This window comes from Abramis brama, assembly GCF_963993115.1.
Source record: "Abramis brama genome assembly, chromosome: 12".
Classification (NCBI taxonomy): Eukaryota; Metazoa; Chordata; class Actinopteri; order Cypriniformes; family Leuciscidae; genus Abramis; species Abramis brama.
The window spans coordinates 7,870,598-8,014,776 of record NC_139974.1 but is presented as its reverse complement, the minus strand read 5'-3'; the positions used below and the strand labels follow the sequence as shown (position 1 = coordinate 8,014,776).

The following is a 144,179-nucleotide window of genomic DNA, read 5'->3' as shown; positions in this document are numbered from 1 at the left end:
GCTAGAGGAATGACAACACTAGAGCTGCCATTTTTAATATACAGTTGAAACACAATTGACAAACAGCATGCATTTAGCATGTGAGTGATTTTGACTACTTTTATGGTGCTTTTTTATAGTTTTTAAAGCTTAAAGCTTCAGCCTCAGTTCATTTTAATTACAAAGAAAAACTGTATTAAATGTCCCTTTCTGTTCCACAGAGAAAATGATTTGGAACAACCTGACGGTGAGTAAAATATAACATATTTGTTTATTTGTTCTTTTCTGTTTCACCAAATCCACATCTTCTTCAACCACATACCACACACACTCACACCAACGAATGACTGCTCATCTAATACTTCATTCCCAAACAGATTCTCCGTGCTCACTAACGTATTCTATTGGGCTCCACCAGACACATATAGGCTAACATTGTATTAGTTCAATCTGTCCCGTTCTATTGTTAGATGCTTCTCTTCAGAGCAGGGACTACTGTACATACAGTTGCTGTAAAAACAAACAGTATATAACAGCAGTCTGTGTCTTCTGGGGATTATTTCAGAGGAGATTCAGAGGTTTAGCTTTCTGCTTTATGGAGGGGGAAGGGGCAGTCAAATCTCTGCAAAGCTGATGTTTCAGCCAACAGCCTTGCTTTAATCTCAGAGCAAACGCGGTGAGCTGAACAACATTATGAGTGACCTCTCCTCCATCACAACCTCTGCTTCACACAGCTGTCAGGAGACTGGTTGAGGATAGAGAGGAAATAGTATTCTAGATCTGGTGTCTAATGAGACGTAACCGACTTTAGATGTACTGCTAGAGTCAGGATGTCTAGCTTTATTGTAGATTCGTAGACTCGTTTTATCCAAGTCACAGAGCAAACTTGTTAGGTTCTTTTTTTAGAAACTGTTTATCACCCTTGTTGATTACCTTTGTGTTAGCTCTGCCCGCTTCTTAAAGGCAACATGAACTTTCTCTGTTATTAACAATGCCTTTAGCATTCTGTGGTCTTCAAGTCTTTCTATGGAAGTTGTCTACGAGTTCAGTAATCATGTAGTGTGATGTGTATTCAATATGAATATTTTTCGTTTATTCATCTGCCAGTCTTTTGTGTTATAAAATAACAGTGCACAGAATGTGTACAAATTAACTGGCAACTCCACTGTTAACACTCACAACAATTTAAATGAATTATGACCAATAGCAATTATTCAAAAACATTTTTGTGCACTGATGCAATTTGTACAGTAACACCAGGAATATTTTTTAAATACGATAAATAATTAAGTTTGTGTTAACTACCCATCTTTAAATGGGTAGTTAACACAAGCTTTTTTTCATTAACCTCAAGTTTTTGGTAATTTTAATTGTATGTAAAATAGAAAGTATCAATGTAATGTCCTATATAATTGGCCCATTTTAATCTCCTTTTTGCCTTCGCCAATTCATTTTAAACGGACCTGCAGAATTTTTGACATGAATTATTCTTTTCCATTGTCATAAAAAACTTGTGTAATTATAAAATAATTAGTAAAATGTTGTTTACACTTTTTAAAATGTATATTTAGTGTATACATTAATTTTTTATATATATTTAGCCATATTTAAATATACACTGCCATTCAAAAGTTTGGTGTCAGTAAGACTTTGTAACATTATAAATGTCTTTACTATTTCAAAGAAATGCTGTTCTTTTGAACTTTCTCTTCATCAAAGAATCCTGAAAAGAAGTAGCACGGTTTCCACAAAAATATGCAGCACAACTGTTTTCAACATAATAATAATAATAAATGTTTCTTGAGCAGCAAATCATCATATTAGAGTGATTTCTGAAGGATCATGTGACACTGAAGACTGGAGTAATGATGCTGAAAATTCAGCTTTGCATCACAGGAATGAATTACATTTTAAATACATATAAATAGAAAAAGTTTAATCAAATGAATTAGCATAAGGGACTTCTCTTAAACATTAAAAAAGTCTTACCAACCCCCAACTTTTGAACAGTAGTATATACCAAGCCAATTATCTTTAATGTCAACGCCTCATCCAAACCCTGAATTAGCACCAAAGTGACTGTAGTAGAACTTCCAGAAGAATCATAAAAGTCATGTTAGGCAGCACAATTTTGTCCCTGAACCTCAAATTAGTTCCTAGTCAGATCTCTATATGCTGCATAGTTAAAAATCAGTGACCTGTAAAGTCATTGAATTCCCTGTAGACTTCACCTGCTGCTCGCAGCAAGGGTGTAATTGATTTGGCTTGAACCAATGACAGGAAAATAATTTACAAAAACAGCAAAAATCAATCATTAATTTACCAGTCTACTGAACCGAACACCTTCATGTGTTGCCTTATGGTCTTAGCGGGGAGGTGTATATGAAAACAGTGTTTAACACTCAGTCCACACCACGAGCGAGCTGTACCTCACTGTTATAACAATCAGTAAAGATGTCAATATCGCAAACAACACAGCTTCAGACATTTGCAGTGTAGACAACTTTTTTTGGTTATAGTCAAAGCAATCTAGTTTTTTGCTTTTGCAGTGTAGATAATGGGTGCATTGACAGTGTTACAGAGTGGTTATTTTTCTAGTAACTTCATTAAGGTAAAGTGTAAGGTGTAAATAACAATGTTATTAGCAAGGAAGATTCTCTCCTCAAGAAATAGCTTGCATTTCTGCCAATATGCCTAGACATGATATGCTTGTAGCTAAAAATAACAGCCTCATTACTTTTCTATGGGAATATTGTCAGTAAACGATTTTTTTACATGAAACATACAGAGAAGTGTGATATATATATATATATATATATATATATATATATTTATTTATTTATTTATTTATATTTATTTTATTTTTTTGCACCAATGGTGGTACCAAATATATTCCCTTTATATACGTTTCAGCTTCACTCTCCCTGACTGCTATTCGTCTAACAAACTCATGCCATTGGTTGAGTGAATGTTATGTCTCAGCCAATCAGGCTGTTCAAACAGATTGCATTTTCATTTGGTGTCACTAAAGCCTCATTTACACTGTCAGTGAAATGTGACCCAATTCCGATTTTTTGGTCATATGTGACAAAGATCGGATGTGTTCTATGACCGTGTAAACAGGAAAAAAACGCATGCATTCGGATATTTCGAGATCGGTTTCAAGCCTCATTCATATGTGGAAATAAAGCAGATATAAATCAGATATGTGCCAATGCAACTGTCATGTAAACAGGCGGATTGGATTTTCTGAGGCATTAGGCTATCTCCGCGGTTTAATGACGAGAGCAACCCCGTCTACGTCGTGTCGTCGTAGGAGAGGAATGTGGACAAACGTTGACACAACATATCAAAGATTGGCTTGCTCATCCTAAAATTTCGGACCCAGTACTGCTCCTCGTTAAAGCCCGTCACGATCTCATGAAAATGCGTATCTAGCACGAATTGTATTTCTCGTGCCATTTATATGGCAAAAATTGTTTTCATGATGAGATTGTGTTGTATGTTCACACCAGTCCTGCAATGATGGCCCTTTTCGTTCTCCTCTGCCTCAAAATCATGGTGATGTTTGGCGAACTTCGCATATATCGCAAAGCTAGCATCAAGCATATTTTGCGTTCGTCCCTCTGTGCAAAACCCCCTTTAAGCATGCGCGATGTTTCTGATAGTATGTCAAGTGTAAACACATTAAACGGACGTTAAAAAAAAGAGGATATAGGCAACAAATCAGAATTGGGCATCAAGATCTGCAGTGTAAACGAGGCCTAATAGCCTAGAAAAAAATCTCTGGAATTGCATGAGTTCTGTTAATGTATTTCCTGTTGAAACAGGAAATTAGAGCGACACATATCGACACACACACTACCATTTAAAAGTTTGAGGTCAGTAAAAAAAAATGTTTTATTTGTTTTATTGTTTTTATTTTTATCAGGTGAAGTCTGCCTAGTTGAGCATAAGAGACTTGTTTCTAAAAAATAAAAAATATCCTACTGACTCTAAACTATTTAAGGGTAGTGTATTTTTGTAAAAAGCAGAATATTCTTTAGTCTAAATAGCCTTTAGTAGATGTTATTCGGGTTCTCATAGTAGAGAGCATTTGGTTGGAGTTTTAGATACAACCTTGAGTCCAAGATGAGTCATTAAAATGTTTTTGTGCATTTTTCCATTAAAGAAAATGCATATTTCTGCTAAAAGTTTGTTTTGTCTAGTTTTAGGAACACTTGCTGTTAACATATGCTCTGAAAGCTAATGAGACATGAACTAAAACGCCAAACACAATGCCGTCTATTCATTGCATTTAAAAAGAACATGAAAAACATTCTGGAATGTGAGAGCACATTCTCAGTTAAACTGCACAGAGTGATCCAAACTGGCTCTTAGGGTTTGTACATGATGCCGTCAACATGTGCTATTCCTTAACAGGTTGTTTAGAGAACAGATGCTTTACAAAGCCATTCATCAGAGCCTTCAAACATGCAGAAGAGCACAGACTCACCCTCTCTGGAAGAGATCCACATTGTGAAACTTGTGCAACTCCAGTGAGAACTCCACAGTGCCCTGTACTTCCGACATCATCCATTCCATCACCTAGAGAGAACAAGAGAAGTTCATTTGCAGCAAAACACATCAAGCCTTGCATTGTCTTATCGAACCCCGAATGCAGTTCTCTTTCAGAACTCTGTGTTGCTGTACCATCGTCAGCGGAGCTGTTTGCCCATTGTGAGGGTGTGTGTTGTTCAATGAACATAATCCAATGACTCAGTAATAGAGTGGCAGACGCACACCCGTGACTCAGGAAGACGCCATTTCTAATTACTCACACTCTAAAAACTGCTGGGTTAAAAAATAACCCAACCTTAACCACACCGCTGTGTCACTATTGGACAGAACACGCGCTGGGTTGATTTGACCCAAGTGCTGGGTTTTACCATTTAACCCATATTTCTGGGTCATTCATTTGACCCAACCAGTGGGTGAAATTAACCCTCTTGCTGGGTTAAGTCTTACTCATGTGCTGGGTTATTTCTTGTCTCATTGCCTTTATAAAATTAGAAACAAATATTTGTTATATTATGAAAATAAAATAATTATTATCTCTGTAATACAATAAACCAGAGAGGCCACTGTATTATTTCAATCTCATTTTTTATTTTATTTTATACATTTCTTTAATACTTTTCTTTATCAAATACAAATGTTAATCAATGTCAAAGGTCTGACATGTCCCCCTCATTTCATCCCTGAGGCACAGAATGTGCAGCAATTCACCAGTCATCTCATTTTGTAAATATTCAACCATGTTGGTCCTCACCTGTTGATTACACAAGTCAAGTCATCTTTATTTATATAGCACTTTTTACAATACAGATTGTATCAAAGCAGCTTCACAGTGATATTGTAACATGAATATAATACAACAAAGTTTGTTTCTAGAAGAAAATCGTCCACCTTAAGGCAAATCAATAATATTGTTGAATATTAAATGTCCCCAACTAAGCAAGCCAAAAGCCAAGGCAACAGTGGCAAGGAACCAAAACTCCATCAGGTGACAGAATGGAGAAAAAACTTTGGGAAAACCCAGTCTCAGTCGCTCAGTTCTCCTCTGTCCAATGAGCGAACAGTGTATGATTATGATCCAGGCAGCATTACAGGTCAGAGGTCAGATTGAATAAGAACATTCAGAATATTTATCCAGTTCCATCTGGTTGGAAGTCGGAGTCATCACACCGGTATGGAGACGAGTTTGTTGAGGATCAGTCGTGTCAACGAGGCCTTCACAGGGCTGATGAGGCTGGCCCTTCAGGGATGCGTTATGGATGGGTCCAGGTGCAGGTCCACCTTCTGATCTGGATACGGCCCGGATCCGGCTGACTTCAGTAAACTTTAGAATGAACAGAAAGACATACATTAGCATAGATGCCATTCTTCTTATTAAATAATGAGTACATCAGGTGTTATAGGAAAGTGTCCCCGGTTCCGGCTGACCTGTGCAGCCTAATAATCATTTAACTGATTTGAATAATAGAAATGTATAATGTTCTATATGAATGCCAGGTAAAAGAGATGCGTTTTAGTTTAGATTTAAACTGACCGAGTGTGTCTGCTTCCCGGACAATCACTTGAGTGTTGACAATCACAATCACAGAGAGTGTTGCAATAAAACTGACATGCAAGTTAAGCTTTTTTTGTGGAAGTATCAATTTATTATTGAATATGCAATTAAAATTATTGCAAACTTTACCAAATGACCAAATGTGAAAAACAAACAAAATGTGTATTCAGTATTTGCAAAAACTGAATTATACTAATAGTAATAAAAGAGTAATTTGGACAAATATTATCAACATTAAGGCATTAAAATAAAACATTATTTTATTAAAAGTAAAATATTACTGTAATGTTGATATAGTGTAGGCTATTTAACATTAAAACTCACAAACCCACAAAGCTGCTCATTAATCTCCTGACTGGCAGCGCTGATGATCGCCTCGTTTAGATGTTAACTTACACACAATAAAATTAAAGATGACATGCATGGTGGTAAGGTAGGCTATCATGTAAGTTTACATTTTTAAAGTTTTAAATATTGACGATCATTCGTTCAACTAAACGGGTATACTTTTCTTCTCAAAACTGGCGCCTTATTTCTCCTTTCCTCAGTCGATGTTTATAAAGATTGCAAGTCATACATTTACTAAAAAAAAAGCTATATCAAGCTCTTGAAAGCCTTTTTTGGCAGAAACGATGGTTCGAGACATTACAGAAGACACACGCAGACTGCTGGAACTTACCTCAGTCACTTCTTCAGACGAGTATTTCTAAAACTATGCCAGCAGACTTTTCACTCACAACTCACTAGCTAGCCTAACGTACATTAGAGACTCATTTCCCGCTGATTTTACGTGCCAGCCCTGTGAGGGAAACTGCGCGTATGGATTTCATACAAAACGCTTTTCTCACTTTTAAATACGCAACGTCCACAATCAATAGGCCTACCATAATTACATGATGAATTTAGAATTTAAATTTTCAAAAAGGCTGCTGATATAGCTGGTTTAATTTCAACTAAGGATTTAACGATGCAGCATTTTGTCAAAAATTCTAACCGGCTAGCTGTGGCTAATTAATGTTTCACAGAATAAATACGTTACCCCTCACACTTCCATATCAAAGACTGTATGTTGAACAGTGAAATTAGCTTGCTGCTACCACCACAACTTATTAAAAATATAGGTAAACATTCATATTAACTTACCATAAAACACTGCCTGCTCCGAGTGGCGTGCTCCTCGAGTCAGAAGTGAAGAATCCAGAAAGTTCCACAAAGAATGAAAAAAGTAACCAGTTGCTGGGTCAAAATAACCCAACCAGTGGTTTATTTGTGAATGACCCCCTTACAACTCATTTGACCCAGCATGAGCAACCCAATAATGTGTTTACAGTACCCCAAACAACCCAACTTTTTGACCCAGCACAATCAACCCAACAATTTGTTTACAGAAACAACCCAGCATTTTTTTTAGTGCAGGCTGTGACTCATCTCAGACAATATTTGTTCTGGGAACCTGATGTGCTGCTCTGAGACAAACCAATGCACGATGCACGGCTCCAAGACGAATGACAGCAGTGGCATTTCTGGACATGATCCCAAATCATACTTATGACACAATCCGTCTCAAAGACGCCGCAGCTCAAAGCCACTTCACTCAAGCTGGACCTGTATGAGTGTGTGGTGCTAATCACATCTAATGGCTTCTTCCCACACAGCAGGTTGTGTAGTTGTGACACGAGTGGAATGGCTGGAGGATATTGGCTTTTCCAGACTGGCTTTATGGTGGGAGAATCAGTGTGTTTAAGACGGGAAAACTCAACCATGGTTATTAGTATTCACATATTTACTCACAGTTTCTCTGACACAGTCTGTCCATCATTGTCTTTATTGCATGCTCTCTCTCATAACTTTGAATGGAAACATAGAATACATCAAATTAATGTACATGGATTTTTTGGTAACACTTTATTTTACAGTCCTGTTTCGCATGTACATACTATGTACTTATAGCAACTACAATAACTGGGTTATAACTAGGTACTAACCCTGAAACTATCCCTAAACCTAACCTTAAACCATGTAGTTACCTTATATTACCAGTACTTTCTAGGGTAACTACACTGTAAGTACACAAACTGTAAAATAAAGTGTAACGGATTATTATTTTTTTATTTTTTTTTTACATTATTTACATGAGAATTCCAAAACATAGCTCAATCACAATGCAAGTTACTGTTTAAAATACTCTCATCTGTTTTGCTGAAGCAGTGTGCACAGAGCCGTGTGACAGCTTCCTATCAAATGTGCCGCACAAGTCCTGAAAAGTGAAGCCAAAGCATTGGCTGCGGTATAGGTCATAAACCCGCCCTTTAATCGAAAGGGATGCAAGCCAAACTAAGATCACGACTGCACAGACTCAGGCTCCGAATTACGTAATTGGCAACGATCAATTTTTATTTAAATTTCTTATTTATTAACAGAGATAATTAAAATGTTACCAAACTGTGTGAGCCATAGTAAGGAAAACTACAGTAGCTTCACTGTCAGACGTGATGGGGGAGCGTAAAAATGTTTCTCGTAGCACTGATGAAATATTGATAGGAATGTTGTTTCAGAAAACATTAACAGAGGGAGTTGAAAATGAAACTATAAAGGGGCTGGACGTGTGTGACGTAGCATTAGATGGCTATTATGAGTGGTTTAGTCCTTTGTCTCAGTATGGCGGTTAAAGGTTAACAGCTCTGGAACTGCAGTCACCTTCCTCTGGCAGCTGATGCTGAGAAATAAAAAGTTTCCTTTGAAATGCTGCCCTTGCATTAACCGACACAATGTTCCACCGTGTTTGCTTCACTGCTTGATTCAATATCCTGAGAGCCAGTCTGAGACGGGCCAGAGAGCATTGACCTCTGCTGCTGCTTGAGCAGAAACAGGGCATTATGGGTAACAATGCTTACTTTGAAACATACAGTGCATATAGTAAAACTTTTGTACATAAGAATAGAATAATATGAAGTTGTTTCAGGTAAATGCATCTGTTAAATTAATAAACAGAATAAAATATGTAGATGCTTTAGTAAAATATACCTGCTAAATTAATACATATACAGTAGAATATATATTATATAATATAAAGTATAAAGTTTTTTTTTGTTGTAAATACATCTGCAAAATAAATAAATATAATAACATAGAACATAGAATAATATGAAGTTGCTTTAGGCAAGGCAAAGTGCTTTACAGAAAGGAATTAAAATAATCACAAAATAAAAGCAAGGAAAATTAAAACAGTTATAAAAGAAATTAAAAGAGTAAAAAGATGATACATAGATAAACTTCTCATCTGGCAAAACACCGGTGTATCATATTTTTCACAACTCCCAGTTTTACTCTGAGATTTCCTCATGGTGACTACACTGTGTCTGTGGAGTTCAATTTGCGCGCCTAAGAAATCTATTGGACGTCTCCAATGGACCTGATTTTTCCCTAAAATTGGACAGGAGGAGCTCTAGGACTGACTCGCTTGGTAACCTCGGGTTCACTGCCCCATCAGTCCGCACCCCAAAAACACATTTGTTCAGAAGCTCTAGGAATGGAATAAATCCAGTCCGCACCCCGCAGAACCTCGAGTTTAATTACACGTCAAACTCACAACTCCACCACAGACCCAGGTCATCAGCAGGGTTTCATCTCTCAAGTTCCTCAATTAAGTAATTTGTTTGTCTCTTACCCAATTCTCAGTGCCATTTGAGTTCAGTTTAGAATCAAAATGAGGAACACAGTGCAATCAGTCGGACATACAGTGGATACAGTTATAAAAATAATTAAAAGAGTAATAAGATTATACATAAATAAACTTCTCATAAATAAACTTCTCATCTGGAAAAACACTGGTGTATTTTAGGTACATAACACTTTAGGTACAAGAACCCTGAATAATTTGCTTGATTGATTCATTCTACAAGACTGAATGCATCATATATGATGCATATACCTGTATAAGATTCATGTTTGTAATTAGATTTAGATAGTGGAGTGGTATGATGATGAAATAATATTGGTTTAATTGAGTTCACTACTTCCTTTACAAGGTAAAGTCACAGACAGCGGATGTTACCGGACATTAAACTGCTATCAAAAATCTTGTTTGCAAAAGAGGTCTGGGTTATGAATCTCGGTGTGTTTTGACTGTGAAGTGATCAGCCGAATGTATTACGGGGCACCTTCAATATTCTCAGAGATCTGCAAAAATTATGGAATGGTAACCTGTACTGCTCCATGTTTACTTCCAGCAATATTCAATATTCTTTGCGCATCTCTTGTGCGGTCATAAATCTACTGCTGACTGAAGACACTTGCTCGACTTGTGTGTTTAATGAATTCTGTAGGCTGTGGGCTTGCTGTGAGTGATATATGATTTCATTCTGGCAATAGTGAAGAGTCTTATGAGCCTGTCAGTTTGTGTCAGTCTGTATGTGTGCTTGCATATATTTGAGCCTGTGTTTGTAATTGTACATTGATAATGTTAATGGCACTTTTCACGAATAGAGTAAAAAATTGGTCCACTCTTAAAGGAGAACTCCGGTCAATTTTAACATTGAGCTCATTTTTTTGTAAATTTGGATTGCTGTCAATACAGAGAACAACGACAAAAATCGGTGTTGCCTACACCGTGTTATCCTCTTTTTAAAATTTGCACCCTGTTGACTTCAATGGGGCAAGTTTTAAACCTGCTTTTAGCCTCTTAACATCCTTGATGTGTCATTACAAGTGCCCAGCCATTGTGAGTGATTCCTTCAGAGTGAACACGGGTGAATCTGACTGCAGTAGATGTGAAAGATATGAATAAAAATGATGTTATTTCAGCCAGCGCACATACCTGTATTTACATCCTGTTTTCGGTCGAAGTCCATCGATTGTCGAGTTCACGCGCATAGGTTTAGTTACCTATGATCACGCGCGTGAACTCGACAATCGATTACTATGGACTTCGACCGAAAACAGGATGTAAATACAGAGTTCTCCTTTAATAAAATGAAGCCACTTATACAAATAGTCAGTGAGAGGAGGTGGTCAAAGTAGTTTGATATAGTTTAGTTTGGAATCTTGCATTAATTGCAACAAACGTGTTTTAGGAAAGAAAAAATGTATTGGCTAAACTGAGTTCATTGAAATATTATTAGCTGCAGCACACACACTCATCCATTTTATAAGGTACACCTGTTCAACTGCTCGTTAACGCAAATATCTAATCAGCCAATCACAAAGCAGAAACTCAATACATTTAGGCATGTATAGACATGATCAAGACGATCTGCTGAAGTTCAAACTGAGCATCAGAATGAGGAAGAAATGTGATTTAAGTGACTTTGAACATGACATGGTTGTTAATGCCAGAAGGGCTGGCCTGAGTATTTCAGAAACTGCTGATCTACTGGGATTTTTTTATGCACAACCATCTCTAGGGTTTACAGAGAATGATCCGAAAAAGAGGAAATATCCAGTAAGCGGCTAGCCTGACGTCGTCATACTCAGATTTTAGTCAGAATATGAGTCTGATACTGCTCCATTGGGCTGTGATTATGGGGCGTGTTTCAACCGAACCAGGAAAGAAAATGCCTCTGTACTCAATTGGATAGACCTACAACCAATCAGAGCAACGGAGTAAGTGACGTATGTTATTCATTCATCTCGACAAATGCCTTGATCGCGGTTCTCTGTTCCTCTTTTTAAATTTAATGCGCTGTCGATATCTTCTATAACAGACGCGATGGCGGAATCTACACATGATGTTTCATAAAGTTCAGGAGGAGCACGTTCAAATAATCAATCCAATCAACTTGTCATCAAACAATTGCCATGTCTACCCTATCAGCATGAGAGGAAGCATATATTTGTTCACTCTGTCAACTCACCTAACATTCCTTGACAGTTTCCAGCATCCCTCCACTCACTCTCGGCTTGTTCTTCCACAGCCTGGAATACTTTGGGCTCGGGCCAAATACCGAGGCCAGAGCCCTCTCCTCATACAGCACGCCAAATATGCATTTATTCTATCTGACTTATTTGTAAGTGTGAACTCGTGAAATCTCAATTCTCCAGCGGCAGTCATCTTTGTTGTAAACGAATTCAACCAAGCGCTCGTTGGTGACGTGGATGATTGCGTTACAGTTGATCATCTGTCCATCATCGTATAAAGCCCGCCCTGACAATTTGATTGATTCGAATAACTCTGTTTTGGGCATAATAGCTCCACAACGGATCAAGTCCAGACCGAACTTCCCGACCTAAAAATGTTGTGGGTGGAGCTAAGTTCGGCTGGCATCCAGGCTAGTAAGCGGCAGTTCTGTGGGCGAAAATGCCTTGTTGATGCCAGAGGTCAGAGGAAAATGGCCAGACTGGTTCAAGCTGTTAGAAAGACAACAGTAATTCAAATAACCTCTTGTTACAACCTAGGTATGCAGAACAGGAAAACTACAGGAAGAACAGGAAACTACAATTCACACAGGTTCACCAAAATTGGACAATAGAAGATTGGAAAAACATTGCCTGTCTGATGAGTCTCAATTTCTGTTGCGACATTCAGATGGTCAGGTCAGAATTAGGTGTAAGCAACACTAAAGCATGGATCCATCCTGCTTTGTATCAACGGTGTGGAATATTTTCTTGGCACACTTTGGGCCCCTTAGTACCAATTGAGCATCATTTTAACACTTCAGCCTACCTGAGTATTGTTGCTGACCATGTCCATCTCTTTATGACCACAGTGTGCTCATCTTCTTATAGCTACTTCCAGCAGGATAACGCACCATGTCACAAAGCTCAAATCATCTCAAACTAGTTTCTTGAACATGACAATGAGTTCACTAAACACAAATGGCATTAGCATCATGGATGTGCAGCCGACAAATCTGCAGCAACTGCATGATGTTGTCATGTTAATGTGGACCAACATCTCTGAGGAATGTTTTCACCAACTTTTTGAATCTATACCATGAAACATTAAGGCAGTTTTGAATGCAAAAGGGTGAACCTAATAAACTGGTCAGAGAATGTATATTCATAATATTAAATAACTCAATTAACAAGGCTAAATGGCTGAGCTTAACAAAGAATTGACATTGTACTGATATGATTTTCTTCCATTCTTCCTTTCATTGTTGAAAAGGCCAAATGATGTCACTCCCTGTGTAGGAGCGCTGTCAAAATGATATTTCGTCAGAACTGAACACTGTGTTCAATTGCACCACGTGTCAGACAGGAACTGAGCCAGTGGACATCGGTTTAACCCCTAACTTTAGTCGTGTCTGAAATCGATCAATAAGCACTTAGAAAGTTGCTCGGTGAGTCACAAGCTTTCTTGCATTCAGTTAAGACGTTCCATGTTTCGCCATTGCAGGAATATGACCACAATCAGTTGATATGAAATCAGTTTAAACCTAAATTCAACAAATCGGCCTTAGGCTCCACAAGAAAGACAAATATGCGACACAATGCAGTCAGTTTTGTACAGAAATGGCAATTAATTAAGCTGTTGAACTGGAAAATTTAATGCTGTACTTTGTCCACATACAGCACATTCCTTGAACTGAAATGACTTTTGTTTTTCCTATTTTACAGTACAAATCAACTTCACCAGACTCGAACACACACACACACACTTCGAGCCACACCTCAAAAGTCAAACTACGGTAACCCTCTGTCTAACATGTGACTACACTCTGCTGTACCATCAAACAAACAAATTGGTAGCAGTTTTGGAGTTGTGGGTGTGTATGCATGTGTGAGATATCTAGACATCTCCTTCTAAGCTTTTCTTCTGTTATAATGTAGCATATGGTGCTGTTTATACGGCAACTACCTAGTACTTACTATTTTTAAAGATACTGGAACAGTATGCAATATTTCATAACAAACAATTAAAACTGTAGTCTGCTACGCTGATTTCACATGACCTCTTTATGCTGCACATTTAATTCATTTACCATTTCGAATTATGATTGAAAGACATTTTTAATGTAATTTTGTGTAAAACTTTTGCAAGTCTGCTATTATGATTAACTACTAATTCAAGAAGTGAGTAAAATCATTTCTGGTTCTTTATCACACTGGAAATAAAAGGTTAAGTTAGACACAATGCATTGTGGGATACATTATCTAACACATTGAATGCACATTTTTGCAAAACTAGTTGTTTCAGCTATATAACACATACAGAAAATTCACATGCTGTGCATAGTATTCATATTCTTTAGTTTAGGTAATAGTTTGGAATAGTAACATACTGTTTTTCTCAAGTAAGCTGGCTGTGACGCAAGTCTTTACTTTGCTCCAGAATTAGATCAATTTCCTACAGTCAGAAGACAGGGTGAGATGACAGGGGTTTGGTTTTGGTGGTTAGATCACAAGACATAAATATGACTGAACTAAACATATAAAGCCATTATTGTGCTTATTAAGCTTATTGTGGAATGAGACAGATAACAGTGATATTCAGCTCTAATGAAAGTCCTGCAGTAGGACAATGGTGCTTGTAAAATATTTATACATCATGTGCTTGACCCTGCAGGAACAATGTGATAGTGAAAAGAGATTAGAGCGATCACATGAGAGAGAGTCTGAGTACAAACGGTTACAAATCCACTCAAAGTGACCTGAGAAAACCTGCCATGAAATACACACACATGCTGTCTGATGGGGTTTACACACAGAGCTGTTCACAATGCAGTATTCACGGCTGACTCAAACCTGTTAATGTATAAAACATCCTGAAAAGTCACAGATCACTGCATGAAATGAATGGGCCATATAGAGAAAAAAAGTATGCTAAAGTACAAAGATGACACTGCCTGCATTACATTGTGTCCTAACCTAGTTTGACACAACAAAATGTTATTCTTGAAGATGATTGAAAATACTAATGCAACTCAATCAAAGCCTATCAAAACAGGCTATTTGATGTTTAATGTGCAGGTTTGAGGAGAAGAGCTTGACCAATGAAATTTCGCTGTGGGCGTGGCTATCCAAGTAACAAAATGTCCACTTGTTGTAGCTGGTTAGTACAAAAATGGCATGGTAGATATTTTTTTCTGTTCATTTTATTATCATTTTATAGCAAAACATTTTTTTGTAACTGTCAGGATACCGTGTGTTGAATGCAGCGCACGATAGGAATAGTCCAAGTTAATAGTATTTAATGTTCAAATCCAAAAACAGGAGAACACAACCATGTGAAACATGGGGCTGTTTACACGACACCGTTTTCAACTAAAAACGGAAAACTTTTTATGTGTTTTGGCCGTTCATTTACACGACAACGGCGTTTTGGGTGCCTGAAAACGCAAACTTTTGAAAACTGGTTTCAAAGTGCAAGTTTTTGAAAACTGCCTCCGTGTAAATGACAAACCGCGAATCTCTGAAGACGATGACGTCATGCACATGCGTATTACGTGTTTACTCTACAGTGTTTCATCGCCATCTAATGGCCTGGCAGCAGAATACAGCGTTTTTAGTCATTTTCGTGAATCCATGTGAATGGGGATCGTTTTGACAATGGTGTCGTCTGTACGCGGAAAACTCTAAGGAAAACTTCTCCGTTTTGAGCATATCGTTGTCGTGTAAACGTACCCTAATGGAGAACTCAGGGTTTAAATACATGGTACAAACAAAGGGAACTAATGATGATTAATGAGATAACAGGTGAACAGGATAATTAATTAAACGAGGGGATGAAGTCATGAACATGAACACAGACCAACTGAGTGAAACAAAAACGTAATGACACGGAGCATACATCTTACAGTAACGCTTATTTTAACACTTATTCAACACCTATTTTAAGGTGACGTAGTTACACATTACTACATGTACTTAGTCTATTAATAACAGTAAATTATGCATAATTACAAGTAACTAACCCTAAACCAAACCCTAACTCTAACTATAGTAAGTACATGTAGTTAATTAATATAACTTAATACTTATTTGAGTAAGTACAATGTAACTACATCGCTTTAAAATAAAGTGTAACCAAAAATGTTGAATGGCACAGCATAATGAGAGACAACTTGAACATAGGCCTATTTCATATTTAATGTACAGTATCAATTTCACTGTGGGCGGAGCTACCAAGCAGAAATTAAACAGAAGCACTGTTGCTCTTTATTTGTCTTCATCTGTTCGCATAAAGAGTCTGATTTGCATAAAAAGTCTGAACAATGCTAACTAGTTTATGAAAACTTCACAATCATTCACAATTCAGGAATTTGAATCCCTTGAGCATTATATACTTTCTGTTGATTATTCTAGATCATCTACAGTGACTAAACTTAGCTGGCATTCTATCTCCAAGCATTCCCACAAGATCATGCAACGCGTGTTGCCTGGAGCAGTGTGGACAGACATGACCAATTGGAAGTCTGCTTGAAAATCTGCTGTTTTAACACATCAGTACAGCGCGCTGGCGTCTGGGGTATTTCTTGTCCTCCGGCAAGCCTGGGCCACATCCATTAAACGCGTCAAAAAGCGCCTGTGCCCCGGCGGGACTCGCAGGTTGCATTTGAATGTCACCATTTATATGGTCCAACATTCACAGCGCTTATTTACAGTCCAGATTATTCCAGATTTTACACTGGCCTGTAAATGCTAGACTGAGTCAAATGCCATGAGCTTTTTTAAGTCTCCTCTACACAAGATGTAATTTGAAAAATAGTTCCGCAGCCCGATTCGCCAAGACGGAGCTGTGAATGTCAGATTTATTGACCTTTACGAAAAGACGTCATCCCTCAACCACCTGAGCAATTCCTGTTTTCATATGTTGATTTTTTTTTTTGTCGTCTCCATGTAAAAGTGTCCCGTGAATTTGACAAATGGGGAATAACAGTGATTCCAGTGTAAAATTCCAGTGGATTTGTTCTGTTCTCAGTGAGCTTCTGTAGCCAGGAGTTTGTTGAGTCTTCAGCGGACTGTTTGTGTCAGTTCAGCCCTGCTAGAAACACCTCATTAAACAAAATCCCTGAGCGCTAGAAGAGATGTTGACACTCAGTTTTTTGTACCAAATACATGAAGGAAACCAGAAGCCTAGTTTCCTCACCATAACATTAAATGCGTCATATACAATAAATCCATGTCATGACTCATACGTGGTTCCTTCATGTTTTGATTGAACTCTTTCTGACCCTTCAACCGACATATTAGCCCCAGCTAACTACTGTACTTACAAATAACAGAAACCAAAGGAGTGTACATGCACCTAAATCAAATCATTCCCAGTCGAGGTGTCCGGCACACGGCGTACCGCTCAAGTCAAACCCCAATGTCACCCGTCACACGCTTCAAATGTGTTGTTGTGGTGTACAAATACATGTCTGTGTATTTCTGATGGAGCCAGATGGCTGGCGCGTTGCATTGGCAGAATATGCATCCAATATGTTCCTGACAGGGATTTATGCCGGATAACGGAATATTTTCCTGCCAGTCCATCTAAGAGAAGCTTAAAGACCAGACCAGACTAGACAAGTCATTAAGAAACGGCAGTCAAAAGCAGTCGGTCGACGTGAGCCAAACACAGAGGAACAATAAAAGAGAAAGAGCGTAAACATCCATCGCCTTACCTGCCTGTGTGACCCCGTAGGCGTGATCTGCGCACCCACTTTGATCCTATGTCATTAGTTCAGAGGGAGGGAGTGTGTGTGACTACGGCAGGTCTCAGTGTTGACACGGACATGAGCGGCTCACGGCTGCTTCTGGTGCTGGTGCTGATGCTGTTGTTGCCATGGCGATCATTCAGCTCCTGCGTGCTGCGGTACCGCGCTTGCGTTCTCCCACCTCCAGAGATGATGTCCAATCTGCCTAAGTGCTGCTGCGCCACTCGCTTTGCCCCCCCCCTCTCTCTCTCTCTCTCTTTCTCTCTCTCTCTCTCTCTCTCTCTCTCTCTCTCTCTCTCTCTCTCTCTCTCTCTCTCTCTCTCTCTCTCTCTCCCTGAAGCTGGATGCATGATAATGCTCAGGGATAGATCTGTGCTCTGTGTTGTCAGATGCACTATGCATGCAGGCATACACCAGTGTCAATAGGTGTGAGATACAATAGTTCAACTTTACACACATTCAACACACCAAATGTGTCCACGTACTTGTTGAGGATTACAAACTAAATTTATTGTGGTTTGATTGAACTATTTCCTTTTGCACTACAGGAGCTATTAAGTAATAAACCAATCAGTAAATCATTAAATTAATCTAAAATAATTACCACAATTATTTGCTGTGTGTGTGTGTGTGTGTTTGTGTGTGTGTGTGTGTGTGGTGTGTGTGTGTGTGTGTGTGTTTGTGTGTGTGTGTGTGTGTGTTCACCTCTACCTATTATATCAGCATTGGCTGGCATCTTCCAGCAGATATTTTATGAATGGCTTTTTGCTTAAATGGCAGTTTCAGACTCTCTAAATTTTAGAATTTGTTTAATAAATTACATTGCTAGTTATTGTCAGAGGGTTAATGATTAGTATTATTGTTATTATTATTTTCCTTGCCATCATGGATCGGTTTATCTTAAAGATACAATTATATTTTATATACTGTATATTATTATTATTTTTCTTTAAGAATGGGAAAAGTCACAATACAACTAAAAACCTTGTTTTGTGTACTTAAAGTTTAATCCTATGTTAGCCAGAACCTCCCCTTAAAGGGACAGTTCACCCAAAAATGAAAATTCTGTCAACATTTACTCAGCCTCAAATTGTTCCAAACCTGTATGGATTTATTTCTTCTGCTGAACACAAAATAAGATATTTTGAAGAATATGGGAATCCAAACAATTGATGGACCCCATTGACTTCCACAGTATAGGGAAAAAAATACTATGGAAGTCAATGGGGTCCATCATCTGTTTGGTTTCCAACATTTTTCAAAATATCTTCTTTTATGTTAAGCACAATAAAGAAATTCATACAGGTTTGGAATGACTTGAGGGTGAGTAAATGATGACAGAATTTTCATTTTGGGTGAACTGTCCCTTTAATACTCACATAAGACTGAGTTAATCACACATGAGGATTTTGATGTACTGGCCAAAAAACGGTCAGACCATCTTTTTTTAAACAGTATTGCTGTAAGAAGATATATTAATTATATGCCCATGAGTGTTGGGTGTTAAGCCTCTGCAATAACATATTTATGTTGCCCAGCGTTCAGAGCATTCACACTGATGGTTGTTTAAACACACAGTGTGTGCTGTGCAGTAAAAGCATGCAGGTCTGTTTCGGCCAGTGACTGTAGAGGTCACCTCACTGTGTGTACCAATCAAATATTGATGCTGTATCGGTGCAGTCAGTATATACATCCTTCTGAGAGTGTTTTTAAAAGCTCACGTGGGTAGTTGCACAATAATGCTGCATTTCTGAATACTAGCAGACTCTGCAGGTGTGCTGACAGTGTTATGGGTTGATCTAAACTGCACCATCTGGTCTTGGGCAGGTAACTTCCTGATTTTATCTGCATACAGGAAACCCAAAATACTAGGGGGTGATGCCATTGCATAAGCAAACACCATGAGTTCTGCGAACCTCAGAAACCTGCAATTACATGCAAACTCTTGCTATTTCTGCAGTATTTAGTATGTTTGCTATAAAAGAAATCACATTTTCTGAATGCACAGAATGTGCAGATGAACTGCTACATTTGCAGAAATGTGAAGTGTACAACCAGAGCACACTACTGTATCCCATAATCCAATGCAGCAACTTGACCTATCAGTGTTATGAATGAATCGTAAGCAATATTTACTGCAATTTTAATATTTTTTTGTGAAATTTCATTAAAATGACTGCTTCAAGGTTTCCTCCCCTGTCTGTCATCGGATAAACAGTTTTTTCTTTAAGTTAATTTTTTCAAGGAAATCAACCCATGAATGGTTTACCTATAGTTATATATGTAAACATATCTATATAGGGACAGGAGAAAGTATTTTAACAAAAATTACGCACTTTTTTTAAAGACATTTTTATACAAGATTGAAATTTTTTTTTTTAACACCACTTGCTGAAGGTCATGTGACAGCAATGTCAGAGGGAATGCAACAACAAGAATATAACTTTTTAAAATGTATAACTGAATAGCCTACTAGCATACAGCTATTGCTATTTCTGTTATATACATTTAAAAGTATTATATTTGATCATTTTTTTTATGAACAGGTTGCTCATAATTGAACTTGATCATGTGGTAGTTAAAGTACTGTAGGTATATTAACATTATATCACTTAAAGAAATATATGATTATAAGTTGTAAAATATACTGGCATCCTGTAAAACTGAAAACACCCTAACCTTTCACACAGAAATCCAAGTAAATTACTGTAAAATGACCAGAATGACTTTACCGGTAAATACACAAACATGCTTTTCAGATGTTTTGACAGTGTTTTTTTTTTTTTACAGTTAAGAGACTATTCACATGTTAGCACCAAAAAATCTGTGAATTCTGTGATGTCAGTCATCGGAAATGATCTTTAAACGCTGTTTAAACGTTGTCTTCATTCGTCTGCATGAGGAGAATCGCTTTGGTTTCACTATCTGTTCAATTTGACGATTGTGTTTTGACAGGAATGAGTTGATGATCAAACAGAACGCTAACTGTCTGAGTAGGCACTACATTTGAATTTGAACTTACTTTGTGACCCTTAAAAAAGTGCATTCTATATAGTATGAATATGAGTAGTATAAATTACATTCGGAAGTTCTACATCCGCCATGTTGTTACTGTCACGTGACCTACAGTACCAGCATCAGTTGCATCGCTTCACTGCCATTCATAAATCCTCTACCGTGGCTTCATGCTATAGTAAAGTGTCAATCGAATGCACACTTCAGAATCTCAACGGAAGTAGTAGGTCATCGTGGTACTTTTCGCCTATTTATTTATTTATTTTTTTAAATACTTTGAATTTCGGACATACTACTCTGTTGGGGTACTGTTTTTCGCATACTATATAGTAGGAAAGTATTCGATTCAGACGAATCGAAAAAGCTGCGAGATGCGGCACAACGGTCAAAGATGTCCATCTAGCACATATTTACATAGAAAAACTATTAAATGCAGTGGCGCTTACTGTAAACAGCGCAGAGTCGTCTCCTTATGAACTGTATGATTGGCCCAAAGCAGAAATCTTACATCAGCGCGTTCTGACCCCGTCATATACACACTAGTATTTTGCTGGTAATGTTACAACTTATCACACTGGTAAATTACCAGAACTGATTTACCGTTATTTTTGAAAAGGTCCTGTTCATACATGATCTCTTAACGGTAATTTACCAGTAAAGACTGTGTGTCTGTGAAAGGGGTTGTTGTGACAGTATTTTTGCGGGGAATTTCAGGCAACCACAGCTGCCAGTTTTTTCCGTAAATTTAACAGGATGTTTTTTTTACGCTGTTGTGTAAAGATATGGCATATTGTCATTGCATAATGTGTACATTTTTACCTGTTAATATGCAGTAAGCATGTTAGTATTCTATTTCAAACCTAGCCTCAGGCCGAGTCATTCTGTACTAATTGACCACACATGCTTTCTGTCACACAATGACGCTGTAGCAGCCTTGATTTTTTTTTTTTTTTTATGGTTCACTATCAGTACAAGAGAAGCCAGAGAATGTCTGACACAGTAATTTTGCTGTCTTCACGCATTCTTCAAGTTTTTTTTCTTTTTTTTTTCTTTTTTTGTTGTTGCTTGGTGTCTAAAATCGTTAATTAATGACCAGCCATCCAGATGTTCCATGACAGCCTGAACGTGTTTTATGAGTACATGATGCATGCTTCAGCATTTCTTCGTTTTTTAAAGTTTGTGCTATAACTTTTTCAAGTGCTTTTCACTTTCTTTTTATAACAGACAAAACTGCTTTAATCTTGTGAAGAGTGAATGAAGGTGTTGAATTATATATCCTGTAAGATGAAATGCAGATTCTGTCTGAGCCCTACAGCAATACCCTAAGTCCTCTTGTAAGGTATAAATTACATAACATTTGATGTAACAGAAGTCATTGTGGCTGACATGCCTGTGAGCAAGTAACATTCATAGACCCGTTTTGATGTCATTAGTATTTCCTTTCCCAGAATCCTCCTCTGATGAGGGCAAAGCTGCAAGGCAAGACCTTTATAGTGAGGGTGCTTATGCAAGCAGACTCAGATCGACCTCAGTCATTTTACAGCGACTTTACAATCTCCTTTTTCTTTTCAGAGCATTCCCAAAGGGATCTCCAATGTTCATTTATATAATCAAATAAGGACTAATCTAATATAAACATCCAAATGTTTTATCGGTTTATTATGCAACATGTCCCGTCTGTTAGATGTACCTCAACATCCCTCACAGTTAGTCATCAGTATGTCTAACCATTTTCTGAGGAAGATTGGCAGAGATTAGTTTGCTGCTGCTTTTCTTATTCCATCAGCTTTTGTCTATTTTTTTTTGTGCCTTCAATGTTTAAACACATATTTTTGGCATAAATTGAGATTTATTATGGAATATATCCCAACTGACAGATTTATCTCAACATCCTTCACTATTAGTCATCAGTCGGTCTAACTAGAAACCTGCACCCATTGAATTCTGCAGAAAACTCCACCTTTTTTTAACCATTTTTAACATTTGTTTTAACCTTTTAACCATTTTATTATTTTAAATCCCTTTTGCAGATTTTCTCCAACAAGCAATTCAGAAAATGTGACAAAATAAAGTTTGAAGGAGCACGAAAGTGCAGTAATTTCAGTGCCAGTCTACCTGGAGAAACCTTGGATTCAGCATTGTTAAAGGACACTACCTTCTCCTCATTATTTTCCAGCAACGTCTTTACCCGCATATGCAACTTTGGTGCAATCAGCACGGATTTATTCATGCAGTTGGAAGTATGATTCGTGAATAATGGTTGTCAACCAGGTGGTATGCTGAAAGTATTTTTTTAACCAGCTTCAAGAACACACAATCTAACATAATGTTTATGACAGGCTCTCCCCACAGTAGGGCTTCCCATTAGAAGAATTACCGCTGCTCAACATGTGTTATTAGCTCCTGTGCAGAAATGAAAAAAGGTGCTCGTAATGCCCGAGGCGCAACATCTCCCTTAACCATCAGTCATAAAAAACCATGCCACCACCCCTCGAAGCTCACCCAGCCAATGGGACGCCAGGAACCAAGCCAGGTCGCCCTTGCAAAAAACCCTTAATGTGTCCCAAAAGTTTGGCATCTCTTGCACAGGTCGTCTTCAGTCAGATAGGCCTGTGGGCACAGCTGAATACGGACTGGAGGGGGACGACGCATCTCTGGACCAAAGGACAAAACTTCTCCTACATCCATTCAGACTCTCACATCCCCGTTGAGGGACAGAAACATGGCTCCTCAACTCAGCATGAGCAGGTAAGATCTCAAACCTTTGGTGACCCTCATGGAAAACATGAAAAAGATCTTAACTTATTTTTTGAGACTCTTTTTTGGGAAGATTTCCTTCTGATGAGTTGCTTTGACTCTTTTTTGAGTGACTAGAATGTTTTGAATACTCACAGACTGTAAAATGAATACATTAATTTGTGAATACAGAAATTTGTGTCTAATTTCCCTTCGATAAGCTAACTGTACCTTAACACACTTTAACACACTTTAACACCTAAATTGAGGCTTAACTGCGTCTGTGTTGATCAATAGGTGTTTATATCTTAGAGTTTTTAAGGCAGGCTCTTCTCTGTTAGTACATGATAAAATACCTGTGTGAATCTGTATGATTTTCTTTTCTTCTAAGCACCTTTGTAATTATAGTTTAGATGAAAGTTGAGGAGGAACTTCCCTCAACATCTGGATGAAAGACAGCAGTTGGTTTGTTCAGAAAAACAGCAGTTGTCTTGAAAGAGACTGGCACGTCCCAACACAAATCTGATGATGTTCTCCATATTACAGTTTGTGCGTCTGCAAGATGAGAATGTTGGACACATTAGGCCACATGTTTGCTACTCAATTGAAATTAGTGACTTTATAGGAGTATATTGACTGTAATATCATGGTCAGAGGTTATGGAAAACCTGTTAATATCAGGGAATTTTAAAATTGTGATTTCCAAGCCTGGAAGAGTAATAAAAATCTAAAATATTCTAAAAAGAAATTGTTTTTTAAATGCTTTAGTTTTTTTCTATTTTTTTTTTTTATATACAGTACCAGTCAAAAGTTTGGAAACATTACTATTTTTAATGTTTTTGAAAGAAGTCTCTTATGCTCATCAAGCCTGCAGTTAAAAAAAAAAACAACAACAAAAAAAAAACAGTAATATTATGAAATATTATTACAATTTAAAATAATGGTTCTCTTTTTTAATATATTTTAAAATGTAATTTATTTTTGTGATGCAAAGCTGAATTTTCATCAGCAAGTACTCCAGTCTTTGGTGTCTTATGATCCTTCAGAAACCATTCTAATATGATGATTTGATACTCAGTTATTATCAATGATGGAAACAGTTGTGCTGTTTAATATATTTTTTTGGAATTCTTTTTTCAGGATTCATTGATGAGTAAAACGTTAACAGCATTTATTCATAAAAACAGCATTTATTCAAAATAAAAACATTTCTAACAATATAAATCGTTACCATCACCTTTTATCAATTTAACGCATTCTTGTTGAATTAAAGTACAAATTTCTTTTAAAAAAAATAGTTATTGTTCCCAAACTTTTGAACGGTAGTGTATATTGTTACAAAAGATTTCTATTCTAAATAAATACAGTTCTTTTTAACTTTTTATTCATCAAATAATCCTGAAAAAAGTATCTCAGGTTATAGAAAAAATATTAAGCAGCACAACTGTTTCCAACATTGATCATAAATCAGCATATTAGAATGATTTCTGAAGGATCATAAGACACCAAAGACTGGAGTACTTGCTGATGAAAATTCAGCTTTGCATCACAAAAATAAATTACATTTTAAAGTATCTTAAAAAAGAGAACCATTATTTTAAATTGAAATAATATTTCATAATATTACTGTTTTTTTTTTTTTTTTTTTTTTTTTTAACTGCAGGCTTGATGAGCATAAGAGACTTCTTTCAAAAACATTAAAAATAGTAATGTTTCCAAACTTTTGACTGGTACTGTATATATAATTCATGTAAATTCTTTGGTCAAGAGGTTTAAGAACCCTGCACAGTACTTTAGTATATGGTATACCACTAAAATGATATTCATGTTTTGTTTTTTTAAGGATTTTGGGTAAATACTATAGTATTATCATCAGATTTTTTTACTGCCACAATTTTGTACGGGCATTTACTGTGCATATTACTTTATGGTACGAATATGGAACATTTCCAATGTTTTGTGGCTGATGTTCAGTGATTCAGTTGTTATATAAAGCGGACAGAGTTCCCCCTCAGTTTTGTTATTTTTACTCTGTTGCTGGTCACAAATCTCCTGTCCTATGATTAATCAGTAGCTTGTGATTTCTGAAACATTCCCTCATACGTTCGTGTTCAGAAAGCGAATGAAGCCCTGGATGGATTACGGGTGTTCAGCAGGATGAAATCCAAGATTTAAATAACCCCACCTTCTAATCTGAGCTTCACCCACTACTGTATGAGACAGAGAGAATCCTACAAAACCTCATGCTCTCAGATGACAATGCCATACTGCCTTATATATAGTATGTAGTATGCAGTGGATAATGGTAGGACTAAATACTAAATAATTAACATATTTCTTATGTTTTTACTTACTCTGCACAGTGTTTGGAAAACTGTGATCATTAACTAGCGTTTTGATTTCTGGAAATGTTTTCTGACCAAGTTGCCTTCACTGAGAGCTTTGTGTTGTTAGGTAATTCTCACAGTGAGTCTACATGGTCACATATTACCCCAAAAGCTATAGAGAATAAAAGAAGGAGTTATATTTTCCATGTGGTTTTACGACATTTCTTTCTTTCTTTCTTTCTTTCTTTCTTTCTTTCTTTCTTTCTTTCTTTCTTTCTTTCTTTCTTTCTTTCTTTCTTAGTTAAATTTAGCGTTACCAAATGTGCCATGATATTTAATTGTACTTTGCTTTAATTGCAACTATGAGAATTGGCGGAAATGTGCTAAATTATCATGAAAAAATGTGGTAACACTTTACAATAAGGTTTCATTAGTTAACATTAGTTAACGACTTCAGTTAACAAGATTTAAGAGTGAACAACACTTCTGCATTTATTAATCTTAGTTAACGTTAATTTCAACATTTACTAATACATTATCAAAAGTTGCATTTGTTAACATTACTTAATGCACTGTGAGCTAACATGAACAAATAATGAATGACTATTTTTATTAACTAACATTAACAAAGATGATGAATAATAAATATATTGCTAATTGTAAGTTCATGTTTCATATACAATAACTAATGTTAACTAATGAGACCTTATTGTAAAGTGTTACCATAATCTTAATTATCCTAAAATGTTTTTCTTTCTCTTCTTTTCAAAATGTTTTTAATTTCAATCATTTTGATTTCAGTTACAATCATATCTGAGAGCTGTAACTAAAAACGTTTTTAAAAAAAACATCACTTAGTTCGATTTATAAGCCGTTTTCCTCATGGACAAACAATGTCACACATACACAGATGCATATACTCAAGCATATTCATATCATATCAATATACTGATTAGCTTCATTACTCTCCTCTCCACCAATAAGCTGGTGTGTGGTGGGCGTTCTGGCACAATATGGCTGCCGTCACATCATCCAGGTGGATGCTGAACATTGGCGGCGGTTGAGGAGATTCCTCCTTCCATATGTAAAGCGCTTTGAGTACCCAGAAAAGTGCTATATAAATGTAACAAATTATTATTATTATTAATATATGCACATTCTCTAACTTTTATTTCCGCTTATCTGAAGTTGCATAATTGTCTGTATTGTGCTCTGATCCTTCTGTTTAACTGTTCTGTCATCTTCACACACACTTCTGCCTCAACACAAGAGCTGCAATTGAAAAATACAAGCTGTTATTTTTGTATAATAGAACAATTGCTTGCAAAGCAAAACCATTTGTCAAGGGAATGAGGTTAAGCTGAGAGAGAGAGGATCTTTTTGACAGTCCTAACAGGGTTGACCGAGATGCATATGGAATTGTGTATACATCCCGAAAAAATGTATCAAGGTTTCCACAAAAACATTAAGGAGCACAACTGTTTTCAACATTCATAATAATAATAAATGTTTCTTGAGCATCAAATTAGCATATTAGAATGATTTCTGAAGGATCATGTGACACTGAAGACTGGAGTAATGATGCTGAAAATTCAGCTTTGCATCACATGAATAAATTATATTTTGGATATATTCAAATATATAACTTTATTGACTCAGTTGTTATTCAAATCTTGACATCTGCCTTAGTGCGTTCATTAGATTTAATCAGAGAAGATCTGATGTCTGAATCGTTTATTCAGGCAGATATTTATAATGAATTCTTGTCAGCAAACTTGAACACATGATGACTGACGGGCAGAGAGCTTGCCAAGTTTTGTGATCGACCAACACGTGCGTAGGCCGATTGTAAGTGCCGCAGTGCTGTCACAAAGACTGCTGTGAATTCTCAGGGCTTCTGTTTCAGATATCTGATATCTGTCAGGTAACAGGACAATTTATGCATAATATTTGCAAAACAATCACTTATAGGAGCTTTAAAATGTTTACCATTAATCCAGTAAAACGAAAGGGCACTGAATGACTTGCTGCATGTATTCTGGACTTGCTTCTGACCCTGACAAGAGCCTAAAGCTCACTGTGTGATGGATGGATGGATCATGGATGGATGGATGACAGGGTTAGGTGTGTGCAATGCTGTGTATAGATTGTGCACATTGTGTGAGACTCATGACTCATTCATCATTACAGAGCCAGAATATATTCCTGTCACCTTCCTGTGCCTCTAGCCAATTTAAATCAACAACGCACACACACACACACACACACACACACACACACACACACACACACACATACAGGGACAGGTGGCTCGGGTCTGATCAAAAGCTCAGTGTCTCTTCCCTATCTCAGCATGGGTGTCTTCCAGTCTGGAGCTGCTGGGGTTTCTTGAGTGTCTGAATGAATAATCTGGTCTTCAGTGCTGTTATTGTTCAAAACTTTGGGCTCAGTACTATTGTTTTACTGTTTTTGAAAGAAGTTTCTTATGCTCACCAAGGCTGCATTATTTAAAAAAAATTAAAAAAAAAATTGTGATCAGAAATATAGTAAAAACAGTAATATTGTGAAATATTGCAATTTAAATGAACTGTTTTCTATTTGAATTCCTGATTTAAACCCACTTTCAAAACCTTTAAAAAGGGGGACACGTCTTTCCAATATTTGTTTGCATGTATTAGTTTTATGATAAAAATGTTTTGTGAATCAGAATGGTGTCTGTCTTTGTCTCTGGCAGGAGTTGGGTCTGGCGACAGACACTGACAGGATGTTTAATACGTATGATTGTCTTCACATTGCTCTGGGCTCCAGCTCTCACTCGTGAGTATCTTCTTTTGATGTTTAATGTGTCTCAGAAATTTTAACTAGTGATTAAATACTCTTGCTCTGGTAATCATCCCATAATGGCTTTGTCTTTCCTGTTTTTTAGTCATTGTTGATTGTCAGGTATAAATGAATATCAGATATGAGGAATCAAGAAAACTGATTGATGATTAATTAATGTCCTATGTGACATTTTAGCCCTCATGTTATGTTCCGGTAATTTTGACACGAAAACAATTTTTTTCCACCTGAAAATGCTAGTTAAAGGGGTAGTTTTTTTAATTTTTTTATTTATAATTTTGTCATCAAATACTCACCCTCATGTCACGATCACTTTATTTGATGAACAGATTGAATTTAGGCTTTTATTCACATATAAACATAGATCAGCGAACATAAACAGAAGCTCAAGCGAACCTGCTTGACGCGTGAGAATGAACCTCATTGGTTCTTGCTGAAGCTCAAACGTGCTGCGTAACACGAGAATGAACCTCACTGGTTCTTGCAGAAGCTCAAACGTGCTGCGTAACACGAGAATGAACCTCACTGGTTCTTACTGAAGCTCAAACGTGCTGTGTAACACGAAAATGAACCTCGTTGGTTCTTGTTGAAGCTCAAACGTGCTGCGTAACACGAGAATTAATCTCATTGGTTCTTGTTGAAGCTCAAACGTGCTGCGTAACACAAGAATTAATCTCATTGGTTCTTGTTGAAGCTCAAACGTGCTGCGTAACACTAAAATGAACCTCATTGGTTCTTACAGAAGCTCAAACGTGCTGTGTAACACGAAAATGAACCTCATTGGTTCTTGCTGAAGCTCAAACGTGCTGCGTAACACGAGAATTAATCTCATTGGTTCTTGTTGAAGCTCAAACGTGCTGCGTAACACGAGAATGAACCTCATTGATTCTTTCTGAAGCTCAAACGTGCTGCGTAACACGAGAATGAACCTCATTGATTCTTTCTGAAGCTCAAACGTGCTGCGTAACACGAAAATGAACCTCATTGGTTCTTACAGAAGCTCAAACGTGCTGCGTAACACGAAAATTAACCTCATTGGTTCTTACAGAAGCTCAAACGTGCTGCGTAACACGAGAATGAACCTCATTGGTTCTTACAGAAACTCAAACGTGCTGCGTAACACGAGAATGACCCTCATTGGTTCTCACAGAAGCTCAAACGTGCTGCGTAACATGAAAATGAACCTCATTGGTTCTTACAGAAGCTCAAACGTGCTGTGTAACACGAAAATGAACCTCATTGGTTCTTGCTGAAGCTCAAACGTGCTGCGTAACACGAGAATTAATCTCATTGGTTCTTGTTGAAGCTCAAACGTGCTGCGTAACACGAGAATGAACCTCATTGATTCTTTCTGAAGCTCAAACGTGCTGCGTAACACGAGAATGAACCTCATTGATTCTTTCTGAAGCTCAAACGTGCTGCGTAACACGAAAATGAACCTCATTGGTTCTTACAGAAGCTCAAACGTGCTGCGTAACACGAAAATTAACCTCATTGGTTCTTACAGAAGCTCAAACGTGCTGCGTAACACGAGAATGAACCTCATTGGTTCTTACAGAAACTCAAACGTGCTGCGTAACACGAGAATGACCCTCATTGGTTCTTACAGTAGCTCAAACGTGCTGCGTAACACGAAAATGAACCTCATTGGTTCTTGCTGAAGCTCAAACGTGCTGTGATTGGTTCTCACAGAAGCTCAAACGTGCTGCGTAACATGAGAATTAATCTCATTGGTTCTTGTTGAAGCTCAAACGTGCTGCGTAACACTAAAATGAACCTCATTGGTTCTTTCTGAAGCTCAAACGTGCTGCGTAAGACGAAAATTAACCTCATTGGTTCTTACAGAAGCTCAAACGTGCTGCGTAACACGAAAATGAACCTCATTTTTTCTTACAGAAGCTCAAACGTGCTGCGTAACACGAGAATGAACCTCATTGGTTCTTGCTGAAGCTCAAACGTGCTGCGTAACATGAGAATGAACCTCATTGGTTCTTACTGAAGCTCAAACATGCTGCGTAACACGAGAATGAACCTCATTGGTTCTTACAGAAGCTCAAACGTGCTGCGTAACACGAAAATGAACCTCGTTGGTTCTTGTTGAAGCTCAAACGTGCTGCGTAACACGAGAATTAATCTCATTGGTTCTTGTTGAAGCTCAAACGTGCTGCGTAACACTAAAATGAACCTCATTGGTTATTACAGAAGCTCAAACGTGCTGCGTAACACGAGAATGAACCTCATTGGTTCTTACAGAAGCTCAAACGTGCTGCGTAACACGAAAATGAACCTCATTTTTTCTTACAGAAGCTCAAACGTGCTGCGTAACACGAGAATGAACCTCATTGGTTCTTGCTGAAGCTCAAACGTGCTGCGTAACATGAGAATGAACCTCATTGGTTCTTACTGAAGCTCAAACATGCTGCGTAACACGAGAATGAACCTCATTGGTTCTTACAGAAGCTCAAACGTGCTGCGTAACACGAAAATGAACCTCGTTGGTTCTTGTTGAAGCTCAAACGTGCTGCGTAACACGAGAATTAATCTCATTGGTTCTTGTTGAAGCTCAAACGTGCTGCGTAACACTAAAATGAACCTCATTGGTTATTACAGAAGCTCAAACGTGCTGCGTAACACGAGAATGAACCTCATTGGTTCTTACAGAAGCTCAAACGTGCTGCGTAACACGAAAATGAACCTCATTGGTTCTCACAGAAGCTCAAACGTGCTGCGTAACACGAAAATTAACCTCATTGGTTCTTGCTGAAGCTCAAACGTGCTGTGATTGGTTCTCACAGAAGCTCAAACGTGCTGTGTAACACGAGAATTAATCTAACTGGTTCTTGTTGAAGCTCAAACGTGCTGCGTAACACTAAAATGAACCTCATTGGTTCTTACAGAAGCTCAAACGTGCTGCGTAACACGAAAATGAACCTCATTGGTTCTTACAGAAACTCAAACGTGCTGCGTAACACGAGAATGAACCTCATTGGTTCTTGCTGAAGCTCAAACGTGCTGCGTAACACGAGAATGAACCTCATTGGTTCTTACTGAAGCTCAAACGTGCTGCGTAACACTAAAATGAACCTCATTGGTTATTACAGAAGGTCAAACGTGCTGCGTAACACTAAAATGAACCTCATTGGTTATTACAGAAGCTCAAACGTGCTGCGTAACACGAGAATGAACCTTATTGGTTTTCACAGAAGCTCAAACGTGCTGCGTAACACGAAAATGAACCTCATTGGTTCTTGCTGAAGCTCAAACGTGCTGCGTAACACGAGAATGAACCTCATTGGTTCTTACAGAAGCTCAAACGTGCTGCGTAACACGAAAATGAACCTCGTTGGTTCTTGTTGAAGCTCAAACGTGCTGCGTAACACGAGAATTAATCTCATTGGTTCTTGTTGAAGCTCAAACGTGCTGCGTAACACTAAAATGAACCTCATTGGTTATTACAGAAGGTCAAACGTGCTGCGTAACACTAAAATGAACCTCATTGGTTATTACAGAAGCTCAAACGTGCTGCGTAACACGAGAATGAACCTTATTGGTTTTCACAGAAGCTCAAACGTGCTGCGTAACACGAAAATGAACCTCATTGGTTCTTGCTGAAGCTCAAACGTGCTGCGTAACACGAGAATGAACCTCATTGGTTCTTACAGAAGCTCAAACGTGCTGCGTAACACGAAAATGAACCTCGTTGGTTCTTGTTGAAGCTCAAACGTGCTGCGTAACACGAGAATTAATCTCATTGGTTCTTGTTGAAGCTCAAACGTGCTGCGTAACACTAAAATGAACCTCATTGGTTATTACAGAAGCTCAAACGTGCTGCGTAACACTAAAATGAACCTCATTGGTTATTACAGAAGCTCAAACGTGCTGCGTAACACGAGAATGAACCTTATTGGTTTTCACAGAAGCTCAAACGTGCTGCGTAACACGAAAATGAACCTCATTGGTTCTTGCTGAAGCTCAAACGTGCTGCGTAACACGATAATTAATCTCATTGGTTCTTGTTGAAGCTCAAACGTGCTGCGTAACACGAGAATGAACCTCATTGGTTCTTACAGAAGCTCAAACATGCTGTGTAACACCATGTAGGAAAACACATCATGGCCACATTCCAGGATGACAATGTCAAGATTCATCAGGCTCAAATTGTGAAAGAATGAACCTTGGAGGAGCATGGAGAATCATTTTCACACATGAATTGGCACCTTTGATTCCAGAGCTTAAATTCATTGAAAGTCTTTGGGATGTGCAGGAGGAGACTTTACAGAGTGCTGGACTCTTGGATTGTCAATACAAGATCTTGACCAAAAATGGATTCCCCCCCTTGATGGAAATAAATATTGTGATGTAATTTCCATCAAGAGGTGCATCAATTTTTGGATACAATAGATGATTAGGAGCACCAAGTAGTGATACAACATTGCAGCGATTTAAGTCTCTTCATGCGACCTTACACTACACATAATTTGGTGTATGATTTATTTTTTAAAGAATATTTACTCAGAAATTGTTATAAAGTTACACCTTGAATTAAACGTCAAAATGACAATTTTGTCGAAAGTAGAAACACTGAAATAGTATTTTCTTGTAAAACATACTCCAATAACCTTCCTTTTATTTACAACTTTTTTTTTTTACAGTGTACAGTTGTGATGGATCAGTGTGTGGTCCACAATGAATCACTGTGCCACCATAAGCATGTCTGCAGGCACATATAAACGTGTGCGAGAGAGTGCGGCTTCATTCTCGGCTTTGTCCCTCATTTGCACTAATGGGTGGTTTTAAAATGACACGAGAGGATATGAGGGTTTAAAGCGCTCTCACGCGGCTCTGCGCCCGGATAAACAGCACTGTAAAAACACAGGGAAATGCCTTTTTTACTATGGTACCTCTCGCTCCTGCCTGCTTATTTCAGGCTTTCAAGAAGTTCCAGATGTCAGTGTGTCTGTTCATACTGTTCTTCTGTTAAAGCGCTGCGTCAGCAGATGAAGCCCGCCAGCTCCCCATGCGGTTATTTCATGATTCCAGCACTGCAGTTTTTTCTCAGAGCCAAACCCTTATTTAACCGCTGTGGTGGTACCTGATGGTAATACTGTGGTACTTTTGAAATATGCCATGGCATTGTATGATTACCATACCGTACATTATTACCAAGGTGCTTAAAAGAACACCATAGCAATATCATCACAGTATCGTCCTAAAACCATGATGAACGCCCCCAAAACATGGTCATATCATGGTATGTTTCTGATCGGGCTGTAGGAATTGATCAAATATGTAAAAACATTTTTTTAAATTATCTAATTTTAGCCAACTTTCGGACATTTTGGTAGCATTTTTAAAAATCTTTTTTAGATCACAGAATAGTGGAACCATACTAAACAGGTATTTTAGCATCCTAAATCGGTTTTCTTTAACATACAATTCATACATATATGAAAAACAGTGCTAAAACAACAGATCAAGTCCATTCTCCGGATATTTTAAGGGCATCAGTCTGTCAAACGGTGAACTATAGAAAGGAAACAGGGCTGATGTTCTCCATCAGAGGGTTTAATGTTCATAGGAGGTAAACTGTCCTTGTGATTGATGGAATGTCACATTTGTTTTCCCATAGTGCACTTTTAGATTAATACAAATGAGCACAGATGACTATGTCTGTCAGTGATCTGACTTTATAAAAGCTGTCCTGCAGGTCCACACATGTACACTTAAGTCCATAATTCCAGAAAGTGCTTCCCCACTGTAATCACGACAAATTGATCACATCTTATGCTCAGTGGTGCACATACGGCCTTTAAATGATGCTGCTGCAAATTAGAAAACACATTTGTTTATTCTACTTCTATTTACTTTCGTAGCTCGACTGGCAAGGCGTATGTGTACAGTGCTGGTCAGAATTATTTGCCCCATTGGTAAATATGTTTAAAGATGGCTGTAAAAAATAAATCTACATTGTTTATCCTTTTGATATTTTATTTAAATAAAAGAAAGAAGCAAAAATCTAACCTTTCATTGAAGTAAAAGAAATTAAAGATTTGAAAGTGGGGGGAAAATCACATTATGAAATAAATGTTTTTCTCCAAAACACATTGGGAACAATTATTTGCCCCCTTTTATTAAATACTTTTTGCAACCTCCAACCTCCCCCAAGATAACAGCTCTGAGTCTTCTCCTATAATGCCTGATGAGTTTGGAGAACACCTGACCAGAGATCAGAGAGCATTCCTTCAGATTCCCAGATCCTTGTTGGCGCTTCTTCTCTTCAGTTCAGCCCACTCATTTTCTATAGGGTTCAGGTCAGGGACTGGGATGGCCATTGCAGATGCTTGGTTTTGTGCTCAGTGACACATTTTTGTTTTGATTTTGATGTTTGTTTTTGGATCACTGTCCTGTTGGAAGATCCAAACATGGCCCGTTATAAGATTTCTAGCAGAGGTTATCAGGTTTTGATTTTTAATATTTGATTGAATCCATGATGCCATGTATCTGAACAAGATGTCCAGGACCTCCAGCAGAAAATTAGGCCCACAGCATTAATGATACAGCAGAGTATTTCATTTTACACATGGGGTACTTTTTTATCGCTGTATGAACCAAACCCATATTAAGTGTTTTCTGCCATATATATATATATAATTAGTAATAATAATTGTTATTATTATTATTTCGTAAAAATATATTTGTATGTGGTAATTGCCTGCTGTCAAGAGACGGGTGAATGTCACTTTTTTTACAATCAGAGTGTATTCTCTGGTGATATGTTACTGCAGAAAGGCCTGGCACAACACTCATGTCACTTATTAATTTTTCAGAGCTGGATTTGAACAGATTAGATGGCGAAACGGTGTGCCCAACCATGAAGAATGGACAAGATGACCTTCCAGGTAAAATAGAGCCCCTGTGAGAAAACATGCTGTGAATTGTGTGCATTTATTGCAGACTCTTTGGGACTGTATGTTATGCAGTAAATCCAGTATATGACAAATCCAAAAATGAAGGCCCAGCTCCTTTAGTAAAAATAATGATCTGCATAGTAGAGCACTTTTCATGAATGTTAGCATGAATATTTAACCATTATTATTCTGCATGATTATCGATAAAAAATCCTCTTTGTGCAGGCATTGTTTACCTATAAATAGCCTTAAGTAGGACATGCAGCGGCACAAAGCTGTTTGTTTCATTAGGCAAAGATGCTGAAGCTGATAGTCACCTTGTTTCAAGACATCTTTAGATCTCAAATGAGGCAAATAAAACTTCCGTCTCTGGCCGGCCAATTTCTGCAGTGGAAACACTTCTAGCTCAGCAAGATCTTAATTGGTTGCGACTCCTTCGCTTTTAACAAATAATGCGGAGGGTGCAACCTCAAATCACTAACATGTGCTGCTCTGTGCACAGGCTGGAAACGGGGAGTAAGCAAGTTACAAACTCATTTACTGAAGCCAACAGATGTAGAGAGACCTCCTGGATGTTTTTGGTGCATATTAATGCATTTAACAGCATTAAGTTATTTTTTGCATGAATTTGTCACAAATGCTAATGGAAAATGTATTATCTAATCTAATGTGGATCAAATGAGATTCTTGTAAGAATAAAATGCATTGTATACAATTAATACACAATTTTAATTCTTTTAATTGCATTTTATTTTCTATTTCCTTTTTTCCAGAAATTATTAGGTTTTAGGCAGATATTTTGTGTGTGATCTGAAATCCAAAGTCTGATTTGTCTGATTTCCCACGTATGCATGATATATGTGTCTATAGAGAGCTTGAAATGTCTGCTTTTAAATGAACCGATTCGATTGTATTTGTGTGTGGCAGGATTTGATCTGATCACACAGTTTCAGTTGGATGTCATCCCGATGAAGGGCGTCAGAAAGGTAGAAGGTTCCACACCCCTCCAGGTGGCGTACAGACTCGACAAAGAGGCTAACTTCCAGATCCCAACCAGGTAACTAGAACTAAACCTGACCACTCACTAAACTATGTGCACAAACACACATAAACACTGGGGATGCCTTTATGTGCAAAAACACACATAAATTATGTACAACAACACAAAAAACTACACTCTTATCAGTATATGCATGAGTGCACTACATAAACCAAAGCTAAATATTTTGTATACTGCATGCACACACACACATACATACACAACCGTGTTGGCATCTGTGATCTTTGTTTCAGGTGTTGCATTATTACAGGTCAGAGACAGGTGTTATCACCCTCTGAACAGCTTCTAATAATGCAAAAACGAACTTGTCTGAACCCATGTGGATCCGCTTGAGCAAAATGCTGCATTCCCAGACGCCCCATACAATCACGCTGACATACGAATACTCACGTTTCAGCTGGTGTAATATTTATATATATATTTCTATATTAATATATTAATTGTCCTTTTTTTTTATTTTTTTTTTTTAGTAGTAGTATTATTAAAAAATATTTTGGTAACACTTTATTTTGATGGTCCCTTTTGAACATTCTGTTGACTATAAGTAGCTTTGCAACTACATGTCAACTAACTTTCATTAGAGTATTAGTAGAGTGTCTGCTTAATATCTACTAACTCTTTATTGTGATGCTCCTCCAACAGACATTCTACTGACTATAAGTAACTTTGCAACTACATGTCAACTGATTCTAACCCTAACCCTACCAGTCTACTAATACTCTACCAACACTCTAATGAGAGTTAGTAGACATGTAGGTGCGACGCTACTTATAGTCAACAGAATGTGTTAAAGGGACCATCAAAATAAAGTGAAACCAATATGTTTATACTTTAATGAGCATGCATTTTATAATAAACTTTGAAGAGGGAACTGATATACATCAGTTATACCTTTGTGAAAAACATTTTTAGCATACTAAAGCCATACTTATTACATAAATGATCTACTTTAATGCGAACTGAATGTAAAAAACTGAAGTTGCGGTAAGCGCTTTCTGAGAAGCGCTGTTGAAAGTGAATTGGCCTAAGCAGCACAACACACTTGTAGCCAATCAGCAGCAGGGTTGCGTGTCCACTCATGATGGGGGAGGAGAGAGAGTGAGCCAATCAGCAGCAGGGGGGCGTGTCCACTCATAATGGGGGAGGAGAGGGAGTGAGCCAATCAGCAACAGGGGGCGTGTCCACTCATAATGGGGGAGGAGAGAGAGTGAGCCAATCAGCAGTAAGGGGCATGTCCACTCATGATGGGGGAGGAGAGAGAGTGAGCCAATCAGCAGTAGGGGGCATGCCCACTCATGATGGGGGAGGAGAGTGAGCCGATCAGCAGTAGGGGGCGTGTCCACTCATGATGGGGGAGGAGAGAGAGAGAGCCAATCAGCAGCAGGGAGCATGTCCACTCATGCTGGGGGAGGAGAGAGAGAGAGCCAATCAGCAGCAGGGAGCGTGTCCACTCATGATGGGGGAGGAGAGAAAGAGAGCCAATCAGCAGCAGGGAGCGTGTCCACTCATGATGGGGGAGGAGAGAAACAGAGCCAATCAGCAGCAGGGAGCATGTCCACTCATGATGGGGGAGGAGAGAAAGAGAGCCAATCAGCAGCAGGGAGTGTGTCCACTCATGATGGGGGAGGAGAGAAAGAGAGCCAATCAGCAGCAGGGAGCGTGTCCACTCATGATGGGGGAGGAGAGAGAGTGAGCAAGAGGGAGATTTGAAGAGAGACTGAAGAAAGAGAGATGGCTGAGAGACATTACAAAAGAGAAAGGTCAGAGGAATATAACCGGAAAAAGAAGAGTTATGATCAGGGAAGAGCTTTAAAGGTTGTCATCTTCCGGAAATGAGTTTTTGTTGGGTGGGATGTCTGTAAATGCTTGGATTTATGCAAACTAATGCTACAAAGGGTAGTATCAATTCACAAAAAAAGTGCTGTAACAAGGAAACCATTATGTAACTGACACTACCAACTTATTAAATGGACTCTCAGCTTGTCTTTGAAGTGCTGATATCCATTTGTGAGAGCGTGACTTGGAATGAAATGAAATGGGAGAAAGGGGTTTCTTGAGACAGATTATTCTGAACAGTGGCCCTCATTTATTTTACTAGCCAACAGGAAACTCCATATTTATGGCCTCGCCTTAATCCATTTACAAGCTGGTTAAAGGCCGCTGTAGCTTCATTCGTAAGAACATCTCCCGCAGAGCACCTCTGCCTGTTAAAACGCCACACGGGGTCGAGCCCAGAGAGGGTGTGTGTAAAACCAGACAAGGTAATTGATTCTCAGATGGTGTGTGTTGTTCACTCACCGCCTGCAGCCCGGGATCTGATTCTTTAACACACTGCAATGAAAGCCAGCACCGTCCCTTTGAAATAACTCACGGACGACACACTGGCTTTGAAGATGAAAGTGCACTTCTCTGATGTGTTTGTTATTCATAATTTTATCTCAGAACAACTGAGCTGTGTGTATAATGCAGGGCTATTCCCTTGATGATCAGACAATAATGGAGGTGGATTACTATTCTTAGAGGTAATACATCCCATTTATAAATAGATGCGCTTCATAACAAGAATGTAACTTCATTATGAATTTGCAGAAGTACTTTCTGTTTAACAAACCTACCAATGCAACATTATAGTTTAAAATGTAAGTGTTTACAGTGCAATTCTTGAAAATTTTTTGACAATTTTACCTGCCATCTGTTTTTAAAATGGTAATTTGTCTACTTTGAAAAAAAATCATTAGAATGTTCCATTTCATGTCATTTTCTCTCTTATTTCATTTTATTTTCTTAATTTAATTTAATTATTTTTTTTTTATTTTTTTCTACAGTTTAACTAAAACCACCCACTCACAGGCCATAGGTCAATATTCATATAGATTAAATTATATATTTAAACATTTGAAACAGGCTTTCCCCCCACATTTAACCTAAATGAATCACTAGAATGTTTTTAACACAAATGTACCATTTCAAATGGACCTTTATTTTATTTGTATTATATTTTTATTATTATAGATAATTTATTTTATTTTAGATTACAATATACATTTAAAACTTTAAAGTGGGCTTCTAAACCTTATATATATATATATATACAGTGAGGAAAATAAGTATTTGAACACCCTGCTATTTTGCAAGTTCTCCCACTTAGAAATCATGGAGGGGTCTGAAATTGTCATCGTAGGTGCATGTCCACTGTGAGAGACATAATCTAAAAAAAAAATCCAGAAATCACAATGTATGATTTTTTAACTATTTATTTGTATGATACAGCTGCAAATAAGTATTTGAACACCTGAGAAAATCAATGTTAATATTTGGTACAGTAGCCTTTGTTTGCAATTACAGAGGTCAAACGTTTCCTGTAGTTTTTCACCAGGTTTGCACACACTGCAGGAGGGATTTTGGCCCACTCCTCCACACAGATCTTCTCTAGATCAGTCAGGTTTCTGGGCTGTCGCTGAGAAACACGGAGTTTGAGCTCCCTCCAAAGATTCTCTATTGGGTTTAGGTCTGGAGACTGGCTAGGCCACGCCAGAACCTTGATATGCTTCTTACAGAGCCACTCCTTGGTTATCCTGGCTGTGTGCTTCGGGTCATTGTCATATTGGAAGACCCAGCCTCGATCTTCAATGCTCTAACTGAGGGAAGGAGGTTGTTCCCCAAAATCTCGCAATACATGGTCCCGGTCATCCTCTCCTTAATACAGTGCAGTCGCCCTGTCCCATGTGCAGAAAAACACCCCCAAAGCATGATGCTACCACCCCCATGCTTCACAGTAGGGATGGTGTTCTTGGGATGGTACTCATCATTCTTCTTTCTCCAAACACGTTTAGTGGAATTATGACCAAAAAGTTCTATTTTGGTCTCATCTGACCACATTACTTTCTCCCATGACTCCTCTGGATCATCCAAATGGTCATTGGCAAACTTAAGACAGGCCTTGACATGTGCTGGTTTAAGCAGGGGAACCTTCCGTGCCATGCATGATTTCAAACCATGACGTCTTAGTGTATTACCAACAGTAACCTTGGAAACGGTGGTCCCAGCTCTTTTCAGGTCATTGACCAGCTCCTCCCGTGTAGTTCTGGGCTGATTTCTCACCTTTCTTAGGATCATTGAGACCCCACGAGGTGAGATCTTGCATGGAGCCCCAGTCCGAGGGAGATTGACAGTCATGTTTAGCTTCTTCCATTTTCTAATGATTGCTCCAACAGTGGACCTTTTTTCACCAAGCTGCTTGGCAATTTCCCTGTAGCCCTTTCCAGCCTTGTGGAGGTGGACAATTTTGTCTCTAGGCTCTTTGGTCTTGGCCATGTTAGTAGTTGGATTCTTACTGATTGTATGGGGTGGACAGGTGTCTTTATGCAGCTAACGACCTTAAACAGGTGCATCTAATTTAGGATAATAAATGGAGTGGAGGTGGACATTTTAAAGGCAGACTAACAGGTCTTTGAGGGTCAGAATTCTAGCTGATAGACAGGTGTTAAAATACTTATTTGCAGATGTATCATACAAATAAATAGTTAAAAAATCATATATTGTGATTTCTGGATTTTTTTTTTTAGATTATGTCTCTCACAGTGGACATGCACCTACAATGACAATTTCAGACCCCTCCATGATTTCCAAGTGGGAGAACTTGCAAAATAGCAGGGTGTTCAAATACTTATTTTCCTCACTGTATATATATATATATATATATATATATATATATATATATATATATATATATTAGGTACTGTAACTTACATTTGCTGTGTCGCAACCATGATATGATCATAACAGATACACATTATTTTTTTGTATCTAACAGCACTGACGGATCTTGATTTCTCTCTGCAATCCATTTGTGGGAGAAACAAAACCTGCATTATGGAATATATATTTAATAAATGTCCGTATTTGTTTCCCACCAGGCTGAACTTTCCAAGGGGCTTCCCGGATGAGTATTCCTTCATGACCACCTTCCGCATGATCAAGAACACCGTGAACAAGGTGTGGAACATCTGGCAGGTGGTGGATGAAGACGGCTTGAAGCAGGCAGGCATGCGTCTCAATGGAGACCAGCAGGCCCTGGAGTTCTTCCTCACCACTATGGAAGGAGACGTCCAGACCGTCACCTTTCCGGGCCTCTCTGTCCTCTTCAACACTAAATGGCACAAGGTGATGGTCGGCGTGGAGAAGGAGCTGGTGACGCTGTACGTGGACTGTCACCCGGTGGACCAGAAGCCCATCAAGAGGAAAGGCTATGTCAACACAGAGGGAGACACTCTCATCGGAAGACTGGATTCTGATCCCAACACCTCTGTAGTGGTGAGAGCAACAGCTTCATCAGTAGTGCTTTTTCACTTTCTTAAATGTGCAGCAATATTACACATTTATTTATTCATTCACTCTTTTGACAGATGTGTTTAGAATGTACAGTCTTGTGATGAATTGCATATAGATTTAGATTATATACAAAATAAATTGCATTGGCTACTTAAGTATTTATTACTAATAATAATAATATGTTGTTGTTATTGTTGATGATAATGAGACTAATTTATTCATTAAGAAACTAACAGTTTACTTTTGTTTTGACATATTTTTTAAATGATTTACACTCACATAATATGAATTTCATAGATGTAGAAATTCAGAAAAAAATAATTACATTGGCTATGTATGTATATATATATATTTTATCTATCTCTGTTGCACTGGCCAACAAAACATAAACAAAAAATATGGTAACACTTTATTTCACAGTGTCCTTGTTACATGTACTGTAGTAACGTATTAATATAATAATATGCAAACACTATAATAATAGCTAATAATGTATGTATAAGTACGTGCAACTAACCCTAAATCAAACCCTAATCCTATAGTAAGTAGATTTAGTTAGTTCATTAATATAACTCTGTACTTAAATGTATAATTACACTGTAACAAGGACACCTTAAATTAAAATGCAACCGAAAATACTAAGTGCTCCTCTAATATCATTGTGTTCAGACATATACTTTCAAGGTTAAGATGTTACGATTTGATTTTGCTTTGATATGAATCATTTAAATGGCATTTTAAATAGTTAACAAAGATTTTAACAATTTGTAACTAATATTGAACCTGCTTGGAAGGGTTAATTCAGTTGTTTTGATCTCTACTGTATTTGATGAATGTTACTGTCACCCCGCACCTGCCAAATCCATCACATCCACCTGTGATGAATGTGTAACTGTCACACTGTCTGACGAGTGTTACTGCCAGATTACTGAACCTCAGCACCTTGTCACTTCCTGTCCAAAGGATGGATAAAAAATCTGATAATGCTCTCAGTCACATCGTACAGTGAACTAAAACAGAAAACCTAAAGTTGATATATGTAAATCATAAAAGGTTTGTATATGTAGTCCAGTGGTTGCGTTAGACTTTCATTTTGACGTACAGGGTCATACAAATTCTGTCATAATCTATTATTACCTGTCATTTCAATTAAATGATAATAAGACATGTCATAGCTTTTGTATTCATTCATATTTTCATTTTTAATCACGAATTTACAGGACGAGCATATAGGCTGGATTACGCTTTTATTTATTTATGAACAGAACTTACAAATAGATGAACAGAGACTGTGCATCACTTTTCATGTTCAACACCACACTTGGTTGTTTTATGTTTTCCAGTTTGAGTTGCAGTGGATGCTGATTCACTGTGACCCAAAGAGAGCTCAGAGAGAGAGCTGTATGGAACTTCCTCTGACTGAGGTATGCTTTCATCACTTCCTGTTTTGTCTTAAATGAGAAACGGACCAATCACAGTCTTTTTTTTTTTTTTTTTTTTTTTTTTTTTTTTATGTTTAACAACTTAAATATGGAAAAATCAAGTCAGTTACCTGCTGAAAGGCTGAAAAGTGGTTTGGCCATCAAACCAAGTAGATTGGCTACTTGAGCTTTCCTGTAGCTCAAACAGTAGAGCGTTGGTGCTTGCATATGGAGCTAGAATTGTGTCTTTATTACATGCGAGAAAATAAATGATCTGAGAGAAAAAAAAAGTTTGAGAGAAAAAGTTATCACACTGATAGCAAAAAAAGCATTTCATGAGAGAAAAAAGAATATTTGAGAGAAAAAGTTTGCATAACTTTTTCTCTCAAATATTCTTTTTTTTTCAAACTTTTTCTCTCAAATATTGCTTTTTTGCTATCAGTGTGATAACTTTTTCTCTCAAACTTTTTTTTTCTCTCAGATCATTTATTTTCTCGCATTTAATAAAGACACAATTCTAGCTCCATACTTGCATCGCCAAGGTCATGGGTTTGATTCCCAGGGAAAGCAAGAACTGATAAGAATGTAAATGTGGACCTTGAAATGCAATGTAAGTCGCTTTGGATAAAAGCGTCTGCCAAATGCATAAATGTAAATGTAAACCACCTTAAGCTGGTTTTAAATATGTTTTTAAGCAGTAAACGGTAAATACAATTGTACAATTTAAGACTTTAGTCACAATTTTTAATAAATTCTTATCAATAGCATTACTTTCATTCTAATATATGCATTGCATAACCAATGTACAACCTTAAAAATATCGAGTTTATTGCTATGGCTGACTGGAAACGCTAGTTGCCTCAACATCTCACTTCGCCACTTAACGGTTGACGTCAATGTCGACATTCACGCATTTGCTTTGTTTTTTGACGAGTTGGCCGGCGGGGCGCTATCGTAGGCCGCATGTTGTGGCGCCATCTACAGGTGTGCTTTCTCTTTTTGGTGAAGGGGTTTCACTTTCACTAACTCTGCAATAATCTTAATTCTCTCTCTCTCTCTCTCTCTCTCTCTCTCTCTCTCTCTCTCTCTCTCTCTCTCTCTCTCTCTCTCTCTCTCTCTCTCTCTCTCTCTCTCTCTCTCTCGCTTCTTCAGATGTTTGCCAATGCTGAGGTATTTGATTTTTTTACTTTGTTTTTCTTTAATTTATCATTATTATTTTTAGCAAATAATCTACTACAATGCTTTGTTGCTGAAGTGACTCATTGCTACCTGCTGTACTTACTGCAATACACAAAACATGACCCGGAACAGCTTTTATGTATTTATATATAAGATTATTTACACCACAAGGTAAATAATGTGATATTTTACTAAGAAATTTCTTTGGAATTTCACGAAACCATCCTTGAAAGAATACGGTTACTTTCAAAATGTCCTTGGCTCGCTTGAAGCTTAAGCTAATAAAGAGAAGCTGGCGGCAGAGAGATAATGATTTACATTTTATTCTTTATTAAGTTAAAGTAATTGTTTAAGGTCCCTGGGAGAGAGATTATTTGTAGCCTTTCCAGTTATTGATTTTGTTTAATGAAACAGATTATTTGTGACCAAAGCAAATTATAAAAAGGATTCTAAAACATTTGATGTTTACATTTACTCATCGTTTTCCTTCTTTTACTCCTTCAACACTTTACAGCCAGATCCCAAGCCAATCCCTGGTCCCCCCGGCCCTGAGGGTCCTGAGGGGCCTCGTGGACCCCAAGGAGAAGATGGCAGAGACGGGAGAGACGTATGTCTTTCTGTTCAATATAAACATGACTACTGTAAATGAAAGCAAGACACTACAGACAATTTTGAGATTTTGGGCTATTTGGCTTTTCATAACATGTTTTTCAGACTAGACACTAAAAGTCTTTATTTTCTTGTACTTTATCTGTTTGTGTCTGTAGATTTCAGTTACTATGCATACACTTAAAGGCTTTTCTCCAAACGAGTCAGTTTAATACAACATTATTTTCCTAAAAACATGGTGACGTTTTTCTGCCTGTTGACAGTATTTTCTTATTTATGGAGTGATAAAAAGGAAAATGCAAAATCCCCTCTGTAAAAACTATTTTCTGAACCTGGCTTTATCCTTTCTTCAGATTCCTATTCTGGAAATTGATTTGACAATGCCTCATTTGCATATTTAAAAGCATGTCAGAAAAAATTTGATACAAAAAAACTGGGAAAGTATTTTTTTTTTTTTAACCCTATTCATCTGGGGTGTGTTGCCTTTAGTCAGCTTCACATGTTTATATGAGAAATTACCAGTAGATCTGATGCATATTGTACACAAATATGGCAAAACAATATTTTTTAAATAATGAATGTATTTAATTATTTTTATTTTTATTATCTTATTAATTAATTATTAATTATTATTATTTGGGAAAAATAGAAAATACCTACAGTAATGATGACATACTGTATGTTAGCCATAACATAATTAAGCAAGATATTTAGTTACACAATCGACAAAGGATTCGATTTTCCTATTCATTCACTGTAGCGGTGCTCAAATCAAAATGATTATCAGTTGGAACAATACTTTTTAACTCGTGTTCTTTTGTATTGTCATCTTCTGTGATCCAGTCTTGTACTAAAAGTCTAATGAACCTCCATTAGAATTGTTCCTTTAGACGTAAGCAGCTCAGTCTTTGACAAAAGCTAATGAAACATTTGTTCTTTCGTCCCGGGCAGCTCATTTGGGATTTATTCTCTTGTTCAGGGAGGCAGGAGTTGCTCATTGGAGATTTTCAGTCTCACTGACTGACTTACTGTTTTTTTTAGCACCTTGTGTCCTTTTCTAAAAAATGTCTTCTGTTCTTCAGGGTATTCCAGGCACCCCGGGAACCCCTGGAGCTCCGGTAAGTATGGAATATTGAAGAAACATCTTCAGGGAGACATTGTTCTAAAAGTTAGTCCTAGAGTTAGGAAAAGGGATGCACTGATACTGAAATTGATACTGACCGATATTGATGAGCTGATAATTATTTTTGTTACAGCAGATTATAAAGATGATATATAAATTTATTATTATTATTATTATTATTAAACACTAAAAATAAACAGTTTGTAAGCTACAAAGATTATAAAGCTGATATATCATTATATTCTTTTTTTTAATTAAACCAGCAAAAAAATTTAAAGTTTGTATGTACTAACAATTATAAAGCTGATATATAATACTATTCTAATTAAAAAACACAGTATATAGATATAACTATATTGTGATTATATTTGTGTTATGAAAAAAAAAAAACAGTATATATATAATATAAATGTGTATGTGTGTGTGTGTGTGTGTACTGTTTAAAAGATAATAAAACACAAAAAAATCTAATAAAAATCACACTAAAATTTCAAATGTGTATTACAAAATAAGTAGGCAACGCAATATGAAAATGCACAGTATAAAAATAGATAACTTGTTCTTTTAAACATTTTCTATAGAAAATAGTGTACTGTTTGAATTACAACAAAAAAACTACTAATAATAGTAATAGAGAAGGGAATCTGCGATGCTGGATTTTCCTTAAAAAAAAATGAGAACAGAGTTCTGAGAAATATATTTGAACAATCCCCTATGTATGTGTCACATGAATTATGAAGTATAAACTTCTTCAGACTAAAATTAAAACTTGCCGTTCATTCAGTAAGATTGAATATTACCTTTATTGAACTTGACCGCTATACCCATTAAAACAGAGCAGCAAGTTTTGTATTATAACTCCTAATGAGAAAATGCATTTACAGGCTGCCAGATCCAAAACACAGCCAATCAATCCAGCTTCCTGTGTCAATATCTATTTAGGGAAAGCGTGGTTGAATTCTGGTGTGTCATAAATAGGTGGAATGCTGCTGAGAGCTGACTCTCGTCTTATCAGATGAGGACAGATGCAAAGAGGCATCGCTAACTATGTTAGAATAGACCCACCGTGCTCCGCCATATCTTAGCAACAGCTGCAGTCGATGCTGAATGGTGATAAAACTGTTTTTGTCTTTCTGTGTGTGTCGTAGGGCAGTAAAGGAGATCGAGGCGAGGTTGGACTGCCAGGACAGAGAGGACTGCAGGGGGCCCCGGGACTATTGGTTAGTATTGAGACACATGACCTTAATAACACAACCTAAACGAGACAATAACACTTTCCATTAAAGTTCCATTTGGTAATATTAGTTAACTGCATTAGTTAACAATGAATAGTTGTACTTTTATTAACAAACGTTAACAAAATTAAATAAATACTATCACAAATGTATTTCTCATTATTAATATGTTATTCAATGCGATGGGACCTTATTGCAAAGAGTTACCAATCAGTTTCACAGCTGCACACAAACTGTTTTATTTCATTGTGCTAAATGAATCACTTTGATGTTAATTGGTTCTCTTTATATATGTGTAGGGACCAATGGGCCCCATGGGGCCACGAGGACCAGTGGGAGAAAGAGTAAGAGACCTCAGAAAGACCCCTGTCTGTTTGAGTTCATGATGCATTTTCTCAGATTCTTCATAATTTGCTATTTACCTGCAAAATAGTCTTTCATAAAATGCACAATCATTATATATATATATAATGATTCTCATGGGACTGTGAATTCATGTCATTATGCTAAGATTAGTTTTTTTGGGGGGGTTGTAGGGTCTTCCTGGTTTCCCTGGAGCTGCCGGACCCCCGGTAAGTATTTTCCTCATTTTGGAAAGCAAACAAGTGCTTCACTGTTAAATGCTAAATGTTTTTGTGATGTTGACGTGTTCTATTGACATTGTATTGTCATATCATTGTTTTCTTGTGTTTTTGATTATTTACTTTGCAAAAATGCCTGTACCATGCTTTTAAGACAAATTATGCATTTTGAAGGTTTGACTGGTCTGTTGTTGTTGTTGTTTTTTTCTTCTTCTAGGGACCAGAGACTGTTGGGCCTCCAGTATGTAAAAAAAAAAAAAAAAAAAAAAAAAAAAAAAAACCTTTTTACTGTAATTAGTCGCACTCCCATAATTTAATTTCACATTTACACTTCTTAATGCTATTTTCCACTCATGCAGGGACCCCCAGGGAAGCCTGGTACTCCAGGAGATGAGGGAAACATCGGACCAGAGGTTGGAATTCTTTTCAAAGTGTTACGCAGTGCATTAATACTAAGGCATCTTAATATAGCTAAAGAGTTAAGGCTGTGTAGCTAAAGTCTGTGTAGTGCCGCATAAAAGCCTGACTAAATTATGCCTGCTCTGACCACTTCAGCCCTTAGGATCAAAGTATACAGTTATAATTGCTGTGAAATGCATTCATGCCACCTTTAGGCTGCATTAAACAGTCTGTGTAAAGAACCCTAAATGCCATTTCAGAAGCGCTTCTGTGCCACCTTTTTCAGTATAAAATTACATTCATTACATATCGGTTTTCATACTTAATGTTGCTCTTGTTGTCATCGCTTTATTGATTGTCTCTGTTACCAGAATATAAATATCATTTATGATATTTTTCCAGGGTCCTCCTGGACCAAGAGGAGGACTTGGGCTCCCAGGACCACCAGGCCCACCAGGAACTCCAGGACCAGCAGTAAGACCGGCTTCTACCATTGACAAATTTCATAAGTTTAGCAAATGTACATATGGTGAATGCTTTCAAACAACTTTCAAGCAATGTATACTGTAATGGGCTTAATTTAGTTTAGTGTACATATAACCAGAACACTCAATGGTAGAGCTTTAATTTTAGAGTTTATGTCTCACTGTATTCAGTTTTCAATATAAATGTATTAATACAAAATATATTAATTCATCAATAAAATAACTTAATAAAAATCTGTAACAAGACAAAATGAAAATCTATAACACAAGTCAAAATGAAAATCTGTAACACAAAATAAAATGGAAATCTGTAACGCAAGACAAAATGAAAATCTGTAACGCAAGATCAAATGAAAATCTGTAACGCAAGACAAAATGAAAATCTGTAACGCAAGACAAAATGAAAATCTGTAACGCAAGACAAAATGAAAATCTGTAATGCAAGATCAAATGAAAATCTGTAACGCAAGATAAAATTACAATCTGTAACGCAAGACAAAATGAAAATCTGTAACGCAAGACAAAATGAAAATCTGTAACGCAAGATAAAATGAAAATCTGTAACGCAAGACAAAATGAAAATCTGTAATGCAAGATAAAATGAAAATCTGTAACGCAAGACAAAATGAAAATCTATAACACAAGTCAAAATGAAAATCTGTAACACAAAATAAAATGGAAATCTGTAACGCAAGATAAAATTACAATCTGTAACGCAAGACAAAATGAAAATCTGTAACGCAAGACAAAATGAAAATCTGTAACGCAAGACAAAATGAAAATCTGTAACGCAAGACAAAATGAAAATCTGTAACGCAAGACAAAATGAAAATCCTGTAACGCAAGACAAAATGAAAATCTGTAACGCAAGACAAAATGAAAATCTGTAACGCAAGACAAAATGAAAATGTACTTTCATGTACTTTTATTGGCCAAATTTGCATTAGACTACATTTACAATTACATTACTCCATTACAAATGTCATTAATTTCATCAACTTTTAGCAGTACATTAGCATTACCAAACCAAACATATAGGCTACTAACAGATGCAAAACTTCAAATTTGGCTCTTGAAGTTTTGCCGTCGGCTATCTGTTATACACCGTAATTCACTTTTTGCCTTTATACATCCTAAGACTTTTTGTCTCTGCTTTTTAACCTTACTTTAATTGGTTCAGGTGACTTCTGTTGGCTTTCAGAGGGTTTAGAACTAACGCAGAGCTTTCACACAGATCTGTCCTGAACGCTGTAACCTTTGAGGATTTTAAAAGGGGCTTTGCTTAAGTGTGTGTCTGAATCTAAACTACGCTGCTGTCCTTCTGCTGTCCGTAGGGGCCACCAGGTGCTGGGAACCCTGAGGGAAGTGGGGAGACTGTGAGTGCTTGTTAGATTTTAATAACATTCATGCTTCACATGGACACACAGAACCTGCACATCAGCATTCAAGAAATGTTCTGGCAAAGGCCTATATCTTAGAACACAAAAAGATACAGCATGCAACATGTAGACCTTGGAAAATATGTCAACGTGCACTATATTTGCTTTATAATTTATCATTGGCTCGTGAAAATGCAGCAAATGTGTTTTAAGAGTTCACAATCGGCTGCAGTGTCTGTTATGCTCCATCATCATCAATCTTCAGTGCTCCTTCTGCATGTCTCTGGTGAGGTACAGGCTGGTTGTGTTATTCTTCACTTCCTGTCTGATCCTGCAGTTAGTGATGAATAGACCTAATGCGTTTGTGTGTCTCATTTTGTTAGCAGTGCCAGGCAACATGCCCATCTGGACCACAGGGATTGCCTGGTCTGCCAGGGATGAAGGTGAGTCCCTACCCCTAAGTAATAAACTTTGGCACATAACACATCTGTGCTTGTGCTTCAGACATGAATCATTCCTCTAATCATGTGTCTTGTTGAGGAGAAATTGAAGATTGTGCCACAAAGATGAAATATGTTGTCCAAAGTAGCTGTACATCAGTTTGCTCACTAAAGAGCGTTTCTTTGGCCAAACTCCAACTACTTTTCTAATGAATGAAGGTGTTATTAAATTGAATCTCTCTGCCAGGGACATCGTGGTCTTCCAGGTGTGGACGGTGTGCCAGGTATCCAGGGTGAAAAGGTAAGAGTGCTTTGAAAAAATGCTTCTTAAGAATGATAAAAACCTAGAAACGGCTATAGACAAGCTCTTCAGAGTGATTAATCAACAAACACTGCAGTCATTTTCTTCTTTATTTACAGGGAGAGCGAGGGACCGCTGGAGAGTCAGGTCCTCCTGGACGAGCAGGAGATGATGTATGAAGACTTAGATGCGTTCAACTTTTTAATATTATCTGCCACCACAAGAATATCTCTTTTTGACACATTGTCATAGTTTTTACTCAAATTCCCTGCAGGGTCAGCGAGGTCCTATCGGATTCCCTGGACCTCATGGCGATAAAGGAGATCGGGTAAGACTTTAAACATCATCTTCATCTGCATCTGATAAGGAAAGAGCAAGAAACCAGAGGAACGCTTGCAGAGCAATATCCTCCAGCCCGATCAATGCATGAAATGATTATTACATTTGTTTAAAGCTCAATAAAGCCAATCAAATAACATCTGCTGTCCAAATAACATTGGACTGATTAAAACTGCTGTGTGAGCATAATGTATGCAGGGCATACTATTTTAGGCTTGTGTGACAACACAAAAGCAATAGAAATGTTGTTCTTCTAGCTAAGCACAATGAACTTTGGTAAAATTTTAGCCTGTCTGTTTCATGTCTGCAGGGTCCTCCTGGATTCAACGGGATCCCAGGACCCACCGGACCACCAGGATCCCCAGTACGTGCGCAGTATTTCACAGATGTTCTTTTTTAATCAATTATACACTGTCTTTCTGAACTAAAGTCTGGCATCAAAGCACAGATGATTCATGTCTTTATCTGATATTTATGAGAAAAGACTGTTCGGCAAGCTAGTCTAGTGGAAATGGAGTTCAACAGAGCTTATAGGATATAAAGCAAGATTTTAAGATGATATCAAGTTATTTTAGGGAGATAGAGAACAGTCCTGTGGCATCACGAGTGCATAAATGAGTTAAATACTAAACTAAAAGTAATATTTATTATGTAAAGCATTATAATATCTATATTTATTATAAATATATTGTATATTTTAGTAAATACATTTTCAGCATTACTAAGTGTAAATGGCATCTATCGCTGCCTTAAATTTCTGTTAAGTAAAAATAGCAGTATTTTCGGTAACACTTTATTTCGATGCTCCACTTTAGACATTATACTAACTATAAGTAAACTAACTAATGTCTACTAACTCTCTTTAGAGTATGAGTAAACTGTCTGCTTAATATTTGCAAACTCTTTTTATGATGTTCCCCCAACAGATATTACACTGACTATAGTAACTTTGCACCTACATGTCAACTTATTCCACTAACCCGAACACCTAACACCTAACCTAACAGTCTGCTACAGTCTACTAATACTCTAATGAGAGTTAATTGACATGTAGTTGCAAAGTTACTTATAGTTAGTAGAATGTCTAAAGTGGACCATCAAAATAAAGTGTAAATGTATTTAAGTGTAAATAGTAGTAAGATGCTATTTGCACCTCAGTGTATTGTAGTATATTATACAACAGTGCAATAATAACAACATATTCAGTTTGTTTTGATTGTATTTATTAAAATCATAAATGGATGCTGCTTTATTGGGACATTACTTGTCCCTGTCTCTAAAGCCCACCCTTAACCCTACCCGTTAAACACTATATTCCAGCTATTCTATACCCGTTATGCTCTTTATTTACGCTTTTCGAATATTTTTGAGCTGATATGTGATGGGAAAAGGGAGAAGAATGAGTTGGTAAAAGGTGGATTTAAATTCGGGTTGGCCAAGTCAAAAGCTCACGCCGCCCGCCTTACTCTCCACACCACTGATCCTGTTCCCAGCAGGATTTATTTGGTCATTTCGTCTGGCCCAGTCAGATAATGGTGGGTGAAGTTAGAGTAAATGGCCTCTGCCAACAAGGTGGGCTATTTGCTCTTGGTGTAAATTTACACTCCGTAAATTTAAAGTTAAAGCTTTGTCAGGATGCTGCAAATTTTAGTGCAGTTGGTCAACTAACAGTTATTTTGTACAGATAATGAATTCTATATTGAGTTTAGTGAAGTAAATGAATATTTATGTGTGTTAACAGGGTGTTGAAGGCATCAGAGGGCGACAGGGACATCTTGGGCCTAAAGGAGATGATGTGAGTTATTGCTGTCCGTATGATATACCCTACTCAAGAACACTATGAATTGAGTAGCAATCAGCAAAAACCATTTAAAGGTACCTGGTTTGTTTCTGACAAAATCTAATGTGTTGTTTTAGGGTGCGATCGGAGCGCCGGGAGAGAAAGGAGCTGCGGGTGCCAAGGGTGACACTGTGAGTGACGGATTGATCAGTTCTCAGTAGATTTATGCTCAAAATGATAATAATTATGTTCTGAAAGAATCACTTGAAATGTCTTTGATAACTTTAATGATGATGAAGAGGATGTTATGTGTAGGGTGAGCCAGGAAAGGATGGATCTGATGGAGCATCAGGAGCTTCAGGAGAGAAGGTGACTTATGATGATGATTTTTTGTTAATTAAAATGTTGACAAATTGATGATTCTTAAATCTGGCTCGTTCAATGATAAAAACTTTGGAAGATTTTGAGATTTTGCTGTCTGCTTGACAGGGAGAGCCAGGTCTGCCCGGAGCCCTTGGTGTCAGAGGAATTGTGGGAATTCCAGTGAGTTAATCAATGAATGTATATTTATGTGCATGTGCTCAGTGCTGACTGATTATATTTAATCTGGGTTATGTACTTGTAATTACATTATATTAATCTAATTAGATTAAATTATTATAGAATGTACTGTATATTAAAGCTATCAAATGACATTTTGCACACTATAATTTGTAATCTGTGACTCATCTTGACTTATTGCATCTCAATTGCATATTGCATCTCAAATTTAGGGCTTGCCAGGAAAACAGGGACTTGTGGGGCCTGCAGGCCAAAAGGTTAACATCATTATATAAAATAAATAATATATGCTGAATCTCATTTCAAAAACAGTGATGCCATAGCAAGCAATTACACTCTTTCTATTACAGGGTGATCTTGGTACTGTAGGACCGACTGGTCCAGTTGGACTTCCTGGTAAAGATGTGAGTATTATGTTTTTTTTTGCACTTGTATGCATGTTTTTTTTAAATGATTTATAATCATGTTAATGTTATATTTTAGGGAGCAGTTGGACCAGCAGGAGAAGATGGAACTCCAGGAGCCAAAGGATCCACTGTAATAAAAACACAATTCAGAAATCTTCTTTTTTTTCCTTTTTTTTTTTGGTGCACACCATTCTGTCCTGAGATTACAATTCATAGTAGTTTGTTGAAAAAATTATCCATTTAATCAACAAACTTTTCCTCCTCAGGGTGAAACGGGAAAACAGGGTCCAGTCGGCTCAATGGGCCCGCAAGGAATCCAGGTGGGTTGGGGACAGACCCGTTGGTTTGATTATGGATCTTAATGGCTGTGTTCCAATTTGCATACTTATTCTATGCAGTAAACCTATGTACTTTGCTGGAGATGGCAAAAACAGTACATGTGAGCAAGTTTTATGTTAGTGTGCAAAAAAAAAAAAGTATATGTAATTACAGTATATGTGTGACTAATAAAAGGCAATTATTAGGTGAAGCGCTGTACAATTATACATTATTATTCATACAGTATTTCATAGTCATACAGTACATTCATACAGTATTTCATTATTATTTTGACTACTTCCTCAGGGAGATAAAGGTGACCAAGGACTCATGGGTCCCCGTGGAATCAAGGGTCACACGGGTCATAAAGGAGACCAGGTGTGATCATTGTTTATTGTAATAATCATAACAGAGCATACCTTATTATTGTTCGCTATGTGTGATCATGTCATTTTTTTTCTGTTCTTTCAGGGTCCAATGGGTCCCGTCGGTCCCAAAGGAAGCGAGGTACATTAAAATGTCCCAGTCAAACTATGCACTCAGTGACCGTATTAAATACCTGCTGGTTCCTGCACGTGAATACCGTGCCATTTTACACTAATATCTTTCTCTCTCTTCGTTCTACAGGGAGATCCAGGTGTTTCGGGAGAACCAGGCGTGAAGGGTGATCAGGTTCGCCATGTGTATAGCAGCATACGCCGTCACACCCTCTAATTATGGTATTCCAGTATGTGTACAGTAGTGTGATGGTTTTTATTAATGGTTTACAGGGGCCTCCGGGTATTACTGGAATGAAGGGAGAGGTAAGCGTGCCACTTAAACATTCATTCAAGGCGTATTGTAGAAGAACTAACAAAGATTTAAATATAAATATTTATATATAAAATAAATCAATAATATGAAACAAATTATATAATAATAATTTTTATAATAAATCATCAAATAAAATGAAATAAATTATTGTATGTGTATGTATGTGTGTGTGTGTGTGTGTATATATATATATATATATATATATATATATATATATATATATATATATATATATATATATAGAGCTGTAAAAAAAAATCTATTGTGACACACACACAAACGTTTATGTGTGTGTGTGTGTATATAAATATGTAGAAAAAAGAAAAAAAACTAAACGTACCACAAACTTAACACTTTTCCTTCAGGAAATGCAAAATATTGCTTTTGTTGGATGTTTGTTTTTTCTTCTCATTCTTTGTTTTATCTAAGCGTGGAGAGAAAGGCCAGAGAGGAGCTACAGGAGCTGATGGTCGTCCAGGACAGCCAGGCCATGAGGGTCTGGCGGGACCCCAGGGAGCCAGAGGTCTGGAGGGGGAACGAGGCCTAACAGGATCCCCTGGTCCCAGAGGTCTACCTGTCAGTACATTGCTTTATGACATTGTTCACTTTTATCTTTGACTGGAGAGTGCGTTGCTTCTTTAGAAATGCTTTCTATGCAGTTGTTGTTGATGTTGTTGTAAAAATTTGTTTTTAAAAGGGGCCCAAGACGAATGACGAGAAGATTCGTGAGATTTGTTCAGTTATTGTTGAAGGTACGACATGTTTATTAGTTATTAAAGTCACCATGAAATTTAATATTTTTTTTAAATATTATTGCATTATTTTTGCATTATTTTTATTGTAAAGGATTTATAAGTGCACATAATTATTATTTTTTTATTCATGTGCCCTCGTAATATTTTATCAAAATAACTTCCTCTCCCTCTTGCATCAACATCTCTTCTCTTCAATGATGACGTGTTCATTGACACGAGGGCGGGGCAACCTGTCACTCACATGAGATCGACCAATAGCAAACCACATCTATCCAAACAATTACTGACAGACAAAATCAATTCTCACCCTACATTTTTTCTTGTTCGAGAAGCTGTTTCAGGGGCTGTTTACACGACAGCGTTTTCAACTAAAAAGGGAAAACTTTTTATGCGTTTTGGCAGCCTGAAAACACAAACTTTTAAAAACGGGGTTCAAAGTGCAAGTTTTTGAAAACAATACCGTTATTGTCTGTGTAAACTACAACAACGTGAATTTGTGGAAACGGTGACATAATGCGCATGCTTGTAGGCGTATAGTGTTGCTTCTCAAAGTGACATCGCCAACTACATGGCTAATACAGCATTTTCAGTCGTTTTTACAGATCTGTGTGAACGGGGATCGTTTTGACAATGGTGTCGTCTGTACAAATGCAAAGGAAAAACGTTTCCATTTTTAGTAAATCGTTGTCGTGTAAACGTACCCTCAGCACCTCACGGATGCCCAATTCAGTTCCTGAAGATCTATCTTCCTGCAAAGCTCAGCTCCAACCCTGATCAAACACACGTGAACTTCATCTTCAGGAGCACTTGATAATTACAGACAGGTGTGTGGTAGATAGTAGGTAGATCTCCAGGAGCAGGATTGGGCACCCCTAACCTACATCAATTGTATTTTTCTTTATAAATGGCAACTTAACTGTAACATTGTATTGTACCAAACAGAACATTTAGATGCCTACAAGAAGGAACTAGCCAAGAAACCTCTGGCCCTCGGAGCCCCTGGAAGTCCAGGACTCATGGGACCACCTGGACCGCCGGGACCAGCAGGTCCAGCTGGAGAAGCCGGACCCAGAGGAATTATGGGCCACAAGGGGCCTCAAGGATACTATGGCCTTCCTGGAAAACCAGGAGTCAAAGGTACCATTGATTTTACTCACTTATGATATTTCCAAACCATGTATCACTGTTTCGAATAGTGCTCTGCTGTCAGCTGAATTAAAGGGATAGTTCGCCCAAAAATGATATTTAAGCCATGATTTACTCACCCTCAAGCCGTTCGAGATGCATATGTCAATCTTTTTTCAGACGAACGCATTTTCAGTTATTTTAGAAAATGTCTTAGATCTTTCAGTGGTTATAATGTGAAGCAATGGGGTCCAGCTGATTCAAGTCGCAAAATGTGCATGCATCCTTCACAAAAATAATCCATCCGGCTCCAGGGGGATAAACGAAGGCCTTCTGAGGGTAATCCGTGCTGTTTTGTCGTAAAAATATACATATTTAAAACTTTATAAACGAAAATAACTGGCTTCCGGTGGTGGTCGGTGCGCGTTCATGGAGATGGTTGCTGGCTTATGACGTAGGACGTAGCGCAGGAAGCGTCGTGACGTAGAACGAGCGTGACAGCGCAGCCAGAGAGCAGAGCAAAACAAAACTCTACGTTCGCTCTACGTCACGACGTCATTCATCTCCATGAACGCGCGCCGACCGCCACCGGAAGCCAGTTATTTTCGTTTATAAAGTTTTAAATATGTATATTTTTACGACAAAACAGCACGGATTACCCTCAGAAGGCCTTCGTTTATCCCCCTGGAGCCGGATGGATTACTTTTGTGAAGGATGCATGCACATTTTGCGACTTGAATCAGCTGGACCCCATTGCTTCACATTATAACCACTGAAAGATCTAAGACATTTTCTAAAATAACTGAAAATGTGTTCGTCTGAAAAAAGATTGACATATGCATCTCGAACGGCTTGAGGGTGAGTAAATCATGGCTTAAATATCATTTTTGGGCGAACTATCCCTTTAAAGCTAAGCTCTTGAGGATGCAAAACACTCATAACTATGAAATATTGCGTTGATCAAACACTCATAACTATGAAATATTGCGTTAAGCTTCAGCTGCATCATGCAAATGATATTTACCTTATAAAAAAATCATTAAAGATTTCACAGCATAAAGACACAGCATTTTTATTAGTGGTGCAACGGATCACTAAACTCGCGGTTCTGATTATATCACCGTTTTTGAGTCACGAATCGGATGTAACTTTGCTTTTCATTTATTACTTAACGCCCACTTCTAATTTATTTCTCAACTGTTTACATTCACTTAAGACATAACCGACTGTGTTTACGAGAATACTTGCCAAGACGGGTATTTTAACATAATTTTGTGTGTATGAGTCTGTCAAGCGAAAGTCTATTTCATGCGTGATCTGAAACGCGCCTCTCTGTGTGTGTGTGTGCCACAGGTGTCAGAAAGTAAAAGTCCTGCCATATGTTTATTCCACCCATGAACTCAGCCAGCTGATTTCAGTAATTAGTTCTTCTATCTCCTGGCTGAAAAACTGTGCAAATTAGCAAATCCAGGTGATTGGAACAAAATACTGAGGAGGTCTTTTACTTTCTGAAACTGGACTTTACACCTCTGGTGTGTGCGCACTTCAGGTGTGTGTGGCTGTAGGCCTACTCACAGATAACACAGCGCGGTCGAGTTCTCTTTCGCCTCTTCTTGCGCTTGAACTTGTAAATTGTCAAGAAAAAACATGGGCAAATGATAAACTTTCACTCTATGATGGTTAAACTTAAGCAGTTAACCCGCGAATTGCACGCGTGCCGAAACCGTACCAACCAACCCTAATCAATAGTAAAGCCTTTTACTTGCTAAAAAAGTATAAACTATCAATCAGACAACAGAAGGCATTTAGATTTTATACAACAGGTTTTTCAGCAAAGTTGTGATCATCTTGACAATTTAGAGGCCATAGAAATTTGCATATTAATGATACAGTAGGCTTTATCGGCTTAACACTTACAAGTCATTCAGGCAACTCTCCCATTTTAAAGAGTTGGTGAACACATTGTAAATAGCCTCTTTAGTGATCCACATCATGCTAATGGTGCTAGCTAAAATTCCTTAATATCACGTGGTGTGCACAGCTGAATACATCTGGAGGAATCAGACGTTTTTATGCTATTTCATAAATGGATTTTGCCTTTGAATTTACAAGCTAAAACTGCGAGCTCACATTGATTCCCATCAGTTGCTGGCAGTTTAGGTCATTCAAGGGTAACAGCCTCCAGAATGTGAAGCGCTGCAGTTGTTTTGTCCTCACAAGCGGAGGCTGTTGTACAGTGTGTGCTGTCTGCGCTAATTGCCAGCGAGCCGAGGAGGAATGCTACACTTGCTAATGGGACAGAGATTGAGAAGCAATAACAGGATGATTAGAAAAGCCCCCGACTGCATCTCAATCTTCCTCTTATTTCTGCAGAACCTCGGAGGATATCAACATGATTATTGAAGTGTATTAATGCATCTCCAGAGGAAAATGTTCTAGCATTCTGTGAACAATGATGCCTAGCAGGGTTTTTTACAGTATAAATGTCAGAAGTCTCACAGAGGTTCTGAAGACCCTTATAAGAGCTTAAAATAGATAGAATGATCGAATACTCCTGATCCACTACTGTAAGCGCTATTAAAACTACACTATTACCACCCAGACAAAGTTAGTGAGCAGAACCGACTTCTTTCAAAAACATTAAAGCATGTTACCAAAATTATCCCAAACGTTTAATTGTTAGTGTAACTAAAAGTACCATGTACAGTAAATGCATGAATACGGCAAAAAATCTGTACATCAAAATATCATAATATTGTCTGATTCTAATTATGATTGTCTGACCCTTTTTTGTGAAGCGATTTGAATATTGAATTGCATATTAATTGTACTATATAAATGTCTATAAAGTGATAATGTGATCGATTTTATTATCTAATCCTTTTTATGTTTATGCATTTGTGTAGGTGATGCAGGACAAAAAGGTGACAAGGGAGATAATGGAATTGGAATTCCAGGAATTCATGGAGAACCCGGACCTCAAGGTACAAAATGCTAAACCTCAACCATTCCAAAAAGCTATAGATATTTTAGACTGGTACAAACTGTTGATAGTTCTATATAGGGATTAGATATTTAGACTGTACTATATTTTGTTGTCACACTTTCAAAAGCCTTCCTTATCAAGTCTGATTTCATCATAACAGGACCAGCTGGCAAGCCTGGCATAGGCAAGGACGGTGCAGATGGTGCCAGAGGAGAGGCTGGTGTGCCCGGGACCCCAGGAACCCCTGGAGCCAGAGGAACCCCGGGTCCTCCTGGGCTTTGTGATCCTTCAAACTGCTACAGGCCTCAACCTCTTTACCTGGTCGGCGGAAAGAAGTCCGTCAACATCAAGGGTCCATGAACAGAAACATAGAAACCTTCTAGAAACCTTCATCACGTCATCATCAAGAGCACAGATGCAGTCCATTTCCGACTAACTTGAAGAGACTTCAGACGGCGAGTTAAGCAAACGTGACAGTTGTATAGAGACATACAGATGAAGCTCCTGATGGTGCTTCCAATTCACATGGTTTATTGTTGTACCTTGTACATAAACTAGAAGAAAATGTTTGTTCTTTCAGATGGTTTACAGTAAATTGCAGATAAATTAATTAATCGGAAATTGATGTTTCAGTTCTTGGGCCACAAACCGGTAAATATCAATGGTGAAGTAATTTTTTGGACCTCTACATGCCATACGATTGCATTTCTGCGTGTATTTTTTAAAATTTCTCATAAAATGTGATTGTAAAGACCGATGTTAGACATGGTGCCAGACATTAAGCTACGCCAACAGAACGACAGTGATCCAACAACAGGGCAGCTTGAAATAAAAGCTTTCACCACCATGCTACCTGCGTGCTACAGCTTATTTTTCATGAAAAGCTTTTATAAGCGCTTTCTGTCAACCCGTAGATCAGATCTCATTCATTTTAAACAATTAATCACAGAAAGTGTATTTCTCAAAAGAGGACTGTACTTTCAGATGGACTGATTATATTTACAATATTGTCTTAAAAAGCTTTTAGTATTTAGTAGAGCTCCAATAACCAGACCTAGCCTTAGAATATCTAATGATATTATTTGGTTATTATTATGATTATTTATGGAATTGGCCTTAAAGGGATAGTTCACTATAATTCACAATATCCTTTTTAAGGGTTAATTCTCTAAAAAATGAAAATTGCCATCATTTACTCACCCTCATGTCATTTCAAAAGACTTTAGTTTGTCTTTAAAACACAAATGAAGATGAAATCTGAGGGATTTCTGTTCCTCCATTGACAGTCCATGCAACTCCCACTTTGACACACAAAACGTTTGTATAGAGATCGTATCTGAAGAGACATGATCGCTTTATATGATGAACTGATCAAATTTTTGATGATTTTATTCACATATAGACATTCAATGCTCAAGCATTCTTGCTTGAAGTGCGAGAACCAATGAGGTTCAATGTTTATATATAAAGCGATTTAATCTCTTCAGAAAAATTATTTTTACGATCTCTAAATGAACTTTGAAATATCAAAGTGGTAGTTGCACGGATTGACAATGGAGGGACCGAAATCTCCCAGAATTCATTAAAAAGATCATTTCTGTTTCGAAGATGAACGAAAGTCAATCTTACAGTATGTGTTCGGAACGACACGTGCGAGTAAATGACAATTTTTTAAATTTTTGGTTGAACTATCCCTTTAACCCTGGACCTCTTTATGTTAACATTGACTAGACTGGCTGTACAATGTTTTAAGGTCATTTTCAAGATAATTGTAGATACAGACTGGCAAAAAGGAACAATTCCGGAATGACGATTTTATTGTAATACAATCATTTGTGAATTAAATTAAGGTTTAATACGCCTTGAGCTCCATGTGCAGCATCAGTGACTGTCAACTGCCACAGAAAATCAGTTCGACTCCTATAGGGTTTAAAAACAAGCGACTGTATTCTTCCTTATAATAATGTAACATGGTCATGACAGCTGAGCTTTGCACAAATGGTGGGGATTTTAGCACTAAAGTACCTTTGATCTATTCATAGATTTAAAAATATTAGTCATTGAAATTGCATTGATTTGAAGAAGAAAAAAATGCACCTTAGGTCTAAGACCTAAGACACATGAAATCTATCTTAAAAATAACAATTATAATAATCATCATCTTTTATATTAACTAATACATTTGACCATTTTTTGTTTGTTGTGGTTGTTTTTCATGTAAATTCATCCCTGATGAACACTGTATACGGTATTAACATCATAAGTTTTTCCCCACAATAACAGCCCAATCCTATAAAATGGACTTGTTCCACTCTTTATTAACACATACGCTCTCCCTCCATACATACACATACATCAAACTAATTAAGATTAATTATAGCACCAGTGAATCAGTATAAACAGGTAGATTATACCATGCATAAATTATACTATTTTACATCACCTGCACCTGTAGCTCATTAGAATAATTTAATGCAAATTGGTATGAAAAAACAAATACAGTCATTAACAGCTTGAAGAAGCCAAACAAACAGGAGGATACAAAGTCAAAAAAGCAACTATATCTGAATACAGTGGAGGAGAACATAACAGTAATGCTGATAGCGAGTATTTCTTTGGCTTGCACTAAAAAAGCACCATGAATTTACATAAATTTGCATCAGTAATAAGCTCAGCGATTCAAAATACATCACCAAAACATCAACTCTTGGACAAACAATTAAGAAATGAATGCAGGGGAAAAAAGAAACAAACTTGACAAGAACAAGATTTCTTATGATTGTGTATATAATATTAGTTACAAAGAGATTTATCATGAGCATTGAACGGTATCATGTGTGGTTTTGCTTTAAAATATAATGAATCAGTCAACAAATTCAGTTAATTCTTACCACATCCACTAATGATGCTGTACCTCATTTCAGCCATTTTGCTAAATTCAACATGTGACCTCACACTAAAGCCCCACCCCTCCAAAGAAAGGCAACCTAACATGCTAAATGACTGACAGGCAGCGAGACTTTCTGATAGGCTGAAAAAGCACAGACCACTCCCCCTGTCACAGAGACACCTATTTCAGTGATATCTGTCAGGAAATTGTAGGAACAATAAAAAAAATTAAAAAACATATCTTAAAGTATTTGCAGCCAAAAAACACACAACAACTTTCCTTTACAAAACTAACATCTTTTTTTTTTAATCTGAATATCTGTGGGTGGAAAAGAATAGATTAAAAAAAATATTTAAGTAATACGATAAAAGATGAAACCCCCTTCCTTGATATTGATATAAAATATATAAATATTTTACCAAAAACAAGCCAAAAAAAATAAAAAATTAACAGGTCTTTAGGCAATAAGTCAAATTGAATATTTTTTGGATGTCAGTTTCAGTCAAACTAACTCACAATCTCCTAAACAAAAAAAATATATTTTCGTAACTGTTAGTGTGAGACAAGAGTTCGTTTTGACGCAGTCTCTCTTCTTTCAACGGCTTTATCTGAACGCTTTAGTGGCACAAATGATGCTAGTGCACATTCACACTGGACTTTTAACCAAGACTTTGTGTTCCTGAACCATCATAATGACAACAGCAATGGCGTTTGAAAAGGAAAGTGCTACGCAAAACTATTACAAACGACATTATAAGAGGCATCAATGGTGTGTATTTCTGCAGTGACAGCCATTTTGGCAATTGTTTTGATGACAAACCAGCTGTGTTAAACTAAACATGCACTGAATTGAGCAGCTGCCTTTCAGTCATCACAAATGCAAGTTTAATGATCCAAAATGAAAACAAAGGCGAGTTATTCGCTTGATGCATGGCTACAAAGAGATATATCTTACAAAACGTAGACAAAAAAAAGAGCAGAAATGCACTTCTCCTCCATCTCCAGGACCTCTAATGATCCTCATTGAGATTTCCTATTGATGAGTGCAAAAGCGTTCCTGTCTTTTCCCAGAGGAACAAGAGCGCTCCATCAATAAACCTCAAGCAGAGAATTCCCCAGACTTGATAAGCACATCCTGAGCCAATACCGATATCGCTAACAATGCATCAACTCCATGACCTCAGTAAACGGCGTGAGTGTGGGCAAGATTGTGTCACTATGACATCACGGTCTGGCAAGTAAATGTCTTTCTGTCGTGACAGGATTTCTCGTCCTGTTACATGAAACGCCTTGAAAGTCTTCACTTGAAGTAAATTACCTTGAGCTAAAACTTACTAAACTACCCACCCGCCCTCCCCTAAAAATTTAACTCTGGACACTTGTGGGCTTTTCACACTTTAAATTGTTAACCAAGAGCCATTTTTAACCCTGGGTTAATGTGTTTCACACTATACTAGGTTAGCATTCGATCCTGGGATGTCATGTACAGTGTAAAATCTGGGTTAATATTATTTTCATATTATTGGGTTGAATTCATTGAGTGGACAAGTACAGTATAACACTGTCTCTTCTTAACGTTTAACTGTTTTAGACACTGTACAATCACAGTGTTAGTGTTAGCATTAATATTTAAGGCATTTACAAGATTTCAGAGCAAAAAACTTCAATGACTTTTCCATGACCTTTCAAGCGATTTGTGATTAATGGTAAGGATTTTTAAAAATCATTCTGATTCAGAACGACTCGCTAATGAATAAATTCTGACCGATGTGTGAACCAGTTCAACTGATTCATTGAAAGAACGCAACTTCAAAATATCCAAGCAATATTGTGGAGTTCATAATGACACATTTCTTGTTATATTCACTATAGAAATGACCCACACATTTTCCATGATCACAATCACCTTTCAGGGTTAATCTAGAGCTTTCACAACCCACAGTTGGAAGCGCTAATGCTAAATGCTAACACTTTTTCAAAACTATAGACCTTGTGCGCCAGAGAAACAAGCGCACAGCCATCTTGTGTTTGAGCTTCTGTTTTTGCGGTAACTGTATATTTTGTTACAGATGGCATCACTGTTGAAGAGGATGAAGTGGAATTACTTATTGTAGAGTTAACTAAAGCTATCATGAGCATTGTAATGTTTGAGGCGGATGTCATGACAAATGCCAGTAGACCTGGAACATTTTAAAATGTTCATTCACAATTCAGTGAGATCTTACCTTCATGCTGTGGAAACACAGACCGGAAGACAGAACACAACAAGCGCGGCGCTGAAAAGGGGCGGGGCTTCATAAGGTCTATAAGTGTGAAATGTTGCTTAACCCAGGGCTAAAAGTAGACTTAACTCAGGGTTAAAGACATTAACCAAAGTGAAAAGCCTATTACAAACACACATTTACATACACACACACACACACACACACACACTTACACACCCTTCAGACGCTGGAGTTCTCCTGATGGTAAAGAACATATTCTTGGCTCATTGAATGTCCAAGTTCATAAATAGGTGTTAGCCCAGGACAGTGAGGGGTGTATTAAGTGCCCTTGACGTTTTTGGTGTGAGGTCTTGATGCCAGACTGGCGTAGTAGGCACACTGTGAGGGGTCGCACTGCCCCGTCGGTCCAGGAGGTCCAGGCTGACCGTGAGGACCAGGGTTACCAGGCTCTCCCTGAGCACCTGCGGCTCCGGGAAGACCATCTTTTCCATATCCTGGCATACCTGCAGGACCTGTGGTGCAAATATGATCTCAGCCGTCGTTTATCATTACAACACGTTTACAAAGAAATGTTCGAGTAACAATTCACTCCAAAATCAAAAGAAAAAAAGAAAACGATATTTTTGAATATATTAAATAAAATTAAGATATATTTTAAGACACATTTTTTTTAAGCACATTTCTCTCCAAAATATTGATTCCACTAAAGAAAAATATGGTATTTTTATGATTGTAATGTGGAAAGAAAATAATTTTTCAAATCTAAAATGGTTTTAAATCGACAATACAAAAAATATTATCATGATGAATTACTATTTTATAGTTTAAAATAATTATTAATCATAAAATCATAAAGTATTATTATTGTCGGCATTAAAGTCGGGATACTGATGTCAATCTTGTCCTAAAACAGGCTTCCTTTCCATTATTAAAAATATTATTTATTTTGTCGTTGGATTTGGGAAATTTTCTTGACAGTTTTCATGAGATTCATCCAAACACATCATTGATCTAAATCATAAATCTAAGCATTGATGACCAAAAGATCTTACCAATGGGGCCAACTGGACCAGGCTCTCCTCTCTGTCCAACACCATCTTCTCCCTTTTCACCTTTTGAACCTCGTTCACCTAAAAAAAAACAGCGTAGGTTGAAAAGATTAAACTTCAAACATCAATCGAGCAAAGTAACAATCTGTGGTTAGTTTGTGGTACCTTTAGGACCAACTGGACCTCTGGGTCCTTCTGCTCCATTTTGTCCAGGCATTCCAGGCTCTCCAGTTAGACCTTGTCTGCCAGGAGATCCATCTTTACCTGGAGAACCAGGCGGACCGGGACGGCCAGCCGTGCTCTTGATATGAGCGGGTTGCATTTGAGCCATGAGGTAAGCTAGTTTAGCTGTGAAAATCAATGAAAAGTTTAGAAAATATAAAAAGAAATTGCAAAGTATCAAGTCAAATACATTTTCGCCAAATTAATCTCACCATCCAATTGTTTGGAAAGTTCCTCTTGAATGAGCCGTCGCATTTGTTCCAGTGATGGCGTATCGCCCTTAAAAACACGTAATAAATATCATGACATCATTTCGACATCATCAGCATCACACATTTTCTTTTAAAATACTATTGTAGACTCACTCTTAGACCTGGGAGTCCCGGCTGTCCTGAAGAACCAGGGGGCCCAGCAGGACCCACTTCCCCAGGGGGTCCCGACATGCCCATCATCCCTGTGTGACCCTTCCTACCGGGAGGGCCAGGGTTACCCGGAATACCCGGATCTCCAACGGGTCCTTTGTCTCCTTTTATTCCATTATCACCCTGCAGAAACAAGCAACCAAGTAAAACAAGTGGTGACTTGATGATTTTGAAGTGGTAAATGTGGATGGATGGATGGATGGATGGATGGGTGGGTGGACAGATGGATGGATGGAGGATGGATGGATACCTTTTCTCCCTTCTGTCCTCTGTCTCCTGGTTTTCCTAACATGCCCTATGATCAAACATGGTTAGTTCAAAAATTATGAAAAAGTGTTCATATAATATTAATGAAAAGTAAAGAACCATTACTCACTTGTTTTCCCTCTGGGCCAATTGGACCAGACGGACCCTGAGGGAAAAACACAAGTGTTTGCTCATGTTCAGACAGGCTACAACACTTCATATCCACTTAGGATTGAATGCTGTTCATTTCTATAGATTTGCAAGGCTTGTTTTAATGGCATAAAAGCTTTACTTTTAGATACGCAAGAAATGAAATTCCCATCAGTCCCAAACCAACATCACTCACCGATGGCCCTTTTGGACCTGGGAATCCGGGTAACCCTTGGCTCCCTGCTTCCCCTTTGTGTCCTGGCTGACCCTGAAATACAGTAAAACAAAGTGATCATTTACAATAAACATTGCTGATAATAATATAGTTCATTATTACATGGCTTGGTTGAATTCCAATGTAGAATGCGGTCTGTTATTTCTTGATAGTATAACACACCGTTGCCATGAAAAACAGAGCGTTGCTATGGACGCGGAATGGATACAATCGTTTTTAAATCAATAAACTCCTTTTTAAATCAATAATTTGTGTCAAATTATTTATTTATTTTGTAGGTAGCCATGTAATAAGTGGGATAATGTATAGCGAGGCGGTTGTTATAGCGAATACAACCCCTTCAGGCTGATTCAAGACCCGTTCAGCCTGTTCAGCCTGTTGGGGTTGTTATTCGCTATAACAACCGCCTCGCTATACATTATCCCTTACATAAAGTTAAGGGGGTTTTAGATGTTGTGCTTTGTGTTCTATTTTAATATGCGGCCCCATAGAAATTCAGAGCCATGCTTTAATAGACACACCAGCAAGAGGCAGTTTTCGGGTCCAAAAGTGGTTGTAAATCAAAATCTGAGTTCATTAAACAACATGGTTGACATGGTATAAGAAACTTACAGGATTTCCCTGAGATCCGGGCTTGCCCGCTGGTCCTGATTCTCCAGGTTGACCCTAAAAAGACGAAACACAGTGACCCAACAAAATAATCACACTGGTGCAGTTTTGTTTTGCAATTTAATTGGTTCATCAAAGGCATCCTCACGGTTTCTCCTCGTGGTCCTCTCATGCCCTCTAGCCCCGGTGGTCCGGTCTTACCCTGAGCAACACAAGTACACCAATTAAAAGCCAACACCATCAGCTCACAGCGGTCAGGTCTGCAGTGACCTCTGACATAGAGAGATGGACCGCACAACATGGATTGCGTGTATACTCACATCTTTCCCAGGTGGACCCTCACGTCCAGGAACACCCTGCTTCCCATCTTCACCCTAATGTAACCAATTTGACAGGTCAGCATTTATAAACAGAACTCATGACAATTCTGGATTATTTATGGAGCATATATGAAGCTTTGAATATGAATGTGCCTATGGGCATTCATTTCAATTGCCATTGACTAACCTTTGAACCTGGTTGCCCTGGTTCCCCTCTGTGACCTTTGAAACCCTGGAAAAGACAAAAATAAATGTGGATATTTTAGCCTATAGGTATAGGTAGCAGATAGTAATGCCATGGTAACATTTGTGTGAGGTGAAATAGTCCAGATTTCCACAGAAATCCATCCGTAATACAGAATAAAAGAATCTTAATTAGGTTTTTAGTCATAACTCACAGGCATTCCTCTGAGGCCGTCTCTTCCTGGTGTTCCTGGCTCTCCCTGTTTTCCCTACAAGCAGAAAAAAAATAATCATGTTTTTTTTTTTCTCTCCATGTTTCTGGCTGTATAGAACTAAGTTTGGCTAGGATGCTGGTATGCAGACAGAACATCAGACTCATACCGGCTCTCCTGTTTCTCCTGGTCTGCCATCCTTTCCGTTTTTACCCATCATGCCCTTCAGCACAGAATATGTAGTATCAGGCAGTATATAGGCACCGGAAACAAAAACAGCATCATGGAGTTATTAGATTTACAGTTACACTCCCATTCAAAAATTTAGGTTCACCTAGTTTTTTTATTAATTTATTTTTTAAAGAAATTTATACTTTTATTCAGCAAGGACACATTAAATTGATCAAAAATTACAGTAAAAACAGGTTACAAAATATTTCCATTTCAAATAAATGCTGTTCTTTTGAACTTCCTATTTATAAAAGAATGCTGAAAAAAATAAAAAATAAAAATAAATAAATAAATAAATAAATAAATATATATATATATATATATATATATATATATATATATATATATATATATATATATATATATATTATTGCTTCCACAAAAAGCAGCACAACTGTTTTCAACATTGAAAATAATAAGAAATGTCAATTGTGCAGCAAATCATCATATTAGAATGGATCATGTGACACTGATCGCAGGAATACATTTTCTATTTTAATATATTTTAAAATGTCACAGTTATTTTAAATTGTAATAATAATATTACTGTATTTTTACTGTATTTTTGATCAAATAAATGCAGCCTTAAGCATAAGAGACTTCTTACCAAATCTTGCCAACCAAAAACTTTTGAACGTTAGTCAGTGTATATGCTCTAAAAAATGTCAGGACATTTTAAAAACAATGAAAGAGATGTAATCGCTCACCATTAGACCCGGCAGGCCTGGAGGTCCCTGAATTCCCTTCAGTCCTTCTTTACCCTGGTAAAACACATTCTCATGACTATCAATCATCAATAGCATAGACAGATTCCAGTCTTGCAATCCATCCAACAAATCACAGAACAAAACATATTAGCCTTGCCTTTTCTCCAGGAGGTCCAGGTGGTCCAATAGGTCCAGGGTTTCCATCATTACCCTTTAGATACAGCAGAAATGTACTTTTGTTTAGTATAGTGACACAGTCTGGAAGTGTTCTTTTATGAAAGAGGAGTTTTAAAATACTCACAGGTTGACCCATGGCTCCTGCAGCCCCAGGATAACCAGGAGGTCCTGAGTTGCCCTGGGAAAATATAAATCAATGAGAGAAAGATGTGGCAAAATGATAAATAATGGTATGTCAAATAGTCTGAATATACATATGATACATATTAACTGTGATGAAAATGGTAGGTTGATAGTACCTTTTCACCCTTCTCTCCAAGTGTTCCTGGAGGACCTCTGTCACCTTTGACCCCCTGCAACGGAACACAAATAAGTTATTTGAAACAAACACCAGTGATGCAATGCTGCCGGTTGACAAGTATATTTCACCCATATAAGGGTAGGTAGACTTAAAGAATATGCATGTGTAATGTGTACAGTCAAACCAAAAATTATTCAGACACCAGATATCATTTAAGATATGTATTTACTAGTGGGTGCAGGACACTATAGATCATTTATGTAAGTGAGGATAGAAAAATAAAGTAAACTTTGACATATTATACCCAAAAATTCTTCATACAGTGGACTACCAGTAAAATGTATACAAATTTGGGACCAAAAATTATTCAGACACTTTAACCTTGACACTTTATTTTGTTTCTTTAATTGGTAATGCGACCTTTTTACACCGCAGACTGAACAAAATGAAGCATTGCTTGGTAATTGGTTGAGCTAAACTGGTATTATCTAATTGTGTACTTAAATTTAACAGCTGACAACTATTCAACCTAATTCATTTATGAGACAGTCTAACAGTGAAATATCAACTGATTTGATAACTCTGAGTTCTTGTTATATTGTATTACCATTTTCTAAACTATAGCGAATAAACTGTGATAATGTGAGAAATGTTGAAGGTGTCTGAATAAATTTTGGTTTGACTGTATATATATCGTCTACATTCTAACCTTGGTTCCATCAGCACCAGGAGGTCCTGCAGGTCCTGTTGGTCCAGGAGGACCCTGCAAAAGCCACCAGTTGAGGTTTTAAATGGAGGTAAACGTTTATATTTCCATTCAATAAACTTCTGTCATGTTTCAGTTCCATTAAGCTTAAAGAATAAACGTTGATTTCTAAATCATGATTCCTCACCGCATATCCATCCTGTCCGTTTTTCCCAGGTGGTCCAGTATGACCTTTGTCACCAGGAGGTCCTGGAGTACCTGGTTGTCCAGATGGTCCAGGGGGACAATCTGAACAAATGTCCTGAGAAAGAGAAAAAGGCAAAGTTACAACCTTAACAAGAATGGAAATACTGGAAAACAAGAACTAACACAATAAACTCAAAATCCTGGGTTTTCAACACTATTTCTGTTTACAAATTTGAAGACTGCGTATTGGATCAATAAAGGTGAATGCCAAATTATGGTACACCATATTACACACATATTACTACATAAACTACACATATTACAGAGAGCTTTAATGGTATAATGGTATAATTAATGTCCTTTAATATGTTCTATCCACCATGGATGGATGGATGGATGGAAAGATAGGTGGATGGATGGATGGATGGATGGATGGATGGATGGAAAGATAGGTGGATGGATGGATGGATGGATGGATGGATGGATGGATGGATGGGCAAATGGAAGGATAAGCGGATGGATGGTGGATAGATGGATGGATGGATGGATGGATAAAAGGCTGGTTGGATGGATGGGCAAATGGAAGGATAGTCGGATAGATGGATGGATGGATGGATGGATGGATGGATGGATAGGTGGATGAGTGGACGGATAAAAGGGTGGATGGATGGATGGATGGGCAAATTGAAAGATAGGTGGATGGATGGATGGATGGATGGAAGGGCAGATGGATGGATGGATGGATGGATGGATGGATAAATGGATAGAAGGATGGATGGAAGGGCAGATGGATGGATAAATGGATAGAAGGATGGATGGATGGATGGAAGAATGGTGGATTTTAGGATGGATGGATGGATGGATGGCTGTTACCTTCAGATCAGAAAGGTCCGCAGCTTTTCCCTGGAAAAGAGGTTAGGAAAACAAAACTCAATAAAAAACTTAAGCATATATGATCCATCAACAGCAGGTGAATATTAAATGTCAGCTGATTTGATGATTCCATATTTAAATGATGAACATGTATCACTCACTGGTTCTCCAGTTGAGCCCTTCTCTCCAGGTCTTCCAGGTAAACCCTGCAGGCACGCGCACACACACACACACACACACACACACACACACACACACACACACATACATGAGCATGACTCCTGCTGATGATCCTCACCACAGGAAAACACATTCAAGCCGTGTTAGTCACAAACTGACACTGAATCCCAAAGAAGACTGAACGAGATCCACAGCAGAGCAGTGAAGCGGGTTTAGTTCTGCATCACGATTCAGGATTGAAAAGTAAAGCACTTCACTGTCATTGTACAGGTACAATATGATTAACGGAAGAATGCTGAATGACTGTGTTCTGCGTGGATTTAAAAAAAATGAAACCTGATTGCTAAGCAGTTAAAAGATAACTCTAAATTCAAGCAATATTAATAGTAATACCTGCATTACTAACTCAAACCACAAACGTAAGTAGATCTTTACTCTAACTTCTGTAAAAATGGACCAGTTTTAATAGCAAATCTTGTTTATTTTATCCAAAAAAAATTCTCTAAAATGTGAATATGAAATCTCACTGAATTATCAATACAACCTGCTACTAACTATCATTAGCATGTAGCAAATTACAGAGCGTCTTCGGTTGTGTGCTGCATGGTTTTAAGAAATCATTTAAAAGTATTGATGCAAAACAAAACATGTAACATGGTGTATCCATGGCCATATGATTCATCTGATCCCAGGGACTACAGTTTACATGTAGCCTTTAGCTAATAGTGCTACAATAACAGAATTGTCCCTGTACAAGTAAATCAAAATGAATCTTACATTATGTCCAGCGGGTCCCTGTGGTCCGCTCACTCCTGGAGGTCCTCTCAAACCCTGAATATCAAACATGACACGTCACTTGTGAGCATCTGTCTCATTTGAAAGTGATAAAAATATGAAGAGATTGTTTACCGCGGCCCCTGTTGGCCCTGGAGGTCCGGGAGGCCCCTGAGAAAGACACAGAATATCACTCAGATATGACCATAAAGAAATTTGTCTCTGTTTGTCTTCAGATCCATGAACAAAAAATCAACAACAAAAAAAGACAGTAGGCTGGGTCAGAAATAGATGGAAAATCACATAAGCTTTCACATAATAAAACCATGTTCTCTGCACTGTGTGCATACAGTATGTGTGCTTGTATGTGCATATGTGTTCACTCAAACTACAGCAAACGGAGGGCATATGCACGGACAAACATGCATTTTTTTTAGTTACACTGGTTTTAAACCCTTTTCCAAATTCATGGCAAATTTTAAAGTAAGTTTAAAGGTCACTTTTTGGCCATATGGTTTTTTGGAGTTATTTGTGTTGCTAATATTAGTGCTTATGTGAACATAAATGCATTTTGATTGGATATTGCAATGGAAGAATGAGCAGATAGCATGACTGTGTGTGTTTGTGTACCTGGGGTCCAGTGGTTCCCTCTCCTGGTGGTCCTCTGTTTCCTGGCATTCCCTGCATTCCCTGTGGGCCGGGCAAGCCCTAAAACACAAAATAAAAAGTGATAAACAGGGCTGAATAATTATAATTCCACTTCCAATATAAAAATGATAACTCTGTGTATTGCTGCATAAGATATTGTTATTTTGTGTTTATAATATTTACTCTAATTTGTGTTTATTTTAATACATATATTTAGTATGGTAATCTATCTATCTATCTATCTATCTATCTATCTATCTATCTATCTATCTATCTATCTATCTATCTATCTATCTACCTATCTATCGTTTTTTTTCTGTCTGTATCAGGAAGGCTGCATTTATTTGCTTATAAAATAATATTACAGGTTAAAATAAGTGTTTTCTATTTGAATATATTTGAATTGCAATTTATTCCTGTGATCAAAGCTGAATTTTCAGCATCATTACTCCAGTCTTCAGTGTCACATGATCCTTCAGAAATCCTTCTAATATGCTGATTTGCTGCTCAAGAAACATTAATTATCATTATCAATGTTGAAAACAGTTGTGCTGGTTAATAATTTTGTGGAATCATTTTCCAGAATTCTTTGATAAATGGAATTTTCTTTGAAATAGAAATCTTTTGTAATACTATAAGTGTCTTTATTGTAACTTTTGATCAATTTAATGCATTCTCTCTGGTTAAAAGCTTTCAAAAATATCTTACTGAACCTTAACATTTAAACAAGAGTTTATGTCCTGCATTTATTAAGTCTAGCACTGGTAAAGCACTGATTGATACAGCAGTACAGTGGCAACATTAATATCTGGTACTTTTTCCCTAGGAAAACTTTTTTGCTAACATTATCTGGTTGTCTGACATTTCAGTAAAAACCATCATATAAATGAAATGCCAATGAAAAGTGATTCAGCTTTTGCCTCTGGGGAACACGCACCTGCTCATGATATAAAAAAAAATGCCCAAAAATATATTTCATGAAGATGGAAGGCAAAATAAAGTCTGTTTCTTTCTTGTAACAAGAAAAAAAAATTACCTTCAGTCCAGGAGGTCCAGCTGGACCCGGAGGTCCTGTATCACCCTGTAATTACAGAAAGCACATTAATACTGTGCTTCTAGTTTCTCTATTTCTCTCAATCTTTTATTAGTCCTTTCATTTTCCCTCTCACAAAATCATATTTAGTTTGTTTTTATAAAGGGTTATTTCATTCCAAGTTTTTTTTAAAGTCATACAGAGACATACAGAATGAAATTGAAGTCATGATTCACTGAAAATCCCCAATGATGCCATTTTGTTTGGTGCCAATAATACGGCATACAAATTCATCCATTTGATTATTACACACACGTGTTAATAATCATGTATCTCTGTTGGATAGACTGTGTGCGTGTGTGCATAGCTGGAAAATAAGGCAGCTGTAACTATAAAACAACCCCAGTTCCCCTGTAACACCTGCAGCCACAGTCTCATTGACTCATTAGTTTAATGTGTGGTAGTTTTATTCTCCACGTTTCAGTGCTTTTAACCACAATCAGCAAATATAAATGGAAAAAGTTAGGGTAAACAACTTTAAGATTCTCCAGAGCACAAGATGTAAACAGCTTATTAAATGCAATTTTACACGCTCATGACGGGAAAACTTAAAACAAGAATGAAACAAAATGCATGCTCCTTTCTTCTAAAGCTAATTGGCCAGTACTTTTGAGAATACACATAGAACATTTGCAATTTTAACAAAGTCACATCAGTAACAAAAATTTACTTCATGTTATCAAGCTTATGAATCACAAAATTAATGCATTACCTTTGTTCCATCTTTGCCTTTTCCCGGCAAACCGATTTCTCCTCTTAAACCAGGCTCACCGCTTGGACCAGGGGGTCCAGAAGGACCATCTTTACCTGCATCTCCCTGGTGGCATATAAATAGACATAAATACAAACAAAAAAATCTGGGGGAAAAAACCTACATGTCCCTAGAAAAAAAATCTGATTCGGACAGGGTAAATTATGTTTCATGATAATAAATAACTTACAATAATGAGCCAAAACATTATGGCCACCAGTCTAGTATGCTGTTGGTGTGCTGCCAAAGCGGCGTCGACCCACCAAGGCATCCATGCGATGCTCAATTGGATTGAGATCTGGGGAATTTGGAGGCCAGGGCAACACCTTGAACCCTTCATCATGTTCCTCAAACCATTTCTGAACAGTGTGCAGTGTGGCAGGGTTTATTATCCCGCTGAAAGAGGCCAGGTCCACCAGGGAACAGTATTGTCATGAAGGGGTGTACCTGGTCTGCAACAGTGTTTAGATAGGTGGCATGTGTCCACATGAATGGTCGGACCCAGCAGAACATTGATCAGAGCATTACACTCTTCCGTCCCACAGTGCATCACTTCCACAGGTCATCGCCGCACACATACACGGCCGTCCATGCGACGTAAAAGAAAACAGCACTCATCGGGCCAGATGACCTTCTTCCAATCCTACAAGGTCCAGTTCTGACGCTCATGTACGCCCATTGCAGGCGTTTTCGACAGTAGACAGGGGTCATGGAAGGCACTCTGATCGTTCTGCGGCCACTCAGCCTCATACGCAGCATAGTGTAATGCACTCTGTGTTATGATGCATTCCTTCCATAACCATCATTGCTTTCACACAATAGCGTTTGTTTCGAAACCTGGTGTGTTTTCTCCCTTGGTTCATTTAGGCATATGTGAACACTGCAATCACACTGGGATCCACACCAAAACAATCGCTCTGAGATCGCCTGTACTCTGGGGCGGTTCGCTTGAGGTGTGAAAGCAATCCGACTTAACGGACCAATTAACCAAATGGTATTATAATTCATAATGGGATATGTGCTATATAAATAGCAGTAGTGTTTGATTCTGTGAGTGAGCACATTAGTTATCACAGTTGAAAACCTAAAAAGCACATCTTCATCTTAATGTTGTGTAATTGTGCTTCTCACAAGCCTTGATTCCTGCTCTAGCTGCATTATAACATTTTTCTAGTGTTTGCGTGTGTCTAAAGCCACAATAGGCTTGTCAATCATCTTGATGGATGACGCAGAGGAAACTCTGACTCATAGGAGAGTTGTACTCGTGTGTGACTTGCGTGAACACATTTTAGTACACTTTTAAAGGTTGCCTTGTAAAAGTGAACTGAATTAAGAAGAAAATGCAGCACTGTAACAAATTAAGTCTCTGTTTCGGAACAAAACAAACGATCTATAGGTGTGAAAACACCCCAAATTTTGTGTGATTTGTGCCACAGTAGACCTTCTGCTGGCTCGGACCAGACGGGATAGTCTTCATTGCCCTCGTGCATCGATGAGCCTTGGGCGTTCAACACGTCACCGGTTTGTGGTTTGTTCCTCCTCAGATCACTGTTGGTATATTCTCAGCACTGCTGACCGGGAGCGACACACAAGCCTTGCCGTTTCAGAGATGTCCTTGTCAAACTCACTCAGATCTTTATTCCTGCCCATTTCTCCTGCATCCAACACACTGATTACGAGAACTGAGGGTTTGCTCACCATCTAATCTACCCAGACCTTAATATATGGCCTTGTTAGGAGATGATCAATAAAATTCGCTTCACCTGTGACTGGTCATAATGTTTTGGCTTATCAGTGTATATATTAGGGCTGGTCCGAATACCATTTTTTGAGCTTCGAAGCTTCGGTAGTAATGAACATCGAATATTCGAAGCTTCGGAGAGAGGGTGCTGAACATATTCTTCTCTCTAATAAAGGCATGATTCTCTATGTGTCTGTCTGTCCGTTTGCATTTTTATTATTTCAAGAACCGTTCATCCAATCGACTTCACAAGGGAGTCCATATAGATGGACACGCGAGACGTTCAGAATGAATAAACTTTTAGTAAACTACAGAACAGCGCGAGCGGGAAGCGGCGCACCTCACGCGGGCAGGGATTAGATTGATAAAAACGGGTAAACAGGCTAATACATTTTGTTTCTATTATTCTATTTTCTACAATGTCAAAGCAACGCAGCTTAACCCAAAACACAAGCTCAGGCATGCACTTCGGTCCATACAAACTCTGCTGTTCTGCGCTCTAGCCAGAGAACACTCCCATTGCAGGAACACATAGGCGTCGGTTCTATTTCTAGCATGCACGCGTTTTCCGCGTGGCGCGCCTGAGCGTGTCTCACGCAGGCAGTGTGCAAACTCCAACCTGTTAACATGGGAGCCGAAATAAAAACGGACACGCCACCCAGCCAGTGTGTCGCCGGCAGTGGTGTAGTCTAGTTTTTTGTAGTGAGTATACTGTAATAAATGCTGTTATTGTTTTGGCAAGTTTAGGCTACTCTTTAAATTAAAACATGTATGAAAACTTGTGTGATATTCCCTTAAAATAACGTTTTAATAGATTTTATTATTATTATTATTATTATTATTATTTTAAAATTCATTTTTACTTCTTTTTAATTTCTTTGAGTTAGACCGAACTTTTATTTTGGTGGGTTGTAGACATTTGAGTTTCTGTGTGTTTTAATAAACTATTATTATTATTATTAGGCCTACTTGAAGTATACTCTACTGTGCAATAGTAATATATTTCTGTTATAATTTCTTCAAGTTATACCGAACTTTTATTTTGACAGGTTGTCGTAAAGACATTACAGTTTCTATGTGTTTGTATATGAAACGAATGAATGACTTTTATCAAATGAAATGGTGAAATTCTCGTGAAGTGACTCTCATAGCAGCTCTGCGATGAAGTGCACATGTAGTAGCTCATGTCTCAATACAGTGAAACGCTGAAAACACCACGAGCGTGATCACGCGTGCTTCAGTGTGTGTGTGTGTGTGTGTAGTGGAGCACACATTGAGCGCTCATTCATTCCCAGAGACGCGTAGAACAATTGCAGTCTCTTTTAACTTTAATATTCACAGACACTAGTCCATATCGAGATTTGATTCATTGTACAGCCCTACTTTTGATTTATTCATTCAAAAATAGCCAAATTCGGTGACGTTCTGCTTAGCAAGCTCCATTTGTGACTGGATTCCGCGATTCGGTGTCGCTTCGCAAACACAGACGGGGTGAATTTATGAATGAAAGTGAAAGTCTTCACACAAAACGAAGTTGTTACGCATCCTCACGATTTTTTAAGTGGGTATACGGAAATCCTTGGCCTTTTCTAGTGGGTATACGGCGTATCACGTAGACTACACCACTGGTCGCCGGCCTTATTCAAGCGCGAATGAGAACCGTTTCGCGGGGGATCCCAGGTGTGCAAAAAAAAAAAAAAAAAAAGAATATTCGAATGTCAGATTTTCAAATCGAATACCAACCCACCGAACGAATATTCGAATATTTGAATATTCGGGTCCAGCCCTAGTATATATACACATATATATATCATTTTTATTAGTTGAATATTTAATTTCTGTACCTTCTCTCCTCTCTGTCCAGCGATACCAGGTGGACCGATGCTGCCTGGAATACCCTGAAAAATACACAGACAAGATGTTTACACTTGCAAAAGTAAATTTTTTAAATGTATTTGTTAATGAGATCACTACCAGAAAAATTATAACCATATGACACCATATGCATTTACACATTTTACACAAATTGTATGTTTCTTAAAATGGATCTTGTATTTTGGATGTCAAAAAAAGCAAGATTTATTTAAGAACGCACCACATTGCCTGGCAGCCCTCGGAGCCCCTGAGGGCCCATCAATCCGGGCGGACCCTAAAGAAAGTGAAAAGTGTGACAGTGAAAAGTTCAGAAAACAAACAATACATCATGTGTGAGAAGAAGACAAACTCACTGGGTCTCCGTTTCTCCCTGATTCTCCTTTATCACCAGCGTCACCCTTAGGGCCCTGTTCACACCAACAGGAGGAAGACATCAAGACAGAAGAAACATCTCCATTTCTCTAAAAATCACTGGCATTTTCACAGGTATGACTGGAGTATGGATGAACAATGATCATCATATTCAGTAGTTTGTCTGATGTGAATGAAAGCAGCTTGTTGTTTCATAAAGGTTTACCGCAGGTCCTGAATGTCCTCTGAATCCCTGCTCTCCAGGAAGTCCTCTTTGACCCTGGGGATATTAGAGATTGTGAAGGTTATCAGATTCATTTTAGTAACAAGTCTGAATTTAAGCCATAATATCCTCAAAGTGTGTAATGTGTAATTGAATTTGAATGTTTTAATATAGTTTTTAGTTTATCCAGCCATGGTGACTTTGAAATCGCATAAAGTTTACCCTGCACTCCAGAAACGAAACCTGGCTCTCTTTTAAGATGACGTCAGGGCACTTTCTCTGACAGAAATGATTGCATTTGGCCTGACTAGTGAGAACTGCAGTAATTCAACAGAGATTTCTCATTTCACACTAATACATTCAGGTGAGAGCAGATACATCATCGTAACAAGCTTGTCTGTGTTTCTGTAAATGATGCACCACTCGGTGTCTGGACTATTTTATTAGATGAGAGCATGACGGAGAGAGCTTTCATGAGTTCCGCTACAGAAATATGATATATTTATATATATAATATAATAATTATAAAGCATTAACTGACATTAATAGTGTTAGAGTGGGAGAGGGTGGAAGATGAGCCAGTCATGATGTCAATGTGACCACATAAATATTAATTGGCCCACACTAATCTTCCTAGACGGTTTGGTTATGTGACCTGATTATATTCATCAGCCAAACCTTCACTTTGATATTTATAAACTGATGTCCTGTAAAGATGTGCTTGAGTTGTTCAGCCTTTTAGACTTTATTTGCTTATTTTCTTTATTTTATATTTTAATATTAATTAGTCAAGAGATTGAGTATGCAGAAAAGCTCATCTTGGAGATGTCAAAACTGAAATGTCAACAATTTAACAAAAAAAACAACAACAACTTTTAAACAGCTACAGTAAATGCCAGTAGCACTGATCTGTGAATAGATGCCCAGGATCTGCTTTATTAATAGCTCGGGGGGGAAAAGGCACCTTCACCTGTTTTGAAATATTATCAGGTGCTAAAACTATAGCAAATTGTGTCCTGTAGCAGAATGGTGGTTTTAACGTGAGCACACAGAGGTACATGATATCAGCTGATGGGATGCAACGCCCCTGACCTTCATGTTTATTAATATTGCTTTATGCAACGGAATCCCTTAATATCTATTGTCAAATAATGCGTGAAACACTTCAGGTGACTGTTCTCAGAAATGAAATGCACATATTTAGCTGTTCTTTTTCATGTATATTTGCCTCATGATTCCTCAAACTGACAGCAGACTTTATTATGTCTGCATTATGAATGCACTAGTAGTCACAGTAAAGTGATTCTGTAAATGAAATCATATTCAGACGCATGAGACTAGTACAACCAAACCTGACTCTCTACTGCCCTCTTGAGATGATTCCTACAACCAGGAAAAGATACTTCATTACATTTAAGATTATTCTGGAAGTGTTGGAAAGCTCACCATCTCGCCTGGCTTTCCTTGATCTCCTTTCTCTCCCTTCTCTCCCGGCTTGCCCTAAAGATCAGGAAATTTAAAATGTGAATGAAAAACAGGCAAAATATGTGGTTTATTATATGACACAGTGGCCCCAGAAAGTATTTCAACTTAAAGGTCCCGTATTATGCCCATTTCCACAAGATGTAAAATAAGTCTCTGATGTCCCCAGAGTGTGTATGTGAAGTTTTAGCTCAAAATACCCAACAGATCATTTTTTACAGCATGTTTAAATTGTCATTTTTTGGGGCTCAGAAAAACGCGCTGTTTTAGTGTGTGCCCTTTAAATGCAAATAAGCTGCTGCTGGACGGCACAGGGGGCGGAGCTTCATGAGCTCGCGCTCAGTCTCTCAGGACAATTTCATCTCACGGAATGATGATAATATCAGAAACTCTCAGTAACGGTGTTCATTTCGAGTCGGACAATAATGCCTACAGAGTCAGAGTGCTGTATAGAGATGAAACAGGTATAGTTTAGTAGTTTAATTACGGTTATTATAACGTATTTGTCATCTGCTTGTATGTATCCATTATTTATTAATAGCCTACAAGTCTGCTGTTTCATGATCAAACCAGGGCTGCCAACTCTCACGCATTGAGCGTGAGACTCACGCAATTGACACTTTTCACACGCTCTCACGCCACACATCCATTTTCTCACGCACAGAAAAATTGTGGAGCAAAGAGGTACTTTTAATATTAAACTAATTCTCAGCTCTTAGATTCCGTCAATTTTATTACGAAATTCAGACAAAAATACGTTTGGCACTTGTAAATGTGACGTGACAGATCGCTGAGCGCCTCAGTTCAAGTGCACGTGAACCGATCATCTGTTACTTTTTTATTTAAAGATGCAGTACAACTTACCGAACGTATACATAATATCGACCAATTAGTGTTTTTCAACCACGGAAAGAGGTCAGTATAACAGCAGGAGAACAATTATGTCACATAACGTTACATTTACCTCAAGAAAGCCATTTAACGACCATAGCATGTTAATTGAATAGAAAAAATAGCTAGAGAGGAGATTTTGCTGAGCACTATATTACATTTATTATATTTTTACTTATGTCATTAAATAATTGTTATTATAACAAAAACTGCATTATATTTAATTTAATGTTATTTTTAACCTTTAATAATACCAGCAGATTGGGCCCTCTATGTTTACAGCTTTAGGTGAGATTATTTTTTTAAATAAAATTTAAAATAAACATGTATCCAATATTGAATCAAAATCGGGATCAAATCACAAGAATGGAATTGAAATCTTGAAATTTTTGTCAAGCAATAATAAAAACTGTATCCTATACCAGTCATTGTACAATGTAAACATTGTAACATGTTGTCACTAAACTTCATAAAATTCTATTTAGTTACCAAATGTTTTGACAATCACAATTACACTTATTGTGATGCAATATTTGTTTTTACATGCATCAATTAAAATATATCAAAATATCATTCAGTGTAAAGACAGACAGCACAAACACACTTAAATAAGTGTATTAATAGATATACTCAAAATATCTATTAACAAACTATTACTCAAAATATGCTCAAAATCAAGACAAAACCGATAACTCACCGGTTCGCCAGGTTCAGGAATCACATTGGCCACCTACAGAAAATAAAAACACAAATACTGAGCCGCATTCATCAGCTGAATCAATACATGATTAAATACTAAAAACCTGAACAAGAGATTTCATAACTGTCAAGTCTATTCTTGTTTATTCATCTGATGTATTACACATCAGAAATCAGATGATTACTTATATCATCTGTAAACGTATATTCATATGGTTATATTTGTATGCAATATGTCAAGTAGCAACTGCACTCACATTGCCTGGGACCCCGGCCGGACCCCTGGGGCCCACCTCACCCTGTATGAATGAAAAACAGTCACAGAGAGAGGTTATATCCTCATCCTGTCAGCATGTTGATGATCTCATTAACAACCTCATGCCCTCAGGAGACCATCACTGACATGTGTGAAACCTATAGCAACACATGCTCAAAAATGCCTTCCTTTAGCTCAAACAGCAGAGTGTTGACGCTTGCAACGCCAAGGTCATGGGTTCGATTCCCAGGGAAAGCAAGAACTGATAAGAATGTAAATGTGGACCTTGAAATGCAATGTAAGTCGTTTTGGATAAAAGCGTCTGCCAAATTCATAAATGTAAATGTAAAAACGGTCCTCTGTAAGCCTGTTGTGTTTATATCCCAAATGCCATTATCCAAAGGTGACTTGTATAATCACCTAATCATTCTTTATTTTATGTAAATTTTTAGACATTTCAAGTCATCAAAACATGCATTTATTTGATTAAAAATACAGTAAAAACAGTAATATTGTGAAATATTATTACATTTCAAAATAACATGTTTTCCACTTGAATATATTTTAAAAAGTAATTCATTCCTGTGATGAAAAGCTGAATTTTCAGCATCATTACTCCAGTCTTCAGTGTCACATGATCCTTCAGAAATCATTCTTATATGAGGATTTGCTGCTCAAGAAACTTTGATAGTATTTCTTAATATTATCAATGATGAAAACAGTCGTGCTGCTCAGGATTCTTTGATGAATACAAAATTCAAAATAGCAGCATTTATTTGAAATTGAAATCTTTTGTAAATGTCTTTTTGTCTCTTTTCATCAGTTTAACACATTCTTGCTGGATACAAGTATTAATTTCTTTACAAAAAAAAAAAAAAAAACTATAAAAAGAACTTACTAGCCCCTAACCTATACTCTATATGCACATTTCCAGCAGTCTTGCTGCTTCTCACCTTGTCTCCTTTATCTCCTTTCGAGCCAGTAGGTCCATCTTTCCCTCTCTCCCCCTACAAGACAGACAGAGGGATGAAGATCTGACAAACGCATGACTCAAACTGACATTAACAAGACTAATTTCTTATATTGGTCTCACCATATTTGTCCTGAAATATAGTCTGAACATGTCTTATGAGAAGTGAATAGATGATGGTTCTCACAGTAGTTTTTCTACAGTAGATCCTGATATTTTAACAAATCAATATCTATTGATTCTGTTAATCAAAGAAAAACCTGATTCTGACCTCAAAACATCAAGAGAGCAGAGAGAGAATTTGATTCTTTAATTCAAACAAACATCCATATAGTTCAGTCTTACTTGGCCTCCTCTCTCTCCTTTGGGTCCCATTGGGCCGACCTGCCCAGCCAAACCAGGCTCTCCCTGAGACAGAACAAGACGGCCGTTTCATGTGTGCTTTTGCCAAGACATTCTCAAAACTCATTTAAGTTTTGCTTTCCTCACCCGTTCACCGGCAGGTCCTCGGGGTCCTGGAGGGCCTTCATCTCCCTGAGAGAAAGACAAAGTAGCATTAGTGATAAAAAAAAAAAAAAAAATGGATTTCCAACCCAGATCTTAAACCACTAGTCCACAAACCACCCTTTACCTTCGATCCCGGTTTACCAGGGAAACCGTCCTGTCCGGGTTCTCCTCGTTGCCCCTAATGGAAATGCAAAATAATTACAAAAACTGTAGTGCAACAAAAAACACAAATGAAAAGGTCAAAAACCAGATCTGGCCTTTGACGAGTGTATAAATGATGAAGTTCTGCCTCCAGAGAACTGAGTTCACAGTTTGCCTCATTAAAACAGTTCTAACCTTCTCGCCGTCGTTTCCAGGGAAACCATCCAATCCATCTTTTCCTGGCAGACCCTGAAAAAAGAATTACCATTAAAATCATTATTTCAACACTACAAATGAGTGTTCCGTTAATAAGGTAACAGATTTTTGAAGTGTGGACAATATGCTTGAGTTCTCAGGGTAAAGTCACAGCGACTCACTGGTTTTCCCGCTTCTCCTAGTTTTCCTGGGAAGCCGATTTCACCGGGTAATCCCTGTGAGAACAAACAGATCAATTTAATATCATCTGTATACTATTCTGTGGCTGTGACATATTATTTTGGTGTATGTAAACTTACCGGAGGTCCCGTCTGACCGGGGCTGCCACCAAGTCCAGGAGGCCCCTGAGGACCCTAAAAACAAAAATAAAACTTGGAAAGTTACATTAGAAATTCAATTGCTTTTTAATAGATTTTTGGAGTCAATGCATACTCCCTCACAATTATGTGGTCATTGAAATTACTTGCATGATTTACATGATCATCACTCCACGTAACTTTACCAAAATGTGTTTTGTCTTTTAATCTGAATGTTTATTCCTCTAATAACCACTAGAGGTCACTGTTACTCTAAAAAGACTTCAGAATGCCATCTAATCATAATACTCATACTATTTCAGCAGTATGAACTCTATACTATTTTCTGTACATATGAAATATGGAAGTGAACTATTATTAGTCAAAACATTTACTTTTTTATCCTTTTATCCGTACTAGGCTATGCAGTAGCAGTAGTATTTCATTCTGAACATAGTCTAAAACAAACCCAAAATGCAACCATGAAAAATAAAGGGCAAAGAGTTCTGCTCAGACTAAGACTGAATGTTCTGGTGGTTCTTACAGGAGGTCCTGGAAGACCATCAACTCCCGGCAATCCTGCATCCCCCTTTTTACCCTAGAGAAACAGAAGACAATGTCTCATGAGCTTGTGTTATGTAAAATGAAAATAAATATGAGAGATATATATTTATAAAATAAAATAATAAATCAGCTGTAATTAGCCTTTTTAATCAATATTGGTCTGATTGATAAGATAATATAAGGCATAGGACTTTTTTTATTCAAACTATATCCTTTTTCTGAGTCAGTTATCCATCTGTTTTACCTAAATTAAATCTGTTCATTGGATAAATCATTGAGTCTCTTCAGAAAATTTGGACTAAACCACTCAAATCAAAAATGGATTAGTTTTATGATCTCGTTATGAATTGTTTTAAGCATCAAAGTGTCAGTTGCATAGCTGTCAATGGAGGGACAAAAAGCTCTCAGATTTAATCAAAAAGATCTTCATTTGTGTTCTGAAGATGAACGAAAGTCTTACGGGTTTGGAACGACATGAGGGTGAGTAAATGATGACAAAATTTTAATTTTTGGGTGAACTATCCCTTTCAGGCATTTGATTTCTCTTAGTGTTAATTGTTATTAACTTTGTTATGGAAATGTCAAAATGTCTGAACTCTACCTGACCTCTCACAGTTTTTTTTTCTTCTTGCATTATTATAATAAAAAAAAACAAAAAAAAAACTGAGAGGTCAGGTAGAGTTCATGTCTTCTATCTGGCATCTATAATGACTCTAATGTAACTTTCCATTAATTACAGGCACATAACAAGGGTTGTTCTGCCCTCTCCTGGACAAACTGGAAATGGCTCTTGATTTACACTTATGACAATGTTCCATTAGCCGTCAGCATGAGTATTCTATATTAAATAGAAATGAGAAAAATGACAGGAAATGGCTATAGAACAAACAAAAATACTAAAGACCCTGTGGGCAAGGTTTTATTTCCAACTGAAACAAGATGTTAGGTTGGGACATATAGAAGGGCTCATACTTTCCTTTATAGCCAACAGCCTTTATTTATTGTCACAGTTACAGGCCATGATTTGCTACCAGCTATTGCTAGCAGTCGGTATCAGGTAGGGCTTTTTTATATCCCAATCTGAAATATTGCTGTTGTTTACATATGCTAGCATATAGATAGCCTCATTGCTTTTAGACATGGACTAAAAGCCACAAAAATACAATTCTGATTAAGAGTTTTAATAGGTGGTATAGAAGCAGAGCATACATTTATCTTCCTCACTTTCATATTTGTTCAGTCACTGACATGGCAGAACATGCTAACTCTTGCTAACACGTTAGCATCCCCTGCTGCTCGCACACAAGGCAAGGAAAAGTAGTTTGACAGCAATAAGAGCTTAAAATAGAGAGATAGGAACTCTTTTAACGTCTCACTCAGGGCTTCCTACAGTTGTGCATCATTCACTCAAGCGCCACCCGCTGTGTTTCTGTGCTGTGTGTGAGATCTGTGTTAGATGCCCCGTATAAAAGCTTCTGAAAGCCTGTGTTTCCCGCTGGGACAGAGAGAACTTGGGCTACACTCAGAACACCTGCAAACCCTGCTGAGATACAACACTGAGCTAGGAACTGCGCACCTGAAAATTCAAATTTGCAAGGACAAAAAGTATCAAAAGTAGGCAATGTGCACACAATGGCTCTGTGTCTACCGGTTCTAGCTGGTCTAGTGGCACTTTTAAATAACAGCTTGGTGAGGCTGGGAAACCATCTTAGAACCCGCAGACCAGATTTAGGTGGATTAAAGGGATTGTTCACCCAAAAATGAAAATAAGCCCATGATTTACTCGCCCTCCTCAAGTCATCCTAGGTGTATATGTCATTCTTACGTATTCTTCATCACTTGGATACAATCAGAGTTATATTAATACAATGTCCTGGCTCTTCCAAGCTTTATAATTGATGGCTGAAAGCTAGTTATTTTACTTTACAATGTTTTAAATATGGATATTTATCTTACACAAATGCATCGCTTCGCTTCAGAAGGCCTTTATTAACTCCCCAGAGCCGTGTGGAGCACTTTTATGATGGATAGATGCACTTTTATGGACTTTATAAACAGAAACGGCCATTTACTGCCATTATGAAGCTTGGAAGAGCCAGGACATTTTTTTATATAACTCAGATTGTATTCGCCTGAAAGAAGAATGTCATATACACATTAGGATGACTTGAGGAGGGTGAGTAAATCATGGGCTAATACAATTTTTTGGGTGAACTATATCTGTAAGTAAGTTTTTACAGCAGGACATTCACTGAAAATCGAGAACCAATGCCTTCACTGGCCAGTCTTCATGTGGTAAATATGAAATAGGCAGATTTATATACTATTACAGTTCTTAATATTTATAAACTAAATATTTTTAGTTTACTTTAATGTCAGTTGTAGTTTTATTTCAGTTAGTAATATTAGTACTTCAACTGACATAAAATAATACTCAGGAAAATATATTTTTGTTTGTTGAAACTTTAGATAAAATATAAAGAATATATAATAAAAGTTTGCATATGTACTTTATGAGTATCATATTTGATACATCAGGCTTTTGTGGCTCATATAGTATGATATAAGAGAATATGGAGCTCATACTCAAGAAAACTCTAATACATTTTTATTTTTTATTCAGTCCCAATTTTTTTAAATGATGTATTGATAAGCAAGTTGCTTCAGTACAGTAAGAGTTCATCTTGAAATATTACTAAAAATATAAAAGTTATTCTAATGTAAACTTACTTTATAAAAATCATTAAAGATTTCACAGCAAAAGGTGGATTGTCTGACAGGTTTTTCCAGTTTTGATCATGCTGATAATTTAGAGGCCTTAGAAATGTACGTATCTAATATGACAACTTATTGCCCTGGCAATTCATTTATTTCTGTCAGGACCACTATCATCAAAGATGATTGACATTTAACATAGAGTTTGGATTGGCGGCATTGACTTTATTCACAGCAGCGCCATCTTTGATTCTTAAAGGGAATGAAAGCGAGGCTGTGAGGGATAGACACACTCTTCAGTGGGTTGTACTGTTATTTCATTTTTTATATTGTTCTGTTGACGAAACACTGCAAAAATATAGACAAAGAAAAAAAAAACCAGACAACATGGAAAATGATAAGTGATCTAGGAGCTTTATACAGCTTTTTACAGCAGATGCCATTGAAAACACAGTAAGTCTATCCCTGAAAGTGAGGCTTTGAGGGATAGATTTACTATGTTTTCAATGGCATTATTGAACATTAATGATATCTTCAATACTTTTTTATGTTGGTTCTGTTCTGGTTATCTCTGCTCTTGCCCAGAATAGAACCAACATGAATGTATTGAAGATATCATTAATGTTCAATAGTTCAATTTACAACACAATTCAAGAAAAATGAGTCTGATTCGAAGAGGAATATCAGAAGGCCAAATCCTGACTGGATGAAAGGAGGAGCTGGGGATGGAGGAGGGTAATTTGCTCCTGAGCAACACGATAAAGCTGCTGATGATACTGAATGGACCTTATATATATATAGGAATGCTGTGATAGGCATCATATTCCTGATGTGACCTGCCAGAACTGACGCAACGCCTGATTTTAGTTAAAGGGATAGTTCACCCAAAAATAAAAAAATTCTGTCATCATTTACTCACCCTTAAGTTGTTCCAAACCTGTATGAGTTTCTTTCTTTTGTTGAACACAAAAGAAGATATTTTGAAGAATGTCGGTAACCAGACAGTTGACGGCACCCATTGACTTCCAAATACTATGAAAGTCGATGGGTGCCGTCAACTGTCTGGTTACCGACATTCTTCAAAATATCTTCCTTTGTGTTCTCCAGAAGAAAGTAAGTTGTACTGATTTGGGACAACATAAGGGCCAGTAAATGATGACAGAATTTTCATTTAAATGCACAAAAACCTTGTTCTGTTTGCTTGTTTTTCATTTTTTGGAGCTGTTATCCAAATGCTGTTATTATTTTTGACAAGAAACAATGTTTTCCAAGTACCCTGAGAACATTTTAATGATGCAGTCATATCATCAGTTTGAGGGCATCTGAGAGCATTTGTACATCTCCTGTCTCTCTTCCTAACAAGCTCCTCGCTTTAATCTGACCCCACAGAGCACTCAAAAATACCACAACATGAACTGAGATTCACAGTTTCCAGCCAGTCTCTATGGTTACCCCAGATCAGGTTCAAGAACAACTCACATCTCCGTTAAAAGCAGCCGAGATGGATTATTACAATCAAATATAAATGTCCTACCCTTTGTCCGTTCTCACCCATCTCACCGGGCAAACCTGGAGGTCCAGGTGGGCCCTGAGAAAAACAACATGAACAATAGGCTTATTAAAAACAATGAAGTGCACAAGAATGCTGCTTTTTTTCATAAACAGACCATGAATGTAATGTACAGTGATCTCAAAAATTGAGCCTTATGTAAAACGTCTGAATGTCATTGCATTAGATATAAAATATCAAGTATCATCTACAATCAGGAGCTTTTATCAGAACTAACTTTACTTTTCTTCTCCAATACGTAACTTTAAAATTAAAATTAGTTTGAAACAGCATTACATTACAAAATATATCTTACAGGAGGTCCAGGGGGGCCGTCAGCTCCTGGGGGTCCTCGTTCTCCTTGGATGCCCTGAAAACCACACACACACACACATCACACACACACACACACACACACACACACACACACACAGTTTAGAGAATACTCTAAAGAAGCAAAGGGTAGACTCCTCTTCTAAAGAGATTTTACACTTACAGTCTCCCCTTTGAGTCCTGCCATCTGAACCTGAGGAAAAACACAGATGAGCAACTCAATGCTGTTTTACAACGTAAAATCGTTCAGTTTACGAATCAACTGTCTTACTGCATCGCCAGGTATTCCAGCAGGACCTTGTTCACCCTATCAAACAAACACAGAGAATATGAAGCCACATTTGGATGGTTTAAGCAAGAGATTTATTCAATGCTGGTTGAAATCCCACAAACAGTGATTTGATATTCTGAGTTGTGTTAAACTGTCTATACGGCAAGCTGCAACGTCTGACATTTTTGTCATTTCCTTTGGGAATAAGTACATGAAAGCGTGTGTGAGATAAAATGACACAGACTGGTTGCATATTTGAATGGGTGTCTTTGTGGATGAGCGTGAGAAATACAGACATATCATACAAAACTATAATTTTCCACATATACTGTATGTGTTTTGGGATTTTATGTGAAAAAGGGAAGAGTTAAATATATCTGGGTGCATCTTCAACTACCAAAGAAATGAAAAATGTGACCCTGGATCACAAAACCAGTCACAAGTCGCACGGGTATATTTGTGGCAATAGCCAACAATACATTGTATGGGTCAAAATTATAGATTTTTTTTTTATGCCAAAAATCATTAGGCTATTAAGTAAAGATCATGTTCCATGAAGATATTTTGTAAATTTCTTACCGTAAATATATCAAACATTTATTTTTGTGAGTGAATGCAGCACAATCGCGAACATAAATGGACAACTTTAAAGGCGATTTTCAAATTTTTTGCACCCTCAGATTCCAGATGTTCAAATAGTTGTATCTCGGACAAATATTGTCCTATCCTAACAAACCATACATCAATGGAAAGCTATTTACTCAGCTTTCAAGTGATGTATAAATCTCAATTTCAAAAAAATTGACCCATGTGACTGGTTTTGTGGTCCAGGGTCACAAATAACTTTGAAAATGAGACTTAACTTGAAGTCATATGGGTTTTGGAGCAACTTGAGGATGGATAAAAGACTTGCCCAGATCTTTAAAAGCAAAGAAACCAGCATCCCCCCAAAAAAAAGTGTCCATACCTTTTCTCCTTTGACTCCATTTGGTCCAGGAGCGCCACTCAGGCCCCTAACACCCTGATTTTAGAGAAAAGGAGCATGAAGTCATTTAGTTCAAAGCAATACTTAGCAATACTTGACTCAAGCTCACATTAATATCTTCAACATCCAGCACACACGTTATGCTGAGCAAAATGGTACATGACAAATTATATACATTATAGAATCATCTGAACACTTACTTCTTTTCCTGGAAGACCTGGTTTACCTGGAAACCCGTCTAAACCTGGTTCGCCCTAAACAACATTCGAAAGTCAGACATCATTGAATGGAAAATTCTGTCATAAAAATATATACACTACCAGTCAAAAGTTTAGGGTCAGTACATTTTTAAAATAAATTAAAGTTAAAATATATTAAAAATAGAAAAGTCATTTAAATTTTTGATAATATTTGACAATATTACTGTTCTTATTGTATTGTTGATAAAATAAATCTTGATCATTTGAATTCTTTTAAAAAAATTAAGAAAATGACCGACCCCAAACATATGAACAGTAGTGTATTAGTAATATTTAATTGTGTGCTATATTCTGCTTACAATTTCACAATGCTAATTTCATGATAGTTGTCTTGGTAAATGACTATAATTTTAACAGCACGCAATTTGTTCTGAAATTTGTTTCTGAGAACAATTAATTAATTCCTTTAGAATAGTGTCACATCCAAGGTCTTTATTTCTTTTCCCCAGTTTCTACGTTTTGTCCCACAAACAACATTTAGGTTTGGAATGAAGCGAGGCTGAGCGACTCCTTTAACATTAAACTACTTATATTTGTCTAGACAGGAGTTTTTTTTTTTTAATACAGACAACAGCAGCAGGAAATGAGTATAAAATGACAAGCTCTTGAAAAACATGTGTAATACACACTACACAGAGCCTGCTGTTTCAGCTCAGGAATTCAGGAAATATAACAGATGGTAAATGAGTTTGCATGATGTATTTATTTTGAGTTCAAGGTCATTTCAGTTCAAAAGTTAAACCATTCTCGCAAAAGTATAATCTGATATTTCCTGTTTTGATGAACTATACATTGGTTCTAAAAATATTCCTATTTGCTCCATTTGCATTGGATCACCAGTATTTATCTTTAAAAGTAATGCATTTTTGCCTACCAAGGCAAACTAAGCCGGTTAAAGCTGAAATGTGTACACTATAAAATAATAATAATAATAATAAAATCTGTGAAATTTACAGTAAAAAACAAACAAACAAACAAAAAACGCAACTATGGTAGCCAGAACTTAACTGTTAAAAATATGTTAGCAACATTTCAGGTTTTATTAACTTTCAGTTAAAAAAAATAAAATAATTGTATTTCATTAACTGATACAATGTTAACAACCCAACCCATTAAAGGTATATTTCACCTTTTTTCATTACTTACTGACCCTCATGTTTTTCCAAACCTGTATGTATTTCTTTCTTCTGTTGAACACAAATTAAGATATTTTGAAGAATGTTGGTAACCAGACAGTTAACGGCACCCATTGACTTCCATAGTAGGAAAAAAAATACTTTGAAAGTCAATGGGGTCTGGTTACCAACATTCTTTAAAATATCTTCTTTTGTGTTAAAAAGAAGAAACACATTCGTACAGGTATGGAACAACTTGAGGGTAAGTAAGTAATAACAAAAGTCTAATTTTTGGGTGAACTATCCCTTTAATGCACTAAAATTTGATTTAGTAATGTAAAAGCCACATGTAGAATCAAAGTTCATCAAAAATAGCTTTTTCCACAAACTGATATAATACTGATAAAAGGTGCACGGTGTCGCACAGACACAAAACACCATCATGGTAACAAGCATGACATTTAAATAATGCAATAAAAACACAATTAACAAGACAAGATGTTACAAAATCCTACGGAAGCCCTGAACCGCAACGTAAAAAAATAAAAAAAATCTGTAAAAAAATAAATAAATAAATTCTAGCATTTCGAGATTAAAGTCGAAATATTTCGACTTTAATCTCGAAATATTTCAACTTTAATCTCGAAATGCTAGAATTTTTTTTTTTTTACGTTTCGGTTCAAGATTAATGTTGAAACATTACGAGATTAATGTCGAAACATTTCGAGAATAAAGTCGAAATATTTCGAGAATAAAGTCGAAATATTTCGAGATTAAAGTCGAAATATTTCGAGATTAATGTCGAAACATTACGAGATTAAAGTCAAAATTACAAACACAGCCTCATTGACGTAACGTGAAACACACTACAGCCCTGCGCCAGCCGCCAGTGTTGAGCAGGGAGCCGAAAACTTTCACGTCACGTCTTTTCTCGTCTATACACAACGCCATCTGGGTCGAGAACACTCAACAGTAACTGCACTGTTTCCCTCTTCACCGTAAATCCTTTCTGGGTACATTTTAAGTGCATCATTATGTATCCAATCATTTGGCCGGATCCCGTTATTTCCTCAGATATAAAGCTGGCTACCTCCATCCAGTCTGAAAAGTGTTTTCGCCTGTAAAGTGTATTCCGGCGCAGTATATTTTGTAACGTCCTCCTAAGACAAATGGTAATGCCATGTTGGCAGATTAGCACCTGTAGAATTTCCTTTTGTTGAAAGCCCAGATAAAAGTAAAAAGCTACTATTATGTTTAGATCCATGTCAGAAGCAGTTCGACTTCACGAGCGCAGGTCTTTACTAAAAAAAATATTACGACTTTATTCTCGTAATGTTTCGACTTTAATCTCGAAAAGTTTCGACTTTAATCTCGAAACATTTCGACTTTATTCTCGAAACATTCCGACTTTATTCTCGAAACATTTCGACTTTATTCTCGAAACATTTCGACTTTATTCTCGAAACATTTCGACTTTATTCTCGAAACATTTCGACTTTATTCTCGAAACATTTCGACTTTATTCTCGAAACATTTCGACTTTATTCTCGAAACATTTCGACTTTATTCTCGAAACATTTCGACTTTATTCTCGAAACATTTCGACTTTATTCTCGAAACATTTCGACTTTATTCTCGAAACATTTCGACTTTAATCTCGAAACATTTCGACTTTAATCTCGAAATATTTCGACTTTAATCTCGAAATATTTCGACTTTAATCTCAAAATATTTCGACTTTAATCTCAAAATATTTCGACTTTAATCTCGAAATGATAGCATTTTTTTCTTTCTTTTTTTTACAGATTTTTTTTTTTTTTTTACGTTGCGGTTCAGGGCTTCCGTAAAATCCTAATGTACTGTATAACAAATAACAAACGATTAACTGATAACCAAAGAAAATAGGAAGAAACTATTATTTAAATAAATAAAAAACATCAAATGTAAGGTGTCACAGGGAATTACGGGACTGGGAATGTCAATTTATGGTTTTTCACTGGTTATGGTTTTTCATAGGTTGACTTTTTCCAAAAACTGTAAATTTAATTTAAATTTTACAATGAAATAGTTTTCACCATATACAGCAAGGAAATTCATGTTTTTACAGTCACATTCCCACAGTCTTTCACCATTAAAATTGCATAATTTTTCAACAGTGTACTTTTTCCACATTAAAATAGCTAACATAATAAAATAGCTGATTTCCTGGAAAGCGTAACATTGTGACTCCTGGGGGAAACTGTTTGTTTGAGCATCCCAACCAGTCAAATACAGCAACATCAGCTCAACCAATCGTGTGAGTTTAAGTTTGTTTCAGAAAAGTCAAATTTGTCTTAACAACCTCAGCGTGTGTGTGGAGGTGTACCGTCAGACAGACTGTGGAATGACGGAAATGCTGTACCATGTGAAACGGTCTGGTTGCACACCGCCCCCACAGAACAGGATATATGGATTCTGCATCAGCTCTGACATCTGTTTGAGTTATCAGTCTGCCTGCGGACACTGCTGAAATATTCCCTCTGTAGAGTTTGGATCTGACAGGAATGGACAGTGCTTTTTGACAATGACTAGTTTGGACTCCGTCCAAGTTATTACAAAGCATCAAAACTAAAACAGGGGTGCTGACAAGGGGAAGACAACCGGGAACATTGTCCCAGGCCTTGAAGTGGGTGAAAGAGGCTCTGCAATGACAGACTAAACTACATTTACACAAGGCGATGTGACTGCTGTGCAAAAAATCTGCAGCATGATTTAAGACTCATTCATGTCTGTAGTGCAGGACGAGTTATGTGCCAAAGTTCAGCGTAAGGGGTTCAGATCACTAGGCCTATAATGATGTTTGTGGTAACATAGTTGTTATGATTGACAGGTGTCAGTCATCATTTACCCTATCTCCAGAGGATCCTTTGTCTCCTTTATTTCCGGCACCGCCCTGATGAAAAACACAACATGCTCTTAATGTTACAAACACTACAGCAGGGTTATTAAAGTTGAATAAAACTAAAACCATAAAAACATTATAGTTGCTTGAAACATTTCAGCTATTTTAACTAGTTGCCAAAGCAACATTTCATATTTTCATTTAGTTTAACTTGTTGTAATAGAACTGCACTAAAACTCAAATAAAAATGTATAAAAACTACTTAGACATATACAAAAAAACTTCACAAAATCACAAAAACACAAAATAAAATTACTAAAACTTTAATATAATAATATTAAATAATAATGAATAATTCAATCTGTTCATCATATAAAGCGTCCCTTCAGAATATTTGTACTAAACTTATAAATGAACTCTTTATGAACTTTTTGAAGCTTCAAAGTGTCCGTTGCGTAGCTGTCAATGAAGGGACAGAAATCTCTCAGATTTCATTAAAAAGATCTTCATTTGTGTTCCGGGTTTGGAACGACATGAGGGTGAGTAATTAATGACACATTTTAATTGTAATTTTTGGGTGAAATAACCTTTTAAGAATGAACAATTGTTAGATACAAACAAGCATTTGTGAGAAATTAAGTTGCAATTATGAAATATAAAGTTGCATTTATGATAAAGTCTTAAGTAAGTTTTTCTTTGTTTACTCTGAGGGCTTCCATAATCATCAGTATAAGCAGCTGATTTAAATACACACGTCATACTTACAGACACCCCTTGAGGACCTGGTGCTCCGGGCGGACCAGAATCACCTTGGATACCCTGAATTAAAATGGGTCAGATCGTGTTAAATATGATGCAACACAGAGATTACGTGAAGAATACACTCCCTACAGTGAACACAATGAAATCGACTATAACGGCAGACAGTAGAGAGCTGTATAATCTAACGCTATGTTATGTTTTTTGTGCAATATTTTAAATTTGATGTTGATTTGATTTTATAGGTAACATCCACAATTGTTCAGACTGACCAAAGTGGTCATATTTTTTCACATCATTTCATATTGATATATTTTTAGAATTATAACAATCTCTTGGCAAAAGTTCGTTTTTGACACTGATCAAATCATATTCTAACTCTTCTGTCTAAAGGTGGTGATGTTTTACCTTTGGTCCGAGAGGTCCAGGTAACCCAGCTTCACCTGCAACTCCTCGTTCACCCTGTTCATCACATGCTTGGTCAATAGTCAATACACCGTCGAAATATACCATCAACTTCACATTTTTTACTCACTCTTTGTCCCTTATCGCCTTGTTTCCCAGCCAGACCTGGTAAACCATCTGATCCCTAAAAACACCCAAATAAACAAAAAAATGTATGTATTTTTATGAGGAATGAGTCCTCTCTGCGATGGGATCACTAAGAATATTTAGACGTCAGCTGATGCAACCGAGGCTGCATGGGTGTGGAAAAATAAAACTAACCAATAATATCACAGCATTCACAAACCAAACACAATGTACAATATCAAGTCCAGGTCTACATTATTTTCTGCTGAATATTCGGTTTCAACTGAAAATATGTTATCATTCAAAAGTTTAAGGCCAGTAAGATGGAAAGAAAATATCTTATTCAGCAAGGATACATTAAATTGACATTTATAAATGTTTTACAAAATATTTCTAAATAATAAATAGATGTAAATATAATAAATGCTGTTCTTTCGAACCTTCTTTTTATAAAAGAATCCTGAAAGTAATGCATCAATATTTTCTGCATAGTTAGCAATGGTTAGCAACAACTGTTTTCATCTGATAATAATCAGAAATGTTTCTTGAGCAGCAAATTAAAATAATTTCTGAAGGATCATGTGACACTGAAGACTGAAGTAATGATGCTGAAAATTCAGCTTTGATCACAGGAATAAATTACATTTTAAATTACTGTATTTTTGATCGAATAAATGCAGAGCTGGTGAGCATCAGAGACTTCTTTTCAAAAACATAAAAAAATCTTACCAACCCTAAACATTTGAACTCAAGTGTAAGTCAATAGCAAATGCCATTCCATGTTACATGTACACAAGTGTATCTTACAACAAAAAAAAGAAAAAAAAGAAGTGTATCTTACTCTTTGTCCTTTGTCTCCACTAGCTCCAGGTTCACCGCGCTCGCCGCTGTCCCCCTGTGGAGAGAGATGGGATTTCAGTATGGCTTTGTACTAAGATGTCACATGACTCCTGGACGTGACAACGTTTCATCCTTTGGCGTGTGCTGTACATGTTTCGATGGGGCCAAATGCATGTGAAGCACTAATTAGTTTAATTTACATACAGTTCAAAATGTTCCAATGAAAACCTGAAAAATCTGACCTTCCAACCAAAAGTGTTTATCAAAAAACATGACCAAAAAACCACCCAACAACAACAAAAAAACTTTTTGCTTGAAAGCATCAGACATAATCACAATATTCACATCATCATGACAAAGAATCACATACTGTAAGGGGTTATAAATTATGTAGAACGTCTTGTGAGATCACAATATAAAAAGAGGCCAACAGCAGTCAGTGTAGTTTTCTAGTCAAGGCAATTAATCACAAAACTAAACCACTAAACACCACTAAGGAAACCTAAAGAAGTAGTTCCCATTATATCTTGCCTTTCAGACGTCTCGTGCACTCCAGGGAATCTCCTGGAATTCTGAGTGTTGAATAGTACAAGAGAAAAGCTTTTATGACCTGATTATAGTAACGACTTCACACGCTGCTGCTTACAAGCCTGATAGTCTATAATTATTCTCAAAGTTCTTTGCACTTCGATAAAGCCAAACGATCAAAGATAAACACCATCAAGAGAAAGCAACACAACATGTAGAGAGCTGGCAACCTATATAAAATGTATACATGATACAAAAAGATCTTTCAAATGGTAGGTAACAATCATGCTACCTTCTAAGTTAGCTTTTGGCCACTTTCTAATATAGCACTTAAAGAAAATCCCAGAATGCATTGCAGCAAACTCAGTGAAAATATAGCGGACAGAGTCCAGATATGGGTTACTGAAAGTATCATTAAAAATGGAGTAATTAAGCATTGAATATTGTAAACGATACGTAGCACCATGTGGTAGCATCTCTTTCTGCATATGTGCACCATGTCAAAAGCACATGTGCGAACTACTGCACCACAGCACAACTCAGTGTGGAAGATGACAATACATGACAGCGTTTGAGAGAGACAGAGACAGAGACAGAGACAGAGAGACAACACCTCAAACACAAACATGCGTTTGCGGCATCATGCACTTTAACCAGCAAACTCCTCGATATGCTGCTAGCTAACATTATAACACATGGATACTCGTGAGTACACAGACACACATTCACATACACAGAATGAACGCACACATACATACACACATGGACACTCGTGCAAATCACTGACACATAAATACACACACAAATCATGCATAACAATAGAAACGTTTGTGTAAGGTGGTCTTAGCATGTCGATATGAGGTTGGCTAAAGTATTCTGGGTAGTTATTTACTGGCCCATTTGGCTAGAATTCCTCCTTTATTGGAAGTCTATGGGATTATTTTATCTAATTAAGTTCATTTTTCTTTTCTTACCCTATTGACATAGAAGATATTTTACAGAATGTCGGTAACCAGACAGCTTACTATGGAAGTCAATGGCTACCGTCAACTGTCTGGTTGCCAACATTCTGTAAAATTTTTTTTTTTTTTTTGTATTCAACAGAAGAAAGAAACTCATACAGGTTTAGAACAACCTGAGGGTGAGTAAATGATAACAGAATTTTCATTTTTGGGTGAACTATCCCTTTAAGAATGTTGAGATATTATTACAGGAAAACAATACAAAAGCACTGAGTAAGAAACTAATTGTTTGCCGTGTCGAAAAGTAACAGCACACCTAAGGGTTAGTTCTAAACTATAAAGTATGAGGAATAGTAATTGTTTAGCGTGTTTGTTTTTGTAATTGTTAATCTGCTCCAGCACAGTAGGGGTCAATATTCACATTTGCCGTTTCTAGGTCGCCAGCAGGAAATTCCACTGACCAATCCAGCATGCAACATTTTTCTAGTTGTGGGCGTCGGCTGGCATCTAAATTTGCTCCAGTGGAAATCTCAAAATAACACTGTTTTCGAGAAGTCTTCACAGATCAAATGAGTGAAATCTGGACGTTTACTGATATGGCACTGAGCACAGGTAAATGTTTAAATAATGGCCGTTTCCGCTCTGTTCCCCACACCACGGTCGTCTAATTCTCCCGTAAGCAACCTCTGACTGATGAAGCTAATTATGACTGATTATTCTGAGGTAATTCTGTCCTGGAGTCTGTCCGTCTGTCCGTCTGTCTGTTTTAAGCGCTGTGAGTGGGTGTTCAGTGCGCAGCTTCTTGTTTTGCATATCCTCTGAGGTTGGCGGACCCATAATTCTGCTGTTCAAAATATGGTATCCGTATTGTTTTTGTGTCAATTTCAACATTTGTTTCTTTTCTGCTGTTCTTTTTCGGAATCAAGGGTAGAATTAAGTTTTTGATGAAAACGACAGTAACACACACGTGCACAAACAAACACACACACAGACTAAACATTCACTGTGCTTTGTCTATCTTGAGGAGTTTGGCTGTTAAATTCATGACCTTACCTTTTCTCCTCTATCACCTTTGATAGAGACAGCCTGGCCCTGCAAATAATCAATCAACACCGATCAATTATTCTCCAGGCCCAGAGAGATGGAAGCAGATCAATATCATATAAAAATAAATCATGTTTTTCTCTAACTTGTATGTGAAAATCAGTAAACATTTCTAATATTACATTCATCTAAAGAGCTTTATGAAGCATTATAAGAGATAGTATGAGTGTCGTACACGTTCTCCTTTCTGCCCTTTGAGCCCTGGCGGTCCTTCTGTCCCTTTAAGACCAGGATCCCCCTGCAGATGTACAGTTTACGCAAAGAGCCAATGAGGAACCCGTCGGAAATGCATCCAGAGACGTGCAAAAGCATATTAAAGTTGTTGTGATACTGAAACACTATTTGACCTTTTCACCCTTGGGCCCCGTGGCACCCGGTAGACCTGTCTCACCCTGTAGGATGGGAAAGATTGAGAGAGACAGCAAAAGAGAGAGCAATGAGGGGATACGTTTTGAAAGTGGAGGGCAGAAATCAGAGAGATTATAGAATGAATGCATTACAAAAAGGAACTAAATGCATTACAAAAGAAAGTTCAGATTTAACAAAAAATTGATATCCAGCCTTATGTCTGTAGCCCTCAAACCGTATTCACTTTATAGCCCTTAATTCTGTAATTGTGGACAAATGTGGGCACAGAGGACTCAGATGTGATCCTATTTTTTATTTATTATAAATGTTATATCACTGTCTTCGATAAAATTTTGTCTATCCATTTATGGTGTGTTTTTTTATTTTGGGGGTATTTTTGAATTTATTTACTTCAAAAAGTACCATATTTTCTATGTAAATTATGCTTATTTTTTTTGAGTGTGAGTTTTTGCCATGATGAGAATGTTGTACAGGATCAGCCCTTCATTTGTGTGTATGTTAGATATGCATTGTATTGGATCTATTGATTTATTTATACAAGAAGAATGCTCTAAATTACAGTTTTTCCCATTCATTTCTATGGGTGCCCATTTTTGACCCAAATACAAGATTAAGGAGTTTGTTTTTTTCACCCACTTAACATTGCAGAATTGAGTCAAAAAAAAATTGTGTGTGTTCAGGAGGCAGACTTAGGAAAATTAGCCAAGTCTTGTACCGCTCAGATCAAGGGAAGTATTTTTTAAAAATAAATCAAAATTATTTTGCCCACATTTGTCCAGAATTCGGTTTTAGGGTTAAAGAAATGTTACAGGTTCAATACAAACTGATTTCTATAAAAGCATCCATGACACTTTTGATTTACACAGAAAATTATTTTGACTCGTCCTTCAGTAAAAACAAATGTCTATAGGGCGAGATATTCCTAAGGGTTAAAACTAAAAAATATACAAATAATTGATATAAAGTAAATGCGTATGTATTCTTATGTACAAAAAATCTGTTATGTTAGATGTTTAAGTTGGAGTTAAAATACTGTAAAGGGAAAATTTTAGTGGCTATACTATATGGAATGTTGCTATACTATATGCACTGTAAATTTAATTTTTGCTTGCTTTTACTAATTTTTTTTTTGTGTGTGGTAACCAACATGTCACTGATTTTTTCTTATAGAACATAAAATATTCCTGATTGGCATGACTAAAATTTCTTCAGCACATGATTCAGAAAAGAATTAAAGTCTATTTAGCCTTTTCTTTCTCATGTCCTGTAAATAACTTTGGTTACTGTACAGCATCATAAGGCTAATATTCAATTTTTTTGCATGTTAAACATGGGGGTTCACCAGCGTGACCTTTGACCTGGAAGTCTTACCCTTTCCCCTGCAGGACAGGAGCAGTTGACCGCGGCCGGTTTCTTCTGCTCAGCACTTGTTGGTTTTGGGGTGGGCAACGGGACTGGGGGAGCCTCGGTCGCCAAAGACTGTTCACACTGAGTGAGAAGAGAAAGTGAACGAGGAAACGGAAAGAGACTAAATGTGTTATGAAAGAAAGAAAGAGAGAGGAACTGAAGACGAAAAGGATTGCAGAGCGGCTCCAGATTATGAGTATGAAATTCTGGACACTGGACAACGAATATTCCCCATCATCATCATCATCTTCGTCTTCATCAAGGACTAAAAACAAAGACCTTTGAGTCCTTTATAGTGCTTGTACTGTTTGAAAGCATATGTTTTTGCCTTATTATCCAGGTGATGTGTTTACATATTCTTCATGAAGACATAACGAGGTGAGAATAAAGGTGTGTGTGTGTGTGTGTGTGTGTGTGAGTCAGATGCACTTACTGGTCCACCAGGGATATCGCAACACGTCTCCTGCTCAGACTGTTTACCATCACAGTAGATCACCATCCTCTGGAGGTCAAACTATAGAGGAAAGACAGGATTGTATTAGCTGTGATTTTGGTTGACTTAAAACTCCATAAACATACGGTACAGTTCAAAAGTTTGGGTCAAAAAGATTTTAAAAATAATAAAAATTCCAAAGTATCTTCTGCTCACCAAGGCTGCATTTATGGGATCAAAAATAATGTAATATTGTGAAATAGTATTACAATTTAAAATAACTGTTTTCCATTGTAATATATTTTAAAATGTAATATATTCCCGTAATGCAAAGCAGAATTTTCAGCATCTTTACTCCAGTCTTCAGTGTCACATGATCCTTCAGAAATCATTCTAATATGAGGATTTGCTGCTCAAGAAACATTTCTGATTACTATGGTGCTGCTTATTTTGTGTGGAAACCGTAATACATTTATTTCAGGATTCTTCAATGAATAGAAATTATTAGAAAGTATTTTTTCTTTAAAAAAAAAGAATTGCTGACCTTAAACTTCTGAAAACTGATGTACCATCAAATCATGAACTACTTTTTTACCATGCTTTTTAGAGACTACCATGATGGTGTTCTGTCTATGAAGTGCCATGCAAATACTACACTGTAAAAAATGGCTGTGAAATCTACAGTTATTTACTGTAGATTTCACAGTAACATTACTGTATAAGATTTTTACAGTAGAATATTGTAAAGTTTACAGTAAGACCGTAAAAATCACAGTAGTCCAAGCATTACAGTTGAAATCACAGTAGTCAAATCATTACTGTAAAAAAATCACAATTTAGCCACTATAGTACTGTAAATAGTAAAGTAAACTACTGTAATTTTCCTTTTTTTTTATCATATCTTTCTTTGTACCCCTTTCACATGGACGGCCCCCAGATTATTGTTGTTCAGAATTCATTACCGGAATATGATATAAATACTCGATGGTGAGCTTTAAGTAAAAGTGTAATATTAATCAATTAAAATGTGTCATGTAACTTGTACTCTGATGCACCTGCTGCAGGAGCTTTCTATTCCATACAATATTTTTTTTTTTAAGAATTCACATAAGATTCCAATAATATTTTTTGTTTGTTTGTTTTGTGACTGTAAATGGGTGTTTGTGTGTAAATGGGTGTTAACAGGGCAATACAATATTTGATAAGCCTTATCTTAAACTTCTCCAAAGTCTCCCCTGACATGGTCTAACAATATAGGCTTCATAAATATAATTTTTTGAGATGTCATCCTCAGATTTGAAATGAAGCATGACCATTGGTTATAAGTTGCAATAGTATATTCACATAATTATGTATATTAATATTAAAATATTAATATTTTTATACATTTGATAAATATATTCTTAATATTTGTTGTTTTTATTTTTGAGCTTATATATCTCAATATTAATAACATATGATTAATTTTGAGTTTTGAACTTGAGCCAAAACTCTCAAGCTTTCTAAGGTTATGTGTCTATTCAGAATGACTTTTATTTTGGGTAGGCTATGTCATGTGCATTACTTGCCAAAATTGGGGATGTCTGGTTAACTCATAAATACGTACCATGGGATTTTTATTTTACAAAAATCAGTTTTATATATTTTTTCTTCAGAAGCAGGAGAGATAAACGTGCATGTTTCCAGAGCTGTTTCTGAGGTGCAGGGCGAAATCATAGGGCGAAATCAAAGCGCCGGCAGAGTGGGCGGGGTTTACCCAGTCTAGAAAGTTCTAGAATCTGTTGGAAAAAAGCGCGAAAGAAGCAGCACTTGAATTTATGACTCGTCGTCAGTGACAGAAAAGCTCCGTTAATTCTCAAATGTACGTTTCTTTACACACGGCTTTGTCTTGTGGCTGTATTTATTTTGTTTTCGTCTTTGTGTTGATTTCTTTCACTTTTTGCCTGAGAGGAATTCAGCGAAAACGTTTCAGTAAGAGCTCCGACGGAGACGTTTTCACAGCCGTTAATAACAGACTATTATTTAAATTTACGTTTCTTTATACATGGCTTTGTCTTGTGGTTGTAGCTGCTATTTATTTTGTTTTCGTCTTTGTGTTGATATCTTTCACTTTTTGCCTGAGAGGAATTCAGCGAAAACGTTTCCGTGAGAGCTCCGACGGAGACGTTTTCACAGCCTTTATCGTTAATGTATTTTTCCCACCCGTGGCCTCTACTGGAGTTTCCATCTTGGAATCGCGGATCCTTCACCAACTGCTTATCGGGACTTCCAGAAAATTAGTAAGTACATTTACCATCACTACTAGGAGTAAAAGTTAAGTTAAAAAAATAATAATAATTCAGTACCACACCCTTGTGGTAGGCCTACTGCTAAGCTAACGTTAAACCAGGACTTAAAAGGAAAATTGATGGAGTTGATTTGGCTTGCTCTGTTGAAGGTTGTAACTAACGTTATGTGTCAGCAAAATTTCCAAGCTTACATGAACATCTTCATTGGCATAAGTTATTAAAGATGGCACAAAAGTGTCATGCCCTTATATTAATTGTTTAAAACATTTCCGTGTCCGTTCAACCTTTGCCTCGCACTTGAATCGGAAATACGTATATCTAGTTCTCCACGTATTAGCCAAAGTTCTACCAGTACTAGTACTAACATCACCTGTGCCTCCGTGTCATCAGACAGTGAACTACTAGATCACACTTTTCAGACAACCTTTGACGATGATAATGACAACACAAAGGTTTATAGAATGTATTGCTATGAAATATAATTTTTGTGATGACTGTTGTCTTTACTAAGGAGAGACAATCCTGACTGCAAAAAAATGGATGCTGTCGATCGAGGGGAGGGTCGTAATCCCACCTGCTCACATGGCGGACTTCACCACTGCCTTGGCCGCTCTCTTCGCCTGTTACTACGTATTCAACCTAGAGTATCAGGTGGAAGCCAGCACAACACTGGAGTTTGTTCAGAGGTATTTTTTATCTTAAATAGTTTTATTGCAGTGTAAAAGCAAATTGACAATTGAAAAGCTGTTCAAAATCATCTTCTCCCTTTAAAATTAGGGGTGTGAACCGACACTGGTCTTACGGTTCGGTTCGATTACGATTATGTCATCGATTCAGTTCAATTCGATATCACAATGCATCGCGATGCACTGCATTCTCAATTTTAATTTTTTCTTCAAAAGTGATGTGTGCTTGCCTGTTCAAACAATGACATTACAGTTGGGAGTAAAGCTTGTTTATGCCATTAAGAAAAGGAAAGTCTGTCATATAAATTTTGTTTTAAAGAAATGTTAATTTAAAATCAGCACTCATTAATCAGTGTATTATGTTACCATTAAAGATGCGCACATCAACCGTCGCCGAATCTGCTGTTGAAGGTTACGATCATCCATTTATTATCACGCATAACAACACAGAATAATTGTAATTTGACCATCGGGTGCGGATACTTAAGTCAGAGAATATTGTCGTCCAGTTGTGTAAATGGGGTCCATTGAATCCCATTGCGCCTGTTGTCAGTGGCTTGCCGCATGATCTAGTCGGCCGCATGATCTAGTCGACCTTCGAAGAGGAATGGTAATCGAGAAAGTAGACAGCCTTCACTAACTCCTGTTGAGGTGTGAAATGCCTCTGTCAGCTGGCCTTTATGATTCTACATTGCTCACTGCACTTACAGTTATTCATTAATGTGTACATATTGTCCCATCCCCTAACTCCTATACTCATGTTCATAGGTTTTTAGTCAGGATTAATCCTGACTCTAACAAGTGCACTGCCAAGGAGTAGATGAGCAAGACGACTGGGAGAGTGGTGAAGCGGAAGACTTCATATATGAACCTCCATGTATTTGCTAACTGACTAGATACAGGTGAGGTTCTGATAATAGCTTTAATAACAATTATAATATTAATAATAATATATTAATAATATAGGTATATGTGGGTATAATATAATTAATCATAATTTGATAATAATAATAATTATTAGGGATGCACCGATACTGGTATCGATAGGGCTGGCTATTGTTCAAAATCTTTCGATCCGGTGCCATTTTCGATACCTCAGTTTCGATACCGGTTCCTAACGATACTTTTTTCGATACCAATTTTATGAAATCCATTTTAACAAGATTACATAACACATACCTCAGACAGATGTAAATGGCAAAGAAAGTCAAACAAGACATAATGTAGCTTATCAACGTTAACTGACGAGAGAGAGAGAGACTTGTTGATTGCTCTTGATTGACTAAATCATATATGCAAGTAAAACATAAACTGTTACCTTATTTATTAGGGCTGGGTAAAAAAATATAGATTTTTTGATTTTAATCCATTCTCATTTTTACAAAACTGATATTGATTCTTAAACATTTTCATCGAGACATCAGTAGCTATATTACTAATATCAGTGATACACACCTTCATTCATAAAAATATATTCCATTAACATATAGGGCTGGGTAGGGATGGGTACCGAAAGCCGGTATTAAACGCGCCCCGGGGCTGAATTTTGAAAGACCGCTGTATCGATAAGCTCGAACGTTATCGATTCTGCTGTCGGTACTTGGAAAAATACACGTAATGTTATTATTGCTATAAAGACGTTTTATCTCGCCAGCCATTTATATATACCATAATATTAAAACATTTCGACAGCCCTAATGAGTGACGACGGAGGACAGAACTAAACATTCAAACATAGCCTGGTTACACTTCAGATTTGTGATTAGTCTGATTTTATTTTAGATTTTGGCTTCCAAAGATTATAATAATAATATATTTGAGGTAAAACCATTAAAAACTATAGCTGCATTCCCTTCGCAGCAGTAGGCTACGCTCTCATTTTTCCATAAAACTCAAACGTAACGACAGAATCAGATTCAGCATTCAGTGATTGTTGTAAAATGCAGTCTAGCTACTGTTGCTAAATTGTGGGATGCGTTTAATAATAAAGAGCTATTAATAGCACAAAATATGCTCATGAGATGCTGTTCCTAAGGCGGCGCGCGTGCTCCGAAACACACCGCAACGAGATGAGCAAATTATACTTTCGGTTTCATGTACCGATGTTTCATGTATTCAGTAAGTTATACTTAACGATCAAATGTACACAAAAATATGTCTAAAATGGACGTAGTTATGGAAATAGTTGGGAGAAAATATAGTGCATCAGTCGCCTATTAGATCTGCACTCGGTCTTAATGAGGCAGTGTCTAATAAACATGCTGACGATTGAGCCATTACTGCGAATTAAACAACAAAAGGCAAAGACGAAATCACTCACAGCTCTTGAATGAACAACTTCAGCTTTAATAAGCATTAATCTATCTATGATAAACTATGCAGCATTATTTTACATTTGATTACTTTAATAGAATTCTGTTTAGACCATAGCCTACCTGAACATTAGTAGACCTTCCTGAAATTAAAGCACTGTGTAGACCTATATAGTGTGTATCTTTTTAATTGTTTATCTTTTTATATATATATATATATATATATATATATATATATATATCAAAAAGTACCGACAAGAATACCGTTAAAGTACCGGATCGATAAGCAGTATCGGTAAGAGTAGTAATACCATTAAAACCTTAACGATTCAGATGTTCCAATTCGATTTCGATTCGCAAGCTTTCGATTCTCGATTTTAAATTAATAAAAAGAAATTAAGAGCCACAAACCTGTATATTAAACTCTTTTTATTTTAGGTACACTTGGGTACATTAAAACAGAACCCAACTCTATATTTCAAATGAATAGACAGGATTGTTATGCAAGTCAGAGCAGTCGCTTGCCTTGATCAAACATGATCAGGTTATTTTATGTTTAAGATTAAACATACATAAAATCTCACAGCATTAGCTGTGGAGGCTGCAAGCCTATGAACAGTGTAGGAAAACTTATACCGGCTTTTGGGTGAATATCAGGGCCTGAATTTCTGTGATTTTTTTTTTTTTTTATTATTATTTTTTTGTTGATTTTTAAATGACTGATTTGGTTTTAGAATCTGTGGATTAATATACTCAACCTACAGGCTAAAGTGAATCAATGTTGCAGGAATTTACCGCATTATAAGTGGGAGACCAACGGGAATGATTAAAATGCGCAAAATACCATGCCGAAATTAGAGCCCTGAATATGGAAAAAAACGATTCGTGGTCCCTAAGAATCGATTTTGAATCGACCACATTTTAAAAAACGATTAATCGAAAAATCAAATTTTTTTGCCCAGCCCTATTAACATACAGCCGTAAAACTTGAAAATCAGTGTTTAGCTGATCTAATGTGTTTTCTTCTTTAATTTCAGGGCTCCAACTAGGATTCTAGGTCTCCAAGGTCAGGGCATGCAAGAGGTCATAGACCTTTGTCAAGTGGCAGGGGAAGTTTATTTTCCTTTCTGTTTTAAATGTTCATACAAATGTTAAATATTTTATTGTTTAATGTTTTATTTTATTTCAATATTGCCATAGTGTTATTTATTGCTCTTTAGAATGTGGTAATAATCAGTTATTTGCACGGCTTCAAAGTAGTTACATTTTTTGACCGTATTGTATCAATTTGCATTATTGTTCCGTCATAGCAACCAGTCATGCGGAACTAGTGAATGAACTAGTAACAGTTTGCTCTGTAACTTTACAAAACTTGTAATGAAATAGCCTCGTTTTGTAAAATCTTCTGCAATTGTAAAGTAAATTTAGCAACAGTAGAATAAGCGTGATAATAGACTTACCGCCATTAGACTATCCAAAGTTAACACACTCCGCTGGGCGTTGTGGCTGCATTACAAACATAGAATGTGCGTTAACTTTGGACGGTATAATGGCATGTTGTCCAATGTCCATTATCCCTTTATGTTGTACCTGTTTTGTCATTCCTGTTCACCAAATGTTTTTAAATAAATAACTATTAACAATTTTCTTATTGTCTGCAGTTGATTGCAATGTTTTAGAATATGAGTGATTCTTTTAATGATGGCTAATATTAAATCAGAGTGATACAGTATTTAAATTGTACAGTGAGAAACTGAATTTACAGTGATTAACTGTTATCTACTGTTTATAGTACTGTATTGCATACAATACATAAAAAACAGTGCTTAACTGTTTTTTTGTATGTAAATGCAATTGAAATCAGTATTTATTAATTTTTTCTACAGTAAAACAATCAATACTGTAAATACAACTAAAATCACAGTGTTTAATTGTTTTTTATTTTACAGTGAATACACAAAATACTGTAAATGGAAGTACAGTACCCTTACTGTAAAACGTATTCACAGTAACTTACTGGCTAATCGTTGCCAGTAAGTTACTGTAAATTTTACGGTCAATTTTTTACAGTGTATGGTATAAAAAATAATCAATCAGTACCTCAGTATACTATGCTTTTACCATTTGATGCCATCATTTCACAGTATTTTTGTGCAACTTACTCTGTACGATGTAAGCTAATCTAAATGAGAGTGTGTATAAATAAACCTCAACATGGTGCTTACATCAATGGGAACGCTGTCATAGAGTCTCTTGCCGATGACAGTCTTTCCCTGGATGTCAATGTCTTCTCTTTCCTCTATGGGCGCCGTGTCAATGTGCTTGCAGTCCAGGAACAGGGATACAGATTTGGAGTCCACCCTCATGCCAATCTTATGCCAGTTGCGATCAAACAGGTTTTCCACCTCTGGGTTCTTAAAGACTGCCCGGACCGCATCTTTCGTCAGGCCCACGGCGTTGTACTCCACTGCCTTGTTCTCTCCATCCAGACGGATGGACACCTGGAGAATATACGTACAATATATTTGACTTAGGTTTTATTCGGTTAAAAAATAGAGCAATTGAAATATCAGATCCTCATTGGCGGCCCAGAATGAGTTGTCCACACCTGCGGGATGCCGTATTTGTCATAGACCTGCCACAGGTACCAGTCTTCCTTACGAGAGGTCTTCCTGAACTTAAATGTGGTCACGAAGGCGTATTCATCAGGCAGACCCTGCGGCAAGACATCTCTACAACACAAGAGAGCTTTGTTAAAAAGAGAAAAATTGCAGAAAAAAACAACATTAAAATAAAGTGATTTTTTAAATATTCCATTGCAAGTAATGATTCACTTACTGTGTTTGCTGGACGATGGGCATGGTACCAAGTCGGACATACGGGGTCTGACCTGGCTCAAATTTTTCTCCAAGAAAATCTCTCACATTGAAGTATTCCATCAAATCAAAACCTGAGACCAGATAAGAAGAAAAAACGTTACATAAACTGTACACTAAAATCTGATTGGTTGATTGGAACATTGCTCCAGAGGAATGTGTTGTACTGTTGAATATTGTTAACACGTCTTTCCATCAATGATCACTAGGTGGAGCCCAAGAGACAGTTCAAAATGACAACATACTGAAAATGAACTGCTCCTAAATCTTTCTTGAAGCAGAGAATTCACTCTTATAAAAAAATAGATCAATAAGATTAAGATATAATGTCACAATGCAATAAACAAAAGGCCTGCGTGCAATGATATAGCTTCTATGTTTTTGCTAGGCTAGGCACATTTACTGATTTAGCACATTTCATATGGCAGTGCTTAAAAACTCCATACACAAGTTCTGTTTAAGTTCAAATATAATTTATTATCACATGTTAATTTTAATTGACTCAAAATAATGCATGAAATGTGCAATAAAATGTAATTATTTATATTATGATACAATGTATAAAATATGTGAATTGTATTATAAATACAAATTATTATATAACTTATATGATCATATATATATATATATATAATGCATAATTTATGTATTTTATTTTAAAAGTATAATTTTTTTTATTATATATAGGCCTATTCAAATACATTTTTGTATTTATCGCATTATTATATAGGGTGAATTGCCCTAATGTGGGACATTTTTTGCACTTCAGACTTCTGTGACATATTGCGATGTGTAACCAAAACATTAAATCCACACCCAATACCATTTTAAAAACCCCAGGATGTATCCTAATCAAATCAAAAGAGAAAATTCAGATAACCCATTCATAAGATAAATTATAGACATATTAGTGCTCTTATTGCAAGTCGTCTGAGAAAATCTGCAGCTTCCTAATGTGGGACAGAACGTTTCCCCAATGTGGGACACTGAAAAATCTATGATAAAAGACCAAAAATCACATTGATACATGTAGAATAGTAAAATCTTTTATTTTAGATTCACTGGAGAGTAGATAGGGACATTCCATGCCCTCGCCAACAGTCTCAGCTGAGGGACCCCACCATCCTCAACAATACTCCTCTATGGCTCTTTTCATCCTGTCCTGCCTCCACTGATTAAGTTTCTTTCTCTTATCCTTTCCCTGTTTCTGCCTCTCTTTCTGTGACAATCTGTCCCTGTCTTTCTCACCTTTGCCATTGTGATCTAAAATACATTTCATTGAATTAATCAGATGCATAAAATAAAGTGGAATTGCTTTATTGGTTTTCTACTGCATTTTTAAATTCAGAGCTATTTTTCATTTTAAGTCAACTATACCTTTTACACATACATGGCACATACATGACACACACACACACACAGAGAGAGACACACACATATGTAGGCATGCACACGCACACATACACACAAAAAAAGAGCCTTCAAACCGCCCTTCAAGAATAAAAAATTCACATTACTGTAGAAATCTGCATTAACAGTATTGTAATATTGCATTACAAGACTAAAACCATGTAAATAACCATGTTTGTCCCACAAATCATGACCCACCACACATTTTTGACTCATTGAAGTACTGTCCCACATTAGGCTGATCATGCTGTCCCAGATTTGGAAACCACATTTCCTAATGTGGGACACTAAGAAATTTGTTAAAAATATAAAATATATAGTTTATACACACAAAGTTAGACTATTTTTGGATGGACAAACATTTCATAAGCATATTAGGCTAAAAAGTACCAGGATTGCATTGTTTAAAATGTATTTAACTCCTTAATATCAAACTTGTTAAAACTCTATGTCAATGGCCTTCGGATGGTCTTCACACAAGGTGCCTCCTGTTTGATGATTGCTCCACCCTCAAATATGATTGGACATTTGATAGGTCATGTGATTTTGATCACATGACACCACAGCTTTGTCTAACCCATAGTTTCACTGTCATTCATGTATTTATGGGGGACCTACAAACACTAGACCTTAGGTGTCCCACATTAGGCAGTGTCCCACATTAGGGCAGTTCACCCTATTATAATATTATTTATATATTTCCACCCATTCTCCAAACAGCTTGACCTGTGTAAGGACACTTAAAATATATATCTATATATTTCTATATATATATATATATATATATATATATATATATATATATATATATATATATATATATATATATATATATATATATATATCATAAAAAACAGAAGAAATTAAGTCAGAAAATGATACAAGGGACATGAAACTAACAGCTAAATAGGAAATCATTTGAGACAACAGTCAACTATACATTTAGCATTATTACACACAAATATTTGACCACAAAATGCCATGACTGACCAATCAGAATCACGTATTCCAGAAAGTAATAATGTAATATGTAATAAACATGTAATAAAGAAACATAAACAATGAAACACATCACAACAAATAGGAAATTACAGTCAAATTGATCAGCTGTGTTTTAAGTGTTTTAATATCTCTCCTCTTTATCCACGAGCAAAACAACAAGCCTCACTCGGGCCACTTTCCACATTCACACAAAAAAAAAATCCATGCCTCTGGGAACAAACATGACATCATTGTTTTTTAAAAATAGTAAAGTGGAGCTGTGTGTGTGTGTGTGTGTGGATATCAGCCCATTAATTAACGCTTTAGATCTGCAGCCAACACTCATTAAACTGCACTTGCTGCACCAGATGTTTTAAAAACCAACCTTTCATGTGCAATTACGTCAGTGGTGCTCCATGTGTGTGTGTGTGTGTATCTACTGAGGTTGGCAGTATTGGCCTTTTACCCTAGTATAGTGGCCAAACCAGGGCAATATTTAACCAATATATAGTCTGTCGCCATGGCGATGCCAGCGGGGCCCTGGGCGTTGCCTGAGGAAGAAAGTCAAGGGTCGATCTGCGACACTCTAATGCTGGTTGAGTTAAACGTTCAAAACAGCTGTCGATACTGTACATGAACCGCTGATGGTTTGTGTATATGCCGCCTATTAAATCTCACTTTCACTTGATGAATTCTCATGTTGTTTTCTTAGGGCAGGTGTGTTCGTGTCAGCAAACGGGGGCTCTTTTAAACAGTCAACGATTATTTGAACTGAAGGATGTTTGGAGTTGTTTAACTTGGTGGTAATGTGAGAACGTGCAAGTCTAGGCCAGACTGTGTGTGTGTGTGTGTGTGTGTGTGTGTGTGTCTGTAACAGGTGGCTGAGAACGTAGAAAGTAAGCAGATACCCTGTTAACAGCAAAGTACAAAAAATGCATAAAACAGCAAAAGCACTTTTCATCTTTCAAGATTTTTTTAACAAATCCCTCAAGGTTTCTGCCAGGTCAGCATTATAGGGGGCCGTTCACACTTTCTTGTGTTCCATCTGTGCTTTTGCAGTCTCTTGTGCCATGAAAGCTGTATCAAGTTAAAAATAAGTTTTCAAAACATTGGACCAATAGATTAATCAATATTTGCATATAGAGCAAGTATAGTGTGATTTGCCCCTTAAAGGAATAGTTCACAAAGAGAGAAATTTGTCATCATTTACTCACCCTCTTGTTTTTGACACACAAAAGGAGATGTTTAAAACCATAAAAAGTAGCCCAAATTACTTATTTATGGTACTTGTTGTCTGAAGCAAAGAACAAAACAAAATTTAAGCAGTTGTTTGCAGAAAATATTGCTCTAAAATCTCTTTCTCATTAACACATGAGAACCAATGCTGTTCAAGATCATTGACATCAAACCTGGTTAGATTGTCATCAGCAAATAAAAAATGTCAGGTATTTATGGCAAAATACTTTATATAGTATTTATAGTACTATAATGCCAATGCCAAATTGTATGTAGGCTCCAGCTGTTCGCTTCTCAGCTCATTTCCACAACTCTGCGTCTCCATGCGCCAGGCACGACTCTCTCTCTGACTCTCTCTCGATAGCGTTTCGCTTGCAGGACCTGTAATTTGGGTCTGGCGAGTGAAAGCGTATAATCACGAGCGAGTCTTATTTTAAACAGTGAGAGAGCGAGGGTTCTGCGGCGCGGCACAGATGAGCGCGTTGCGACGCATGACTTTGATCCGAACACATGGGCACTCCAGCACACAAAGCGACGACCATAGAAACCAGCCCCCTTAAGTACAAGATGTCAACGCATAAAAACGCTAACGGCAGCGTTTTAAAACGGCCACAGTGTGTCAGCGTGACAGACTTCTCTGTGGTTACAGCCAACTCTTTGATCCGGACGCATGCGCTAAATGGACATCTTGATGTTTTGTCCCCTCAGCATTTAGCTGGATAAGCGCAATGTTTTTAAGATGCTTAAAAAATAATGAAACTATTAACAACGCATCTTGAGACCCATATTCTGTTTAATTTCTTTGGCCGTGGCCGCGCATGCGCAAAACATGTACCTCAAACAAACTGATAAACATAGCCTATATTATATTCCAACAATTTAGTTGGAATCACTTTCATAAAAAAAATGTTCCCCAGGTGATGGATTTTAAAAATATTGACAGCCAATCAGAGTCTATCCTGCTTTAAAGAGCTCGATCATTTAAAGTGGCAGAAGAGAAAACTGCAGGGCGAGCTTAGAATAAACATAGCTAATGGTACATAGCAGAGGATGCTAATGTTGTTATCATTATACATTATAGTTATCTTTATGGTGATTATTTGGTGTGAATGTGCCTTAATACATTAGTAAAAAGCTATGTTGAATATATGAACGATAAAAATTAGTTAGTGCACTTACACCCCACAATGCAGGCAACTGATTTAATGGTGCATTGCAGATTTAGAGGAAAACAAGGGTTTGTGCACCAAAATTTGAGAAAAGCTGGTTCAAATGCATTCTAACACACTGATGATCAATGAGAATTTCAGAGATGTCTAGTTATGCTTTCAGAAATCCAATTTACTATATATTTGAACTTTCCAAACCCTTAAAACACATCTTACACATTTGTCAAACACTCTATCAGAGCTTTATCTAGTGTGCAAGTGCTACAAATAAACTAGTTTTGTATTGATAAAGTTACTTTACAGATACAGTCTTGAGTCAGCAACATTTTATATCCATTTTGGCCTTGCTTTGGCCAACACTGACGTTCCAAACTTCAGAAACAGCATGCAGATGTTGGCAGCTTCAGCAATTGTGACATCTCATGTGAACCTGGAATTTCCCTGAAGATTTAGCTTGTGTTGTTCTCTTGAGTATCGCAGATTACAGGAGCAAGACACCATAATTAACACTTACAGCCACCAAAGGAGGAGAGATCTAGTCTAGTCGGTGCGATCCAAAAGAACTGCAACCAAACAGATCTAAGCACAAACTTCAAGAAGATGATAGGAACGATGAGGAAAGCGCTGTGACCCACAAATGATGTTCAGACATGGAGAGATCACACCTTAAACTTCACCTGAACACCGAAGACAGCACACTTCCTTATTATAAGTAATTAGAGTCAAGTGGACCACATTCCAGAGAATTTACAAAGTTTTTTTTTTTAAACAATGCAGATATAAAATATGTCAAACGAAGAAATATAAATCATTTTCCAGGGTTACGACTTCTTTTTGGGATTTATCAAGAGAGATTTGAGCAATTAAAACACGACCCAAACTCATCAGATTTATGAAAAACAGCTCTCTTGACCATTTTGTACATATAGCAGTGTCTGTATATGCCTGCAGTGAATCAGTCCTTCTATTCCGCACACTCCTATAGCACCAGATTGTATAGTCATTTTCTTGCACAGGTAAGTGCTCTCTCTCTCTGTTTTGGTCTGGTTTCTTACTTAAGGTTGATGAATTTGAGTGGGAGTCTCGCAGAGGAACTCAGAAACCCCTGAAGACCCAAACACAACATCCCTCCAGATCTGTGTAATCACTAAAGAACTCCACGTTTCTTAGAACAGAGGAGGGCAAAATAACTCTTATTTCGAAACATCGATGTCTCGCTGCAATGTTTCATGTTTTAAAGCATAACCTTCAGGGAAAAGAATGCTTTATTTCGGATCCAAAAGTACTTTAAATGTAGAAACTAGGCTTGTAGTTTGTGGTATTAATACTTACATCCACACAAAAAAAGACTCTGAAGTGCAAGATTGGGAGTCCATATGTCAGAATCATTATGCTGTGCACTTCTTCATTTATTTTTGACCGGAAAATAAAATTTCATGTAACTGTATAACCATGAGAGGAAGAAAAGTTTTCGTTTTCTCACATCTGAAGATGAAACATATATTAAAAGATCATAAAATACCAGTTTTGAGATGTTAACGACGCAAATGATGGAAGACAATACATTTTTTAACAGCACAGCACTATGGGAAGAACATGGACACATTACCTGGGACCTCCGTCTGTCCAGCACTGGTGCTGTTCGGTCTGAAACGGCCTGCCTGGACTTTCATGTTGGGACACAGAACATCTATGGAGAGAAACACAACATTATGGGTGAACATATTTTTGGATGGCAAAACGACCTTAGGAACTACACAGCTCTTCACAGGTGCTTGGATCATATAGAGCAATTTATTTCTACAGTTAGAATAGTAATATTTGTAGTCCTGTTCGGGTTAATATGATGCAATCTGTGCTTTATTAACACTCTGAAATTTCTAAACATCTGCTTTTAGTAAGAGCAGACTTCATCAATAAATCATATTGTGAAATTAATTTTTTTTGTTGACATTTTATTGTACTGGTTCCAGGTGCCCAGGCAATCTGCCGTGGTATTTCGCCCGTGACAAACCTTTTCATTCACGATTATTTAACATTTAAACGGTTTATGTTATACAGACATAATTAGCATGTAAATAGATAGAACCTATGAATGAAGGCACTTCTTTTTCACATAGGAAAAAATAAAATTAACGAATGAGTTTTCTTTGATATCTCAATTGCTGTTAGAAAACAAGTTTAAATAGAGACTTTTGCCTGACATCTGAATAAGACATGTCTCTTCTAGAGTTTAAAAAAAAAAAAAAAAAATGTCTCAAAGATAAAGTCTCATAAATCATAAATCTCAAAATTAACTACAAATTAAAAGATAGTGTTACATTTCATACACATGCTGTGATTGACTAATCACAACAGACTGCGCTTTTCGGAAGGCAGGTTTTTAAGAAATGGAAACTAAAACAGAGCGTTCAGAGAGAACAGATGCTGGAACAATGAAAAATAATACATTTTTGAACATTAAATGATGTAAAAAAAATATTCCAATGGGCCCCATAAACAAATTTATGAACCTTTTAAATGAGCATAATAGGACCCCTTTAAAGCTTTTTAGGATTTGTTTGTTTTTTTATAACATTTGAATGATACCGAAATAAGAATGCCATAATGTTTCTGAGCAGTAAACATTGCCCTCTTTGAAGAGGTATGATTTTACTGGCAGCTGAAGATGAACAGTTGAGAGTGACTTTCACTGTAATATTATCCATCTTCCTCTCTGTGCTTGAAGACAGACTGTTAGAGAATCCTTCCCAAGCCCTCCAACGAAGACATGGTGGCATAACTTACGACTCTATGACATTGGCACATAGAAGTGGGGAAAGTTACAGGTTGGTCGCAGTGAGCGTAGAGTTTGGTGGAGTGCAGCTATGCTAACGTCACAGCGGTGATAATTTAGGCCGTACAAACGGGCAGATTTCAAATGGCGACGCACAGCTAGTGACAGCAGTGATGACAGGAAGAAACGTAACACCAGTAGACTTGCTTTACTATGGCATCTGTGATGAGGATGTGCTATTTGAAGACAGGAACTTGCTAGTGCTAAGGAAGGATGCTAATATTAGCTTAGACACTATGGATGACTGCTTATTGCTTTTGTTTGGTCTTTTTGTTACTTTTAATTGAAAAGAGAGTACAGGAAACGATGTACAGGTGATGTGATTCCCATTCAATACATTCCCATCACTCACGCACGCACGTAGCTGTTAGCCAAAAATAAAAATGATGTCATTATTTACTCACCCTTATGCCGTATATTCTCTTTTTTTTTTTGGTCAAAAGTATATATTTTTGATGAATATTTACCTCTGCCATATACAACCAAGTCTGTCAAGCACCAATAAATCTGACTGTCAAGAGCCATAAAATTATGTCGTTAAGTTTTAAATGAGCAATTTCTGATACTTTTGTGGTGTTTTTTGTGTGCTTTTTGTTTCTTTTTGGAACTTGACAGATGTGGATAATATGAGCAGTTTCTACATATGAAAAAAAAAAAAATTAAAGTGCTCAAAAAAAATCTTTAAAAATCTACTTTTGTCTTTCACGTGAATGAATGAATGAATGAATGAAGTTTGGAACAAGTTTGGAACAGCATGAAGGCAAGTAAACAAAATATTTTTCAGTTTTCACTGAACTATTCTGGTCATCATCCTGCTTGTGACTTATGACAACAAAGACAAGTATAATCACACCAAGCGCACAAACTTTAGTCAAAGTTTTAGGTTTCCTGGTGTAAAATCATAAAGTGCTATCTGATGTAGGCTTCACCTGAAACCTGAAAAAAGAGAGTAAGTGGGAATTCATTCTCATACAGGATGTGAACAATTTTTAATCTTTAAATTTAAAATGTAAATGATGTGTTCCCATTTAATCCTTATCAAACGGCTAAATCGAAGTCTCTTCCCTTGGGTGTTCACTGGTAGAATAATGCACAAAACCACACTATAATATAATACTATAATATGACATAGATCAAATGATTGCAATGTCAATGTCTTTTTATGCCTCTCTCTCTCTCTCTCTCTCTCTCTCTCTCTCTCTCTCTCTCTCACTCTCTCTCACTCTCTCTCTCTCATACGTGCACACACTCTTGGCATGAACCAGGCAGACGCCCAAACCACAGCGGCTGATCGCGTCCCTGACAATCATGTACAATCAGACCCTGTAATTTTCTTTAATCGCTCCTATAAAAAGTGCTTTGTAGCGTTTAAGAGGCCTCAACTTCGCTATGAATTCCACTTTACAGAGGCTGGGTCACTTGACACAATTACATCTCTGTCCGATACAGTGTCCTCAGCGTGACTCTCCCAAACCCCCGTGCGAGTCCCTGCCCTGATCCAAACATCACCCTCCTGACCACGAATAAATAAAGAGCTCTGCCGCCCACCCGGGGATAAATAAAGGTTGGAGAAAAGAGCACCTGGCTTTCTATATTTGAGTTGTATTTGTTATGTGAGCCAAGTTATTGCAGTAATGCGGACATCCATGTATCGTTTTCAAGGCGTTTATGTGCATAATAACTTGAGGTTTCTCTTTCTGTGTTACTGCAAACAGGCCATGTTCCTGTGTCCACAACCTTCATAAAACACAAAAAGTCAATCACTGACTATTACTAGCAGTTCTAAGTCATGTCAGAACACTAACCTAGTGGGTATTGGAGTAATTTGTCAAAGTACATTTCTAGATAGTATATCACAGCAACGAATCACTGAGCCAGTGAGTTGAACCTGCAAATAAATCATTTTGAATGGTTTTCTGAACTGTATAAGCTGATACATTGAAAAGATCTGTCTCAAAAGAATGATTCACAGTTGAGCTGTTCCTTTAACCTCATAATTTATTTAGGTGGAATTGACCCCACAATTAGCATGCTGCTAAATGAAAAGTAACTAACAAAATGTGGTTGTCCATAAAGAGTTGTTTTTGACATACCTATTTCCTTTGACTGGCGAAATGACAAAGCAATCAAAAGCCAGTCGTGCGTCATTGTTTAAATGGCACGTATGAGTGATTTCTAACTGTGCTCTATCGAGGGCAACTTCCTTCAGCTGTGGCATGAAGGCTGTAATTTAGTGAGTGGCCATGAAACTAAAATGATGGACTGAGTACTGCATTTCTACATTGTTTTTCAAACACTTTTGCATTTATTTTCTTGCTTATTTCTTAGAGGAAATCAAATTGTGATTCAAAAAAATCATATCAGATACGCTAAGGATAGCTGGTTAAATGATTATAACTGAAAATAAATGATGATGCACCTGCAAAATGTTTCCAGATGTTGTTGGTTAAGTATCTAATGGATGCATATGCACATGACAATTTGCACTGTATTGATATTAGTCAGTTCATAAAATATGAGTCTCAAATGACAAATCATACCAAGCTGATGTATTTATTTATGCTTAAAAAATGGCCAACTGGTACCGGCTGATCAATGAAACTAGCAATTAATCACCCTGACATTTCAGGCTAGAGAATGATGCAGCATATTAGAAAGTGTTGAGTCACATAGAGGACTTTATAAAACCATTACAAACTTTACTCTAGCTCAGACTTGAAGTTCTCAAACGGTAGCTAAAAAGCCACTAAGCCACCATCTAAAACACCCTTGCAACTGCATGCATTTAAAACCACTAAGAATGCCAGTATCAACAACTGAAACATCTCATATCCAAGTTTTCTCGGATGCTCTAGTCATTCAGAGACAGTCCTACTCTATTATTGTGTTCTGAGAAGTCCAACCCCGAAATATTCCATTTCCTGTTCAGCATTATTCCTGGTTAACACATCTAAATCCTCCAGCAAGTGTGCAAACTATACTCTGAAATCAAATATTTTCTCTCTTATTTGAAGTTAAGCTAATCAAATCCAGATTTAGGAAACAGGGACAACAGATGCTAAAGCAAACATAAGGAAATTAGCACACCCAACATATTACAGTGCACTTCTGTTCTGTTTAGAACACTGATTACAGATCTGGCATGCTGTGGTCATGGGTGGACCACCGACCTGAACCAAAGCCCAGATACACTAAGTGATGAAACTACTAGTCAAACAAGCTTTGCACTTTTCGTTTATTTCAAGCATGCTAAAAATGGCCCAGTGCACTTCCTGTATTATCATAGAGCTGGAAGTAATATTCACCATTTAATCAAAAGGAAATTATATTATGCATAAAGAATGTTGTTGTTTGCATTGTAAGACTATTTTAATGACAGTTAAAGGGATAGTTCACCCCAAAAAAAAAATTATCCCATGATAATTTCCCAGAGTTATATAAAAAAAATGTCCTGGCTCTTCCAAGCTTTATAATGGCAGTGAATGGCCGTTTCTGTTTTGAAGTCCATAAAAGTGCATCTAACAAATGCATGTTACAAATTAAAATTATAGCTTTCGGCCAAACGGCCATACACAGTCTACTTGCACCTAAAGTGCAACTTGTGACGTCGGAAATAGCGTAGTGCGTCATGGCGTAGCGTAAATATCAGCAGTACGTCGCATTACTCGCATAAGTTGCGCTTTAGACTTAAGTGGAATCCGTATGTTTGTTTGGCCGGAAGCTAGTTATTAAGTTACAAAGTTTTAAATATGGATTTTTTTCTTACACAAACTCATGCACTTTTATGGACTTCAAAATGGCCGTTCACTGCCATTATAAAGCTTGGAAGAGCCAGGACATTTTTTAATATAACTTCAACATCAACTTAGGATGACTTGAGGGTGAGTAAATCATGGGCTAATTTTCATTTAAGCACAAATATCATTGTCATTATTGTAACACATCCTGGTCAAAAATGATTTATGAATTTAGTACAAAAATGTACACTTAACTAATATATAATATATTCCCTTTTACACTGATGAAAATGCAACAACAAAATCTTTAGAATTTATGGTGAACATTATCTAAGCAATTCATTCTGAATTATTATTACTAAATAAGAAAGAAAGAAAGAAAGAAAGAAAGAAAGAAAGAAAGAAAGAAAGAAAGAAAGAAAGAAAGAAAGAAAGAAAGAAAGGGGAAAACTGATTCCAACCAACTTTCGGAGAAGGAAATGTCATTTTCCTAAAATTATTTTCTTTCCAAAGAAGAAAAAACTGTGTTATGGGTAATCACATTGAATAAATTAAAATTATGCTAATTGTGCCCTTGGATGAGGTAATGCTTGTTATCTTTTCACCTAAAACAAATTAAAAGCCAAAGATTAAAAAAGTAAAAACGCAGTACGGTGAAGCCAAGTTCCACTTGAAACATTAGGACTGTAATTTTCAGAGCAAAAATAACTTGGACCTTGGAGATGCCATGATTTCTAGCCACCAGTATTCTTAGATGCCAATGCTAGTGTCAGATTATCTTGGTAATCACAGAACTGGACCTGATATGCAGTTCTAAATGCTTAAAGGACAATCCCTAATAGAACAACAAAGTCTAAAGCTGGCAGTGAAATGTTTGAGTTGATATTTCTGCACTTCTGAGTCACGTAGAGTCATTCAGACGAGGACCTTTGGTTGGAATCAAGGCAGGGTCAAGGGTTTGGTTTACAATAAATCAATTTATCTCTTTCTCTTTTTATCTCTGCATCTCCTTGCCAAGTCCAATGGTTCCCTATCTTCACACTAGGCAGTCTGATTTAAAGCAGGCATTGGAGAAGGCTTGTGTTACAACCTCTTCAAATCCCAGTGATTGTACCTTCAACAAAAGACCGCTTAACCACTGTATATGTAATGTTTTTATATTGCTTTGACTACACAAGAGTTCTGGAAAGCGGAAGTGCTACTCCGGACTCAGATTTCCACTTTAAACTGAAGAGCTCCAGGTGTCGTCGCTCTCCCGTTCATGCTAATTTTAGAGAGGAATGTCAAGGCTAAGCATCCATCATCACTAAAAACATACTACGCGTACACATAATTTGCATTTGCATGGTCAATCCAGGCCACATACCTCAACGGTTTGGGTTTATGTATTTTTGAATCTATATTCATAGTTTTAATGCAAGCTTGTTGTTTGTAATGGCCTCCAAAGACTATCCCACATGTACTTTTAGGTTATCTTTGCCTGCAGAGCAGATGTGATCAGGAAAAGCACTTGAGCTCTGAGCTTTTCTGTCTTCTGCATTTCCTACACCTCTTTACTCTGAGCTCACCGAGGCAAGAAACCACATAAATGCCCTGGCCAAAGAGCTTCCAGTTCCTGTCCAACAAGTCTTGTATGGCACAGAGCAGACCTTCTTGTGAATGGGAATGTGTGCCAACAAAAGCATATTAAATGACTGATGTTTTTAGTCGGTCAGCGGTCAAGCTGACTCTTTGTTAAGTCAACTCCCACCTAACCTATCTGACTGTGTAAAGAAATATACTGGCATCTATGTTTCTGTGAAGAACACTTAATATACCTGGAACCATTTAATTGGACAAAAGGTTATTTATAGTGGAGAAAGGTTCTTTAGATTTTTTAAATGTTCTTCACTCTAAAAAACCCAAAATGGTTATTCCATGGCATCACTGTAAAAAAACCTTTTTGGAACCTTTATTTTTAATAACATATGTGGTTTAAGGTCAAAGTCATCAATACTCACTCTCACAGAGTCTCCTCCTCAACCTGCCCCTGATCTTGTCAATGGCGTCAAAGTCCGTCACATGGAACACATGAGCACTTTTGGGCTCGGCGGCGATCTCTTCCAGCTCCTCCTTAAGAGCTTCCCCAATCCCTACGGCGAACAACCTGATTCCAGCAGCCGCTGCAGCAACCGATGGCTCCAAAACAAAATCCTGACTCCTGCCGTCCGTCAGCAAGATCGCAACTTTCTGAATACCCTTGGCGGCAGGCCTTGCCCCTGTCCTCTCCGTGAAGATGTTGTTGGTGGTGAAGCTGATGGCATCTCCAGTTTTGGTGTTCCCACCCAGGTATCGGATGTTCCCAGCGGCACGCTTGACCTCCTCAAGAGTTTTGTACCTGCCCAGGTTGAATTCGGCGGTGGGACGGTCACTGTAGCGAACCACGGCCACACGTGTCTTCTCCACACCTACGTCAAAAGATTCTACCAGGTTTGCCACCCACTGCCGGATCTTCTCAAAGTTTTCCTTGCCCACACTGGAAGAGGTGTCCAAGATGAATACCAGATCATAGTGGACATTCTTGCAACCTGGGACAAAAGACATGCAATTTTACAGATGGTGTGTATACAGTTTAGCCACAGATTTATGAGGTTTGTGTTTCTGTCAGTGTACCATGGTCTGGTTGGATAATACATGGACTGAATTTGACAGAGAACTCAAAGCTATTAGCTTGTCAGGTGCAAAACCTCAGTCTGCACACATAACAGACTCACTGAAAGTCAGAATTAGAATTACCAAGGTGAAGTTAAAAAGAGATGTGGTAAGGGGTCATGAAAACAGTATATTTAGGCTAGTATGTGACCTCACCTGCCCTTTGTCCTTCAACACCACTTCTGTACAGAGTCAGAGCCAGTATGGTCAGGACCAGAGAGATCCTGAGGCCGAATCGAAACTCCATCTCCTTCTCCGCTGTTGTTTGCTGATATTCCCACTAAGATGCGATGATCATCAAGTTGCTGCTCCTGTGGAGACATGAAACAAATGTGAGGTGATCAGTCATTCTGACTCGGAGCGGAGTTATATTGATAGATTGCAAACAGAAGTGGAGTGTATGATTCATGTTAGCCGTGTGCTATTCATAACATTTCTTACTGATGTACTACTGGTGCAGCCCACATTAATCCTGATTACTTTCCAAGTTGCCGTTTTAGTTTGAGCCAATAACAAAATGAACCATCATGCTCATAAACACAGTATACAAGTGAATACAGGACTATTTGACCATTTTATGGCTAGTATAAATACAATTATTACCTTTTTTTCTTACAATTATTTGTGTATTACACATAAGTAAAATGGGTAACACTTTACAATGAGGTTTTAAACTTTAATTATCATGAAATAAGAATGAACTGCACTTCTACAGCATGAATTAATCTTAGCTAATGTTAATTTCAAGATTTACTAATACATTATAACAATAAAAAGTTGTATTTGTTAACATTAGTTAATGCACTGACATGAACAAACAATAAACAGCTGTATTTCTATCAACAATCATTAACAAAGATTAATAAATACAGAAACAAATGTATTACTCATTGTTAGTTTATGTTTGTTAATACATTAACTAATGTTAACAAATTAAACCTTATTGTAAAGTGTTACCGACTGCATAATATTATAAATAACACATAATGAAAAATGTAAGATCTCCATCAGGAAACCAGAGTGAACAAGGTGGGGTAATAGAAAGAAAACCCCCAGAAAGTTTTATGTCCATCTGTAATTCATTCCCCTGTTCACCAAACTATATATACACTACTGGTGACTAACCACGCTCCTCTGGCAAAGCTGAACTGATGTTTCGCTGTAAATAGGGTGTTCTTCTGATTTAGCGGAGTACAGTTCGCCCCAGGGAGCACACTGTCATCAGGGAGCGAGGGAACAACGTTGGGAAGCATTGAATTATGGTTTGCAGAGCCTTGATGATGTGGCAATCTTTCATCACAGACAATTTCAGCTAAGTTCCCCTATTTTCAGGTGCATTAAATTGCTATTCTCCAGAAAAACCTTTACCAAGGACAATAGAATGAAGTTCATCAATGGCAAATGGGACTTTGATGACTTGTAAAAATGGTATCAATTGAGCTAGTGAGTTCAAAGTTTCCAGTACAAAAGTTGATGCATCTATGGAAAACTGCCCATTTCTTTGGATCCGTCAAACAATTATGTTCCTCGTGAGCTGATGGTCAGAGGCCTCCTCTCACACAATTCAGTGTCCTTTCTTTGTTGCTTTCCACAGCTCATTCCTCTCCCTCCTTTTTTTCCCTTCATGAAGGTTTGCACTATCATCATATGACCCAGAAAGTCTTGCTTTCTCTTTACTTTTGGTCTTAAAAGCCCACAGCATGGTGAGTTCTTTGAACCCTTTGACCAGCAGGTCTTCTCATGTTTCTTTGAGGCTGTGAAAGTATCCTGGATTCATTTAACTAGTAACATTAACTGTATACATTTGCAGTAAACAACATTTATACTGGATTTTCATGTGTCTGTGAAAACAAATAGCCACCTGTAACACCTGTAATATGATTTATTTTTTAATTTTAGACATCAAATTATATATATATATATATATATATATATATATATATATGCATGCCAATATGTACAGTTTTTTTACAGCCAGTCAGCAGTCAAAAGTTTTAAAAGGCACTTTGTTTTTCCAGCCCACTGGTCAAGCTATTAGCCTAAATTACCGGGTGAATTTTAAAACTAATGGGCCTGTGCTTGGTTAAAAAAAGTTTAAACAAACAAAATTCTTTTCATAACTAAAATGAAATGGTTGTGGAAGGGAACGCCCAATTGACCCATATGGTCAATTTCCCAAATGGAACCTGTGGGTAAGTCCCATGTCCAAGGGCACAATGGTCATGGTCACCTACTAGGGGTTGCACAGACTAGACGACTTGAATGCTCTGCCATGACACTTTAAGCTTGAGATTAACTATAAAAGGCACAACAGGATAAGAAATATTTTATGCTCACTTTTACGCTTCGTTTCCAACAGGTAAAATGACAAATAAATGCACACTCTGAGAGCCCTCCACTAGATATGTTTGATTATACCATCTGGATGATAAAAATTCAGCGGGTGAATGCACGTGTTAAACAGCTTATGGTATACGCAAGTTAATCGCCATTCTACATTGTAACACACACACATACAGACAGTATCTCGCATCACGTGCAAATAGAGAAACATTTAGTAGCGCATAAATGTATTGTCAACACTGTTCTGTAATTTATCAGTAAACTAGCTTAGAAACTGAAAAGTTCTAGCATATATTTCTTAGTAACTAAAACCCACAGCTTCACTATTAGTAGAGAGACGCTGCCAGGTATACTTTGTTCACACGCAATCGCTCTCTGTAATGCATTCAAATGTAGGCCTAATCTTTACTGTGCCACTTTGTATCTGTATCTGATTTAGAACGAGCAAAAATATATGAGAAATATAATGACCCAAAGACAAAAGAACTGAGAACTGGAGCAATAGCATTGTGGGCAGCGCTGTGTCATATGCCATAGCTGTGCACAAGGCAACCTGCGTTCGAGTCTCAACTCGAGGTTCAGGCTTATTTGTTCATTAATGACGTCATCAGTAACTAGTCAACATCGACTCGACTTTAATCACATAGATGTCGACTTAAAAAAATATTTTTTTCCTTATCACCTGTCCTACAACCTTACATTAAGGTCTTTACTAGACCACCAATCTACAATCTTTTGGTTACCAGCCTTTTGACTTACAAACTTTTGTTAACTAGCTTGACAACCTACAATTGTTTATTCACAGTACCAGTCCTATGACCAACAACCTTTGCATTACCAGCCCTACGACCTATAACCTTTCGATCACCAGCCCTAAAACCTTTTGTTTAACATCCATGCAACATACAATAATTTAGTTACCTGCATCCTATGACCTGCATTCTTTCATCGACCAATTTACAATCTTTTAGTTATTAGAAGCACAGTCAAACATACTATTTTGGGGTTTACCAGATCAATAAATATAATCTTTTGGTTACTAGCCATGACCTGCATTCTTTCATCGACTAACTTGCAACCTTTTTATTATTAGACGGATGTACAGTATAACATATCATTTTTGGTTTACCAACTCTATATAACCTACAATTTTTGGTTAACAATGCAATTGACTGATCTGATCCAGTTACCTCTGTTATTTCATGATAAAACCATCAGTTATCATAATTGTTGTATTGTCTGCAAGTACATATCTCATTTTGAGTCCCTGAAACCTTTTAATGTTTCTATCTCCACTAACACTCTAGGGCCCGACTGCGGCCAAACTCCAAGACTCTGCTAAACGACCAGCCTGGGAACAACCTGCAGATGAATAAACCAGAAATCTTCACTCTTCTGAAATGTTAAAAACAGCCTTTACTTTTACTAAAGTTCCCCCCAAAAGTGGAAGAATAAAGAAAGCAGTAGTTATAGAGCAGACTGAGCTATCAAGACATGATGACTAAACATCTTAGAGCAAAATATCACAAATCAAACACTGTTTGCTGATGGGATACATTTGGGATATGAACGATAAACTTCACACTTACCTGTGCTGTCAATATGTAGGAACAAGAAGATATTCTTCAACCTCCTCCAAAAACACACCTCACAGACACCTGAAGTATCAAAGCAGCATCCTCCTAGAAATAAAGCTCCAGGTAAGGTCATACACAGGTGTGATAACACACACACACACACACACACACAGAGTAATCCTGCAGTGAGGAGCACAGTGTTGTGGAGTCTGCTCTCCTCTGCTGGGAGGTGGGAGGGAAGAGGGACTGCTCCTCTAAGTGTTGGGTTTCAGTGGGGACGAGATGGCTGCCCTGCCCTGTTCACGCACATAAAATAGGGCTCTGACAGACTGCACCAATTATAGAGCAACTTTCCGGGATATTTTTGTCACTTTCTTTCTCGTCATCTCTTTCTTTTTCTTTCACACAAGTTCTTTCTCTCTCTCCTCTTGTCTCCATGGCTTTAAGGATTGATTCTTCTCTCCAGGCCAGGCTGAGCCTACAGGTTGTCAATGGGACTGATTGGCGATTTTTACCCACAAGGTTTGTGTCTATAGTGAGAGTTCACTCAATGAAGTAGTGTGTCAAATGAGTGAATGTGCATTTTCATTAAAACACAGATTTGAAAAGTTGAAAATTTAACTGAGTGGCTCTTTTCTAGTGTAAATGCTCCAGGGTTGTGCAACATTCAGAATTGAAGAATTGGCCACCTTTGAGTTAAGGAAAATGGTCAAATTAATTGGCCAAACACACAGGAAGTTGAATTGGAATGACAGGAAAAGGAAAAATTCCCCATTGACTTCCATAGTATTTTTTTCCCTCATACTATGGAAGTCAATAGGGCCCATCAACTGTTTGGTTACCGACATTCTTCAAAATATCTTCTTCTGTGATCAGAAGAAGAAAGAAATTCATACAGGTTTGGAACAACTTGAGGGTGAGCAAATGATGACAGAATTTTCATTTTTTATTGAACTATTCCTTTAAACACAGTGTGAAAAGACCTGTTTAGGCTTTGATGGGGTAGTGTGACCTACAAGTTAAAGATGGATGGATGGATGGATGGATGGATGGATGGATGGATGGATGGATGGATGGATGGATGGATGGATGGATGGATGGATGGATGGATGGATGGATGGATAGATAGATAGATAGATAGATAGATAGATAGATAGATAGATAGATAGATAGATAGATAGATAGATAGATAGATAGACTTTTAATCTCTTTAAACACTATTGTAATGTCAAAGTATTAGTCGAGTTAATCTCTCAGAGGAAACCCAATTAAAAAATAACTTTTTTTACCTTAAAAGATTGTAGTGTTACCGACCTTCCCTTCCTGCTGTTTTTCCTGTCAGATAGTCTTGTTCTTTGAGGCCGAACATGCCAGATATCCTGTGTGCACGGCGTGTCTCTGAAGACCCCTGCTTTCTCTCCCTTTCCCTTCTCCTCCTGTCTTACTTTTCATGTCTCATCTGGACGTTTTACCACAGAGTACTTTCACAGGCATCGGGCACTCACGAAATCTTACAAACATGCACTTTCCAAACTCCCTAAATCCCATCGTTATGGACAGTAAAACACATCAACAACCGAGCCACACAGCAATAAACATCCACCAGTAAAAACGTGCAGGAAGTAACTGCTCGTGGTTCATCTTGTTGAAAAGAAACAAGATCTATTTCCATCCTCTACCTTTTTGTAAGGGATCTCGCAGGAGGTCACACTAACTTTAGCGCAGGGCAAAGTCCAGCAGAGGACAACTGATGGTTTGGCACAGATGCAGATCTACAAAAGTGACGAGGAAGTGAAGTTTATAGATTCTTTGAACTCAAGTGAGGAGACATGTATAGGGTTATAAAGGTCATTCAGATCTGTTTCTGTTATGAAGATTTCATTATAATTACAGCTTGAGCTTACGATTTAATTATGGGAAGAAGGTTTTTGTATTTGCTGCCTGTTTCTTTAACAACAAAATATCACAAACTGGTCATAAATGGTGTTCTCCATTGGCAGCCAGTTGATCAGTAGCCTAACAGATAGGCAACTCATGTTTATATTGTATACAACCATGGATTTTTACTAGATTCAGTGTGGGGGTGCTCTGATGCCGACTTGAAACCAATTTGAGTCATGTTTCAGTCCTAATCCTCTCTCAGATTTCTGCGTCTTTTAATTCAAAGTCCCCCTATAGTCAATAATTGTATCCCTTAAAAATAATATTTGATCACCAATATGACATACAGTATTTAAAGTTGTTTTCCTGTTAAAAAATAATAATTATTCATGCCTTAAAATAGCTTGAATGCAACTCTACACCCTTACTTCATTTAGTATACGCAGAGTACGCATGAATATGCTAATTTGCCCCGCCTCCACTCAAGCCAGAGGGAGCTCAGAGATTCACTCGGCCAACTGGTAAACGCTGCACAACGGTATTGCTCTTTACAACATCGGTAATTAATATAATTAGCCTTTTGCTTGTCAACAGCTAATAATGTCTAGCTAATATTACACAAACCATGTTTCCATTTGCCATCTCAGAGTCAGGCATCTGCCTTCTAACAATCATCAGAAACGCTTTGAACAACTCAGAACACCCGCATATTGCTAAATCTACCCGATTTTTCATATCAACAGAAAAATATAGGCTACCTGGATAACCTGGACCCCCCTGCTAGATCGCTGTTAATGATATGCTAAAGTCCGAGGGACCTTGACATGATGGATTACAAGGTAGTTTGTGACGTCAGAGGGTTTCAAACCACGTTTTTGAGACTGTCTTTGGTTAACTGCAGTTTTAATGAGAAAATACTCAGCAATGGTGTTGACTTATGATTTTGCACATGGTTTGTCTTAAAGCACATTAAAAACAACACAAAGACATATAACATTAAAAACTTGATTTTCACCACAGGGGGACTTTTAAAAAAACTACTTAAATTACTAGGCCTACTTCTACTACAATGTTCATCACACTTAACAGCAACATTGAATAGGATACACTTTTTAAAATTGTTTAATTAACAATAAAGAGTACTCATATCCCATAATCCATCGCAATAATAACCATGAGCTAGTGTTCTGTTGCCTTTGCAGCTTTTACAAAGTGTCATTTTAGTGCTAGCTATATAGCGCTGAAATGACATTCTTTGAAAGTAATTTTAGTCATTTAGCACTGTCCCCTGAAAGAAGACAGATTTATTTATTTATTTATTAATCTCAGATTGTGTTAGACGCAGCAACATTTTATTGATTTATGTAAATAGGAAAATAAACACAGTGATCATTTAAATATTCATTGGCTGCGGTGAACAGTATTGACAAACCCTTTGCTTAGACTGTCAATGTGGACATTCTAGTTTTATCTAGTTTTAGCAACGATAATCGTCTTATATGAAGAATATAAATGGATTTTATTACACGGCTCACAGGAATACTGGATTCTGATTGGTCAGACGTAGCGTTCCGGTAACAATGAAAAACTGCATAAATTAACATTTTAAAGCAAGACACCACAGGTGGATAGGGTCATTTTGGGGTATTTATTATTATACCCTAATTATTAAACATTACCATACTTCCCAGTTAATTAATCACAGTTCATTAAGACACACAATTTTATATTACAACTTTTCTGCAATGTTATGTTCAAATATGCAAATTAGGCAGTATCTAATTAAAATGCAGATTACTGCTGTCAAATTGATTAATCGTGTCTAATATATATATATATACACACACACACACACACACATATTCACTCACATTATATATTCACAAAGATTTGTTAGATGTGATTAATCGCAATTAATTGCGCGCACACACACATATATCCAGTCCCATGACAGATATTTTTATTATTATTATTTACTAAGTAGTGTAATAACTTTCATGTCCAAGTCCTATCACCCTGTCTGGGTTTATTTAGCGATAATCACTGACGGACTCACTGTAAATAAGCTCTCATTTATAAATACAGAAATATTTGGATCAGGAATGTTGTGCTGTTTTCTACATTACTGAGCTGTTTTCAGATCTAAACCCAAGAGGGAAAATCCTCTGTAGGCATGGCTGTTTTGCCATGTTCAAGTCTCTAACCCCAACACCACCTGTTGCATTTCCTCTTCGGGTCAAAGAGTCAGAGCACGGCTTCCTGAATGTCATTAACAGCCATCCTTCTCCCAACTTTACCCACTGCCTCCATCTCACGAATCCCAGGTTCCCGCAGGTTCCTCCATGATGCCTTTTGCAGCACACGGCTGGCATCTCTGATGGCCTTGTTGGCGGCGCGCTGACCCTTGCCTGGGCCGGCTGAGGCCTGTTTGCTCTCCTCACCTGTTGATAAACTGGATTTGCTCTGATCCTCCTCTAGCCGCCGGGTCCTTCGCAGTCTTAGACGCCTCTTATCTGCATCCTGGGTTTTAGCTGGAGCAGCTGATTGGCTGTTGCCGTGCTCTGATTGGCAGATGTTCTCGGGAGCATGTGCCGAGCAAACTGACAGATTACCTTTCCCTCGCCCCGCCTCCTTCCCTGCTGGCCTATTAGAACCAAGCTTGACTTGATTGACAGGTAGAAGTGGTTTGTGGGGTTCTGTGATAATACTCAGCGGGGAGCGTTCTGGTGACTTGGGCGGGCCGTCCTGCCAACAAACCTTTGCTTTTCTTGGATACGCCCCCCACGAATTACAGCCCGCTGCTTTGGCCTCCTGAGCACTTCTGATCTTCTGCCACTGTGCCTCTCTCACCTCTAGGGGGAGCTCTAGCGGGGCAAGTTTCAGAGGGCGTCTCGGGGGGAGATTCTCAGCCTCTTTCTCTTGCTCTGAGGGCTGAACAGGAGTTCTACCCTGATCCTGTATTGAGGAGGAAGAGGAGGAGGAGGAAGAGGAGAGCGTCAAGTCCTCAGCATGTGTCGGTAACAGATGGAGGGCAGGTGTGCGTGAGAGACGGCCCTTTTTAGACACCAGCTGAATACCACAGCCACTTAGATGGATCATCGCATTTTCCCCCTGGCAGGTCAAACTTTCCTGAATCTTAAGCACACACACGTGCAAAACAAATTTGACACATTTCACACATTTACATGCAGTTTTCTATGACACGTTTTTTTCTTATCTTATATCTTATAAAAAATCTTATACACACTGCCAGTGAAAAGTTTGGACAGACTGATTTTTTTCTTATGATGTTAAAAATCTAAATGCTTAAAATTTGTTTTGTGGACACATAAATTGTGCATAAATAGGATTTTCTTTTTTTTTTTTAACGAATGAGTTGGAACACATTATGGAGGAAATAAAGTGTCCAGCAAACTCCTTTAAAAATAACATTCCAGGATGCACCTCATGCTTTAAAGAAGCTAATATATATAAATATATATATATATATAATTTTATTCAATTTACAAAAAAAGGATAGAAAACAATAATCATGTTTAAACTAGGGAATATATTTATATTTCATTTACAACTGCTTCTTACAAAAATCATTGTAGCATTTAATCAAATTCAATAAGAAACATTTACCCTCAAGTTAAACATGAATATTAATATTTTCTCTTTAGTACGACCATTTTTTAATAATCTTTACGTTTCTTTACATTACAGTAGCATTGATGCACTCCATAGAATGTTTGATTACTGATTTAAAAAGACACCGGCTTCACTCCAAATGTGGAGTATATATATGCAGTTATTTTTTAAAAGAAAACAATAATTTCCTCTAACAATTCAGTCACAACTAAACAGATGAACAGAATAGAATAGAATAGAATAGAATAGAATAGAATAGAATAGAATGCTTATATACTCACAACTGATGCCATAATTTCCTGTGTGTGTTTTTGCCGAATCATCAGGCCGTGTGTGTTTGTTTTTTCCTCTGTCCTGCACGAGACTGTGACTTTGCAGAGAGAGAGAGAGAGAGAGAGAGAGAGAGAGAGAGAGAGAGGTTGCATTAGACTGACAACTGTCTCAGTGATTGACAGTAAGAACCTTATGAGGATTGGGGTCAGTGTGCAGGTGTGTTGTGATCTCTGCTGATGTCAAAGCCACTTCACACACACACACACACAAACCCCCATGTGCTCTCATGGACACATGGTCTTCTTTCCTTTTATTTACATTTTATTTTCAAATGTTCAGTAGAGAACGTGATTATATTGTCAGCAGGCACTAGATGGCGCTACAGACTGCAGCCTCAAATGTGCATGACTGTGGAATGGAACACCAGCTTACTACTGACTGAATGCTGCACACTGGACTGAACACTGCCTACAATTTGTTAAAAATTAGGCTACTTTTAGATTTGATCTCACTAACTGCTATGTTTAACATGACAGTTATTATTTTATATTTAATCATAGAGTTTGGTATGGGGCGCCGTTTGTAAAGCGGCTCACGCTGAAAATAACAGCAACATTTTGTCACATTTAGCTTCAAACAATGTTTAAAAAACTGGTATGAATTTTTGACGGTCACTTTTTACCACATTTACAACAATATTTGTCAACTTAGAGATATTTTAAATAGTTAAATCTAAATATTAAATGTTACACCTAAATGTTAAATCTAAATGCTAAATCTAAATCTAAATGTTAAATCTAAATGTTAAATCTAAATGTTAAATCTAAATATTAAATCTAAATCTAAATGTTAAATCTAAATGTTAAATATAAATATTAAATCTAAATCTAAATGTTGAATCTAAATCTAAATGTTGAATCTAAATGTTAAATCTAAATGTTGAATCTAAATCTAAATGTTAAATCTAAATCTAAATGTTGAATCTAAATGTTTCGAGTGAAACTAAATATTTAACTAATATGCAAATTCAAAATGCCAGTAACCGGAAGTGCCAAAATAAAAGCTCGAGGAGGTCAGTGTGTGTTTATAGTGGTTTATAGCATGGTTTATAGCAGGGGTGGGCAAACTTTTTGGCTCAAGGGCCACACTGGGTTTTAAAATTTGACAGAGGGCCGGCCCAGTAGCAGATTATGAAACACGATCTCATGAAAGTGCGTATCTATACCACAAATTTTATTTCTCGTGCCATTTATACGCCAAAAATATTATTTTTTTTGCGTGCATATGCTGCGCACTGTAAACCCCTTGGTTAAACCAAACAGTTGATGGACCCCATTGACTTCCATAGTAGGAAAAAAAAATACTATGGAAGTCAGTGGGGTCCATCAACTGTTTGGTTACTGACATTTTTCAAAATATCTTCTTTTGTGTTCAGCAGAAAAAAGAAATTCATACAGGTTTGAAACAACTTGAGGGTGAGTAAATGATGACCGAATTTTCATTTTTGGGCGAACTATCCCTTTAAGTGCGTATCATATGCACGCGAAAACTGCATTTCATAAGAAATACAAATACAATTCGTGGTATTCGCACTTTCATGAGATCGGGCTGAGCAAACACATTTACTTTGTGGCAACGTCTGCGCGAAATTCAACAACTGAGAGATGACATTCTGACAATAATTTTTTTATGCTAGATATCCCCCATTTAGCATGTTATGTTTTGAGGTTAATTTTTAATTAGTCAGATGTTCGATAATTATAGCCTATACTTTTTAAATATTGTTTATCCTTATTATTATTTAATGGGCCTAACCGTAAATTAGAAACAAAACGTGTACACTTAGAAGAGTAAAAATGACAGAAGGTTACGTTAATTCAACTTTATTAAAACTGCATGGCAATCAATTTGCACTTCCAAAAGTCATACATTTGTGGGAAAAAACGAAATAAACGAATATACAAATTTATTTTAAGTATAATAAAATAAAACATAAAAAGCAAAGGCAGATCAGAACATTTAATGAACAAAACCGGGTTCTGACTGTACATGGCAGACAGGGGAGCGTAGTCGAAAGCCGGGCGATAAAGGTCGGTAAACGGAATCAGTCAGGAGGATACATCCACAAATCCAGAGTAGCAAAACTAAATAGCAGACAAATCAAAGGAAAAACTAAACATGTGTGCAAGCGGTTACCAAACATTTTTTTCTCTGTGAGTTTCCAAAAAAAGGAAAAAACATTAACGTGCACCAAGTCTATGCGTTGCTGTCTGTTTGGTTTCCATGGTGACGCGTCTAGCTTGTTACGTGACACACCGCAGCCACAACAGCGCTGAATGAATGATGATCTGCTTTTATGTCATTTTTCCTTTTTTACATTTGTTAGCTATGGCATGAAATATCTGATATTCCGATTGTCAAATATATGCAACGCAATATATATATATATATATATATAACGCAAAGTATTGCAAGAAAAAGGCAAAATGAATGCGATCTTAAAGGCAGGGTAGGTAGGACTATAAAAAAAAAAAAAGATCCAAATTTGTTAAAACTTTCTATATATATCAATACATAATTAAAATGTAAGTACTCTGAAAAAAAGAGTATAAAAATCAAGTGACTCTAGACCGTTTAATCTGTATTAAACACAGCTCATTATTTCGATTCGGGACGAATCAAAGGATTGGCTTAGGCGACTGTCACTCTCTCTCGCAACCATGGCAACAACCCTTTTGCCACGGGATCTGCCCACTTGCGCGCGGCCGCGCGCACGTTTGATTTGAGGAATTCGAGAGGCACTGAACCTAGGAATAGCAAAACAATGGCAGAGAAAGAGCAATCAAAATTCACATTACCGGCATGCAGTTAGTGAAGGCAAACAAGGCAAAAAAAAGAAGACAGTACAAGAAAAGGTAATGAACAAAAAGTCTTTGGATAAACAAAGAAATAAAATGCGTGTCAATATCAGCGTAGCTTTCCAGCGACCACCCCGTCCTCAGCCTCTACTTCCTCGGACCCTAGTTGCACGCCACGGCCTCTTGCACGACCTCCTCTGCTTCGCCCTAAAATTATTTTTATTTTACAAAAGGACATTTTACAAACCTACATTTTGCGCATGTGCTCCTGCATGCACTTTTCCAGTCACAACACAGCAATCAAAGGAGGACGCGCTGAAAACTGTAATGCTGTTCTCTTCCTTCGAATGTTTGAGTTGCAGAGGAATTTGTGACTGTTTCAGCTGTTCAACCACATCAAAGTTTCGTAATTAGTAAGTCCGTGCTTTTTCTCTTTTTGTTCTTATGTGCTGAAGGGCTGCTGTGCCTTGGTGAAACGGTGTTTGTACGTGAAGAGCTCTTTTCCAAAACGCCATAAACCTAAAAAGCTGCCTCAAAGAACCAGCAAAAGTAATGATTATGAATGTGTAAAATATTGCAATAAGACATTTTAATTGTTTATTAATTTCTGTGTCGGCTGCAAAGATGAAGTTGACGATATTTGACTCGCGATCTTCGCAGTAGGCTAGTGAACGCATGCACCGGAGAAATGCACATTTAGGCTACATAGTTTTATTTTGTTTTGGATGGTTTTGTTTAGAACCAGATTTCTGTAAATATATTCCACATTTTTTAGGCCTGTGAGGCGAGGCTACGGTTCGGTTCACGATGATATAATCTCCAGTTCAAGCACCTTATGTTGTGATTGATAGCCTATATTTACTTTATGTATTTAATGCAGGAATGAAAATATTAATGAATTAATGAAAAAAAAATATATTAAAATTAAGATACAATTAATACAAAACGAAATTCGTTTTAAAGAAAGGCTTTGTGCTTTCTGTTTTGAGGTCTCTGTTAAAGTTTGAAAGTCTCAGTGCAGCTTTCAGAGCGCTCGCGTCCATAATGGAGAACTGTCAAGTAATATTGTTTTTTCCTCATAAATGCAAACACGAAAAATAAAAGACAAAAACTTTTTTAAAAAGACAAACCATAAATTTAGAAAAAAAAAAAAAAAAGATGGATTTATAGCGTTTTGGGGGAAAAATGAATGGATTTATACCGTTTTGAAAATGTTAATTTTTTTTTACTTTGAATTGATCATCAACAATATTGTTGTTTGATTTAATAATCACTGTTGCAAGAAGTGCCTAGTTAAGTTTTTTTTTTTTTTTTTTTTTTTGTAAGTGGAAAAAGTAGGGGGTGCCACAGATTCTGTTTAGTTAGCTCCTTTATTGTTTTTTCTATAGCCTAGAATAATATAGGTCAAATGCAGCAAGTCAAAAGACCAACTGGACCTTCTTTGCCAGTTTGCTCACATTTCTTTGAAGGATGGCAAAAATATCGCCTGAATATCTATATCTAGATATTGGAAAAAAATATCGAGATATTCATTTTTGTCAATATCTCCCACCCCTACATGCAGAACACCATATATGTTATGAATCTTACACGAAATTCATCTTCATCACAATATAACTGATGGTAATGTAAAAAAGTGTATCAATGCAACCTGTTTTTAGCTTATATAACTAGCTCGTTAGCGAATCAAAAAATATATATTTTAAATTTACCAATATCAATATGCTAGCTTGATAGTGAGTACTAAAATACATCTTATTTGTTTATATTCATAAGCAATTAGCGTTAGATTTTTTTATTACATGTGATTCTGACATGATGTCACTACATGCACTGTGCTCCTTCCTCTCTGCTTGTCTCAGGTAAATAATGCGTCTTCAGCTCAGCGGTTGGAGTCGCGCGTTCATGTGTTTTGGGGGCGTGGCTTTGGAAGGAGCCCAGAAGGGAGGGGGTGGAGTGAATGGAAATAATGAACTGTCTTTAAAACAGTCCTGAGAGGTCTACAGACACTCGATTTTTATACTTTCTTTTTCAGAGTACTTACATTTTAATTATGTATTGATATGAACATAAAGTTTAAACAAATTTGAAAAAGAAGTTTTTTAGACCATTCCTACCTACCCTGCCTTTAAGACAATTTTTTAAATACTCCACGGGCCGGATTAAACAGCCTAACGGCTGTATGTGGCCCGCGGGCCGTAGTTTGCCCACCCCTGGTTTATAGTGTCAAATAACGAATAAAAAACATCTCATCCGAGGAAATGGACTTTTGGACATGGATTATCTTGATAACTTCCTAAAATAATAAACACGTTTGGAGAAACTGTATTTGAAGAGTAGGCTAGTGTCACTTTTATGAAAAGTGCGGGACTTATGACCTGTAGCCATAATAGCCACGAGGGGGCTCACTTTGACTGAATATCATGTCATCACTCTGTCATCACGAAACTCTACAGTTTCTCCAAACGTGTTTATTATTTTAGGTAGTTATTTTCATTATATTATAGTTATTATTATGAGATGGTTTTTATTCGTTATTTGACACTATAAACCATGCACACTGACCTCCTTGAGCTTTTATTTTGGCACTTCCGGTTACCGGCATTTGGAATTTGCATATTAGTTAAATATTTAGTTTCACCCGAAACATTTAGATTCAACATTTAGATTTAGATTTAGATTTAACATTTAGATTTAGATTTAGATTTAACATTTATATTTAACATTTAGATTTACATTTAACATTTAGATTTATATTTATATTTAACATTTAGATTTAGCATTTAGATTTAACATTTAGGTGTAACATTTAATATTTAGATTTAACTATTTAAAATATTTCTAAGTTGACAAATATTGTTGTAAATGTGGTAAAAAGTGACCGTCAAAAAATCATACCAGTTTTTTAAACATTGTTTGAAGCTAAATGTGACAAAATGTTGCTGTTATTTTCAGCGTGAGCCGCTTTACAAACGGCGCCCCATAGTTGGGTACTTGGACTCGGACTGCAATAATGAATGAACTTGGACTCACTCATTCAGGTGGACTTGACGCGAACTCTGACATTTTAGACTCCGAAATGTTGGTAACACTTTGTTTTTCAGTGTCCTTGTTACACGTTACATGTACTTACCATAGTAATAGCAAATTATGGATAATTACATGCAACTAACCCTAAACCAAACCTAATCCTAACCCTATAGTAAGTAGCTGTTGTTAATTAATATTACCCAGTACTTGCACTATAACAATGACACCTTAATATAAAGTGTGACCGATTTTTAGTATAGTCTTGTAACATGAAATAAAATAAGTAACAACATAAAATTATAGATAAGACATTAAACATCAACTCAAATCAAACTCAACTGGTTAAAGGGTAACTCTCGCCAAATTGCAACCTAGGCTATTTTTGTTAATCTGCCCGAGTCAAAGCATAATTAGAATGGAAACGCCACTTTTAAGTTTGACCGTATTTTCGTTTTCGGTCAAAATGCCTTTTGAATGGGAGTGCTAGGGGCACTGCAGTGATAGCATCAAAATCGCTATTTTTAAAACACTAAGGAGGCTCAGCACAACATGAAACTGTGCTTCAAGTATCACCAGGGGCTCTACACATGAACTCGAGCATTGACAACATTGTTTGTGTACACAGAGTATACTAAAAAGAAAGGTTTTGTACAACTCACTTTATCAGTTAGTGTTTCCAGCCGCCGGCATTTTGTCAGTCAAAAATAGTCGATCTCCGGATGCAACGTAACCGGGAGGAGAGAAAGCTCCTAAAGCTTAGTTCCATATAAATTCACGGATAATTTGTTGTTTTGTCGTTAGTGAAAATCAATATTGACCTTGTATTTGAAAAAGGATGCTCATATAAGGAACAACACTAAAATTCAGAGTCAGTTCATTCACATTCAGAGATCGACTAGTTGTGCCCCTAGCACTCCCATTCAAAAGGCAATTTGACCAAAAATGAAAATACGGTCAAACTTAAAAGTGCCGTTTCCATTCTAATTATGCTTTTAAACGAAAGTTTGCCTCAGGTAGATTAACAAAAAGACCCTAGGTTGCAATTTGGCGAGAGTTACCCTTTTAAGGGCTTAGACTTGACTCAGACTCGACAAGGTGGACCTATTAAATCACTATTAATCACTAACTAAATCACTAACACTATTAAATCAACTGGATTAATTAGCTTTGTTTAATTTCAACAAATATTGAGTCAAAATATAGATCATAAGTGCTTTTGGAATTGGAAACAAAGGTCAAGTTGAGCGTATTGCATTGTGAAATACATAATTCCCTGCTGTGTGTTTTGTTTGCATTCAGCATATTTTGGCAAATTATTCTGCATTATTCTGACTTTTCTTTATTCTCTGGGTAAAAACAACAGATCAAATCTAAATCGACACATGTGGAAATGTAAAGCAAGCAGATGATCCCCAGTTTGACGATCTTACTCTCCATTTGTGAGGTGGAATGAGATATCCAGTGGCCTAATCTTCTCTAAAGTCCTCATAGTCACCCTGAAATCCTCTTCTTCCATGCTGGGGCTGATGGGATTATATGTATGGCTGTGGTGTTGAGTGAGAGCTGATCCTGGTGACCCAGAGCAGGGAAAGTGCTGTCGTTATCCAGACCGAGCTAAGTGCCGCATGGGGCGCGACAGCCTGAAAAAGCAAGCTGACCACATATTCGTACGGGCATGAGTGCAGAGACACCGAAATTGGTTTCAAAAGGGCAACGGGCTTAACGAGCATCAGTGCTGCACAGGCTCTCAAATCTGGGGAAGAATTGTAACAATCTGCCTGAAACCACACGCCTTCAAGGCAGCCATATCCATCTGTCCTTATCCGCGCACAGATGTGATTGTTCAGATGGAACCAGCTGATAATGGTGCTTTTGTGTGCATTTCCTTTCTCCATTTTCATTTTTGCTCCGGGTCACAAATATTGTTGGGCTGTGAGGAGCTACTGATAACACATTCACTTCAAGCCATCACAGGTGAGATGAACATGACAGACTATATATTTAGCTTATTTAAAACTGTTTAAAATGAGTATTTCTCAGTGGTTGCTAGGTTCTGCTGAATGGTTGCCAGGTTGTTACTGTACTAAGTTGTTCTGGCTGTTTGACAGGGTGGTGCTGGCTAAGATGTTCTGGGTGTTGCTAAGCATTTGCCAAGGGGTTTTTAGGCGGCTGTTCGGGTGTTACTAAGGTGTTCTGCGTGGCTGCAAGGCGGGTGTTGCTAAGTGGTCACTAGAGTGATCTGGGTGGATGCCATGGTGCTGATAAGTGGTGGCTAGGGTACCTGGCTGCTAGGGTGTTGTTAAGTGGTTGCTAGGTGGTTCTGGGTTAATGCCAGGGTATTGCTAAGGTATTCTGGGTGGCTGCCTGGGTGTTGCTAATTGGTGGCTAGGGTACCTGGCTGCCAGGGTGTTGTTAAGTGGTTGCTAGGGTGTTATGGGTTGATACAAGGGTATTGCTAAGGTATTCTGGGTGGCTGCCAGGGTGTTGCTAAGTTGTGGCTAGGATGCCTGGCTGCCAGGGTGTTGCTACAGAATGTGGTTAATGTGTTCTGGGTAGCTGCCAAGGTGTTGCTAAGTGGTTGCCAGGGTGTTGCTAAGTGGTGGCTAGGGTGCATGGCTGTTGCTAAGTGGTGGCTAGGGTGTTCTGAGTTGATCCCAGGGCATTGCTAATGTGTTCTGGGTGGCTGCCTTGGTGTTGCTACAGTAAGTGGTTGCTAGGGTGTTCTGGGTGGCTGCCAGGGTGTTGCTAAGTGGTGGCTAGGGTGTCTGGCTGCCAGGGTGTTGCTAAGTGGTGGCTAGGGTGTCTGGCTGCCAGGGTGTTGCTAAGTGGTGGCTAGGGTGTCTGGCTGCCTGGGTGTTGCTAAGTGGTTGCTAAGATGTTCTGGGTTGATGCCAGGGTATTGCTAAGGTGTTCAGGGTGGCTGCCTGGGTGTTGTTAAGTGGTTGCTAGGGTGTTCTGGGTTAATGCCAGGGTATTACTAACACCTTGTCTACACCGGACACAAGTGGCGCGACGCAATGCGATTTAAAACAATAAAGCTTATTATAAACAGTGATTCAGATGCGGTGCGACGTGAGCGGCAAATCACCGACAGTAAACTGATACTCGTTTTATTTATAACGTACTGACACGAAGGACAAATGCTTTGCAAAGGGTGCTTTGTCGCGTCCAGTGTAGACAGCCTTTAGCTGTTGCGGCCGCGTCCGTTGTAGACACGGGGTTAAGTGTTCTGGGTGGTTGGATATTACTAAGGTGTTCTATGTGGTTGTCAGGGTGCTGCTAATCGTTGCTAGGGTGTACTGGGTGGCTGTCAGGATATTGCTGTGTGGTTTGTTCTGAGTGATTTTCACTTGTTTTATCATTCACCAAGTGAAAAATAAGCTTGATCTGAAAAGACAAGAGAAAAAGTATAATTCTAAGCTGTCATTTCATGCCTAAAAAATTGACAATTGTCCAATTATCTTTCATCACCAGGTGCAACACATAATTTCTTCAAGCTTACAAAAGTTGTTCTCACAGCTTTCTCAAGATGTTTCCAGCCATCCTACTAGAGAAAAATATGGTTTTCTTGATGCCTGGTGGAGTTCATTG

The 144,179-nt window shown here is 37.3% G+C and overlaps 4 protein-coding genes across 4 annotated transcripts in view; 1 reads left to right on the top strand and 3 right to left on the bottom strand.

Moving 5' to 3' along the window:
- Positions 1-17,850, bottom strand: part of fam135b (family with sequence similarity 135 member B) — a 63,648-nt gene extending 45,798 nt beyond the window's left edge. Inside the window, exons 1-2 of the mRNA XM_084131980.1 lie at positions 17,641-17,850; positions 4,475-4,566 (exon numbers count right to left, since the gene is read on the bottom strand). Coding sequence (XP_083988106.1) covers positions 4,475-4,563 — 89 coding nt within the window. The 5' untranslated portion in view covers positions 4,564-4,566; positions 17,641-17,850. The remainder of the gene's footprint in view (positions 1-4,474; positions 4,567-17,640) is intronic.
- A 10,505-nt stretch (positions 17,851-28,355) lies between these two features.
- Positions 28,356-60,956, top strand: col9a1c (collagen, type IX, alpha 1c). The gene is made up of 37 exons (XM_084131981.1): positions 28,356-28,568; positions 35,420-35,491; positions 36,428-36,557; positions 41,477-41,873; positions 43,235-43,315; positions 44,465-44,482; positions 45,006-45,098; positions 46,183-46,218; positions 47,372-47,443; positions 47,758-47,802; positions 47,995-48,030; positions 48,257-48,280; positions 48,399-48,452; positions 48,841-48,912; positions 50,258-50,299; positions 50,689-50,745; positions 50,990-51,043; positions 51,163-51,216; positions 51,318-51,371; positions 51,693-51,746; positions 53,124-53,177; positions 53,300-53,353; positions 53,478-53,531; positions 53,652-53,705; positions 53,936-53,980; positions 54,074-54,127; positions 54,207-54,260; positions 54,397-54,450; positions 54,755-54,826; positions 54,920-54,955; positions 55,076-55,120; positions 55,219-55,251; positions 55,691-55,837; positions 55,959-56,013; positions 56,959-57,153; positions 60,048-60,125; positions 60,288-60,956. Exons 1-37 carry the CDS (start codon positions 28,460-28,462, stop codon positions 60,485-60,487), a joined length of 2,838 nt encoding a protein of 945 aa, XP_083988107.1. The 5' UTR covers positions 28,356-28,459; the 3' UTR covers positions 60,488-60,956.
- A 1,470-nt stretch (positions 60,957-62,426) lies between these two features.
- col22a1 (collagen, type XXII, alpha 1) lies at positions 62,427-129,124 on the bottom strand. The gene is made up of 65 exons (XM_084131327.1): positions 128,926-129,124; positions 125,150-125,304; positions 124,303-124,869; positions 117,339-117,419; positions 110,896-111,007; positions 110,666-110,789; positions 110,283-110,558; positions 102,772-102,852; positions 102,303-102,419; positions 100,910-100,954; positions 100,738-100,800; positions 100,512-100,550; positions 97,970-98,023; positions 97,133-97,186; positions 97,006-97,059; positions 96,604-96,657; positions 95,845-95,889; positions 91,783-91,836; positions 91,565-91,618; positions 90,598-90,633; positions 90,490-90,519; positions 90,310-90,363; positions 89,979-90,032; positions 85,710-85,763; positions 85,169-85,222; positions 85,031-85,084; positions 84,849-84,902; positions 84,637-84,690; positions 84,495-84,539; positions 84,351-84,413; positions 83,989-84,042; positions 83,037-83,078; positions 82,778-82,810; positions 81,154-81,207; positions 79,711-79,764; positions 79,487-79,540; positions 79,354-79,407; positions 79,103-79,156; positions 75,479-75,583; positions 74,710-74,754; positions 73,656-73,733; positions 73,161-73,196; positions 73,029-73,082; positions 72,233-72,277; positions 72,072-72,101; positions 71,200-71,313; positions 71,016-71,069; positions 70,305-70,358; positions 70,130-70,183; positions 69,986-70,039; positions 69,829-69,882; positions 69,060-69,113; positions 68,894-68,947; positions 68,683-68,727; positions 68,496-68,549; positions 68,324-68,377; positions 68,179-68,232; positions 67,528-67,599; positions 67,312-67,347; positions 67,186-67,230; positions 66,879-67,058; positions 66,726-66,792; positions 66,457-66,639; positions 66,295-66,372; positions 62,427-65,754 (listed from the first exon to the last, which is right to left on the bottom strand). The coding sequence occupies exons 2-65, from the start codon at positions 125,238-125,240 to the stop codon at positions 65,561-65,563; spliced, it is 4,863 nt and encodes a 1,620-aa protein (XP_083987453.1). The 5' UTR covers positions 125,241-125,304; positions 128,926-129,124; the 3' UTR covers positions 62,427-65,560.
- A 3,300-nt stretch (positions 129,125-132,424) lies between these two features.
- Positions 132,425-134,833, bottom strand: LOC311094289 (uncharacterized protein). Its single transcript, XM_084132173.1, has 2 exons — positions 134,709-134,833; positions 132,425-133,929 (listed from the first exon to the last, which is right to left on the bottom strand). Exons 1-2 carry the CDS (start codon positions 134,748-134,750, stop codon positions 133,039-133,041), a joined length of 933 nt encoding a protein of 310 aa, XP_083988299.1. The 5' UTR covers positions 134,751-134,833; the 3' UTR covers positions 132,425-133,038.
- Positions 134,834-144,179: the final 9,346 nt, after the last annotated feature.

What these genes read in the sequence shown, in the direction of transcription:
- col9a1c (XM_084131981.1), top strand. Translation starts at nt 28,460, where the DNA reads ATGGTGTCTGTCTTTGTCTCTGGCAGGAGTTGGGTCTGGCGACAGACA. An exon ending in CTGGAGCTGCCGGACCCCCG is followed by an intron (nt 48,031 to 48,256) that starts GTAAGTATTTTC and finishes TTCTTCTTCTAG; the next exon opens with GGACCAGAGACTGTTGGGCC. An exon ending in CAGGCGTGAAGGGTGATCAG is followed by an intron (nt 55,121 to 55,218) that starts GTTCGCCATGTG and finishes AATGGTTTACAG; the next exon opens with GGGCCTCCGGGTATTACTGG.
- LOC311094289 (XM_084132173.1), bottom strand. Translation starts at nt 134,750, where the DNA reads ATGATTCGGCAAAAACACACACAGGAAATTATGGCATCAGTT. An exon ending in AGGAAATTATGGCATCAGTT is followed by an intron (nt 133,930 to 134,708) that starts GTGAGTATATAA and finishes TGTGTGCTTAAG; the next exon opens with ATTCAGGAAAGTTTGACCTG.
- col22a1 (XM_084131327.1), bottom strand. Translation starts at nt 125,240, where the DNA reads ATGGAGTTTCGATTCGGCCTCAGGATCTCTCTGGTCCTGACCATACTG. An exon ending in GCGATATCCCTGGTGGACCA is followed by an intron (nt 102,420 to 102,771) that starts GTAAGTGCATCT and finishes CTTCTCACTCAG; the next exon opens with TGTGAACAGTCTTTGGCGAC. An exon ending in ACGGCCCCCCTGGACCTCCT is followed by an intron (nt 90,033 to 90,309) that starts GTAAGATATATT and finishes TGTTTTTCTCAG; the next exon opens with GGCCCACCTGGACCTCCAGG.